At 45.1% G+C, this 144,179-nt stretch overlaps 4 protein-coding genes and 1 long non-coding RNA gene across 5 annotated transcripts in view; 2 read left to right on the forward strand and 3 right to left on the reverse strand.

The window, feature by feature from the left end:
• The window catches only part of LOC119164774 (ras-specific guanine nucleotide-releasing factor 2), a 367,674-nt gene extending 348,945 nt beyond the window's left edge, over positions 1 to 18,729 (forward strand). The window contains exon 31 of the mRNA XM_075894126.1: positions 9,464 to 18,729. The gene's annotated coding sequence lies outside the window, so the exon portion shown is untranslated. The remainder of the gene's footprint in view (positions 1 to 9,463) is intronic.
• A 12,996-nt stretch (positions 18,730 to 31,725) lies between these two features.
• On the reverse strand, positions 31,726 to 34,939 carry LOC119187231 (protein LLP homolog). The gene is made up of 2 exons (XM_037435427.2): positions 34,619 to 34,939; positions 31,726 to 32,005 (listed from the first exon to the last, which is right to left on the reverse strand). Exons 1-2 carry the CDS (start codon positions 34,833 to 34,835, stop codon positions 31,794 to 31,796), a joined length of 429 nt encoding a protein of 142 aa, XP_037291324.1. The 5' UTR covers positions 34,836 to 34,939; the 3' UTR covers positions 31,726 to 31,793.
• Positions 34,940 to 57,523: 22,584 nt separating this feature from the next.
• LOC119164785 (uncharacterized) lies at positions 57,524 to 97,035 on the reverse strand. The gene is made up of 14 exons (XM_075894128.1): positions 96,604 to 97,035; positions 96,417 to 96,523; positions 96,192 to 96,329; positions 95,705 to 95,813; positions 94,137 to 94,268; positions 93,781 to 93,907; positions 86,361 to 86,432; positions 84,738 to 84,876; positions 71,247 to 71,402; positions 69,371 to 69,736; positions 66,336 to 66,531; positions 63,905 to 63,996; positions 58,562 to 58,729; positions 57,524 to 58,404 (listed from the first exon to the last, which is right to left on the reverse strand). The coding sequence occupies exons 1-14, from the start codon at positions 96,839 to 96,841 to the stop codon at positions 58,033 to 58,035; spliced, it is 2,412 nt and encodes an 803-aa protein (XP_075750243.1). The 5' UTR covers positions 96,842 to 97,035; the 3' UTR covers positions 57,524 to 58,032.
• Positions 97,036 to 97,307: 272 nt separating this feature from the next.
• LOC142815281 (uncharacterized) lies at positions 97,308 to 113,630 on the forward strand. Its single transcript, XR_012895106.1, has 3 exons — positions 97,308 to 97,573; positions 101,165 to 105,044; positions 110,169 to 113,630. It is a non-coding gene; the product is annotated as an uncharacterized LOC142815281 (long non-coding RNA).
• A 7,675-nt stretch (positions 113,631 to 121,305) lies between these two features.
• Positions 121,306 to 122,983, reverse strand: LOC119187251 (legumain). The gene has a single exon (XM_037435443.2). The coding sequence runs from the start codon at positions 122,710 to 122,712 to the stop codon at positions 121,372 to 121,374; it is 1,341 nt and encodes a 446-aa protein (XP_037291340.1). The 5' UTR covers positions 122,713 to 122,983; the 3' UTR covers positions 121,306 to 121,371.
• Between the last annotated feature and the right edge of the window lie 21,196 nt (positions 122,984 to 144,179).

Consider the following 144,179-nt stretch of genomic DNA (forward strand, 5'->3'; position numbering starts at 1 on the left):
TAAGCGGCAGACCCCCCCCCCCCTCCCCGCTCACCTGGCTGCGGCGCCCATGGTAGCTTACGCCCCGCCACGGTGGTCTAGTTGCTAAGGTACTCGGCTGCTGACCCGCAGGTCGCGGGATCAAATCCCGGCTCTGGCGGCTGCATTTCCGTTGGAGGCGGAAATGTTGTCGGCCCGTGTGCTCAGATTTGGGTGCACGTTAAAGAACCCCAGGTGGTCAAAATTTCCGGAGCCCTCCACTACAGCGTCTCTCATAATCATATGGTGGCTTTGGGACGTTAAACCCCACAAATTAACAACCATGGTGGCTTACGACCTAACAAAAATCGAGTAACAAAAGTGTCTTTCTCCCACAACAATAATCGTCACCTGGCTTGCTTGCGCTTTCTTTTTTGACAGCTCGGCGCTGGCCACTTTCTTATCAAGAATGATAACATGCGCGCCGTTCGTGACCTGAAAGTGCACGGCGTGTGGCGATAATGCAAGGAAAGGAACGCAAGATAGATTATTACTATTGTGGGACAGAAAGACGCCCTTTTTACTCGGTCTTTTTTGGAGTGTAATGGAACGAAGCACTGTCAACTCTGGCAATAGGCGAGAAAAAGGTTCGCCAGATCCCATGTACATTGGGAATCGATGTTATGTTTTGACAACACCATAAGTTTTGACAACACCATCCCCCATTGCAGTAGTACTAGATGTAGTAAATACTGAAATTCCGGGACCTCGTGGAGGTTATTCGTCGCGTGAAAGCCGCGATTCAAGCGAGAAAAAAAAACTGCGGTCTGTAGGGCACCGAAAATTTCCTTTCGCAAATCATGAATATTTAGTCAAGGGCATTAATCAGAGCATATTGGCATTCAGGTGGAGCTCACCACAGGTAGTGAGAATACCGAGGGCCACATAGCGGTAGCATTCACAACAGGCCACCAGAGACGGTTCGCGGCTGGTCGCCTGTGCGCTGACAGGAGACACTTGCAGGACTGATTCTACACCGACGTGCTTGAAATGAAGCTGTATTTGTGCTGCCAGCAGAAAAACGACACTTCTTAAGCTGTCAGCGAAACAAGCTGGTTTTTATGATAATATGCCGTCCAAAGGCGGGCGCCTTGTATACAGCAGGCGTCACATCCAATTTGACCTATTTAAGTGCGTCCCTTGCTATAAACGCAACAGGACTAATAACGCCAAGCCGTCGTCACCTCTTCGAGACACTCGGCGATGCGAACACTATATAAGAAGTGAACTAGAACGTTACAAAGTGTAGCCACATGCATAAAAGGCGCGGAAATGTGTACTGTACGCCTACATGCTGTACGCGATTATCTTACGCACAGTTCCTTCTTTGAAGGCACACTGGAATTTGCATATATGAACTACATGCGGTAACGCCAGTGCGAATCCCTGCCCACGGCGGGCATTTGCTCTTGCTGCTGTGGTCTCCATTGGTCTCAAATAAATGGTCTCAATTGGCCGCCATAGCGCAATAGCGACATGGCGTCGCGCTACTTAAGGTTAGGCGTTTGATCTGAGCCGCAGCAGCTGCGTTGCGATGAGTGAATGCAAAGCATTAAATCCGGAGTGCCCCATTATGGCACGCCTTTATAACCACTTGTAGTCGTGGAAAGTAAAGCCCCTCCCCCGTACCCAGAATTTCATTACTTTCAATGGCCTCCTACGATGTAAGCTTATGTTAATTATACACGGTACTCAGCTTTCATTTCCATCTTCAGCGCTTAACATAGCTGAACAGCCTTTGAATATCATATGTAGAAACAGGAATTTCTGTTTAGATTTATAAGCGACCATGCAAGAATCTAAGCCGAGGAATTTCATGACGATGTCCAAACATATTAGTCACCGCAGCGCAACTTAAGAGTACACACAATTAAAAATAAATTGAACTTACCAGACAAGGCAACATCAATGGGGCCAAATAAAGGACAGCTGTCATGCGCCACAAGTTCTCACGCCTACTAATAACGAACTGGCGAAACGCACCCTGGATGCCACCGATATCCGCAGATTCGCTTTGCGGCCGCGTGCCACGCGCAATGAAAATTTATGATTAAAATACGTCACAGACACTACTGAGATCGATTTACCGAGCTGCATACAAGTAGCAAGGCCAACCTTGCAAGCAGCGCAGCTAAAAGAGGGACAAGAAGGGAAGACCACGTGGTCAGCACCGCGCGCGTTGCCGGTGGGCGTAGTAGGGCGTGCGTTACAGCGGCATACTCTCTCTGTTGGGAACGTGTGACAGCTCCGTTGGCATTTGACCATGAAATCTGCAATGGTTGTGAATGAAGCTGATTGATTGATTGATTGATTGATTGATTGATTGATTGATTGATTGATTTGTGGGGTTTAACGTCCCAAAACCACCATATGATTATGAGAGACGCCGCAGTGGAGGGCTCCAGAAATTTCGACAACCTGGGGTTCTTTAACGTGCGCCCAAATCTGAGCACACAGGCCTACAACATTTCCGCCTTCATCGGAAATGCAGCCGCTGCAGCCGGGATTTGATCCAGCGACCTGCGGGTCAGCAGCCGAGTACCTTAGCCACTAGACCACCGCGGCGGGGCTGAATGAAGCTGCATAAGTTGAATAAACGAGGGAAAAAAAAGAAATTGCAGCGGGAACAACGTATAAGTGTCGTACTATATATATACATGTCTTCGATGTGAACTAGGACCTTTCTAATATACGTCTTTTTTTTTGGGGGGGGGGGGGTGTTAACGTCTCAAAAAAATCACGATATGATTACCAGAGACGCCCCAGTGGAGGGCTCTGAAAATTTCGACCACCTGGTGTTCTTTAACGTGAATTGAGATCGCACAGAACACACGGGCCTCTGCCATTTCGCCTCCATCAAAATGCCACCGCCACGGTCGGGATCGAACCAGCGACCATCGGGCCGAACATCGGGCCGAACAGCGACCATCGGGCCGAACAGCCGAACATTCTAGCCACTGTTACACCGAGGCGGGCCAGTAGTACGTCTCGCTGCGTTTCGGTCTGCCGCGTCAACTCGAGGTGACGTTCCCTTGTCGTCCCTCTCTGCACCGTGATGACGACGCACTGCTTCAGCAGGGCGCCCTTTTCTAGCCTATTATTTTGCTACTGGCATGCGGCATGCACGCGTCCGATGTGCAGACGTCACCCGCTGTTATACAGGCCGTTGAAACTACATGTGGAAGCTAAGGAAAAAAAAGAACAGTCACCATATCCACGAAGTGAATGATGATGAGTGGGCGAAGCTCCGGAGGTAAACCTGGTAAACCATGAATCATCCGTAAATTTCGCCCACTCGATTTTATTTCAACGCTCCCCCTAGCGTACGTCACCGCACTATATCGAACAATTGCCTTCCCCCGATGACACGCGCCATATGTGACATCATTCCTATTTTGTAACATCTCGCATCTTCCATCATCAACTACAAGTACCGACGTCTAGTTTATAGCATCTTGCATCTTTTCATCATCAGCTACAAGTACCGCCATCTAGTGAACACAGCAAGAACTAAACGAGAGGGGGCTACATACAGGGGACGCACAGCCCACGCCTTAAGGAGCTTCGCCCCTAAAAATGTGGCGGATCCACCTTTCTGGAAATCACTATAACATGAAAGTGAAGCGTGTCTTCACACAGGTAGTTGAGCGTTTATTGTGCATCGTTTCGCCACAAGGACGAAGGAATGAATGCTACAACAAATTACCAAGCCACGCGAAGAACGGCAAACAGTTACAAACTTGCAGCGCACACCTCAAGCAGAAAGCACGCTCGAAATGAGCATGCACAGGACGAGCGCGGACTGGCAACTGTCACAGATACAGCGCTATTCAAACAGGCAAGCGCGAACAACAGTCACAATACCGACTTCATCGTGTGAGCAGCGTGCTCCTTTCGTAAACGCGGCCGCGGCCGCGAGAGAAATTGCCGCACGGTGTCGCGCTACGGCCGCATGATCGCGTCTCTTGCCGGCCCAGGAAGACACCCGCAAAACTGTCGCTCCCCCTCTCGCCTCGCAAGGTGCACAACCGTTCCCTGGCTGACCCGTATACGTAGGCACTGAATCGCGCGTTCGGAATTCAGTTGGCTTTCGCTTGACGTTGAAGGCAACGCTTCTCGTTCGTTTAATAAATAAGAATAATAAAGACGAAATGACTAATAAGCATTCCCAAACTATACCCCCATCACTCTCTAGTTCCCTCGTGCGAAAATGCGGGTGGCATTTCTTTATTTTTCTTTATATATATATATATATATATATATATATATATATATATATATATATGTGTGTGTGTGTGTGTGTGTGTGTGTGTGTGTGTGTGTGTGTGTGTGTGTGTGTGTGTGTGTGTGTGTGTGTGTGTGTGTGTGTGTGTGTGTGTGTGACGTATGAAAGCATGGTAGAAGCCGATGAAGAAGAAGTGCTTGAGAATAAACATGGCGTATGATCCAGGCCACGTCTCCCAGTCATCATAGCGTCACACGAGTCGGCAGGATGAAGACCTGGCGGCCACTTCATCAACCAGCCACCGTCTTCGAACGTCTCAGCAGGACGCAGTGACCGAACGTGGACCACAAAAGTACATCCCAACTCTACACCAAGACCAGCATCATGACAGCACCATCAGACGACCTTGACATTCCCAAGTACACCGGATCAGCGGACGACGGACCCGTACAGGACTGGTTCAACCTTTTCGAGCTCCACGCCACTGCTGCATCCTGGTCGGAACGGGAGATGATCATAAACTTTGCTGACTACATCTCAGGTGAGGCATTTAAATTTTACCTCACCCACATCTTCGAGGACGATGAGTCTTGAAAAAAGATCAAAGAAGAAATGATCAGTCGTTTCAAGGAATACGATGAAGACCTGTCCATACTTCATCAGCGGAAAGCTTTTCAACTCGCCCATCAGAGTTACGCGAAGTCTTCCCGCAGTAAGCCTATTTTCCAAACGAGACCTCAGAGAAAATATACCACCATTGTACCATCATATGACTCTCCCGAAAAAACGTCACGCATTCGAACACCGACTGGTAACTTGCACGTCGCAACAGACAAGGTAAAGCCTCCGCATAACGAAAGGAATTTAGACCATTTCGGCAAAAGACTAAACCTAAAGCCGGCTTTCCCAAAAACAATGAAATCGGCATTTTCAACGTGTTCACTGCACCACAACACTTCACATTTTACTGAACCACCCGAATCCCTTGATGCTTCGTGTCACACACAAGGCCCAGACGGTTTCGAGCGTGCGACGGAATTTACGCGTGACGAGCTAGTGAATCCTCACAATACCAGCCCCTACCCTGACGTTCCGGACCAGGGTCGTTCGACAGACATTGTCAGCCTAACTACGCTGCAAAAAGAAAAACATACGCCATCAGAACCACCTGAAGCCATGTCTGTTGTGCTCTTATCGTCAGGTGATAACACACATGTGAGTCAAAGCACTGCAGGAATTTCGAATCCATCAACGCCGGCGCATTATCAACTGACAGAAGCATTTACAATCAAGGATGACTCACAACCATCTCGGGAGCTTTCTCATCAGTTTGTCACGCTGCTTTCATCGCAAGACAAGCCCAGCAGTACAGTATCGACTACCGACTATCTACTGATCACATCACCATGCAAAGAAAAGCAGACTCATGTTCCTGCAAGATGCCCATATGACCAACTTTTGCAGCAAAACGAGCAATTTCTACAAAGGCAGCTCCATGAACTCCAGGAACTACAACGGCTACTCGAACAAGAACAACAATCAAGTGAAACCTCCTCACGAGTACACTTGTGGCTTAAAGGTCATTAGAGACAACAGCAATTAAAGAAGCAAAGACAAAGTCAATGCCTAAGCCATATTCGCGGAAGGCTACCAAAGAGATATGCAGCTACAACGTGTACAACGAAGGAACACAGGCATCATATCATCAGCTTCGGTTCTCGCACATGCAAGCTGCAAGCACTCGTTCTGTCTCAGCCACGACACAGAAAGCAGCGTCTACGACGGAGAACTCGGTGTCTACGACACCCGACCCTCGAATGCTACTAGGACTTCCACCCTTGTTCATTGCTCACAAGAATTGCTGTGTCATCAGTAATTTCTACCTTCCGACCGTGCTTCTGTTGGCTAGAACGCAACAGTCAACCTCGCCCATCAGAGTTGTTATAGAATTCACGGAACAGATCCCTCGGCCTTGAAGATTTAGTGAGATTGTGGAACTCCTTCTGGACGTGAAACTGAATTTGGCCATTATTTTGTTTATACTCCTCTTGAACTTGTTCTACTTTGTAACCAGTACCATATTTCGGGGAGAGGGGGAATCATGTGACGTATGAAGGCATGGTAGAAGCCGATGAAGAAGAAGTGCTTGAGAATAAACATGGCGTATGAGCCAGGCCACGTCTCCCAGTCATAATAGTGTCACATATATATGTGTGTGTGTGTGTGTGTGTGTGTGTGTGTGTGTGTGTGTGTGTGTGTGTGTGTGTGTGTGTGTGTGTGTGTGTGTGTGTGCGTGCGTGCGTGCGTGCGTGTGTGCGTGTGTGCCCATATGACCAACTTTCGCAGCAAAACGACCAATTTCAACAAAGGCAGCTCCATGAACTCCAGGAACTACAACGGCTACTCGAACAAGAACAACAATCAAGTGAAACCTCCTCACGAGTACACTTGTGGCTTAAAGGTGGCTTACTTGTGGCTTAAAGTGTGTGTGTGTGTGTGTGTGTGTGTGTGTGTGTGTGTGTGTGTGTGTGTGTGTGTGTGTGTGTGTGTGTGTGTGTGTGTGTGTGTGTGTGTGTGTGTGTGTGTGTGTGTGTGTGTGTGTGTGTGTGTGTGTGTGTGTGTGTGTGTGTGTGTGTGTGTGTGTGTGTGTGAGAGAGAGAGAGAGAGAGAGAGAGAGAGAGAGAAGCGATGGTTGGTAGAGGCAGAGAACGAAGAAGTGAGAATAGAATAAACATGCTGTATGAGCCAGGCCACGTCACCCATTCATTATAGCGTCACAACACGAGTCGACATGATGAAGACCTGGTCGCCGCTCATCAGCCACACATCATTCATGAAGCCACCGGCAATATGCCTCAACTGAATATCGACCACAGAAGAGGTGACATCAGGCGCAAGCAGTTACCGGCATCATGGCAGAACCATCGACCGACCTTCCCATCCCCAAGTACACCGGAGCAGCGGACGATGGACCTGTACAGGACTGGTTCGACCTGTTCGAACTCCACGCTACCGCTGCATCATGGTCGAAACAGGAGATGGTCGCCAACTTTACCGACTACGTCTCCGGTGAGGCCTTCAAATTCTACCTTACCCACATATTTCAAAACGACGAGTCATGGGAAAAGATAAAACAAGAGATGATCGTTTGGTTTAAAGAATACAATGACGACTACGACAAAGACTTGCTTGTAACCCACCATCCACAGACAACCGCACTCGGTCGTCACAGTCAAAAGCAGCCTTCACGCATTGACCAACCTCTTGCTTTTCCTTCGCGTGGATCTTTGGTCGCTCACAACGCCCACCTCGCGTCTCACGCGTTCACTATGGTCAGAATAGAGCAGAGAAGCTCCAAGCACACTCAGTCAAGCCCGTTCCCTACCGTTCAGTTTCATGCGCCAGAAGGGCTCGCATCGTTTGTTGCACAGAAGGACAGTCATTCCCAATTAAAATCAGACTAAACCGATCCTTTCGCAGTGTCGCCGTCGAATTCCCAGCCACCTGAGAGCCCAACCCACACAGGAGGCTCGGAAGGATCAACTCTCAAGCAATGCCCTGTGCCAGAAACATTCATCAAGAATGGCGTTGTAAGAGCCTCAGCAGATTTTTCTGCCAATTCTGGCGCACTGTCTTCACTGCCTGACACAAATCGCGACACCCTAACAAGTATCAACTATTTGCTGGTCACGTCAACCTACAAAAAAAAACGGGCTCATGGTTCAAAAGGAAGTCCACCTCGTCAGACAGTGCAACATCATCAATGCCAACAAAAGCAACAAGAGGGACCCCAACAGCTAAAACGCCCACACCAACATCGCAAGGATACTTGTGGCTTAAAGAGTGTCGTGATCAACATACACTAAAGAAAAGACTGATTCCGCATCTGAGCTATCTTCGCAGAAAGAAAAGCCAAGGAACTTTTCCGCACCAGCGTTCAAGATTGCGCCTTCAGCCTGAACATCTGCGTCACCACCATAGTAAACTCCCCAAAAGCAACAAAAACACCCCTTGTACTAGGCAGGAACACAGGCAGCCCCGAATCAACCTCGATCAACGCGCGCGCAAGCTGCCTGTGCGGCCTGCGTATCACCCACGACGAGGAATTCGATTCCTACAACATCGGAACTGTCGATTCTGCAAGATGTTCGAGCCTCGTTCGTTCTTCACAAGAATACCAGCTGTGATTACTCCTATCTCCACACCCAAAGCATTTTCGTGTTATCCAGGACGCAACCACCAGCCCAGCCCACCAGAACTCCTGCGTTAACCGGACTGCTGCACTCTCCCCTGAAGTCTTTGGAAGTTTAAGGAACTCCCCTGGAGCAAAGAACCAATTGTGAATTTTGACATTTGTGACTTTTTAACCTCTCCTTGTATACTTTTTCTTGTTCGTAATCCATGCCGTCTTTCAGGGGGAGGGGAATCCTGTGACGTATGAAGCGATAGTTGGTAGAGGCAGAGAACGAAGAAGTGAGAATGGAATATACATGGTGTATGAGCCAGCCAGCCCATGTCACCCATTTATTATAGCATTATATATATATATATATATATATATATATATATATATATATATATATATATATATATATATATATATATATATATATATACAAAGCGCTCTGTACATGCACTTTTTACCGCAAGTACAGAGCATTCACGTGGTTCAGATATACATATACTACAAGTGGAAGTGTGTAGCCGAAAGCAAAGATACGGGGCCAGTCTAGTGTGTCATAAAAACGTTCATATTTGAATTCTTTCCTGAAGGATGTTTCTGTTGGCCGCAGAGCTTCAGCATTCGTTGTTGTCAGTCTTACTCTCAAGAGACTAAGCAGTTCAATGCGGAATATGAAGTTGGAGGGTAAAAGGTAACGTCCTGTCCTTTGTCACATCAAGAAAATATACCAGACTATAAGTTTCTAAAATGTTCATGTAAGAGTAATGGTTTCCTTCCCTGCAATAAAGAAAAGGAAAGTAGGTGCGCAGTGGCAAAAGTAGTGGAATGTGTCCAGTGTAAAGCCCAGTGGTAGACACCCAGCTTGGGAGTGTGGGGGCCTTGATTCAAGCCCAGCCAGGCCAAGAAGTTTGATTCACTTAATTTTTTCTGGCAGTGATCATCTTACGTGACAGAGGCAGAGACAGCCTTTTCGTTAAGACTGCAGGGAAATGATCATGCATTTAGGAGAACCAGCGACTCTGTGTTTTTCATTTCAGCAGCACAAGTGAGACTACCCACAGGGTCTTGTCAGTGGAGCCCAGCAGACTTTGCGCACCGCCCGAAAGTGCACCAGTCAAGTTCCACGTGCCTCCTTCCAGAAGCAAGCCTGACACTGCCCTATCCCCGGAGAGAGATGCAATCCAAGAGGTTCAGTCACCCACACGAAGCACTGTGACCAGCCTGGACGCGAGGGTCCAGAACGTGTAACTATAATGCACATATCCACAGCACCTTATCCCTCTAACTGGCAACAGCTGTTGCGCAAGAGCCCCATTTGTTGCGCCTCAGTGCACAATGTGACTACGTTCCTCTTGCATGCTGTATTGTACATTGTCAACCAACTCTTCATGCTCCACAGCATGGAACCGATGGAAGTGACCTAGGTCAATAGCAACAAAGACTAGCCGCCTCAAGGCTAAGAGCATGTATTCAAAGCTTGGCTCATATTTACAATGCTGTGCTGGCTCAGCCAAAGTAGCACGCACGATAGGTCCAAAATTCAAACATTAAGTTGCCATCAAAAGGTATTGTTCAATCAAGCTGTTGTCTCTAGCAAGTCTCGAACACTACAGAAATGTTGCTAAGCTCATGTGGCTGTCATTTGATTAGACTTGGGTGCCTCAGTATTTCAAGCGAATGTCAAAAGCCTGCTTTTTATCATTTTTGTGCGAGAGGCCACACATAGAGTGCACCTAGCATTAAGAATCGAAATAAAAACGATTTCTGAAGACGAAATGCTAGGTAACTCAGGATATCCTGACAAAAAAACGAAATTAATGTCTCAGTTTCTGAATTTGTACTGCCAGCCTTGTTCTCTTTAGAATTGTGAGCTTTCACAGCAGTAGTGCCTAGTAATAAATACCACAGCCGGAGGCTGCACCTAAACATGCACATATTCCAACCAGTGGTCAATGATCACTGAAGCCTAGGTGTAATAAACCAAGAACTAACTAGGCAGCATTGTAGGCACTCACCAGAGCACGAAGTGCTGGCTAGAAGTCATTTGCTAAGTACTACTGTTAACTTCTTCCAGCCTCTTTGTTTCTCCTACCACCTGCAGAGTTGAGCAAGCATGTTTAGGACTACTCTAGCGAAATAAAATGTCTCGCAGTGCATCCTAACAACCGAGAAATAGTCTCACCACAACGAAAAGACATCACAGATCATGTGCATACTTAAAAATACAAATTTTCTAAATTTCGGCAATGGTACGACTGAGAAAAAATACTAAATGAGATAAGTATGGCAGATTGCAATGAGGAGTAAACAATGTGTATTAAGACGGAGTTGTGGATTTCAGGTAATGCTTATTGGTTAGCTACCATGCTCCCAAGGTATGTAACGTAAAAAGAGAGAAAGGAACAATGATGAGGTATCATCATCTGAATGACAATGCAACAGTAACATTGTCAATGTATATTATACAACCAGGATGACCCCAGGAACTTTAGCCGTGCCATATGAACTTCGATGTGCCATTGTGCCAAGAGAAAAGTTAGCGGCAGAGCGCCTGGTAAGCTGGGCATCGGCCTGTTATGAAAACGAAGTTCTAGACCAGCGTTTTCAAAATGGCACACTAGAGAACTTTCCGGAATACCAACTTTTATCAAAAAGAAACGATGCATGTTAGACAAGAATAAAACGGTTGCTCATGTATTTCCAAGAGCAATATTCCTAGGTTCATGCGATTTGGTAGCTCCTGGCAGCGCCAAGGTTAAGTGCTTATTTAGGAAGTTGCTTAAAGGAGAGCCAATTTAGAAACTTTTTACACTTGCATAAATTTCACTTACTGATGCAAGGATTCTGCAATCATAATCAGCTTACATGCAAGAATATGAAAGCATTACACCGCATAATAATATCATACGTAAGCTGCGATTCTGGTGTTGAGTTCAAAATGGTATATTTATTCATTTATTTCTTAGTGAATTATAATACTTTCTTTTTACTACAGACACTGAACAAGTTCTGATATAATGATCATAAATTTTTGCTTCAATTTCGTGAAATACAGTGTTCTTCAATCCTACGAAATCTAGATAAGAGGATCATTAACATAAAAAGAAATGATTTCTTAATGTATGGTGCATTTTATGTGAAACAAACCAAACAAAGGTTGGAGGAACCTTAGGAGAGGTCACACATTATAAAAAATTCACATTTGCAAGCATTTTGATGGCAAGCTTGTAATACAGGGGCACAGAGGTTTATTTTATGTGTCTATGACTACTTTCCCTTGGAAATGCACGTCTCCCGAAATCTAGTCGAGTGCACACAAAGAAAAAAAACACACACAAGACAAGAAATAGACAAATTTCTAGCACAGCAAGCCCACAAGTGCACATATAGCAAACTACACATTCTGATTGACTATAAACAGTTCATGCAAAAGGTTCTTGAAGAGAAACCTCAAAGGTTGTGAATATCTTACGTGGAAGATGCAAAAAAAGAGAGAGAGAGAAAGTTTAGGCTTGTTAGATGTTGTGCCTCTTAGAAAAAAAAATCTGGCTGTGCTTGGCCAAAGAGAAACAATATTAGGAATAGAATATTTCAGCATTTGATCAGCTTGCGGATATTATGCACCTTATTGCTTCCAAATACAGTATCTATATCTAATCAAGCAGCAACATAAATAATGTCAATAAAATTGAACATAGGCATAGCCAAAAAGGAGGGGGTGAAGTCAACCTCTGAAAATTTTCATTTGCATGAGTACATATATGCATGCTTGTACAAACACACATACATATATACATAGAAAGGGGTTGGACTAACGTCCTTACCCCAACGTGACATCCTTGCTACGAGTAGGTGAGAAGACTCCAAGCTATGACCGCTTATATTTGTAAGAAAATCAAATATGCTGCTACCTGTCCTCAAATATGGATGATCGTGATGACACAATTAACTTTCTTCCACATTTGAAAGTAGCAGCATCTGCAAGCTTTGGGGCATTTAACACATCATGATTTTTTATGTGCTTTGGAGTCGTACAAATGTGACACCATTCGAGCGGCTCCCTACAGTCGAAAGGATAACAACGCAGCACTATGTTACAAGCTCTCGAACAGGTACTGCCTCTTTGCACACGAAATTCCACAATTGTAGTTAATATAGTCAAATGTCATCCAAACACAAGTGATCAAACACGTCGAAACCTTTTAATGCACTGCACAGGGTGTCAGTATTCAATGGCATGAATTCACAGCATAATCCCGGCACAACTCTGCTGCTTTTAAATCTAGTCCATAGACCAGCCCCTTGAAGATGTTACCAAAAATATTAAGGGCTCCTTTACAATCAAATCAGTCTTTGTGCGGAGAGATGCAGCTACAAGAAGAGACAAAGCCACTGGCCTTTTCAGCCGCTTTCGTCTTGTTGCCCACAATATTCTTAAACATGCAAAAAGCCCCATACTAATATGATCCCGCATGCCCTAGAAACAAAGTCAGCTTTTCAATGATTAGAGCACTTTAATGCCTGCATTTATTGAGGGCCACACAGGCATGAATTACATTCTAGGCAACCTGGATGAAGTATACACACAAATGCATATAACTACATATAAACCTGTTGTTTGTTGACACATCTTGCAAAGTATATGTGCATGTTGGTGTGCTTTAGCGAAGCAGTGAACCCTAGTTTTACCCTTGCTCGACAGCACCACTACTCAAACTAAGCTCGCGATTCCACGGGCAATGGCATAGTTTCCAACAAAGAGAGTTAGCACAATACGTGTGCAGCCATAGGTGTGTTTCCCAGCAGCCTCCTCCAATGACATTAATCTTTCCGTGCACTGCGAGATATATCTAGTGTTGACTGTTAATGATACAAGACTACATTCAGCCGCAACGGGATAACTTTTGGGGCCCCTGCAGCAATGAAGGATCGAGTTTTGCTTTGGCGAGGAAGCCAGGAAAAGGCTAGGGAGGCCATTTGCAGCAAGGTCCACAGTAGAAAAAAAAGGGCTTCGCACTACACTGTGTACTGCATGTGTGGTGCTCTATTTTCTTTTCTTTCTGGGCCGTGGCTCGACCTCTCTCAGCAGCATATAAAAAGAGGAGAAAGAAAAAAAGGCTACCACTAACACAAACACACACACACACACATACTTACACAGCTCCACAACGATAGGGCATAAATCAAAGTGGTGTAGGCGTCCATGCAGAGTTGCTGCAGCGCCGCAAGCTCGCAGCCGAAATGGCTATTGGTGCAACTGAAGGAGCTGCTGAAGCGCTAAAGGCTACGATTTCACCGGGTTACTCCGAGCCCTAGATGCTCGAGCCTTCTACCGCAGAGATAGGAGCGGAAGTTAATTCAAAACTGCGTCCGCATGAAAACGGGATCAGGTACTAAGCTGTATGACCCGGTACGAATGCCACTCGTGACAAGAAAGTTCCATGAAAACTGTTCTCCCTGGTATGGATACTATCATGTTCGGTAACACACTCTGCAAACACATTTCAGAAGGCATCTTGGGGGGCACTGTTGTTTGTCAACAAGGTCTAATCGGGGAAATGTTGAATCTGTTTTCTAAGACTGGGTCATGCCACTTGGCACCCGTGCTGTTTCCGGTCATTCGGATTTTTGTGCGGATGCAACAGCGATGATCTGGTTACTGTTGATGGCAAACTGTTGCCGTGGCGTTAAGGCTCTGCTACATGTACATACTCCACAGTACTGTTATCCCCTGTTACAGTTTTCTCCTTTTCTTTTTTTTTGAAGCTTCTGAACATGATCAGAAGCATGATGCGAGATTCTCTCACCTGCGAGCAGCGACTGTCCAATTTCCCAACATTTGTGGAAATGCAATTTTGTGGTATGAATGTGACATTGCCTGTTGCTGTATATCTGGGGCATCCCTGTACATATAGAAAACTCGCACAACTCACCATCCCCTTTTTTTTTCTTTGGCATTGCTCAACCACGACACGAGAGTTCTCAAAAAACACATCATTGAAACTTGGATTGGGTTCCGCGCCACCACCGTGGAAGATGGTGCCTTCTGAACAGCAATGAGATGTTATGCAGATTACCGAAGTATAGTTCTAGCACACGTTAACTGGGAAAAACATATCGAAACATAGCTCGTTGACGAGGGTAGTTGGGTTCCTCGTATTTGCCATTGCTCATTCGGAATATTTTCTTCATGTTACAAATGTTGCCGCTGGTGACATGCCAGTGTCTGGTTCCATACAATGTACCATTTGCTACGGCTGTCATATCAGCAGAGTGTTAAAGATATATAGTTGTTGAGGTAAAATTACTTGACGTTGTTACCCAGATGTGCAAAGGACGATATAACGATATATAACTCCATGAGGATTGCAACTTCACTGGATCTACAATACACAAGTTGACGCAAGCACATTCAGAAACGACCAGTTGTTTAACTAACACTTCTGCTAACGAAAAAAAAGCAAGTGAGATAGAATATACTTGTTCGTTCTCCACTCACTCTTGGAAAGCCTACTGAAACAGAAACCATAATCGAAGCACTTGCGAGGGGAAAAAAACTAATATCTAATTATTATTCCACCCAATCTAGTTTAAGGCCAGCTACTATCTCCCATTGGATGATGGGTTATAGATATGCAGTCTATTATGCCTTTGAAGCAATGTTAACAAAGCTGAATAGCTTGTATAATTGTCTACCCTTGAACAGCATCAAGCCTCGAACCTGGTATTTAGCATACACAATGTGAAGACTATTTCCCTTAGCATGAAATCAACAGTCAGAGCATCTTTCATTGACATCACTAGGCCACAGAGTGTGGGTGCAAAGAGGCTTACGAAATCGAGCCAAAAGTGTTGCTACAAGATCACATTTTTCAGATGAGCCATAGGCAGTAGCAAGCGCTACCCTACTTCAGATGTCTACGGTAAGAAGCCACCATGGCTCAGAATGTTCTGGGTCAAGCATAATTTCCAGCAAATGGTAATGTCTTTTTCTTTCAGTTTTTAGGATATAAATAACCTTATTTTTTTTGAAGCTTTTTGTGATGTATTCCCTCGTATTTGAAGTGTAATATTTCACACATTCTTTTTAAAATTATATGGCTGAATCTCTTACTACAGTTCACTACCAATTTCAAGTAAAGAATTAAATATGTGCATTTTATAGGTTGTCTCACTTGTTTAAGAGTGACAAAAGTTATAATGTATGAAGCACATTCACATTGTTTTTAAGCATAACTAATTATAGCTTCACTTCCTAAAAGGAATGCAAAAGAAATCATCAGAACATTTAACATTAATACCTGAATCAAGTAGTATTTTCCCGGGGACAAAATCTAGAAAGAGTTTGTATAATAAACTTAGCTGCAAGCAAAGAATTCCTATTCATCAGTAATAACTTGTAACCACCAATAAAAAATATTTTAGGTTCTACTTTGTAGCTTACGCACCCCAAGTAAAAAAATTCAAGATATAAATGTCATGACAACGTATACAGTCTTCGTTGTAAGCTTGCAAACTTTGCACAGACGCGAGTAATCTCACAGCGTTTACCACGTACTTCTGAACAGTCTGATATTTTTTCATTGAGAAACATACTACTAAATACTTTGTTGCAGGGAAGATTAGCTAAGACAGAAAACATAATAGTACCAAGCTACTCAACACTTCTGCACAGCGCAAAATTTTTAAACCAGCAGCATCATCTTTTCATATATTTCTACGATTTGAGTCACTGCTTATGCAGCTTCGAGCAATTGACACTTTCTTGACTGTGGCGACAACTGTGTCTTCAGAAACAAAACACGTATAAATGTGCGTTTCTTTACAAGAGTGCGTGGGACCCCAATTGGCTAAGCTTGATTTCTAGCAGCCCGATTATAAAAAGCTGAAAAGTAGATGAATGCAACTGAAAGGTCTGTAGATATCAGCATATGCTCTAAGCAGAGCTTTTTGGAACACTAAGTTATATTGGTAGTGCTTTCTGCGCGATTCCAAGAAGGCACAATGGGGGCCTCGACTCGCGACTAATCGTGCAAGCTGAATGTGACATCGGCTGCGCGCAACGCGACAAAAACATAAAAGACGCGCATAGTTATTCATGACCCTGCGCTTATTCTTTGCCACATTTCACTGGCAGTCTTTAAAGAACAAAGGAAAGCTGCTCCAGCATAATTAACTTTATGTAGAACATTCTTATTGAACGTTCCAGCCGGACAAATATTCAGCATTAGAAAGATCACCAAGAGCCCATCACTCATTGCTAGCTACCTGTAAGCTCATGCAGTTTTACCCAAAGGTTGGTTGAATAAAACTCAGGCTTTCAACCACCTGAAGGTAAACCACCTACACCATTCCTCACAAGTCAATGCAAATTATAAGCAGCAACCCACTGTATGCCTTTATCATTAAACTCAAGTAGTCACTTATCCACGAAACATACTAATTTGGTTTGTGTACCATTCCATGTTCCTAAGAAGGTATATCAGAAGGAGCGCCACCAGTTGAACCAAGTTTTGATCATTCGCATGCGGTTCATAGGTATTTGCAATAGCCATAAACAAAAATGCATATGCCACGTCAAAACAGAAAAAAAAAAAAATAAAACCAACCATACAGATTACACATACAGCATCCCCCTTTCCCTTTTACACCTGAGCCTAAGAAACTAGTGTAGAAGAGGTAATGCCGAAATGCAGCATTTTAGTTTTTAAAGAAAGAAAACAAAGGACGTCATGGTTTTGTACGTCTGCTTGTGGAACGCCACCTCATTCATCCTCGTGTGACCGCTGCGATACTCATGTAGCTAGGACGCTTCGAAAAAGCTCACAACCTAACAGGTCTGTTGGCCTATAGCTTTAGACGCTTCCTGCAAGCTGATGGTGAGCTTGGGAGAGGGATCTCTTAGCCAACATTTTTCTCCTTCAAGGCTCCAAGAAAGAGGAGAAAAGAAACCCGAGTGAACAGAGAAGGCACCACACGAAAGCACTACATATACGCAGACACGTGTACACAAGCGAGCTGCAGTGTAACATAAAATGTAGACAGACTACAACTAACGAACGCGATCAAGCAGCAGATGCTTTTTTTTTCCTTCTCCTCGCCACACTTTTGATGGTCTCCTCTTCCTCATCAAGGCGTGCCCCTTTTCCAATAACATGTTTCCCGATGAGAAACAAAACACTCTCGCATTTCTTGTCACCCTCTTTTTTGAGTGCATTGTCAGCAACTGTATTCACTGTCAACTGGTGGTTGAAAGCCCCTCTGCATCTCAGAGTGTATATTTATCCATTTTTTATGTTTATCTTTACATTTATCTCGCTCATGAAATGACCTTTCACAACACTTACATTGTCTGTACCTACAGCATTGCCATCCATGACCTCTTCTTTCTTTTGTTCATATTTGATGTCTGGTTCTAGCACAGTTTTTTATACTTACGTGCATTTCCAGGTGATTTTGTGACATCAGCGTGGCCCCGTGTCTTTTTGCCCTGCATTCTGTCTTTCACTTGTAATAATGAAAGAAAAAAATGTTCCCCGTCTCTAAAGTGTGTTGACATTACAGCATGCCCACCTCAGTACAAAACCTACTTACTCTCCCTTCCATCATAATATTGCCTGCACATTTTAAGCTTGTTAACTTTGAGCTAACACCATTTAAAAGAAAAAGTGAACTTGTTACAATGAATACTGATTAGACTAAAAATTGTATATCTAATAAGATAGCAGGTTTCCAATTTTTTTATACAAACATAAAAACAGCAGCAGCAACTTCTATGCTGCTTTATTGCATTTCTCCTAGCAAGAGCCTTGTTTTTTTTTTCACACACATAAAAAGAATCGCTTAATGTTTAATTCTAGTGGCAGTACGCGTATGCCAACAAATTGTTAAACCATTATAGCTATCACGTGCAACAGTGTCTAAATTGAGTTGTAACAAACAATTCATCACACCTCCACTTCAGTATCAGTGCACCTGCTTGAACAAGCTGATATATCATAAACAATCTCCTGTACATTTCATGCAACTTGTCCTTAAAAAAAAAACATTTGCTTGCCCAAGTTTTGTTGTTGTCCCGTGACAATCACACCAGTAATAGTCAAAATACTGTTCCATGTTTTTTTTTTCTCTTGATTGCTTGTCTTTGTGTTTACTAATGGGAGTACATAAGCTTACTCGAGTTCTGAATGGAAAATGCATAACGAAATGCACACTGTCCATTGTATTCTCCTCCTCTTTCCATGACTGTACATTCCGCCGTCAAAACACGCCTTGAAAAGTAAAACTACTTTACTTCAGCTGACACTTGTGCCTCTTTTCTCTGAAAAAGTCCCGCAAGTGGGCACATGGTGCCATCGCTCGCATACGATGTCTACCTGACGATGGCAAGTAAATAGAATGTGAACATTTTTCTGTATTTTAGCAAAAGCATACAATTTCACTATTAGTTGACTACAACCTGAGAAAAAAGCCAGCTTCACCCTCAGCCTTTGCATCCCTCGCATAGAATTTGCATAAAAGCTCTATCAAATAGTGCTTGCTCATTTTCTAGCCATCAAGCACTTTTCAAGTGTTTCACACACTTGACTTTCTCATACGGGCACATCTTTATGTGACTGATTTATGAGTCATAGTGTAGACTCATGTCTCCAGGGATTTCGAAATCATCACTCAGCTAAATGTAATGATTTAAGTAGAATCAATTAACCTTTTACTCTTAATAAGCAACGTCTACATTGGCCGAGAAAAACTATTTACAGTTCGAGCACAAGCCAACTAGCCCGACTGTCTTTCACAGGTGAAGGGCAAGCATGCTGCAGCTCTGCAGGCAGGGCTTCGATTTTTTTATTATGTTGTAACAGCTGTAGGAGTGCATAGGGAGGACACAAAGATGAGACACCAGCCAGCTGTAGGGTTGCTGGTTCTTATGAACTCTTCTGACCTAGCAACCTCCCAGTGCCATTCGTTTCCAATGGCTATATGTACTGACATTCTCACACAAACAGGCCCCATAAAGCTTTGCACCACCAACAAACTCATGCAGACAATTTTTCGCAGTGGCGCATGGGTGAGGCCATGTTTGATCACATGATTGTAACTAACCTTCAGCCAGTGAAGCGGCCATGGCCATGCTACACAAGCTTGTTATAGCGGGGCCAAGTCCCATGATTGTACAGAAATATAGTTCAACACTTAGCCGAAAAGTCCTGAGGTAGAGACATTTGCGTTTTTCTGGCACGTATTACACCACAGCAAAAGTGATATGTTTATTCCACCTTGCATTTATGGCGTATGCCCTTAATTGTTATCAGTAACCGCCAGTATATTAAGTTACAAGCCAACACGGCAGCACTTACCGTAGGTTGGCAAAATCACTCATGAGCTCATGAGTCGACTCACTCAAACTGGCTCAAACTCGGATCGAGCCTTGAGTCTGAGCCCAGGTGAGCCCAGGTGAGCAATATTTTGACTAGTTTGAGTCCGAATGAGTCTGGCTGAGAAAATTTTTGGTGACCTTGAGTATGAGTGAGTCTAGTTGAGGTCAATATTAGTGAATTGAGTCTCGGTCCGGCCTTTCCCAATCACGCCAAGAGGTCAACGATAGATAGTGACAGTAGTCGATCACCTGACACGGTACGCGGAGACTGCTCCTCTACATACAAATTCTGCCTCAGATGTCCCGATTTTTTTCTCAACGCCATAGTGTTACGGCATGGTGCACCCCGTGTCCTGTTGCGTGATCGCAGCAGCACCTTTCTGTCCACAATCATTGAAGAACTCTTGCGGACTTGTGGCACAGCGCACAAAACGTCAGCCTACCACTCTCAAACTAATGGGTTGACAGAACGATTTCATCACACACTGATTGACATGTTATCGATGTATAGCGTACCATACCAAGACAACTTGGACATAATTCTTCCTTTTGTGATGTTTGCACACAACACCGCTGTCTAGCGAATCACTGGTTAGTCTCCTTTCTACCTACAGTATGGCTGTGAACCAACATTTATAAGTGCGAAATGTTTCTTGAGAGAGTTGTGAGCTCCATCTCTTTTTGGCAATGTATGGTTCTACCTACTCATCTTCAGCGTTATACTGGCTTACATTGACACTCAAGTCTATACACATATCACAATGCACTGGCGTCCATGCAGCACATCGATATTTATTAATCAGACGCGTGAGTTGTGGGGAAGGAAGGGAGTTAGCGCCACGACCAACACTGTGGCCATGACCTCCCAGAGCAAACTCTTTCAACGAAAGTTCTCAATAAAAATATCTCATGCCAGATGTGTATTTCATAAAAATGTACTTACTGGATTGAAACCCCAAATATAACACGTATTTGAAGGTACAAGATCAGAAGGCATATCACAGAGCACCGATTATGTGAGATAATGGCATTAAAGACCATTGACACCTTGATCGAAATACAGTCGACTCTCGTTAATTCGAACTCTAAAGAACATTTGAATTTTGTTTGAATTATCAGAAGTTCTCAGATATCTAACGTGGTTGCTTGGGCAAGTTGGTATGACATGATTCACATAAAAAACAGCACCAATAACGAGGGACAAGAAAAGAAGGAAACAGACAGCAGCACTGACTTACAACAAGATTTATTTGCTGGAACCGTGCAATATATACTTGAGCAGTATCTAACAAAAAGAGAAAAGACAAATCAAAGAAAACAGAATTCACCTAACAACGGAGTAATCATCGTGATAACGCGCCATGAACATCACGTGTGTCAACGTTCTGAAGAAAATCTATTTCTTTTTGTGATAGAGCAATCGAAGGCCTGCTGACAAATGCACTGCCCAGCCTTTCTGTTTCTGCAGCCTCATAAATTTTGCGTATCATCTGGTCCCGATGACGCCTAATGACGGTACAATGCTGAAAGTTGGGGACACAACCGCAGTCTTGGCAATGAATGCCGAAGTGGCCCGATACTGTAGAAGAGACGTTGTGAGCAAGCTCTTTCAGCCGCTCATTTAAACACCTGCCTGTTTGGCCAATGTACCACTTGCCGAAGGACAGGGGTAGATATATGACTGTTGGTGAGGTGACACCACACATTATGATTAGGCATTGATTTTATCAGATTTAAGAACTCTTTAGGCGTTTTCAAACCCTAACTGCATGCAATGAACAGAAAGCAGGGATGTAAGGTCCACAAGTTTATTGGCCATTTACTGCTGATCAGACCCTTTAAAGAAATCGTGAATTGCAAACTGCTTCTTTGCTACATGTGCCTTCAGCACAAAGCTCTCTATACCAGTCAAGAAGCATCACGCTTTACCATGCATGTGCTTCGTTTCAAACATTTGTTTACTAGCAAAGCATTTTTCCTTGAAAGCCTAAGGCCCTTATTTTTCACTTTTAGACTGTTAGGATTAGATAAAGATGCAAATTTTAAATAGTAGTGGGAAAGCAGCAGATATATTTTGGTATGGAACCGCAAAAAGTATGAAATAACCAAATGATAGAGTTTGAATTACGGGGACTTTTAAATACACTGATAGAATAGAGGGCAAACCGAAAAATTGAATTTTGTTTGAATTAACTGAAAGTATGAATTATCGGAGTTTGAATTATCATGAGCCTACTGTAGCTAACTTTATGCAAACAGACTCATAAGTAGACTAAATCAGGCTCCCTCAGACTCGAGTGAAGCCGTTAGTCGTAGTGAATCAGGCTGAGTAATGTGCTGATGAGTTCGAAACAGAGAGGGGAAAAAAAGTTTAGAGAGTCTGAGTCCAAGTGAGTACACTTGAAGAAAACTGGTCAATTTGAGTGAGCCCTGAGGGCAAAATATATTTTATCAGTGAGTCTGAATGACCTATTTTATTGCCTACCTATGGCACCGACACAGACGCAACTGTCCTCTTGAATTCACAGTAGTGCTTCATACTCACCCATTGTTCTCACAGCAATAAATAAATGGTGAGATCGCCTACCCATTGTGTCATCTTCCACAGGGGCAAAGCATCAGGTATGTTCTGTACATTACACAGATTGCCTTTTTTTTTTCTTTTGTTTGCCACACCTGCTAAGTAGTGTCTTTGGCGATTTGAGAGTACATCTTGGAAAAACTGCAATTTTCAGACAAGTACATTGCTCTCAGAGCTTCAAGAGACAAATATAAAGCAAATGAAACTGTTGGTATCCAACTTCTGGGCCACACGGCAGAGGTTGTGACAAACTTGAGGAGGAAGGAAATCGCATCTGCAATGTCGTCATGTTAAATTTTTTTATGCTACCATCTGTTTGCTTTTACTCACCCTAACTACATGCAGACACTTTGAAGATGCCGAGTGAATGACAAGGCGCAGATGGAGACATGTGGATCAGTACTGCTAAAGGTAACATTCTCAAAGTGAAAGGCCAGATGCCGGCAGTGCCACCTCATTGAAGTTGCACAGACCAGCTGTAAAAAATCATCTATAAGCCAGTTCGTACGGCTCCCGCACACGGGCAACTAAATCTGTGTTTCTAGAGTTTTTTCATCAAGTGTTCGTCAACTGTTGCTCGCATCTGTTTCGAGAAGTGATCAGGATCCTACCGATACCATATTTGACCACAGTGAGTGATTTTTTGTCAAGTTAGGAACAATTTCTTTTCCTGTGGTGCGGTGCCCTCTTTAACCCTAACGAGTGGCTTGGGAGACCGTGCTTTTAGTAGGCTTATTCCCGCCTGCGGCAGGCCCTTCCGAGGCCCGGTGCACTGAATTATTTACTCACGATGGAGTATGAAGTGCACGGAGAGAATATTTCAGAAGAAGAGTTTACTCAAAATAAAAGTTGGCAGTCCGCTGGGGCCAGAAGAGCTGGAGCCAAAACACGCAGTGCTGACTCTAACGCGCCATCGTCGCAGCCGGGCGCACGTCGCGGCAAATTGAGTGGTGCTGCGCTGAAGTCCAAAGTACTACGGGCGGGAAAGATGTCCTCACTTCGTCAAGATGACATCAAGATTGTGATCCAGTCGAGAGGTGGACTCAATATCTCGAAAATCGGTGCAGCTACAGTGGTAGACGCAATACTAGTTGCCGCTGATATAAGCCAGGAGGATTTGTGCCAGGATACTCTATGCCCGAATCTGCAGCAAAATCTTATGGTTGCCAGTACTCCCAAGCACGAAAATGCAGGCCGATACGTTCAAATGAAACAAATACTCATTTCGGGCAAGGTGCACAAGCTAAGTGCTATGAGACTGCCCCACACTCCACGCGCAAAGGGGTGATTCGCAACGTCCCCCTTTAAGATGGCCCTGATGTCATTGATGCCAAGATTGCCAACACCAATGATCCACTCGTCTTAGCAGCCAAGAGAATAGCCCAAACTGGCACGGTCATCGTCGCTTTCGACGGGTATCGTGTACCGAACTTTATCAGGTATGGACCAATGCTGATGCAGTACTCGCTCTACCGCAAGCAAATCAACATGTGCTATGCATGCGGCCGTCTTGGTCATCGCGCTGACGTGTGCCCCACTCCAGGTGACGCGATTTGCCGAGGCTGTGATGCCACAAGCCCCGACAAGCAACATGTGTGTACTCCCAAGTGCAAACTCTGCGGTAGCCAGCATCTCACGGCTAGCAAAGACTGTGCTCAAAGGTTCACGATCCCGTACATAGTGCATCATCGTCGCAGTAAGCGTGCCAGAATGGCTGGTGCTGCGTCACCGTCCCGGCTGCGTCACCTTTACACTGTGGATGAGTACCAGTCTTTGTCACCCACCGCGGATGCTCAACGCAGAGGACGCCCCCGCTCCAGGGGATGCTCTGGAGGTCGCTCCGGATCTAGGCGCCGCGGTGCCTCCAGGGTTCGGCTCGCGCTCCAGGTCGACAGAACAGGCCCAGGGAAGTTCCACTTCTCAGCCTCGCTCCACCTCAAGGCCGGGGCCTTGTCTCGTCAGGGCCGACCAGGTCCCGCTCCCGCATGCCCACCACCTCTAACAGCAAGAAGCCGACGCTCTCCTGGACCGACAAGGCCCGAGGCGGGCGTGAGCCTCCTAGAGGCGACAAATCGAATCGCAGTTCTCCCTACGCAAGTAAGCTCAATGAGATGCGATGAGCTACCGAGCAGCCGAGGAAAGAAAACGTGCAGCTTAAGCAAGAAATGAACAGGCTAGCTGCGGAGATGGCGGAGATTAGAAAGCTCGCGTCCTCGCCCCCTTCGGCGCAGCCCACCTCAGGCCCGGTCACCATGAATACGTCTGAGGCACTTCACAGGTCTAGCAGAACCAAGCGCCGAATGGTTCAGAACACACAAGTAAAGGCGGTAAACTAAGAGTCGCAACTCAAGGATTCCTTCGTCAACATGCAGGCTATCTTAGCGAAAATTCAAGAAGCCGTGGCGCACCCTAAGATGGGATTAGGAGCACTGAGTGAACGCATAAGCAAGTTAGAAGAGGTCAATGCCAAGAGAGACCCCAGACTGACTTCTTTGCAGGTCCCAGCACAACGCAATGTACTAGCGCCACCGACTGAGGGCGCGATCCTCCGGGCCGCTATAGCTGCTCAATCATCCTCTCAGCCTAAACATGGATAGTGTGGACGAAAACTTCAGAATCTGGCATAGGAACTGTGGCGGGCTTACTCACAAAAAACCCATTCTACAGCAACATTTAAGAACTCTCGATGTTAAGCGCCAAATCATCGCTGTTCAGGAAGTTGCGTCTGGCACCCCCATCAAACTCCAGGGTGACCTAGTAGCGTCATCACATTCAGGAGGTAGGGGAGTTGCCACACTTATCAGCAAAAAGTAAAATTACCTATCGCGTGACCTCGGTGCAGTTGCCGATGGCATTGAGTACATAATTACTGAAATTATAATAAACTCAGCCAAAAAGGGCCTTCGAAGAAACAGCCTTGTCATTCTCAATGTATACTGCAGTCCCAGTTATCGCAGGACTGCAGTATACTGCAGGACTGCAGAAGCAAGCTCTCTCTTCAAAAGGGCTGTGAGCATGGCCAGTGGTTACCCCCTTGTCATCGTCAGGGATTTCAACGCCCCACACAGCGTGTGGGGATACATGTACTATACCTCCAAGGTACGCGAGCTATGGCAGACTGTGACAGAAGCCGACATGACGCTTATCACTTACGAGAATTTCCCCACTAGGAGAGGTAAATCCACATGCCGGGATACCACCCCGGACCTTACTTTTGCGAAGAATATAGGTGGGGTCAAGTGGGTCAACACGGCTCTAGACTTCAGACGTGACCACTACATCATCGAGGTATTCTTCGCCATTGCCCGCTTTAGGACGAGAAAACTTCAGGTGGTCGACTGGGACGTTTTCCGCAAAGTCAAAGCTGAGAGAGCACTGGCGGCCGGGACAGAATTTGAAGGATGGTACAAAGGAATCAAGAGATGACCCCACGGCAGCGACCAAGGAGGTCGTCACTGACCTCGACATTGAAAACATGGACAGCAGGTTGGCCCACCTACTAGAAGCCAAGCAAGCCGTACTCACGAGGTGGAAGGGGCAGAAGCAAAATAGGACGCTCCGCAAGAAGGTTTCTGAAGTTAACAGGGTGATTGAGGAGCACTGCAAAACCCTGTGTAAGCAACAATGGCATGAGCTCTACGAGAGCATCGAGGGTCAGCTCAGATCTGGCAAGAGCTGGGATCTTCTCAAACACCTTCTCGATCAGGGCAGCACCAGGTCCAGCCAGAGGCGATCCCTCCCGCGAGACATAAATCTTGCTACTGACTCTACCCCGGACAAATTGGTTGCCAACAAGCTTATAGACAAGTATCTGCGAGTCGCGAATTGCTCTGCATCCACACAGTTTGCGGACAACGCGGGGTGTGACGTGCAGGAGTTGGATTAGGACATTACTGCGGCCAAGATCCGACAGGCTCTCTTTTCTCTAAGTACCAAATCCGCCCCTGGCCCTGATGGTATAACTAGTAAGACGCTCAAGAACCTTGACGATGGCTCCATCGAATGCCTCACAGAAAAGATTAATGAGGTGTGGTGCCGTGGGGAGGTCTCCACACAGTGGAAGACAGCCTACACGGTACTAATCCCGAAACCCGGTAAAGCACCAGGAATAGATAATCTAAGACCGATTTCTTTAACTTCCTGTGTCGGTAAGGTCGCAGAGCATATCCTTCTGAACCGACTCAAGGTGCACCTCAAGACCAATGACATGTACACACACAATATGTTTGGTTTCAGAGCTGACCTCTCGACACAGGATGCCATGAATCTGATAAAGCATCAGATCATCGACCGGAGCACAGGAGATACCAGAGTCATCCTTGGATTAGACTGGGAGAAGGCTTTCGACAACATTTCTCACGAATTCATTCTCCAGTCTATTGCCAGCTTAGGGCTAGGAAAGAGGGTCTACGACTTCGTGAGATCCTTTCTTTGCCAGAGGACTACCAAGCTCAAGATCGAAGGGTACTTCTCACGAGAGATCAACCTCGGTTCACGCGGCATGCCTCAAGGCTCAGTCATTTCACCAACAATATTTGACATCGTGATGATCGGGCTCTCCAAAGAACTCACGAAGGTTCAAGGAATCAATCATACCATCTACGCAGATGATATAACCATCTGGTGCACCAACGGGAGCGATGGTCAAGTTGAGGAAGCCATGCAGCGCGCATTCGTTGTGACTTAACGTTTCCTCCGTCCCATTGGTCTGAGGTGCTCCCCATCGAAATCTGAACTTCTGCTCTACAAGAAAAGACCCCGAGGCGGCAGCCACCGTGACTGGAAACCTGCGTCTCAAAGTGAAATACGGCTTTTCACTGGTGACGAGACCCCAGTGAAATATGCACCCTGGAATATGCACCCTGCGCACAACGTTGGTCGACGTAGGGCCAGGCGCAGAGCTCTGCTCGAGCGCGTTCGTAGCAACCCCACTGATGCAAGCTTTGTGGATGCTGTGCCATTGAACTACAAGAGGCATTCACTGTTTCCATCGTCGACTCAAATTCCAGGCTCACTTGGTCCGCCACAGTACGCACATCGAAGTCCGTGATAGCCGAACAGGTAGCGATCGCGCTGGCTATGTTAGATAGTCGCAAAGAGTCAATATACAGCGACTCCAAGGCGGCTATCAAAGCCTACAAAACCGGGATGGTAGCCCCTCAAGCCCTCCGCATTCTCCAAAGCGTCAAGAGTATCACGCCCCATCCTCTCACTCGGTTTCCCGCTCACCTGGGGTCGATTGAGGGCTCTACCTCTAACCCTAACAAGGGAGCACACGAGGCCGCACGAGGACTCACTGACCGCACCGCCTCCAGAGTCCCACTGCCTCGCTGGGAACCCTTACTTACGTTCAATGAAATAACAAAGCACTTCTATTTGTCAAGAAGGGTATCCCCCTCCCACACCCTGCCTTGTGCAGGGCGCAGGCAGTTACCCTCAGACTATTGCAAGCCAATGCGTACCTGACCCTGCGGTTCTTCATGCCATGTACCCTAAACGGTATCCAAGTGCATATTGCCCAGCCTGTGGACTGTTAGCAACATTCAACCATGTGTTGTGGGAATGTGAAGCCATCGGCTCCGCTCTCAGTGAGGACAGGTGGGCTGCGCTCTTACGCAGCCCCGAACTTAACGATCAAGCCCTGGCCGTCCAGAGTGCCCATGAACGAGCCGCCAAGCTCGGCTTGACAGTCCCTACGTGAGATTAGCCGGGTGGCGCGGGGTCTCCCATGCGTCTTCTCAGGACCAAAATAAAGTTTTAATCAATCAATCAATCAATCTATAAGCCACTTAAGAAAACATAGTTAGCAGGGGTCTTATTTCAGCCGTAGGCTGCAATTTAGACTCCAGATGGGCCAGGACAGTAAAGAAGGTTACTGAGGAAAAAGGATGGGGTGTTTGAAATAAATATCAGCCTACATTGTTGTTTGAAAGAAAGCTTTTCTCATACTCATATATGGGTCACTACTGAAGGGGATTTGGAGTCAGGTTTCAAGAAGCATATTAACTCTTTCGTTACCATGGGAGAATGGTTGTTTTCTGTATGTCTCGGAAAGATCATTTTTGCAAGTTTGAGAAGTACTCCAGCACGCATCGCAGCATACCGATTTTTGCAAAATGAAATGCTTTTTCCAAAAAAATGTTGGTAGTAAAGCAACAAAAATATTTTAAAATGAATAAAATTGTGAAAAGTGTGAAATTTTTCGTGACCAGCTGGTAAACAGTGGAATAAAAAACACCATATATAAAAAATATTCAAAACAAAGAAAATTCAGAACAAACATTTTGTGATAAATGATCTAAGAACAGTATCAAAATAATTGTGTTCTACAAAATGTTTCTCTTCACATCGACAAAGAAAATCAGAACCGAGGTGCTGCTTCATTGCTCATGTCATGTGGTGAAGCAATGCATAGTTTTTTGAGAGATACTAGTGTACTCGTACACTCTTCTCAGTAAATTTTCGTTGCCTTACGATAAGAGTCTCTAGGTATTCCAATACAGATGGATACCCATGATGTGAATAATCTTTCTATAAATTAGATGTCCAATGAACTTCGCCATTACATCTAGCATAACCTTTTTCTATGAGCCATCTCACTCTGCATAGGTTGGCGTTCCAACATATGCATCGAAGCATATTCCTTTGCATTTTGGGCACATCAAAATAAAAAAAAAGGACAATATCACGCAGTTCTGAAATGTTTCGCCCTGCTCCGTAGTCAAGGCCAAGATGTGCTCCGGGGGCCTCCTTGCCATTAAAAGAAGCTCTGCAGCCAGCGCCACCACACCGCGCCCTAGCGAAGTGTGGACCACGCCAGTAACCTGAGTAACTATAAGATTATGCACAAACGTCAGAAGCTATATGCACTTGTGGCGGAGGAGATCACTTGAAGATGTAAACAAAACAAACCAGTGAAAGGCTACGGATGTCCCAGGCTGACGTAAAACATCGTCGCCATAAAACCTGAAGCTGAGGTGCTGTCATCCACGAAATCTCAGCTCGTTCTCACTGAATTCAGGTGGGCTCGCAAGACAGTTTCAAGCAGCGCATGTGTTTTGCAGCGCTGATGCGCACGTGACGACCGCGTAATAAGGAGCGTCTAGTGACACTAGATGTGAGCCTGTGTCTGATATATCGATACAAGCAAAATCAAAGCAGCTGGAAACTGGCTGTGAGAGCCACCTGCACACTTTGTACATGTGGTGGACCTTGAAAAATATTTTTTTTGCAGAATTAATTTTCCCTGACTTCTAGCAACAGCTCTCTATTGATTATCTGGCATAAATTTTTGACAATTATTACAGCTCAACTCGGTCAAATCGCAAAGCTAAGAAACACATCCATTCGATATTTGGCTTGCAAAGCTTCTTTTCATTACAGAACTTTGATGTTACTGTAGTATAATCACGAGGGGCACATACTTTTGTGAAGTTCGCCAACCTAGTGCATTTTTCCAACTACACACGCACATTGGTTCGTGCAAAAGTCTGCGAAAAAATCACTATGTTGCCCAAGTTGGCAAATTCGAAAAAATTCTGAAAGTTGATTGGCTGAACTAACTACTAGAAAATTCTGGGTGCACGATAAAGAAGTTTAACATGCCAAAATTGGTGACCTAAAAGCGTCGATCACCGGCGATCGATTTGGATAGGCGTAGTAACGAAAAAGTGAATGCTGACCTGCAGAATGACTGAAATGATACAGACGATTCTGAAACAGTATTTTGTTCCACGGTTATGTTTTAACACACCACAAATATGGCAACCGGATAGGGTAACCAGGAAGAAAATTCTTAAGACAAGTCATGTCTGCATAGCTCATGGACTTATTAGGAAAATAAAAACAATATGTTACGAAGAAAGTCATGTGCAGGCCGTAAGCAAACGCCTGTGGGCCACGTGTTTGAGAACCCTGGCCTAGGGAGCCTAGAGAATTTTTGCTTCGTCACTCAAATTATCATACTCATGTGAAATGTAAACAGCATATGCCTCGCTAACTTCGAGCTGTCTGCAGACCACTTACAAATGAACCAACCAGAAGAAGATTGCTACCGAACTCTGCTCTCTGAGGCTGTGGAGCAGAAAATTCCTTCAACAAAGGTAGGGGTCCTAAGTGAAATTCATCCGCGTAACAATGTCACAAGATGCATAGTAGGTGCTGGGTGATTAAGCAGAACACCACTGGATGCCTGGACAGATGGTAATTGACCTAGAACCCACTCTTGATGATGACTGTGAACGAGATTTTCCCCATACCTGACGCACTGTTCAGCACAACATTCCACTGCCAACATTCCAATTAATTTATTGTGTGTGGTTTCATGTCCCAAAACCACAACATGGTTATGAGAGACGCCGTAGTGAAGGGCTGCGGGAACTTCGATCAGCTGGGATTCTTTAACGTGCACCCAAATCTGAGCACACGGGCCTACCCTGCCATCAGTGTGCTCGAGATCAGCACTACATGCAAACTCTAAAATTGCATCACGTGTGCTGAATTTAAGCGTTTCAAATGCAAAGAAAGAGGTGCAGCATTAATGCAAGCGCATTAAAAAGCTCACTTCACCGAAATTCTGGCATTGGCAACGATGGTTGCGAGCCAAAAATCTTTGAGTTAAAATCAAAAAGGATGCAAATAAAATAATAAAAAAATCTCGGTATGAGTGAAAATCAAACTCAGGCCTCAGCGTAACAAGCAGGTGTTTCACTTCAGAGCCACGCCATTGCTTGAAACTGCTTCAGAAAAACAAAATACTAGAAAAAACACTCTTCAGGAAAAAAAAAAGCTCAAACGTCCTCCCAAGTTTTTCAGCATTTAAAACGGGACAAGAGGCCTACATGACAGCTGAAACATTTTTGCACCGTAGGTGAGTGCTGGCTCATATCTACAATACAATGAAATCGAGCATCTCACACAGATCCCACAGCACACACAAGTAGAAACAAAGTGTGCCAGACGGCCTCTGGGCCATTACTTACGCTGTGCACCGTGCATTAGAACTTTTATGCAACAAACACAGATATGGCAACTATTCCACTCTAACAAAACGAATATCAAATCATTATTTCTGCACTGTAACTATTTACCAAGAACAGATGATTCAATAGAATACTGAATCCTAGATAAGAGAATAGTTCTTCGCTTGCTGGTGTACAGTATGTTCTGAGTACAGGTCAGCAGATAATTTAACCTACATTTTCCACGAGGCATTCCACTGCTTTAACTAGTACACAAAATGTCTCAGACATACTTATCCACAATAACCATTACAATATATACGACTTCAGCCTGCATGTCCAAATCTCCAGTTTCACAACAAAATAATATATAACATGGTGTGTGAGGATGGTCAATTTTATTGCCTGAAAAAGTCTATTAACATTATGCTTGACGAACACTTGCAAAACTACCGTGAGGACTTGCGCTTTTTGTTTTTCTTGATACCCTTGTGAGAAGCTAACTTTCGAGACTTGCCGCGTCCTTGCTTAGCTTTCCGCTTCCGGATGGCTCTCTGACTCATCCAGACAGGGTAGGTGCCATGCTCATCTCTCAGCGTCCTTGGGTTGTATTTCCTCACTGGCTTGTCCACATCCATCTCTGCTGTGGCTTGCCCATCAGCTGTGGCAGAAAGAATACAGATTAAGTAAGCAATGAAACACCTGCATAAGCACAAATAGACAAATATTTCTACAGTGCTCAAAGAATGAAATACAACCAAGAAACTTGATGTACAACAATTGATACGTGCAATCACTAAGCAGTACGATATCATACTGCTATGAATCTAGTCATAATAGAAATCCAAACTCTGATTTCACCACCAGCCTTTTAAACGGGAAAGAACGAACATCTCTTTTCTGGGCTGTTGCATGGGAGTACAAAGGCTGACGTCATTGCTTCGGCAGTGCATTTTTGAGGGGTCACTCAAATTTACAACAGCCCGGAGGAATCACCATGACCAGGAAAAATGAATCGAAAGCGTGAATACGAGCTAGTATTATAGCACCAATACAATGAACTGCAGACTGTGTACATAGAAGCAGTTATAGAACCACTGACCCTTCAAGTAGGAATACTTCAAATGAAAGTCATGTTTTAGGTGCATAGTAACAGAGGATCATGAAGAATAAATGTTTCTACTACTACAAAAGCTTGTCCAACTCATTTTACTGCAGCTGTGTGCATGCTGGACATCTTTCAGCACACAAACAATACCAGCCCAAAATATCCACAGGCACCTCATGTACTGTCTTGTATCACTTGTGATTGGAAATACGGCTAATGCACACAAGTGTCCACCTGGGAAGGCACTTAATTTAACAAGCTTATTTAACAGTTATTGCTTACTGCTAGTTTAATCTCACTGAAATTATGTAATATGACTGCACTTACTGGCCTATATGTTTTTTATAAAAGCATTCTTCTAGTTGTATAATATCTCACAGTAATATGGTGCACATAAAGAAGAAAATGAAGTGTTATGTATCAAGTTCAGTCAGAAAAACATTTGTGCTGTTTCCATTACACCACATTACACAAGACTGGCCCCCATGTCACTAATGTTGGTAGTGTTGTTAGCCAAACTACCCGAATTCAAAACCAACCCACTTCAGTGGCTCATTTCAACTATGATAAAATATCCTTACCATGTTCCTTCTCTTTAAACAGACAGAACAATCTCTGTATTGCAGTAATGTTGAGTAACATCAATGCGGTGAAAATCTCAGTGTTCTTTTAAAATTGCTTAAGTTAAAATGCAATTCACATCCCTATGAAATGAGACAAGCATCAGAAATACCAGCATAGGGTCTGAGCCTTACAACAGCCTGGACTTGACACAACTGTTCCTGTGAGAGAAATTTTGATGGCAAGGGTGTCACTGACGACAACAGGTATGTAGGGGGACAAGGGCTTTGATGTCGTAGTTCTCAATAGGTGGATGGCAAAATTGTAGCTCACGCAAAGGATAGTGGCCTACGGCGCTTGTATGCATCGACTTCTGGTTCGAGAAGCCGTGCTGCCGTACGGGCATTCTTGCCAGTGCAGTAACTTTCTGCATGTTCCATTCAGCACTCGCAGTGCCCTTCTTCTCACAAATTACAGCATAATACTTTGGAGAGCTTTGTGTTTAGTTTAATAACAAATGTAGTCACTACGAGATAAATATAATCGTGCGAGCGGTCATTTTTTTCATTCAAGTGGCATGCACCTCTAGACAGATGCTTGCTATTTCAGTGCAAAAGGTGTCATCCTGCCTCTTTTGTCACATACAATGATTTTATGGTCATCGTAGCGTCATGAAATATCCGTCCATTTGTTTTCATGCTGCTTACCCGAAAAATTATTTTCTTTTGTGTAACAAAGACACCATCCCGGGTTCAATATAGTGATTGGCAATAGTAAACTGTTTCTTACTCTGAAAATTAAGTGCACTCATAATTTTCTGGCTCTTTTACGCCTTTCCATCTCGTTCCCTCACGCACTCGAACATTGTGTTTCAACATATGCGAAATTCTCCGCACACAACATACATAACACAACCTATCGGCACTTTACGCTTGCAAGTCTGACACAATAAAAACGCCATACCATGCTACTCGTTGCTTCAAAAGCTGCTTCGATTGTCTTACATCCCACTGTACAAATATAAGAGCAGCCATTTTGTACCGTGGGCCTTTGACGCATTCAGCGGCTTTCATAAATTTCATGGAGTGTGCATACCTCTCGTTTCATAGAACGCATGTTGACATTTGGCAGCATGGGCCCATAATTGTGAGTGATTATTGAAGTGGTCACCATTTGTGCTCGAAAATGCTAAATCAAGGTCGTTCTGGAAAAGAATACTACCGCATGTTTCAAAGCATAATCGCATGCTTTGCGCTGCTGATTCCCCAATGACGAAGGAGATGATTACATTTTATCACTCATACGGTAGATTAGTTCACTAAATGAGTTTCATGTTTTCCCATCGATTGTGTTACGCCCTGTAATCGATCCACATACAAAGTACGTTAACTTTTCTTTGTCTCCTATCATATTAGTTTCCGAATGCGCGACCATGTTTAACTGCGGTCATTTTCAAGTCCTGAAAGAGGGATCTTCGGCAGACTCATGGCAAGGGAGTGTAGTTGGCGCAGGTGAAAACCTCTGCGCACATGCCGCAGGCACTGGCCAGCCTTATTACAGCCATACGCAGAACACTCAAACCAAAACAACAAACTACGGACAAACCTTCAGTGTCCAACGGCTCATTGGACTCGGCGGATTGGTCGGCGACTTGCTTGCCATCAACGACTGTGCACATTTCGGACATGTCAACGTCGCTTTTGGAAGTACTGGCAGCGGCGTCCAGCATCTCCTTCAACTTGGCAAGTTCTTTGACTGAGTACCGCTCCCGCTTCTTAGCACGCATTTTGCGTTTCCACTTGCTCCGCAGACTCTTAGCCATGATAATTTAATCAACTACAGCAATCAATAAGGGAGATGACACCAAGGAGCCTTGATCGCGCGCAGCACCTCGCCGAAATCGTCAACGTGCTCAGCCAGCTGGCTACTGCGGTACGGCTTCGGCTTGCTAAAAAATCAGTTTCGTTTTCTTTTTCTAAACAAAAATTGGTGTCATGTTTATTACACTAGAGATGCCGACCTGTGAACAATGCATATACTCTGATTCCGTGAATTTTTTATTTAAATGTTATGATCACTCGAAATTATTATGATGCGCAGCACCGTAGCTGGTGATACATGTCATCAAGCATAACCAACGCCTCCTCTAGAAGATGCCTGCCGCATTAGAAGAAAAACGGCGGCCACACCCTTTCTCTCCTTTATTTTAGAATGTTCTCGGTCGCTAGCGTCACCTGTGGCGGACGGTGCAACAACGCAACACTTTGCAAAGCCTCCGAAATAGCGGTGTACAGTTGCAGGTCTCTAACAACTCTCAACTGACGCGCCCCTATGGGCCGCAGATGAAAAACGCTTAGCTGGTAGACTGTGGTAGTCTGGTACCGCCCGGTGCCCGCTGCCGTGATAATGGATGGATGGATGGCCAAGGAGGTTATATTAAAACTTCTGGAGTGGCTGAGAGGCTCCGCAGCTGAAGCCAACACCGCCATATTGATCAGGGCAGAAAACGGATGGGCGCATTTTAGCGTGCGTGGCTTTCGTGTTGATTTAGTGCTAGTAATGTTGCGTATCATGCCTCTAATTGAACAAGACGCTTCTGAACACGTCTGTGATCACATTTTGAGACGACGATGTTGGGCTCTTGGGTAGTATTTGGCTGCACGAATCGTGTGAGGTGGACACTGGGCTCAGCTTTCGATGTTTAAGTAGGCATGCTTCGCTCATTCGCTTATTCTCCCATACTTTAGCGACTATGCGACTGCATTCATAAATTTTCTTTTGGCGTCCGGGGGCACAATGACACTAAGAATAATTTTTTGCAGGCTCTATGTTTTTGTAGTAATGTTTGTAGGCTATATATATATATATATATATATATATATATATATAGTGGGAGTAATAACTCAATGGGCCAGTTAGTCTTCGTGAAGGTATGGGATATGGCACAACGGGAGCGTTGTCAACAAAGATAAATATATTTATTTCCCAACAGTTTCGGGAGGGGTCCTCCCTTCATCAGGAGATGAGTTATATATATATATATATATATATATATATATATATATATATATATATATATATATATATATATATATATGATTGAAGAGAAGGACGCACGTACGAAATGTGGATTTATTAACGTTTCGGCTGGTGGACCAGCCTTCGTCAGAATGATTGCAAATGTTACAGGCACTTAATATATAGGTAGGCGGATGTATACACAGGAACAGTGCACCACTGCCAGATGCTAAGCGCAATGAAAGCAAGGTACATGCGCATGGTGGACACAACACCGCACTGTGACTCACAATCACAAAAACAAAGATATCGCGTAAAAAATAATAATAATCGCGTCACTGGCCAGTGAGATACCACGAGCACAGAACATATAAGAAATATAGGCAATGCGCCGAGCGTACATAGCACAAGATTGACTCTACAAAATAATAATAATAACGATACATAATGCACTTTTACGAAGGATTAAACATCCATTCACACACACACGAACGAGATAAGTTTGTCGCCGCATGAGGCCGAGCACGTACTGTATTCTACGCAATTATGCTAGCCAGTTTGCCCGCGTTTTCGTTTAAACCCCTAGAAGCCGTTCCGAACTTATGAATTAGAAATGATTCGCGTATCTCACGCTTATAATGCGACGTGAATCCCGCCTCCAATACAGTTGCCCTAAATGATTCAAAACTATGTCCGGTAGTGGCGACGTGCCTTGAAATCGGCAGATGAGGCATGGAGTGCACATGGGCCTTGTGATTGTTGAAACGGTAGCGAAATGAATTTTCAGTATGACCGATATACTGCAAGTGACAAAAGGAGCACTCAAGCAGGTAAACCGCATTATCTGTGTCACAGGTGAAATCGCCACGAATTTTTAAAGTGAAATTGTTTGCGGAGCTTTTAGCCACAGCGGTGGTTGTCATCTGTTTGCATAACTTGCATCGAGGTTTGCGGCATGGATGGCAACCAACGTGTGAAATGTAATTGTTAGTCCGTACTTTGGAGGACGTGAGGATGTCCTGCAAGTTCCTACAGCGACGAAACACGGCGCGGGGTGGCTCTGAAAAAACTTCTTTTAGGTGATCGCTTTGCGTCAATATGTTGTGATGTTTCCTAAGAATGGCTGCTACATTGGGTGCGGAAGCGCTATGCGTGAGTACTAGGTTAGCATTATTGAGGCTATGGGAATGTTTCTCTGCATTGATCAGTGTTTTTCGGTCAAGCATATCAGCACGTGCCACTGCGTCATCAATCATCGGTGCCGGGTATTTCTGCTTTAGAAGAGAAGCACGCAGTTTATCACAACTAGCGATGAAGTCTGCTTGCTCGGAGCAAAGGCGTTTAAAACGAACAGCTTGGCTATATGGTATGCTGGATTTACAATGTTTGGCGTGACTGCTGTTGAAATGTAGGTATTGTTGTCGGTCAGTAGGCTTTTGATAAAGCTTGGTGATTAGGTTGCCGTTTATTAGGCTAATAGATACGTCTAAGAAGTTTATGGTTTCAGTCGAGTAGACGTGCGTAAAAGAGATGGATGGGTGAACGTTATTGAAATCTGATATGAATGAGAGAAGGTGCGATTCACCATGAGGTCAAATAAAGAAAATATCGTCAATGAATCTTTTATAGCATAGCGGTTTTAATAGGCGACTGCGTAAAAACTCCTCTTCAAGCTTCCCCATAAAAATGTTGGCATAATTTGGCCCAATCTTAGTCCCCATCGAAGTGCCGCTGACCTGTACATAATGGACTTCATTGAATATAAAATTGTTCATGTGGAGAATCATTTCAAGTAGCACCGCAATGGTAGTGCTGTTTACTGGCTTATCATCGGAACATTTCTCATACGCTTCTACAACCGCGAAGATGCCATCCGAGTGAGGGATGTTTGTGTAGAGTGACGATACGTCCAGCGTTACCAGAAAGGAACCATTAGGCACGGTAATGTCGTTAACTACCGACAAAAAGTGGTTCGTGTCCCTCAAGAAAGACTGATACGTGGCGGGAAGGTGACGAATCAACGAGTCTACATAACAAGACAAGTCTTCTGTCACCGTTCCGTTTGCAGAGACTATGGGGCGGCCTGGGTTGTTCGGCTTATGAATTTTTGGCAGCATGTAAAATCGGCCAGCAGACGGACTTAGCGGGACTAGTGTTGTGGCTGCCTTATCACATATTTTTTTATCTCGCCAGAGTGCATATATCTTTTGTTTTAGAGTTTCTTTGAAGTCCATTGTGGGGTCCGCATCAAGTCGTTTGTAAAATGAAGTGTCATTGAGCTGCCGAAGAGCCTCCTTAATGTAGTCTGCTGTGTTCATAACCACGATGGCACCACCCTTGTCGGCTGGCTTAATAGTGATGTCGTTGCGCTTCCTTAATAATTCGATCGCTTTCAGTTCTCCGTCGCGCAGATTTCGACGGAACGAAGTTTTCTGCCTATATGCTTGAATTACATCGCGCTGAACAGCATCAATATATAGATCAAGGTATTTATCGCGTTGTAATGGTGGTGTCCAACGTTTAGCTGACGGCAGCACCCCGGAAGCATGGCTACTGTTATTTCTACCGTGAAAGAACTCCCTCAATCTCAGGTTGCGTGCGAAATTATCTAAGTCACTGAGTAGCTGGAATTCATCGCAATGACCCGTTGCGGGGCAAAACTTCAAACCACGCGATAATACAGACATTTCATCTTTGGACAGACTACAGTTCGATATGTTGACTACGTTTGAAACATCATCCGATGATGTTTTCGGATGATGTTTCAAACGTAGTCAACATATCGAACTGTAGTCTGTCCAAAGATGAAATGTCTGTATTATCGCGTGGTTTGAAGTTTTGCCCCGCAACGGGTCATTGCGATGAATTCCAGCTACTCAGTGACTTAGATAATTTCGCACGCAACCTGAGATTGAGGGAGTTCTTTCACGGTAGAAATAACAGTAGCCATGCTTCCGGGGTGCTGCCGTCAGCTAAACGTTGGACACCACCATTACAACGCGATAAATACCTTGATCTATATATTGATGCTGTTCAGCGCGATGTAATTCAAGCATATAGGCAGAAAACTTCGTTCCGTCGAAATCTGCGCGACGGAGAACTGAAAGCGATCGAATTATTAAGGAAGCGCAACGACATCACTATTAAGCCAGCCGACAAGGGTGGTGCCATCGTGGTTATGAACACAGCAGACTACATTAAGGAGGCTCTTCGGCAGCTCAATGACACTTCATTTTACAAACGACTTGATGCGGACCCCACAATGGACTTCAAAGAAACTCTAAAACAAAAGATATATGCACTCTGGCGAGATAAAAAAATATGTGATAAGGCAGCCACAACACTAGTCCCGCTAAGTCCGTCTGCTGGCCGATTTTACATGCTGCCAAAAATTCATAAGCCGAACAACCCAGGCCGCCCCATAGTCTCTGCAAACGGAACGGTGACAGAAGACTTGTCTTGTTATGTAGACTCGTTGATTCGTCACCTTCCCGCCACGTATCAGTCTTTCTTGAGGGACACGAACCACTTTTTGTCGGTAGTTAACGACATTACCGTGCCTAATGGTTCCTTTCTGGTAACGCTGGACGTATCGTCACTCTACACAAACATCCCTCACTCGGATGGCATCTTCGCGGTTGTAGAAGCGTATGAGAAATGTTCCGATGATAAGCCAGTAAACAGCACTACCATTGCGGTGCTACTTGAAATGATTCTCCACATGAACAATTTTATATTCAATGAAGTCCATTATGTACAGGTCAGCGGCACTTCGATGGGGACTAAGATTGGGCCAAATTATGCCAACATTTTTATGGGGAAGCTTGAAGAGGAGTTTTTACGCAGTCGCCTATTAAAACCGCTATGCTATAAAAGATTCATTGACGATATTTTCTTTATTTGGCCTCATGGTGAATCGCACCTTCTCTCATTCATATCAGATTTCAATAACGTTCACCCATCCATCTCTTTTACGCACGTCTACTCGACTGAAACCATAAACTTCTTAGACGTATCTATTAGCCTAATAAACGGCAACCTAATCACCAAGCTTTATCAAAAGCCTACTGACCGACAACAATACCTACATTTCAACAGCAGTCACGCCAAACATTGTAAATCCAGCATACCATATAGCCAAGCTGTTCGTTTTAAACGCCTTTGCTCCGAGCAAGCAGACTTCATCGCTAGTTGTGATAAACTGCGTGCTTCTCTTCTAAAGCAGAAATACCCGGCACCGATGATTGATGACGCAGTGGCACGTGCTGATATGCTTGACCGAAAAACACTGATCAATGCAGAGAAACATTCCCATAGCCTCAATAATGCTAACCTAGTACTCACGCATAGCGCTTCCGCACCCAATGTAGCAGCCATTCTTAGGAAACATCACAACATATTGACGCAAAGCGATCACCTAAAAGAAGTTTTTTCAGAGCCACCCCGCGCCGTGTTTCGTCGCTGTAGGAACTTGCAGGACATCCTCACGTCCTCCAAAGTACGGACTAACAATTACATTTCACACGTTGGTTGCCATCCATGCCGCAAACCTCGATGCAAGTTATGCAAACAGATGACAACCACCGCTGTGGCTAAAAGCTCCGCAAACAATTTCACTTTAAAAATTCGTGGCGATTTCACCTGTGACACAGATAATGCGGTTTACCTGCTTGAGTGCTCCTTTTGTCACTTGCAGTATATCGGTCATACTGAAAATTCATTTCGCTACCGTTTCAACAATCACAAGGCCCATGTGCACTCCATGCCTCATCTGCCGATTTCAAGGCACGTCGCCACTACCGGACATAGTTTTGAATCATTTAGGGCAACTGTATTGGAGGCGGGATTCACGTCGCATTATAAGCGTGAGATACGCGAATCATTTCTAATTCATAAGTTCGGAACGGCTTCTAGGGGTTTAAACGAAAACGCGGGCAAACTGGCTAGCATAATTGCGTAGAATACAGTACGTGCTCGGCCTCATGCGGCGACAAACTTATCTCGTTCGTGTGTGTGTGAATGGATGTTTAATCCTTCGTAAAAGTGCATTATGTATCGTTATTATTATTATTTTGTAGAGTCAATCTTGTGCTATGTACGCTCGGCGCATTGCCTATATTTCTTATATGTTCTGTGCTCGTGGTATCTCACTGGCCAGTGACGCGATTATTATTATTTTTTACGCGATATCTTTGTTTTTGTGATTGTGAGTCACAGTGCGGTGTTGTGTCCACCATGCGCATGTACCTTGCTTTCATTGCGCTTAGCATCTGGCAGTGGTGCACTGTTCCTGTGTATACATCCGCCTACCTATATATTAAGTGCCTGTAACATTTGCAATCATTCTGACGAAGGCTGGTCCACCAGCCGAAACGTTAATAAATCCACATTTCGTACGTGCGTCCTTCTCTTCAATCATCTATTACACCGGACCATCGATCCTCATTCCTAAAATATATATATATATATATATATATATATATATATATATATATATATATATATATATATATATATATATATATATATATATATATATATATATATATATATATATATATATATATATGTATGTGTGTGTGTGTGTGTGTGTGTGTGTGTGTGTGTGTGTGTGTGTGATATCCCTGAGTACGTTTTTTTTTCTTTTTACAGTGAAAGGTGTTACGAGATCAGAACACGGGTCATGCGTAGAGCCGTGTCCGCCGCCGCCGCCACTCGTAATTAGTATCCAACAAAAAAAAAAACTCGGTAAGTTAAGAATATCAATGACACAATGAGAGTCCAATCCGGGTCCGCTGCGTGCCAACCCAGCATTCTACCACTGAGCCGCGCCAGCGCTGGAAATTGTTTCTAAACTGGTTTTAGGCAGGCTTGATGTCTGGAAACGAGTCGCATTAATATGAGTAATAAAGCGTTTTAGACCATCAAGGAACAGCGAGGCGTCACACAATGCGAATTTCGTGACGACTTGGTCGTCCAACGCTCCCATCCATTAAAAAACTTGTTCTTGATCACCTATTAACTGTGGTGCATAACCACTTCACGCATATTTCTTCATCGTCATCAGCCACTGCATAAAAAGATGCACTAAACTTCAAACAAGTGTGTAGCGAATACCGCGTACGATTCTCCAATGAATGACGAAGGATAGCATAGTGAATGCTGGCCTACTACAGAAAATTTATGATTATTTATGGTACTGTGGGTACCCAGCAGTGCTCTTGTAGCATCCCAAAGAGTTTTTAGAGAAGGCTTTGAAAGACCACTTTCCCAGCTTTCGCTGTGACTGTTCTGCGCGTTTCTTGCAGGTCTGGCGTGTTCTTTTTTTTTTACACGCTTGAAACGCCAAATGTCCAAGAAAAATTAAAGCAGATGTGCATTAAAGTCCTTTCCACATTCGTTCGCCTATTAAAAATATTAAACAGGTGCTTTTGTAGCAATAACGAAACGCACGGCAAGCATCACGGCGCTTCAAAACAGGCGCCGCCTCCTTCTGCCCTGAGCAATATGGCTGCTGTGGCTTCACTTCGAGACTTGGGCGGGTATGCGGGACCACCACTCCAGAAGATTTAGTATAACCTCCTTGGTTATGGCTGTACCCTTTAGATTGGGCGGTGGCTAGCGCCACCAAGCCATAATACTTAACAAATCAAAAACTATATTTTTTTTTCTTTAAAAAGTGAGTTTGAGGATTCGTACTTTGCAGTGAACGGTTTCATTTTCACTCGTGCCTTGACTTTAGCTACCAATCAGATAACCTCCTTCTAGTTAAGTCTACCCAAGTCTATTTTGCCCTCCCGGTCCCTAAACCCCAGTGCTTTGAAAAACTCTGCGCCATCATCCTGAACTATAGGGTGAAGGAAGCTCTTTACAGAACATTATGAAGTGTTCGGCAGTTGCTTCTTCCTCTCCACACGCACTGCTTACTGTGTCTACCCCTTCGTATTTGGCCCGATATGTCTTGGTTCGCAATACTCCCGTCCTGGCCTCAAACAGTGGAGAACTACCCCGAGTATTATCATAGATCCTTTCCTTGGCAATTTCCTGCTTAAAAGTTCGATAGATCTCTAGTGCGGACTTCTTAATCATGCCCATTCTCCACATGTCAGTCTCCGTTGCCTTCACCTTCTCCTTAACCAATAGTTCTTTTTGGTTTGGCCACCTGCTGTTTTCTAAGTATTTACCAGTCAATTTCCTGGTTCGCTTCCTCCATTTTGTATCGACATTCTTCATGTACAAGTAGCTGAAAACCTTCCTAGCCCAACGCTCCTCCCCCATTTCTCTCAATCGCTTCTCAAATTTTATCTTGCTACTAGCTTCCCTGCCTCAAATGATGTCCATCCGATATCACCTTGTACTCCCTGATTTGGTGTATTCCCGTGAGCTCCTAAAGCAAGCCTACCTATTCCACGTTGCTTAATTTCTAATCTTGCTTGAACTTCTGATCTCATATGCACAAGACCGCATTGCCGATCGTCAGACCAGGAACCATGACCCCTTTCCATATTCCTCTCACAACATCATACCTATTGTAATTCCACAGTGCCCTATTTTTCATCACTGCTGCATTCCTGTTACCTTTGGTCGTCACGTATAGTTCGTGTTCCCTCAGGTACTCGGTCCCATTGCTTATCCATACGCCCAGATATTTGTATTTATCTGTTATCTCTAGCGTGACCTCTTGTATTCTAAGCTCACTACCTTCGCCATGATTGAAAATCATGACTGCTGGTTTTTTCTTACTGAATTTACAATCTAACCTATCTCCCTCATTACCGCAGATGTCCATCAATCTCTGCAAATCTTCCTTGTTGTTGGCCATTAGCACTATATCATCTGCGTACATTAATGCTGGTAGTGCCTGATGAATAAGTTTTCCTTGTTTGACTAAAGAGAGGTTGAAGCCCAGCCCACTTCCCTCTAATTTTGCCTCTAATCCTTGTAGGTACATCATGAATAATAAGGGTGACAGGGGGCACCCCTTCCTAAGCCCCCGTTTCACCTCTGCATGCTTGGATACCTGTTTTTCCCACTTTATAACTACCTTGTTACCTTTATAGATACCCTTTAAAAGATTAGTGACTACATGTTCCACGCCTAGTGTGTCCAGTATTCCCCACAATTCCTCTTGAACCACGCTATCGTACGCTCCTTTGATATCCAAAAATGCTAGCCACAGGGGCCTGTGTTCCTTTTCTGCTATTTTGATGCACTGCGTCAGTGAGAACAGATTGTCTTCCAACCTCTTGTGTTTCCGAAACCCATTCTGCAGTTCGCCCAGCACCCCCTCATCCTCTATCCACGCCTGCAGTCTTTCCTTTATAATCTGCATCGCCAGCCTGTAGACCACTGATGTCACTGTTATAGGACGATAGTTGTTTATGTCAGCTTTGTCCCCCTTTCCTTTATAAATCATGCTCATCCTGCTAAGTTTCCATCCATCGGGAACTTCACCATCGATTATTATTGTGCTCACTGCCTCTCTCAAAGCCTGCTTAGACTTCGGACCTAATGTCTTTATCAGCCTAATTGGAATGCCATCTGGGCCTGTTGATGTACTACTAGGAACCCTTTTCTCAGCCCTTTCCCACTCTTGTTGTGAAAATGGAGCCATTGCACCACTTGATTCGTCCTTGTCTATTGTGGTGCATAAAGTACTTCTTTGCTGAAATTTTACTGTCACCCTTGTTCTTATATATTCAATAGCTTCGTCACCTTCTAGCTTAGCACCTTGGGCTGTAGTTATAAAACTCTGCTCTAGGCTCGTCTCATTTCTTAGAGAGTTTAGATGGTTCCAAAATTTCGCAGCTGCCTTTCTATCTTTTTTATGTACTTCTGCCAGCCACTGAGCTCCCTTCCTTCTAATCTTTTCATTGATCAGAAGGGATGCATCCCTTCTACAGCTTAGAAAGGTTGCCCATTTTCTTTCAACATCATCTGTCGATTCACCCTGCTGCTTAGCATGTCTGTGTTCCCTAGAGGCTTCCTGACGTTTTGCTATGTCTCTCTTAACTTCCTCACCCACCAACTTTTGGGTTTGTGTCTTCTTTTCCGGGGTGACTTGTCACGCGTCTTAGCAAGCTCTAGCTCAAAGAGTCTAATTAGATTCGTGTATGTCCACACTGTCTTATTATCCTCCGTGATTACTTTCTCAATTTGTTTAGTGGCTATTTCTATTTGCCTTTCTGGATAAAAATTTTTCTGTAGTTGCTCATCTTGTCTCCTTCCCACTTTCACTGCTCTTCCAAAACTTAGCTTGATACGTTTGTGATCGCTACCCAGACTTCTGGAGCCACCTTCATCTATGTGCATTTCCCTGAGCTTATCATACATCCTATGTGACATCAGTGCATAATCTATCGTCGACTGAAGCCTTCCTACCTCCCATGTTATTTGCCCTTCACACTTCTCGGTACTGTTGCAAATGATCAAATCAAGCCTTTCACACATATCCATGATTATTTTGCCTGTCGGGTCGGTATACCCATCTATATCTTCTATGTGCGCATTCATGTCTCCTAGTATAATTATCTCGCACTCTCTTCCTAACTCCTGAATGTCCTTTGATATACACTCTACCATTGCCTGGTTTTCCTCTCTGGCCTTTGCTCCCGTCCACAAGTACACGAAACCAAGGAGTGTCATTTGACCTGCCACTTTCCCTTTTAGCCATAAATGTTCCTTGCACTCCTGCTTGACCCTTTGCCAGTCTGTACTTTTATGAATGAATGCCCCAATACCACCCCCATTTCTGCTGCCTTCTGTTCTATTACAATATTCCCACGCGTAGTCCGGATTGTTCGGAGGTTGTTCCATGTCCCTGAGATGTGTTTCTACAAAACCTTATACCATCGGCCTCTCTTCCCTTAGCTGTTCTTCTATCTCTTCCCACTTCAGCCTGTTCCTACCACCCTGCATGTTAATATACCCTATGTCTGAATTGGCTCGGCGCTCGTGGCTACGTCTATTTATGCCCCGGACTCTAGCTACCTTAGATATTGGTGCCACTTTGGAATCGTATCTGTCCATACCACCTGTCGAAGAGTCTCCCTGGTTGTTTTCCTCGTTACTAGCTATCCTGCACCCCGAAGGGCTCGCTTGCCCCTCAAAAAACTACTGCCTACTACTAAAAAAGCTACTACTAAAGCTAATAGTCTCGGTCGCGAGCGCCATCGCGCGGCGCTTGCTCAAAACTGAAGGCAGGCCAACTCCGCTGGGAGCGCGAGCCATTCCCCAGGCATTGTTTAGAGGAAGCATTGGCATAACTCATGAAAGCCCAAGGTACAGTGCACTAGAGGGCTTTTGGGTAGTGTGCTCAGGAAAGGTTGTCGGCTGACGCGTTAAGCGTCGACGCAGCGAGGCGGCGCTACGGCTGCATCGGCTGTACGCGTTGGCGGCGGCCAACCTCGGGCGGCTATGCGAACCGCGGCAAGTTTGCGCAGCAATTACTATTCAACTGATTTTCGTTAAGAATGGCTCTTCTCGGTTGGGGAAAAAAAACTCCGACCAGCTACCGCTAAGCAATTAACTATTAAACCCCGCAAACAAAAGTTAGCTGTTGGGGCGACTACAAGCTGAGATGGCGCAAAAAAAAAAAGCAAGGTGCTCGTAACCAATGCGAACTTTTTATTTCACAGGTAAAGCAATACACTCATGAGCAACGACTGATCTTCCCGTGCAGTTTCTCCTTCCTGCGATCTGCTCGTGACTGATTCAGTCCTCTCACATAAAAATGAAGTCTTGTCAGAACATAAAACTTGATCAGTTCAGTTGTGAGGTCATCTTCATGCTGCGAGCAGCCGATACTATCTCCAAACTGCGACTTCACTAGTGACATCACATCAAGAATGCTATCACTGCACAGCTTCTCTTGACTGAAATGCACAGTGAAGATATCTTCTAACTGCTTCACTGCCTGTGAGGGGTACACCAATCCTCCCTTGTCACACATTACCGTAAACTGACATGCTTCGTCTTTGTTGTTGACAGAGCTGTCCAAAAGACTACCTCTGCACTCCTCGCCATTTCTACGGTAAAGGAACATGCGAGCGACATACCCTGCCATATAATGTACGAGTCGGCTGTCCCTCCTTTGATCAATGCACGCTTTGTGATCAACAGGAACCCGGCCTGTGGAGTAGGCGGTCAGCTGAAGCCAAGTCTCCTGACTCAATCAACTTATCAAGCGTGCTAACGCTTGATAAGTTGCCTCCTTTATTTTCTGTGCCTGCGCTTTGCCGCCGGGATCAAAGGGAGCCGACCGTCAGGCTGAGTTCCCGAAATCACCACCAGGTGGCGCTGCCTTCCCAGAACCGGCAGCGAGATCGGGTTGCCTTAGAACGCGTAGTTATAAAGCAAGATTCAGTAAAGAAGAACAATGCACATGCTGTGGGAAAGATAAGGAAACGGCGGAGCATGTTCTGATTGAATGTGGAGATATCCACCCAGGTGTACGTTTGGGCACGAGCCTACAGGAAGCCTTGGGTTTTAGGGACAACAATGGAAAGCTGAACACACCCGCGATTGAAATAAGTAAGAGACGGTTAGAGTATTGGTGGCAGAAAATTAGAGAGAAAGGACAAAAATAAATATTGGAAAAATAAAATATGGACAGTGTTCCGTAAATGGCAGAGAACTTAAGCTGAAAATTTACCTTTTTTTCCATTAAGATAGAATTTATCGAAGTAGAGGCATTAGGCCAACATAAAAAAAAGAAAAAAGGTTTTTTTTTTGTCGAGCCTGGTGGCATACTTGTCACCACCCCGTTATAAAGGGGACACTCATAGCATCCATCCATCCATCCTTCCGGCAGAGCCTGTTCACTGACTCCGGTGCTACCGCCGGCACTGACGGGTGGGTCCTTCGTTGCGCGTTTGTAAGCGCGGCAAGCTTAAAAAACAAAAGTGTGATACCACTCTCGTGTGCCACTTAAATATTTAGGAGAGAACATATGCAAGAGAGAAAGAATAAGTACGCAAGATAGCACATTGAACAGAACACCATACCTTTAAGGAAACGGTAGAGAAACTTGTTTATTGCGTAATAATTCATTCGCAACCTGCGGAAACGAACAAGAGGGCGTCGATCGAAACGTTCCTCACACGCACACAGTCTGACGAGCTTTAGTACCCTCGTTGACACTGTTCACAAGCAGCAATCACAATTTTAGCAATCACAATTTTTTTTTCTGATCGCCACGTCACTTCTCGGGGCTTTTGTCGAAGGCTGCAAGTAGCGCGGATATTCTTCGAATACGCTAGGCACCACACCTTTCATAAGCCTTTGTGTTTTACATCCTTGCTTAAAATCAGAAGCAGCGAAATGACGACTGCACACGGTTGAGTAGCAGGAAGTGGTGTTCGGCGTCCAATTGTCTCGTGAAATGACTTTTATCCACTTTTGCCGCAACTCCTCGTCGCTTGGAATTTCGTGGAATGAAATTCCTACTTCCTTCTTTTTGCTTGAAAACTTGCAACCGGGCACGCAACAGTACGCCATCGCACCTGACGCGGGTCATCACAGCCGAATGAACCACGGAGACTTGTGTGCGTAGGCCGCTGCACGAGACAGAAACGAGAGAAACCGTAAACTAACATTCCTGATTACTTAGCGAAATTCGCTGATAGGTGCGCGGAAAAGCCTCACGAGAAAGAAGCGCGAAAAATGATAGCAAAGCATGAAACCAGCCCTGCAAACACGAGGTGCAAACGACGTTGTTTGTTTACACGCACTCACTTATTGCCGCGTGTCATCTGTTCACGCAACACAATGAAGCAACAGTTAAATATCATACTTGCTGAAAGTACTACGCTGCGATGATAGGTGCGCGGAAAAGTATTGCCAGAAAGAAGCGCGAAAAATGATAGCCGCGCTTGACAACGGCCGTGCAAATGCGGGGTACAAACGACGTTGTTTGTTTATACGCACTCAGTTAATGCCGCACGTCATCTGCTCACGCAACACAATGAAGCAACAGTTACAATTATACTTGCTGAATGTACTACGTACCGTTTTGGTCGTAAATAATTGGTGTTGCAAACGTATGCGACACGAACAAAGGTTTCCTGGAGATGCGTCGCCGCGGCTGAATGCGCCGACTCGATTCTGGGATGCGAGCGCCCCTGGCGGACAGCAGACGCAAAAAGAGAGGAGGATGCGGGAGGCGGCCGAACGGGCCCGGCGGACTGACTGCGCGGGCACAGAAAATAAAGGAGGCTATGGTGCTAACGCTAGTCTCGAACACCAACATCACGTGTGCTCAGAAGAGAACTTAAATCCTCACTACCTTGCACTTGCTCGGCATTACCTGCACCATGACCGGCTTTATAAATAGCGACCTGCGCACGCGCCCTTCTCCTACGGGGCTACGCGGTCCAAGAAAAGCCGCGATGTTGACGGCACGTCTCACCAGGGGGCACTGGGTTTAATCCTCAACTTCGTGTCGGCTGCTACAGCTACTACGACAGCGGAACGCGCGAGATCGTGTAAACCCCGTGCCTTTGCAAACATCAGCTGTTTTGTTTTTTGTTCTGCCTACCATGACGTGAAACAAGGCAGTATATACCAACTTCCAACCAACCAACTTCGAGGAAACGTAGAAACGTCAGCACTCGTAACGGTGGCTTGTTGCACGGGCCCGCAACCTGGGCTAGCTTTTCCTGGCAGCCTAGACAACATTGTCAAAGAATGTTATGCAGTGCCATGCTGGTTCTGTCTAATGAGGTATATTTAGCAGGTCCGCGAGGTGCACTCCGAAGTGCAGGAAAACAAGTAGGCTAGGTCGGCTGTTACATTTTGTGCGCGTACGTACTTGTCACTTTATCCTTTCGAGAGTTCTTGCGCAACTTCACCTTCAATTGTGGCTTGTTTGATACGCAAGTCACACAGATTGGTGCAATGAGCTCGCTAACTTTTAAACTGTATTACGGTAGTTGTACCTGCATTGGCCGTCTCGTCAGATTTATCGCGTTTTATGCAGGTGACGGGAGCGCCAACAAATATTACACGCTTTTTTTTTTCTTCTGGGTTTTACGCGCTGTGCTTGCATTTGGGCTTCGAGGCGCACCGTAAGGACTACGGAATTAGTTCAAGGAAACTTGAACGTGTGACGAAATGAGGACACACCCAACTCATCTAATCCATGCATTCAAGCTTAGAGCAACAATAGATCACAACTTGCCAAATGTTTTATTCGTTAAATGACACACTGAATCACGAGCACATTTAGAGACAGTCTGGCCTTCAGAATTAGACCTTCAGCACCTTTCGCGAGGTGGGTTTCGTTTTACGGTTTCGTAAACTGCTGTCCTCCCTCCAGCACAGCAGTTTAGAAAACAATTATATCACGGTGTCGCTTTGTTTTCTTGTGTTGTCTTTTTTCTATCTGTAACTGTTCACTTAATCTTATGTTTCAGTTCAAGCTGCGTAATGATTGTGCACATACATGGGTAGCGTTCCAGTGTAGCTAGGTGAGGCAGCAGGAGCTTCCGGATGTCCGTGCCAGTAGCAGCTTGCTTGACAGGCTCGACAGGCAAGGCTGGCACTTCTCCCAATCAGATGTGACTTCATAAGATCCCTGCACTTACTCTACAACAGGCTGTATCTGCCCCCCTGACAAGCTTGAAAAAAACTTCGTGTTCGACTTGTGATTGTCTCCAACAAGACGAACCACTCGAAAGCCAGCATCTTCAACAGACTGCATCACATTAAGAGCAAGATGAATGTTCTTCAGCCACAGGTTCCGCACATCCGTGATCGGGAACTCGTGGAACGATATTCCTCGTGATGCGGCCGTGCGCCCGCTTGATTTGCAGAGCGGTACGCAGCAATAAACCATTGCGCAAGTTGCACCGTGTAACTACTTCGCCCAACTTCTTTCAACCATAGCTAATAGTTGAGGTAATACCAAGAGACGTGCATGCAAATGCACAAGCAAACGCGCCGATCACCCTCGCCCGGCAGCATACGCAGTCGCGAGGATGGGAGACGTGAGGATTAAAAGCAGCGCCACGGCTTGCAGCGGCGCTCGCGGAAACTATAAATAACACACAAAGCAAAAAAAAAAATCACGGACACGGCGCTAATGGCGGATGCGCAGGTCGCTATTTATAAAGCCGGTCGTGAGCACCACGAACGAAGGAAAACTCTTTCTTTCCTCCATGACACGCGCCGACGCAGGCCTTGGTTCGACGAGCCCAGGCAGCAGCTGACGCCAATGGGGTCCCATCATGGGCGTATCAGCCGGGGGGGTGGGGGTGGGGGGGCGAGCTTTCCCACTGAGAAAAGTTGAAAAAGCTGAGCCCCCCTCCTCATTTTTGACAGTGGTCACTGTCGGCTGCACGCCGGGAAAACCAACAAATAAGGCGAATTTTTCCTTCATAACAGTAATCACTCAATTATATTGCTACAAGGAAATGAAAATGTTACCAGTGAATGTTTTATACAGTAAAAGTTTCCCGAAATTTCTGTTGGGACGATTGTCCTTGAAGGATATCCTTGAGGTGCGATACTGCAGCTACAACTGATGTTAACCGGACATGACGCGCATCTGTATAGTAGGAGTACATATGTTTATCCCCTTGTTATAAACTTAGATAGCTAGCATAGTAACCGTAATCACTTTGCGCCGACTTGATGTCTTCATAGTACCTTTGCCAAAGCAGATTCAATAACTTGCGTGGTTCTGTGGTAGAAAACATGCCTTCCACACGAAATGCTGGATTTCGATTCCTTCTGGGACTCTTATTTTTATTCTCTGCACTCATTGTATGAACGTTGCTAGTGCCAGATTTTTTAAAGGTTCTCGCGTTTAAATTACCGACATCTGTTGTCGCTGCTCAGGTAGATACAAACATTAAGGCGCATATCAGCATACCGCAGGGACACATGACTGAAAGAAAGAATTTCATGACATACACATGACACATGATTTTCACGTTATGTTGGCATCATACACATGTTCTCATACCTCCCCCCCCCCCCCCCCCCCGCAATGCCAATTTCGGTCTGTACTAAGGATGAGGCAAATACGAGAGTACCAAGATATGTAGATAAGAAGATAAAAACGCCCAAAACACATTTGCTTCTCTAGGGATTGCCCTGCATTTAACATTTCATTTCTTTGTTAAGCTGCTTTTTAGACATTAAAATTCATTCATTGATGCAAATGAATATATACTGTTGGGAAGCTAGGCCGCCATCAACATAGTTGTATTCATGCGTAAAGTTGTGAGGCATTGCATAAAAAGTGTTTCATGTTAATACTCTTATGTGCATTACACGAGACTCGCATATATACATCTGCTGTGTGTTGTGTCAGTGCATGCTGCTTAAAACCGATTACATGTCCTTTTTTACACTATTGAACAAGCGCTCGGTGTATGAAAAATCACAACTAAGTTCAATTGCATTGATGAAGTTCTCTCTCTCTCTCTCTTTCTATGTATGCTTTTGAGTTTCCCCGACGCGGTGCCAGCTGTGGCGTCTCCCCCTCGCGCGAAAGGATAAATTAGCTTTATGAGCGATGGAATGCGGATGCCGTCTGCGCGAGAATACAAACGCATGCGAAATGGAGGCATGTTAATGAGTCTCCCTCTTTCTTCGTCTCTGACGTCTCCCCTCAAAACTGGCGAGGACTCGCTAGCTAGATTCCGTGCTGAATGGTTGTGCCATCAGCGATTTACGATACCAGCGAAGCTCTCGTTGATCGGCCCACCATCCGCGATCTCATGGTGCCTCGCTGATTGGTGTCCCTTCCTCGACTCCTTCTACCCTGTCCCCCATCTTTCCTATCTGTTCTCTACTCTTTACAATCGTATGCGGCGAGTGCTTCATTTTCTTTATCTAGCTTTCTACTATTCTTTTTATCCCCTTCTCTCTCTCCCCAACAAAGGGCTTTGCCGTGTCGCCATAATCGCAGACAGAAATTAGCTCCTTTTCCCTTTCTTTCAAACAGGCGAACGCCCATTCCCGCCCCCCAGCAATACGTACCCAGCACCGCAGACGCTCTCACACGTGCGGCAAAGAGAAAGATAGATAAACGTAAAAAGGTTTTGGTCCATCTCACTAGCATGACGTCGCACCGAAGGCTTTCATATATTTCTAGGTGGCTTCGGCTAAACGCAAACGAGTGTCCAAGAGCGGTGCTCTAAAGGAAGAGCACTAACAGACGGAGACAAATTTATAAGACGGTCATCTTAAGTCAGTATGTTAGTGCGCCCCCTTTTCACCATCAGGATCACACGTGGGGGACGTCCGACTCTCCAGTACTACCTCCTAACATCGCAACAGCTGTCCGCCGTAATGGCAATTTATTTAACCCCCACTCCCCCGCAAATCCCTAGCACAATTCCTTGCGCCTCCCCCTATCTCCCCTTTATGTTCTTGTGCTCTCCCTACGGGGTAAGCTGTTAAATGGAACACACAGAACACCAATACTTTGCCAGCCTGATGTTTTATTGAGCGCACATTGTATATAGCACTCCAAATGTTCGCTCAGCCTAATTTGATCAATTACCTACCCGTCCTACTGTACTGTAGCGAAAGAAAAAATATCGCATTGTTTCAACAAATCAGAAATTGACGCAATCGAGTACCACTCGCGTGGCGTGTAAAGCTTATCCATAGTGGGCAGCGCACAAAAGGAAACACACAAGAGAAGGAATCAGGACAAGCGCTGGACCACACAAGAGAAGGAATCAGGACATCCAGCGCTTGTCCTGATTCCTTCTCTTGTGTGTTTCCTTTTGTGCGCTGCCCACTATGGATAAGTTCCAACTCGCCCGCCTTTCGGTGCTACAACAGTGTAAAGCTTGCATGGCGTTGCGCCGGTGGTAGGTAAATTGCATGAACCAACCCCGTCTACAAGCACAAAGACGAAATTTAGTTTTCACCAGCTCAGGGAGTTGAAGAAACCACCTCTTCAATGTCATCGTCAAGAGGAGACGACATGTCAAGAGGAGAATACTTGAAACTTCTTACGAAACAAATAAGACGGTTCAAGTCAAAGTAGAGCACCGCCAAAACTGCCGACACCGAAAACACAGCCGCGGCTGCAAGAACGGCAGTCAACGCAATCGCCCTAAAGCGGTACTGCTCGTACTTGGACACAACAGGGTCTGACTCTTGAACATATGAAACGCGGGTGACCGCTTGCTCAAGCATGTCCATCGATGGCTCATTACTCTGGGAGCTATTAACAACGTTTACCACGTCATCACCTTGTTCCGTAGGCGCAGTGGTCTCGTTGACGTGACGCTTCACCATTCCCTTCAATGGTATTTCCCTAGACAAAGGGTCGAGGATGCGTATGTTGCGGCGTAGCTTCGCGCCGCCATAGTTTGCTTCCGCAACAATCGGTGCGGGTTTGGCAATAACTGATTCCTGCATGCCTTTCTCATTGTCCGCACGCCTGTTAAATATAATCCTGATGTTGCCACTGCTAGCGCCGATGACATGAGAATTTTGGTTCCCTGCTTTGCGAGAAGGCGTGGCAGCCCGCTTAGGAGAAGGCGCGAGGCGGAGCGACCTCATAGAGCGGACGTTCTCGCGTCTGTTTCTTATCTTTGCTTTCTGTGGCTGGCGGTAATTGCGAATACGCTGTAAACTTTCGTTTACCCGCCTCACTCGCTTCTCAAATTCTTCCACATAGTCCTGTTCCTTGAGGTACGGCTGCTGTTCTTCGCTCTTAAGCATCGCGGCATTGCTGAATGACACACCTGCAGGAAATAGATGGCGATCCGCCTCCCGAACTTTGAACACTTTGGAGCCGTTTGTGGCAAAGAAATGGTCATCGGTTTTCACCATCAGCACATCGTGGCCCGTTTTGTTGACGAAGCTATGGTTAGCGAAGAACGTCTCGTTGACGTCTGTCAGTGGGTTGGACGGCTTGTGCACTATATGAATACGCAAATGATCTCCGCGTGAGTGCAGCATGTAAGGTTTTGCTTTGGTCTGTGTCTCTGTGGCAGTCATCGTCGACGTTTCACTTTCCGCGTACTCGGCCCCGAACGACCCGTTGTCTTCGACGTTCGTTATGCCTTCACCGTCAGCATGAGACTCGTGAACGTCTCTCGTCAGCTGCGCATAATCGGTGTGGGACTCGTCATTTCCGGACGCGACTTGCTCATCTTGATCGTGCCCATGCGGTTCCTCATCACGGTGCGCACCTCCGTCATCTTTGCGATCCTCCGGGTTTTGCGGAACTTCTCTCGCGGCACCATCTTGCGCACAATATGCGGCTAATGTACTTGTAGAAGTCAAGGCAGAAGACTTCTTGTTGATCATTGCCGCCTTGGCCGTGCGAGTGGTCATAGTGGTGGCGCGATGCCGCGACGCAGTGACCCAATGTGAGACCTGATATGGCGTCGTTTTCGGTGGCAACCTCCGAGCGACGCCTGAGTGGTAGTCTTCCTCTCTGTCGTGTCCATGGTGCAGAATCTTGATGCGGATCACCCGAACGGACTCGTCGTCTCTTTTCTGAACCAGGTTCTCGGCGCTGTGCGTCGCATATCCGTTAGGTTTGAAGGGTCCACCGCCTTCAGCGTCGTAAGACCCAACGTCGCCGATACCACGACCACGATGTCTGCGGCTTCGGGGGCGTCCGTTATCTTCCGACACCACATGCCTCCCATCTTCGGCAGCCTGCGGAAACACGCCACCACCTTCCTCCTCTGCCACTGCAGCGTTCAACACTTGCTGGCTCTTCCTCTCAAAGTTTCGGAGCGACGACGCGAATTTTGCGAGCGAATCGTGTAAGTCGATCATGGCGTTCCGTTTTTTGGTGTGGGAGCCACGGCCGCTATCGTCGCTGACGCCGCCGCCGGCAGCAAATGACCAGCAGAGTACCAGGACCGCGACGATGGCCAAGCGGACCGTCATGCTGGCCAAAGCGCACAGGCTGACGCGACAGCAGCCGAGTTGTTTCTTTCAGTCCATGGAGAGGCGACGTTTCTCCGGCCGCAACAACGGTCGTGATGATGATGTTCCTTCACTAGATGGTGCTTACCCACAACGGGGGATATATATGCAAACATTGGAGCTGCTGACGTTTTGTTCAAGCCTTAAATTTAAGGCTTTCACCTTCCCTTGTGCTTGGTGAAAGAGATAAAGTTTATTTACCCCTGCCGGAATCAAGAAAGGCAGGGGCTGGAAGACTGGCCCCCTCCATAACCCTCTTCCCTAGGTGGTGGCCAGGCCTTCAATCCTGGACACGTGCTCGATCAGCAGGGCTGCCCAGACCTAGTCCGCCAAGCACGTGCCTCCCACTGCTCAGCCATGGTGATTGTAAATATATAGTTTGTGCTGTATAGCTGCAGGACAGGCTTATATGATAAGGCCGAGCTCTCCGTGAGGCACACCACACGCTTTGCATTGTGTTGTGTGTGGCAGGGTAAATTTGGTTGCACAGACGTGAACTGGGAAAATTATCCATAGCAGAAAGCAGTTGCTGCTTTGAACAGGTCAGCCAAATCTGTTCGTAAATGGGGAGGAGAGTTTACGAGACGAGCGCGAATTGGTCACTTTCTCAAGTGCCCTTCTTCCCATTCCCCCAGGGTAGTGTAGCAAACCGGGCATGTGCCTGGTTAACCTCCCTTCCTTCCCTCTTGTTGTTCTTGTCCTCCCCTCCTCCTCTCTTCACACAGAGGCCCGTACTTACGCTCCTCAGAGGTTGGGTGTGGCTTCATTGCATCATAGAAGCAGATTGCTGGCAGTGGCCAAGAGATTGCAGAAACCAAACGTGGGGTCTGGATCAGATGTGCTTCTTGCAATGGGGCACTGCACGTGCCAGCATCACGCTTTATTGTGTGCTAAATTAGCCTATGCCTTCCTTGGCTCCTTTGCCAGTTGGTTTCATCAGGCTGCGTCCAACAAATAAAGATGACCTTGATCCATTCCTCCTTTTTTCATTCAATATTACATAGTGGCAGCAGTAGCGTGCAGTGGAATCACAGTTGGAGCCACACACTGATGTAGCTTCTTGTTCTTTTGTCTGGCATATTGCGCAACATCAGGAACATAAGAAGAAATTTGTTTCGGGCACAAAAGACAGGTGGCTTTTTGGGCTAGTTATGGTATTAAGGCCGGTAATCTCTGTCAGCTGCCCCTCCGTGTTGCCATCTGTAAATAAACTGATTTTTCTGGATGCGGCAGGTATTCATGTGCGTAGATTGGACCTTCTGTGTATGGTTCTCTTTACACTGTTGCTTCGTAAAAATAAACATCTAGTTGAAAGCTAGCTCTTGTACTGTTGTCTCTTCCTTGTCTCCATATGTTAGGGTTATGCCACATTTGGAACTTCAAAGTATGCTCAAGCGTATGTTCGTATGAGCACACATACAGACTAAATTTAATCATTTATAACTGCACATTCACCTCGTCTTTGCGGTGTTAAATTTCCCGTGAACACACAAGAAAATAGAAACATTATGGCAGTAGCGACAGATTCTAACTCGCATTTGTAACAATAAAGACAACACACGGATGCGAGCCGGGAAAGATATAAGAAAAGGTTTAATGAAGCAGTAAGAAAAATGAAAAGGTTGTTGCCTTGAAGTTGCTACGAAAGTACCTGAGGGTGCTAGAAATTTTCAACATCTTACAACAGGCAATTGCCACTACTAATGGCTGAAAATGCTGAAGAAAAACCAGATGAGAATGACTTTGCTTAGTTGTGACAGTGTTTATTGACAGTGAATGATGATGTGTAATGAATGAACAAACAATGAGGAATGGTGAATTCTTAAGCTTCCTGCAAGATTTGTGAAAGGGTAAAAGAAAGCCAGACATTGTGCCAAACACTGACAACAGTAACCTTCATTAAGTCCGTTTGTCACTATGATGTAGATGAGATTTTAACTTAGTGTTGTTGAAACATGTCAAGACAATTATTTGAACAGATGCAACATAGCAGGAATGGAGTGGCACTTGCTTAGCCTGCTACCTAGCTGGTGGCTTTCGAGGCCTGCACGCTGAAGGCATCAACATTTGGCCTTTTGGCTTCCTCAAAAACCATCCATGACGACTTTTTTTTTCTTTAACGACAAACTCGGCTGTCGGGACTTGCGTAGTTCCGGTGTCACAGACACCTGCGTCAAGCCCGTGAGATCATTTTCGTCAAACAAAGGCTGGCTTGGGTCGTAGTATTCAGGCTCAGTATTTTGTAAGAGCATATCTGTTGAAGGATTGGCGGCTCTGGATGTCAGGGTCATAACCGGGCCCTCGCCATGAAGCACGCCCTGCCAGGTCTTCCCCTGAATTTCTAGATGCTGTTCCTCTTCCTGCTGCTTCTGTTCACCTGTGCAGTCCTGTGAAAACTCCATTATGGAAGCATGCGCATCTTCATTCTTTTCACTGGTGCTTAGTGGACATCCAGTCTGTAATAAGCAAGAAGTATACACTTGCCACTGACATATGGTGATCCCACCGCATGAGCTTGCCAAACAGTGAGGAACACAAAAGCAGAGAGGCCAATAAATTAGGAGCGTAATGAACTACTATTACATTCCAAAGTAGAGAAAAGCAATACTCAACTGTTTCTGTCCAAAGTTCAAGATAGCGTCTCGCAGTTCGATCCCAAGTACCAAGGTGGATGGCTTCCAACGAGCTTCTAGCTTCATCCACACCACTCTCATCTTGCGAGATATCTGCGCTGTTTGCTGTTACGGCTTGTTTCCACTCTTCTGAGGACAGTGTTTTGTTCTGTAATACATATTATATTAATATTTAAAAAATTATTACAAGACTAATACTTTAGGGAACCAGTGAACCATTGAAGCAGTGAAGCGAATTCTATAGCAAATAAATCTAATACTAAAATTGTATTTTTCAGCCCTAAAACATCTTTTTGGCCACAAGTGATGGCAGTGTGAACACTACTCACAGCTAGAAGTGTGGGAATATTCGGACTTCCAAATATTTTCCATACAGTGTTAGCTATTTGATTCACACCGGAATTTTACAATTCGAAGTATTCGAACTTCTAGAAAATATATGTCACTTCTTACTTTTCCGAGCATAATTAGAGGAAGGAAAAGTACTGTTTTAAGCAGCCAAAAGTGTTTTCGGAGTGAGAAAAATGTTAGTTGGGAGCAGCTGTTGGCGTTTGGGAGCAGATACCAAATTCGCCATCTTGTAAATAGTATTTTTATTATAAGATATACTTCACAGACAATAGTCAATGTAAATTTCAAGAAGCTATAAAGTAAAAAGATGACTGGTTGTCGAAAATATACTGTGAAATAAGCTACATATATAATTAAAATACTAGTATTTATAACAAAAATCAAATCAAACCAATAAAGCCGAGCACCACATTTTAGAAGTTAGAAGTAACCACAGTCCCACATGACTGTTGCCAAATAAGCAGTAGATAGTCAGTTCGAGATTAAATCAATCCTGCTCATTTTTATATTTCTCTACACTAGCTTGCAAGTCAAGTTGAAAAAAAAAAAAAACTGCCAAAATGAGCTACATCCTTAATATGCCAGTGCATTTTGCACAAATGAGATCAGAGCCGATAATGCTGCACATTAGTAGCATACTGGGATGATAGTATAGTAGAGTCTCGATGATACGAACTTGAAGGGAGCATGCAAAATATTCGTACTATCCCGAATTCGTATGAACCAAAAACAAGCTAAAGCTGATCGCGAAGATGAACAAAAACTTTATTGGGGTCAACTACTTTTTGCTGAAAGAAGTCCATGAGGTTCTTTTGAGCTTTACTGCTTCCACCACCTCTCAATAAAGTGCCACGGTTTCCTCACTCATGCTGCTGGCGTTATAAGGTGTGTTCCCACTTGGCATCAAAGGGAACGAAAGCGGCAAAACTTATTGAAAATTCACTCGCTTCGCCGCTTAAGCCACCAGAAAAATGCACCGCGAAGTCGATATGAAAAAAATCAGTTCAAGAGAATTCACTTGCGAGAATTCAAGCGAAAACGCCAGAGTGGCCGCAAAACCATGTACGTGCCCATCGGAAATGTTCACATTCGTTCTGCCCCTCATATACATGCCACCGCTGTCGTCTTTGCCACTTGAAAATTTATTCCTGAGCATCAAAATCCCTAGAGTTCTAGTTAGGCACAAAGCACTGGGAAAAAAAAAAAAACAGTTTATGCATTTACAAATTTTGTTTCGGGAGATACGTCAAAAGAAATGACACAAGCAGACACAGCTGCAGTGATGGATTAATCCAGCAGTGCAAAAGAGAGACACGTTTAGGGCATGCCGACTCCCTGCTGCTGCACCTTCTTCTCCTTCCTGTGTTCACAGCGATCGTAATTCAAACCAGGCTCTTGATGAACATGTTTCTTTCATGGCCGTGATCTTCGTTGTGCTGCGCCGGTACTAGTTCGCCTTTGCGCCGATGCACCCATCGAGGCATTGGCTGCCATCTTGAATATACAGCAGGTTGCATGGTTGTTTACATCACAAGTTTGAGAGCCAGCCCAGCCGGTGTAGCCAAAGCCATAAAGGGGATCTGCTATCGCGTGGCTGAAATATTGGTCTCAGGCCAATTTTTTTGTGTCCGCCTCGTGACACGGTTTGGCCACTTCTCCTGCGGTGAAGAGAAAAAAATTCCGGTGAGTTTGGCCGCATTCAGTCCCTTTGAGGCCAAGTGTGATGGGGCCTTCCTCCCACAGACAAGCCGCATTGCGTCGCTTGCGTGCAGCACTCAATCGTGCGTGTCATCTCCAGTAGCTGGGAAAACCATTCGTATAACACAGAATCACGGTGTATCTTATATAATGTAGCCCAACCGAAGCAACCTTAAAATTTGTATCATGAAATTTGCATCCACCGTAACCGTATCGTCGAGACTTTACTGTACTCAGGTTCTTTTCAGTGTCTATATGACTTATGACATGGTTAAACAGCAAAAGTTAATTATTCTCATTTTTTCAGTGCTGTTTTGGAGCAGGTTTGGGGCAGTTACTGACAAAAATCACAGTTTGAAGCAATTGGAGCAGCACTTCCACACTGAAAATATATATAACAGTGTATAATAACAAAAAGAAAGTCGCAGTGTCACTGCAAGGATGAAGCAATAAATGTGATAGCAACAAATCGTAATCTCATACGAAGTGCGGCTGGCAGCCCTCTTTTTTGGATCCGATTTCACGCGACTCTACAAAACTCTGGTGTAAGAGAATACAGCCATTCCACGGACACTTTTCACAGAGTTTTTGCGTGGTGAGAACGCAGCATTTAGAAGGGTACACGACCTGCCCGCCGATGGCTGCTGAGGTAGCGAGATAGTGCGCGCCCGTAAAATTAAAGCTTACAGTTGCTTCTCAAGCAACCCCCCCCCCCCTCCCCTTTGTGTCTTTTCATGCTTATCAAAGACAGGAGGGGCGTTTCCTCTTTGCTTGAGCATTTGAGGGCCGGTCTTGCGGTGCCCTACGAGTGATAGAGATGGGCCGATTGGCTTGATCTCTGTTCCAGCTGCGTTATTCGCACCCGCTCGCCCGCTATTACCAGTGGGTAGAACTTACGATGGGCTGGGGGATCTTCCCGATTGAGACATTACAGCGACGGCAAAAACCCATTGAGACTGTCAATTTTGCTATGGCATTAAAGATATTTCAAAAATACCGTATTTACTCTATTCTATGCACCCCACTTTTTTCATGATATTAAAAGTTATGGGAGGTGCTTAGATTCAAAAAATCGAAAGATGACCGCACAGCTCAGGCCCCCTTTGCAACAAAATATGAATAAAGTTAACATGAGAAACCGCATTTTATTCGAAAACGATAAAAAGGAAAAAATAGGTGCACACAGCAAACCCATCACTGGTGGAGCAGGTTAGTCACTATCGCTGCCGCTCGAGTCCGTCGCATCGCTCGAGTCCGTTGCACTGCTGCAGTCTGTCGCACAGCTCTAGTCCGTCACACAGCTCGAGCCTATCGCACCGCTCGAGTCCATTGCACCATTCGAATCGTTACTCTCGATGTCTTGCAGCAGATCCTCTTCGGTGCCATCCATGCCGTTCGTGACGCAACACTTCTTGAACGACTTCGCGACAACGTCGAATTTGATACGTTTACACGCATCTAATATCCATGTTGCCACGATGGACGGGGGGTACACTGTTTGCAACTCTTCCGTCGGCTTTTTTTTTTTTTTGTCGTAGTTCCGGGCCCACTCTTCATACTTAAGGTGGGCCTTGAATGCCTTGTTCACTAAGACATGCAGCGGTTGCAGCACTAGTGTCATGCCTCCTGGAATTATGACCAAGTTACAGTTGCTCTTGAGCAGCTTGGTTTTCACATCAGGGGCTCCACCCAGCCACGGCTAGCGCAGAACACCACGCGAGGAATCTCCATCACCTTTGTCTGGGTGGCATTGTCAGTGACAGCAATACCCCTGTTTCCTTCGCTGTGAAAAAACTCGCAGACTTCCTCTTAGGGTTGTCGGCCCTTGCGCGGTCCCATGAATTTCTTGTGAGCCATGATGCCCGTGAGCACCTGGTCCCGCCGTTTCCTCCACCTGACGATGCAGGCTTGGTCCACGCTGAATTCTGCAGCAGCACTGTGATTGCAATTGTCTGCGACAATTTCAGGTTGTAAAAAGCCTTCTTTGCACTGATTCTGACCGATGACAGGGCTATCAAACAATTGACAGAGAAACGTACAAACACCACCTGCCACCGCGAACCTATGGCTAAGCCAATGCTAGGGTGGCTAGAATGGGGAGGCGTGAAAAACAAATCGTGTTTCCCTTGCCCAGAGGCGCCGTCTTGCGTGATCTCTCTGCTAGGCCAAACATGGTGCGACAGTCGAAGGTGTTGCCAGGTGACATCCGGGAGACGGTAGTGTAGGCCATTGCAACGAGAGCTTGACAGCATCGTTGGCGTTACACATGGTTTTACGAGTACTTTGTGCTAGTGTGCACTGAGAGGAATGGCGTCTATGAAATTAAGAAAACTCAGAGAGCGTGTTTTGTGTCAGGCACTGCGATTTGGGGTGCGGCAGTTACGGAAACCTGTAGTTTCGTTTTCAATCCACGTGTGCTGGCTGCGCAAATACCTTCAAAACCGCGTCATTTTTTGCTTCCTATAATCACATCTGCCACGATTTTGTCCGCAGCGTTTGTGGAGCGCATTGTCACTTTAACTGGTCGAGCGTTGACGGCATTGCACTTTCAGAGTTCTGTAATCACCACACAAGATCAATTCAAGAGAGACCACGGTTTCGTACACAGCGGTTGTGGGAAAAGATAATCGCAATTCTGACAGTGCGTGCGCTGATTGCGCATGTCCTTCCGAAGCTTCGAGCACACTGCTCTTGGCCTTCGTTCCACAGTTTCGACACTGAAGTTCATACAACCCGCCGCGATTAGAGAAAGAGCTCAGAACATCCCAATTTTGGCCCAATAGACATAGCGGAACTTGGCTGGGGAATTTCACGAATTCGTGTATCTGCCGGTCTTGCATCATTGAGACTCTACTGTACGTTTAGATTAATGCCTCCTAAATTCGTTCACAATGAAATACGATGGGTTCGCAAAATGCCTGGATTGGATTGGGCTGCATTTTTGTCAATGTGGCCAGATCACGCACAAAAATTTCGATTTTCGAGAGATTTTCCCGACAGCCGTACAAACATAAAAACTGGTCGAAATCCAGGAGACTTGGCAGGTATACCGATCTCCCACATAAAGGAGGCCACAATGTCGGTTGGGAGTGCTCAGAAAATTCAAGGATATTCAAGGATGGGGCAAAAATTCCAAGATTTTCAAGGGCCTTGAAAATACATTTTTCAAATTTAAAGGTTTTCAAGGACCTGAATGCACCCTGATACTTTTCCATTATGCAAACATGGTTATGAAATAAATATATGCACTAAAAGGTTGAAATAAATCTCTTACCTCATTCATGGCTTGAATGATCATGTTTTGCAGGTTGGAAAGCTTTGCCCTGTTGCGTTGTGTCAGAGGATCGTTATCATCCGAAGCGACTCCTTGATAAATCCACAGAACAAACCGATGACATAGCCATGAAAGCAAACAAACAGCTCTTCATTAAAAAGACAATGACAATATTTTAGAGGAGTGTTATAAATACTTCAGCGCACTGGGAACATAATTTTTTTAGACAGCAAGCACGGCTCAATTAACCCAAACCTTAGCTAGCTTGGTACTTATTTCAGTTCTATAGTTTCTCCTCCTGCAAGGTATTGGATAGAATGAATAAGACCTTATACATAGTGCCTTGCATTGTCTTAATCGTAAGTTAGGTTCAACATGCATGCATGCATGCGTATTTTCAGTGCTTTGCCTATGCTTTCTATGGACAATGAAAAACTAGAATCCCATGTGTACAAAGACCTGCAAATGCAGTTTTTGTTGGGAAAAAATCAATGCCACATAAAAAACACTGCCTTAAATGCCAAATGAAAAACATTGCAAAAAATAAAAAAAATCTATACTATATTGTGAACTCTCCAAAAGGCACACTAAAAGTTTACCTTTGACATGTTATCTCAATTTAAAGGGACAAGCACGGTTTAATGGGCAAACAAACTACAGAATTACCATTAAAAAAAGAAAATATATAAAGAATGCGGGCAAGATTTGAAGGTTGGGCCAGTATGAAACACATGCAGGTGGTACGAAAGGCTGTCAGGTATATTTTAGTATATTCACACGCAGACATTTGACATTTAGGGCACCTGGCAGCTAGTTCACATGCAGCAAGATCTCCCTTCCCTATGCTGATTGGTTCTTCACTTATATGAGGCACCACTGTTCATGGAGCCCTTTGCCACTGCCGACCAGAGCAAGATGATTGATTGATATGTGAGGTCTAATGTCCCAAAACCACCATATGATTCTGCGAGACGCCGTAGTGGAGGGCTCCGGAGATTTGGACCACCTGGGGTTCTTTAACGTGCGCCCAAATCTGAGCACATAAGCCTACAACATTTCCGCCACCATCAGAAATGCAGCCGCCGCAGCCGGGATTCGATCCCGCGACCTGCGAGTCAGCAGCTGAGTACCTTAGCCACTACACCACCGCGGCAAGGCGACCAGAACAAGATGCTGTGTTCATGTTATTCAACACGTTTTGCAAATGATGTCTTCTGTTTGTGATGCAAAAGCAAATGTCAATTCCAGAAGGCCTAGAAGCATCGTTTCCTCTTTCTCAGTGCCTCTAGATGGCTATAGCAGAGTGACAAACATATACGAAAACACTCAGTGGACACCAGCGAATGGAACATTGCTGTACGTTCAGCCAGTGGACTAGCAGCAACAATACAGCATGGTGGCCACATTGTGCTGGGCACCCCTAGAACTTGGCAGCAAGATAAAGGCCTCCCGAGTCACTATGGTAGGTTTCCATTTTTTCAGTGAATTTTTCTGGAGTTCAAACATGTTCATGTTTCTTGGTAGCAAAAATACCAATTCATGTGATGCGTGATTCTGCTTTCACAGGAATGCTAGCCCCTATAAAAAACCCACTTATTCATAAATTACCACCACTACAGCTTAGTGCAAGCTGGCTGTGGTATCAATGGCAGTCGGGCGCGTAGCCAGAAAACTTTTTCTGGGAAGGGAGGAGGGGGGGGGGGAGGGCTCCTTGATTTAGGGAGGTGCACTCCCTTGAAATGGGCATTTTTTGCTATCTATTCCATGGCGAAAAAACATTTCAGGGGGGTGGGGGCGGGGGTCACAGGCCCAGTGTGCCACCTCCTGGCTATGCCTCTGATGGCAGTGATTAGTTTCCAACTATTTTTCAACATAAGTAAAATATAATGTTCATTCATGATAACTACATTCACAAAAATAACAACTAAATTACATTAATGGCTAGCATACAGCAGCGGTCACAATGACTGTGCCCCTTATTTGAGCCTACCTACAGCTTAATCACTACAGCCTTTCAAAAAATGAACAATTCTCTGTTGTCCGCAACCAGGCACTTTATTAATAATTGGAGACTCCTTCTTGATAAGCATAGCCGACAGAGCCTATCTCAATGCCATTGGTTGAAAGGAAACCATGGAATGCCTCATATGTATACTAGCAATGCCTGTCTTTTTCAGTGAACAAGTTCTTGGAGCTATGTTTTCATTACGTCAACAACTGAATATTATCTTTTTTTTCCCTTCTACCTGATATCAAGGCAGCCAGTTGAGTTTAGTACAAGCTCCACTACAGCGTCACTACTGCATATTTTTTTCCCTCTCTCTTGACAAGGAGCAGAGAAAAAACATTGCAAACGATCAAATCAGAAGGACAAGATTGAGAAAAATGCTTTGGAGATACATTTGCCAACACGGGGATGTCTATGTTTTACCTCGATACTGAATGAAATGATTAACAAGCAGTGGATGCTTCTCTGGTCCATCCTTGTTGACAGTGTCTGTAGCAATGACAAGGTCAGTCCACCACTTTACTCTCTGCTCTATTTCTGGAACTGGCAGCAGCTTGCAGCCAGCACTGAAGTTCCAGTCACTCCTGCACAAGGGCTTATCGCCGTCCCGCACAAAGTCCTGCAAAAATAAAAAAAAAAAAATGGCGATTGTAAGAAGTTTTAAGAAAATAACAACACACTTGGTCCTTTCTTTATAGCTTTTTTGAGCCTGCCGAGGTTTTTTTTTTTTTTTACTACAAGCGCGCCACTGTGCTTTTGCTTTCATGGAGCCAGGGTCATGCAGGCTGCTGAAGCAGTAATGGCTGGTTATGTGAAGCTGTGTGCGTGTTTGAAGATGATTATCTGACAGCTCCTGCAAGCCTCGATGAGTCTGTGCTGTAGATGCATATGGAACACAAGGAGCCTGTGTCATGCCTTTTTTAGCCCTTATCTGTCTTTTTAGCACTGTTTTTCCACTAGAAGTAAAAAACCACTATTAGCCCAAATATCTCTTCTAAAACTGAAGGAAGTTCCACGATGTTGGCTGTTAGTACCTTTTCTGCAGATGCATAATTAGTTACAAATTCCCGTTAGAACAATAATAAGTGGGATGTTATAAACAAAAAGATATCTCTACAAGACAACGTGCTACTTCTTAGGAGCTGTAGAGAAAATCTCTGCAGGATGCATTGAACGCTTTAACAGCATCTGTCTTTGCTACACTTCCTTAACTATTAGCATACATGCATTTATTCTAGTTCTGGGGGTGTTTACGAGTGCCACATCTGGCAATCGGAGTGAACATAGAATATACTTTAAACCGCAGACTCTGCATAGCATGACAGGCTAGATGCAAGCAATTGGTCAATAAACCAACATATTATATCAAGTAATGATGGCCAGCAGGGTCAGGAGGGTCATTAAAAGGACACTAAAGTGTAATAACGATTTATGTCAGACTGAAAGCTCAATGAATGACGTCTAAAACAACATTATTAACAGCAGTGCCCTACTTGCGGAGAAATTAAGGTAATGCACGAGAACACATGTGCCACGATTAGGACATTCGCAAAATGATCCCGATGATGTCAGACTTACCGCCTACTAGTAATCGAACTAGCTGCACTAAGCTAAGAGCCTTCTGTGCATCAAGAGATGAAATAAAATGCTGCTTGTTCGTTTCTGTTTCATTCATGGAAAAAAGAGCCGCCGGATGTTACTACGCCGAATGGCACGAGTTGTACAAAATTTCAATTTTTGCCTGGCTAAACTGGACAGGTCGTGTCACCTAGTGGGCTCCAGTTTAACCAAGCACGCCTGCCATCTTGGAGAACATGGCTGAAAACTGTTCAATGGCCATTGTTGCTGCTATGGCTGCTGCTCATTTTGCTCTCCTGCAACTAGTGTTGGCGGCCGCACATAAAGCAGGGCAACGTTGTGCAAAACAACAGTGACGTGAGACGGTCACTTTCAAGTGGGGAATTTTGAAATGTGTTAACAAAATGCGGACCACTAAAACATAACTTTATTTGAAAATAAGCACTTCCTTGGCCCAAAAGTAGCACTACCAGGTTTCTGGACCGCTATTTCAGCAATCAACATTGACTTGATAATTGCCTTTATTGTCCCTTTAAGTACAGAATGAGAATAAAATGAGCGGCTTAATTATCAGTACCTGACAATTATCAACAAGGTGGTATTTAAAGACTTTAATTATACCCACGACATAAATAAGCACAATAGTCACTTCCAGTGGTCAATACTATTTTTTCTCCATGTAGTTTCCTTGCACAGTCACACGTTTCTGCCAGCATTTTTTTACCTGTTGCGAGCCTTCTTCGTAGAAGTCATCTGCTTTTTTCTAATGCCATTGTTCTACCGCAAAAATAACATCTTCTCCGTTGTCAAATCGCCAACCACGCAGCGGTTTATTCATCTCAGGATAGAGGAAGACGTCGATGCGTGCAAGATTAGGTGAACAAGGTGAACACTGCAAAAGTTCATAGCCTGACCAGTGGGCGGCGACAATGGATGCCTCGCACCATCTGTGTCAAATTCTTCAAAAAGTCATAGCGAGCTCACTTTTGAAGAGGTGACATCAAGCAATGTACTCAGTGTGCAGGTGCCTTATTCAAATCAGTTCCTCATGAATAATTTTCCACGCAGTTCCATGCAGTCTGCACCATCCACTTTCAATGATCAATCTTCTGTCATAGAAGATCACGACCTGCATTTTCTTCAACATGACCGGATAATCCTCGATTGAGGGACTACCCACTCGCGGCTAGTCTGTCTGGGACACGTGGCCCATTTGAAAAGTCCTCTTTCACCGCATAATCGTGTCAATGATGGGCTTCCATCCTCACAGGCAGTGTTCATTTCATCGTAGAATTATTGTGCAATGTTGCATTTCAAATTGAGGAGCTTTGTGACACCTTGGGCGTTAGTTTGTTCATGTTACAAAGTTCATATTTTCTACAGCCGCCGAAAGAAAAATACTTCGAACAAAGACAAGAATGCATGACAATGACTCTGATTTTGCACAAAAACTTTTATGTGAACATCTCTATAACTTCTTTATATAACTAAAGCTTTTGGATACCATCTTTCATGTGAGGCCAACAGACAGTGATATCTAACAGGAAAGTAAAACCAATTGAATAATTCAGAACTGCTGGGACAGACTCTGTTGTAATAATACAATAAAAGCTTTTTTATTCGACCCTTATTAATAGAAAAAATGTGATAATTCGGACAAGTTCTCCAGTCCTGGTCAGCATATACACCGGTAAACAAAATGAAAGTCTGGTTAATTTGGTTGTAACTTGCCTTGTCATAACTAGATTAATTCAGATGATCCTTTATGCCCACCAAGCGGCGCAAATATGGGTGCGAATAGGTCCCGTGACATCTGAATGAACAAGCTTTTACTGTATATGCTTTGAAAAGTATATAAGGCAACTGTCAAGCTCACTTGCCTGATGGAATATATCTCCGTATGACGTCAGCTGCAGTGCTGAGAAAGCCCCGCTCCCACAGTCGACCATGCAGCCTCCTATGAGTGGGGCCTTGACTCGCCTAAGCACATGTTCATCTATGGTACACCCTTGATGTTCAAGGTGCTTTGCGAAATCGCTTGGCCGGGACAAGTGCCATGGGGGCACTAGGGAAATCGGCTGAACGGACAGAGAGTCCTGACGAACATGAAAGATGGCAACCTGCCGTGACCTCTGTGAGCCCAACGTGACGTAGAGATCACGATGGCTTCGATCGTCAAAGTCTTGGAAAGGAGTGAATTCTAAAAATGTTGGCGAATGTTGTAAGCAGTGGTTCCAAGTCAGAACCTGGAAGAAAACAATAGTGTACAATGAAAGTACCTATGATTGACCACCAAACAAAGAAGAAACGTATGAGGGACTTGTTTCTTTGTTAAATACAACATAATGAATCAAGCAAACAATGAAGCCAAGGAAGGAAAGGATAGACATTATTTGTCGTTTTTACCTCAAGTGAAATAATTATGACATGCATTGAATTGAATCAAAATGAACGCAAAAACACCTTTGTCGTCGGCTACCAAACAGTTGATCAGCTGCCACCTCATGTGAGGATAACGTGTTACACCGCGCCCTCTGGCAAAAACAGTGTTTCGCACTCACTGCCTTGGCTACAAGTGGCGTTGGTTAATACCCCATTGGATTAAGTGCACATAAATGCCCTACAAAGTGTATGGCGGAACACCTGTCACCTGTCACTGAGATGATTGAACATCAAATGTGTAATTCAAAGGTCATGGGTATGGGCCCCACCAATGACAAAGGTATGCTTTTTCCACTTTAATTCACCTTAATGTGTGTCATAATTATTACAATATAATTAATAACAGCTAATAATGTCCCATAAGCTCTCTGTAGCTTAACACTCTGTTATATTTATTAGAATACCACCAACAAAGCAATTCAGGAGCATACTTTCAGGCTATTAAACAGGCTCTGCACTGACCCTTTGACTTGATCAGATAACACGTTATGGTGGATAAGAGACTGAGTCCCAAACGCAACAACCCAACTCTGTAGGTGTGCGTGGCATGCGAATCTCTCTAGAAAAATGTGTGAAACAGACCTCTTTTCCATTATTCGAGGGCCAGTGGTTATTACTTGATGTCAGTGACCAGACTTTCAAGGTGTTGCCAGTGGCCGACAGTGGATATAAAACGAGCAGGATCCTCCAGACAGTGTAGTTATTTCTACTGCTATCATGCATGAAAGTATAGTCTAGTAACACTTCAAAAAGCTGTGGCATTTCTACTTGGGAGGTGGAGACACAAAAGCCTGCACCTCCGGCCAGTGATCCTGCTTATGGCAAGCATGGCTGTAAACATAAGGCTGATTATTTCTTTAATTATGGAGCCAATCCAACCACCTAACATTAGCAAACTGTGGAGTGGCTCCAGCACTTGGCAGCACCTCATGACAAGATGCGCATCTGATCCACATGCTGCTCTTGATTTATATTGGCTCTTAGCCATAACATGCTATCCGTTGTTTAGCCTCAAACAGCAGGCGCCGGCTGCGCTGAAGAGAGAAACCAGTATTAAAAGAGGGCACCTGAGAAAATGGCAACATTTTGTTACACTTGTAAACTGTCCTTGCCATGCACGACAGCATGACTTGGCTGAGCTGTTCGTAGCAGTGTCTGCTTTCCACAAGATGTGCTTTTCACACATAGGGTGGTTCGCGACCCCTTTAGGGGCCCTATCAGGCAGGACCACAACACTTAACATAAAACGAAATAAGCGTCATTGATAGCCCCTATTTACCAACAGATTGGAAAAAAAAAAACAACTAAACTTACTGGCTGTCTAGTGTGTCGCTCATCCCATACCGACAACATCTTTGAGCTCGCCAAGTATAACTGATGACAGTTAAGAGGGTTTGGTTCGAACAACATGAATTCGTCTTTCAGAAATGCTTCATGTTGTATAGTGCAAAATGTGTGCTTGCGAGAACCCTGAAAAAAAAAAAAAAAAAAAAAAAGAGAAGGCAGACATTAGAGGCATGAAACAAAGATTATTGGGGAATTCAGTAAGTGTTCCCTTAAATATTTTCCCCACCAGAATGTATCTTGCTGAACCACATGTCCGGGACTCCCATATGTTTCAATATTGTGAGGATTTTCAATGTTGATAGGTAAACACCTGTACCACAAAAAGCAAAAAAAAAAAAAAACCTTTCATCAAAGTACTATACAAAAAATGTTTTTAAAATAACAAACGTAAAGATCTTAAGTTCTAAACAGGAAAGCAAGCGGAGAGGGGTAGAAAAGAGGCAACAATAACGACAATTTCGGGTAATATTACAATATATCTTTGTTTTTAAATGACTAATAGAAGAAAAAAAGGAACCCGACCAAAAAATTCATGCCTTGAATGTCTAACGAGCATGACATTGCATTCCTAGCTTTGCAGGAAATATCACTAATACTACAGCAAAATAAGTATACACAGTGCCCCCTAGGTTAGCTGGGTGACTGTCATTAATACAGAAATATCAGCACGAAAAACAATGCAAACAATTAGAGATAGTCACTATCAACAAAGACTGCACCACTGTCACAGAGTCTGACAGAAATAAGCTGGTAATTAAACTAATTTACGGGATCCTTCAACAAAAAAGCAATAGGAATGACTGTTCCAATTTCACGAAAGGAAGAAAAAAAAAAACGAAATACCATCTATTTTCACTATAAAATACACACTTTGCACAGCGAATTGCTGCCCAACAGCTCTTGTGATCAGCAGGCATGAGCACAGTTTACAATTAAAAGATGGCAAAAGTAGACAAAAAGCATGTTATCGAGCCACGTGAAAAAGGAAAGCCACAATACAGTATACAACCAACAACTTCCATGAACCACGACTAATGCTGCCTTTAGTTAGGGGGGGGGGAGGTAAAAAAGAAAAACGTTCTCCCGGGTGTTAGAAAAAAATGCTTTGCGTTTAAACAAAAAAGTTTTGTGACTGTCAATAATGATTTTTTCTTTGAATGCGAGAATTCGAGCGTAAAGTAGTTTGAAAAAACATAGGACTTTTTGTGTAGTCACCTGCGCCCCTCTTAAGGGGAGATGTTACTCGAAAAAAACGTTTCTTAAATCCGTAGCACAGGGCAATGAGATTTCTGCTACATACATTGGTTTTTATGCCGATTTCAGATATATAGTATAATCAGTTTTGTAGCAAGTCGCATAGCTTTTGTTTTGTACCATAGCAATGTGTATAATATCACTCTTTTTGGGCACAGTTTTTATGTCACTAAACCTATATCATTATGAGGCATTATTCACTCATACTGCTCTACCTTTAACAGTAGAATGCTAAATAAATAACAAAAAAAGTATTTATAAGACATTTTAATGAATAAAAAAAAATTGTAATGTGAGAATGCTTAAAGTGCACAGCCCATACTACTTGCTTACTTTAAGTTCATAGTAAATATATAAGTGTTATGAGGTTATTAAACAAAATAATTTCACTCCGCACATGTTAAAAAGTTTGTCCCAATCTGGCAATCAGAAGTACAAAAACATGATGTCCGAACTCAAGAAGTTGCCAAAAATTGCATATCATGAAAAACACCTTAAACGTAGAAATGAAAGCTCAAAAGTTCATCAACGTGGCAAACATATGCTTTGTGAAATGATTTCTTCCATCAGGACAGCTTGGAAATCGTAGCTATTTTTAGCATGTGGCTTTTGTGAACTTCTTATACAAAATACTATGACAAGTAGCCAATACTATGGCAAGTAGACTATGGCAAGTAGACAATTTCGAGATGACCTTAGAAAATAAGCTTTTTTTAATTTTATTAGCCATCTTTTGCTCTTTATACGGTTTTAACCTACTTCGAGTTTAATTACAGACTTGATATTTTTTGTCTAGAAAGTAGAGTAACTAAACTAGTGAAAGCAAGTAACAACAAAAAGATATGTAATATTGAGAAAATTTGCATTTTTCAAATGGCATTTCCTCTTTGAGGGCCCTCACCAGGTGACACAGTCAATTTTATTTAGACACTGGCAGTTGTTGCGCTGAATAAAGAGCACTGTGACACAATAATTTTTCTGATCAGTTCATTAAAAGCTGAGGAAAACAAATGTTTTCAAGCAGCACAAAATCATGATGCGAGAAGACGAGCTTTAAAACCTTGCCACTTTCCCCGCGTAGCCTTGGCAAGCCAAATCCTTTCCCTGACCTCATCAGTGCACGAATGTAAGGATCACACGACAATTACCGTAATTACTCGAATCTAACGCGCACCTTTTTTCCGTTTAATCGAGTTCATAAATCGCATGCGCGTTAGAATCGAGTACGAACAAAAAAATTACGGTCAATCTATTGCCATCGGCAAATCCAAAATGGCCGCCCCCTACGTGCGTCGGCATGGCGTGTCGGCCATTTCTGCCTATGTGTGTCTCATGTGCGGCACTTCGTACGTGTGCTGAGGAGTTCGTCATCTAGTAGTGCATTAGCATCGACGGCGTGGAAGGGCCGACTCCAAAAAACTCGAGTGCACCACGATGCCGCTCTTAAAAGAAAAGTCATCGCGTGTGCAGAAACGGACGGAAATCGGGCCGCATCGCGGTCGTTCGGAGTTCCCGAAACGTGCGTGCGGGACCGGCGGAAACAAAAGCAGAAGATTGTCGACAGTAAAGCTTCACGCAAAGGCTTCAGTGGACCACAGCAGGGTCGGTTTCCGCAAATTAAAGAGCTGCTCGGCGAGTATGTGCTTGAGCAGCGAGTGGCACAGCGGCCCATGACCACAGAACTGCTCCAAGTGCGGGCTATGTAATTAGTCTTAGAAAAAGGTCTTATGCGGAGCCAGTTTAAAGCGAGCAGGTGCTGGCTAACTAACTTTATGAAGAGGAAAGGCTTTTTCCTCCGAAGGGGAACATGCATATGCGAAAAAATTTGCGGAGGAGTACGATGAAAAGCTTCACAGTTTTCAGAGGTTCGTCCTAAACTTGCGGCGCAACAACGGCTACCTGCTTGGGCAAATCGGGAATGCTGATCAGACGCCTCTTGACTTCGACATGCCTGGCACCACAACCGTCGGGAAGAAGGGGACGAGGCAAGTTCGTGTGCTGACATCGGTCCACGGTAAAACTACAGTGACGGCAATGCTCTGTTACACGTCAGATGGGCACAAGCTTCGCCTGTACCTCATATTTAAATGGAAGACCCTCCCGAAAGGAGTCGTTTTTTCAAGTGGTGTGATCGTGCGGGCTAGCAAGAAAAAATGGGTGCGCGTTTCAGTCGATGTCTTACGTTTTTTTTTTTTTTTTTCACGGTGGAAATCGGGTGCGCATTACAATCGAGGGCGCGGTAGAATCGAGTAAATACGGTACGCATGAACATGTCATATGAATACGAGGTCATAAGCAAATGACTTGCCTGAACTAACCCGAGCCCCCGAGACGAGAGCGTTGTTGTAGAGGCGTTCCCTGCACTTCATCTCTGCAAGCTATGCAGAATGCACCCTCGCCGAACAATTAACTTTCAAATTAGGCAACTTGTCACCAAAGCTGCGTAATTTGTACAGACACGAGACTACCAGTATCATCAGCCCGTGCCGTACGAACATTTAGTTAGACGGCGCCGGATAAATGAGCCTAACCAGCGCCAGAACACACAAAGTCGCCCCGCCGTGGTGGTCTGGTGGCTAAGGTACTCGGCTGCTGACCCGCAGGTCGCAGGATCGAAACCCTGCAGTGGCGGCTGCATTTCCGATGGAGGCGGAAATGCTGTAGGCCCGTGTGCTCAGATTTGGGGGCACGTTAAAGAGCTCCAAGTAGTCGAAATTTTCCGAGCCCTCCACTACGGCGTCTCTCATAATCATATGGTGGTTTTGGGATGCTAAACTTCATATATCAATCAACACACGAAGCCATGTCTTCCACAAAAATAACTTCGTTATGTCTGAAATTTCGTTATAAACATAGGTTTGTAACACCGTATTTATGGCAAGACTATTCTTTCTTTGCTTCGTTATAACCGATAATTCATTATATCCAGGTTCGTTATATCAGAATTTGAGCATAGTTCTGTTGTAAGGGGTGATGTCTGCACAATGCGTAAAGCGCGAGCATATGAACGCACGCAAAACGGAGGCATATGAGTCTCGCATCTCGCTGCTATTCGCAGTACACATTAAAAAAAGGAAACAAACACAATCCATTTGGGTGTTCTATATATACTCTCAAGTTTTATTCATCTATGCAAGCCAAAAATTATGCAATCTTCACATGTGTCAAATAATTATCACAGTATCACTTGCTACAGTGGGCTATGTCGGAGCGCAGGTAGGTAGAGAGGACGTCAAGGCGCTACCAACTACATAGGGCCATTTTTCCTCATACGACATCCACTCATTCTCTGGGCACGCACCCGCGAGAGTAAGGACAAGTGTTCAGTTTGCAGGCAAGAAGGGCAGCGTTCAGCTTGAAATTTGATCTATTTCCACGACGCATAGCGGTGTAAATTTTGGCAGACGTGACAGTGAATGCCCGGCGTATGCATTGTGCTCGCCAGCTCAAAGTGGTCGCACCTGGTGAGAGGCCCTTTAAAAATATGAGATAGGGGTAAAACACATTTTTTACACCTATCATTAGTAACGCAAGCAAATTTACTACAAATTCCAACCAACTAGCATAAATTTTCCAAGTAGTAATATTGTCACTATGCAGAAAGAGCAGCAGTCGAATACAGGAAACTCACTTTAATTATACCAGAACACTGGCAAACTGATCGGAAGAGAACCTCGTCTTCTTCTCTCGCTGCTTCGTTGTTATCTTGGTGCTGCATATTCAATGTGGCATTTGCCCCCCTCCAGAGAGCAGCGTCCCTATGCTCTTCTACAAAAGACGGTGTAGTAGATGTATGGTGTAAATCAGTCCAAAAAGTAGGGCTTCATTCGGACAACGTGCACGATTTCTGGTTTTGGCAGGCGAGTTGTCGAGGGGCTGTCAGGAACGACCACGTAATTAACGTCGCTCAGGCGTTGTAAACCTGTGTAAGGGCCAAAATACTTCTTCATCAATTTTTCAGACAGTCCCCGGCAGCGGATAGGACTCCATACCCAGACTTTGTCGCCGGCCCGATAGACGACATGTCGGTGACGCAGATTATAACGTTGGGCGTCGTAATTTTGCTGCTGGGTGATTCGGACGCGTGCAAGCTGCCTCGCTTCTTCTGCTCGTTGGGTAAAAGATACAGCGTCCAAATCGATGTCATTGCAGTCGTGCAGTAACATGGCGTCAAGCATCGTCGTCACTTCACGGCCACGAAGGAGACTGAACGGCATTCTTCGTGTAGTTTCTTGCTGTGCTGTATTATAGGCGAACGTGATGTACAGCAGGATGTCGTCCCAGTTCTTGTGATCCATGTCAACGTACATACTCAACATGTCGGAAATAGTCTTGTTGAGGCGTTCTGTCAAGCCGTTGGTTTGTGGATGATAGAAAGTCGTTTTCCGATGGGCTGTTCCACTGAGCTCAAGCACTGTCTTTAGGAGCGCGGCCGTGAAAGCGGCACCTCGATCCGTTATTATGATTGTTGGAGCACAGTGCCTCAGGACGATATTTTTTACGAAGAATCGTGCGGTTTCAACGGCGGTGCCACTTGACAAAGGCTTTGTTTCCGCGTAGCGCGTAAGATAATCAGTGGCGACTATTACCCACTTGTTGCCAGCATGGGATGTCGGATATGGTCCAAGGAGATCCATTCCAATTTGGGCAAAAGGTACCGTGGGCACTTGAATTGGTTGTAATAGTCCAGCTGGTTTTAACGGTGGCGATTTGCTTCGTTGGCAATCGAGGAACATGCGCACGTAATGCTTCACAATAGCTGGAAGTCTTGGCCAGTAGTATTTCTGTTGGATTCTGGCCAATGTGCGTGTGTATCCGAGATGACCAGGTGTTGGCTCATCGTGGCAAGCACAAAGTATCTCCTCACGGAGTGACGTCGGAACGACAAGTAGGTGGGTGCTTCCTCTGGGAGAAAAGTTCTTCTTATAGAGAACCCCACTACGTAAGCAGAATGACGGCAGACTCCTTGCAAATCTTCTAGGGACGGTTGTTGTCCGGCCATTCAAAAATTCAATAAGGGGAAGCAACTCACTGTCTTCTTTCTGCTAGCACGAAATCGTAGTGGTGTCAACGACTCCTACAAACGCCATGCTGTCATCTTCTGTGTCATCATCACGCTTTATCGGTGACCTTGATAAGCAATCGGCGTCGGCGTGCTGCCGTCCGGACTTATACACGATCGTCATATCAAACTCTTGAAGGCGTAAGCCCCACCGTGCGAGCCGACCAGACGGGTCTTTCAAGTTGGTCAGCCAGCAGAGGGAATGATGGTCGCTGACTACGTAGAAGAAACGATCATAGAGGTACGGACGAAACTTCATAACCGTCCATACGACAGCAAGACACTCTTTTTCCGTTGTGGAGTAGTTGGACTCGGCGCGGGAAAGCGTCCTACTAGCATATGCGATCACACGCTCGGCTGAGTCTTGCCACTGGACGAGTACAGCGCCTAAACCCACGTTGCTGGCATCTGTGTGGACCATGGTAGAAGCATCCTCATCAAAGTGAGCAAGCACAGGCGGAGTCTGCAGGCGTTGTCGGAGATCGTCAAATGCCACCTGTTGATCGTCGCCCCATGTGAAAGAAACGTCTTCTCTTGTGAGTCGTGTTAACGGCGAGGCTATGTGGGAGAAATTGGCAATAAACCTTGGGTAGTATGCGCGTAGGCCAAGGAAATGCCTGACTGCTTTCTTGTCTTTTGGTACCGGAAATTTTCTGACGGCCGCAATCTTATCGGGATCAGGTCGAACACCTTCATGGCTCACCACATGGCCTAAAAATTGGAGCTCCTTGAAACCGAAATGACACTTCTCGGGTTTCAGTGTCAGGCCGGCAGACCTTATTGCCCTGAATACCGATAGCAGCCTGCTCAGGTGTTCCTCAAATATTTTTGAAAAAACAATGACGTCGTCCAGATAGACCAGACATGTCTGCCACTTAAGGGGGGGCGCGGCAAGTAAAGTGCCGATTTTGGTCAAAATATGCGATTTTCTGATTTATTTTTTTTCGTAATCTTCAGACCTTCAACTTCCTTGTTCTAAAATATTACAGCGAAACGTGCGCTACAAATCCCGCAAATAGTGTTTTTGCCGAGGCTAGTCGCCAAAAAGTGCGAAAAAAAAGCCCCTGAAACGGTGTTGTTCACGCCGCACAAACGCGCCAAGTTGTTGACAGTGGGCCGCCATTTTGGTAGCTTTGGAAAGAGGAGAAAGCCGGCTTCCCGATGGTCGCAGTCTCGTATTTCGCCGAGTGAAAATAAAAGCGCGAGGAGCAAGTAAAAAAACGAAAACGAAGAACGGCAATTGGCTGCGCGGGTCACGTGGTAGCAGGCGCGACCTCTTACTGGTCAAAGCTGCGCCGCGCACCTTGGCAACCTTGGAAGCGCGAGCGCATCTGCGGCCGCCGTGTCGAGAATCATCCGGCGTGCGCTTCGTTTTTTGCCAGTTTGCTGTTTTTGTGATAGTTCGCGTGCTTTTTTTACCAAGCTTTGTTACATCGGTGGTCTCTTCTGAGTGCTTGCTCATACTGCGGTGCTATGTTGCCGCAAAAAAAGTTCCGGAGCGTCCACAAGTACGGCAAGCGTCGGAAAGCTTGGAACAAAGGGCAGACGACTGCGGCTGCCGTCCCAGTCGCAGTTCCGGACGGAGCATGCTCTTCGAGCGTCACGGAGCCTCTACTCAGACCCTTCGCTGATTGTTGTGAGGCCGAGAGTGTGGAAGGTGCCACATCGTCGTATGTCAGACCGCCGGATGCCGTCGACCGTGATGGACGCTCTCGCGAACCCGATTGCGGTGGCACCGCGTCGGCAGCCGTTGCAACTCCGGGCGTGCGCGCGTCGAACATTCTATCGCGAGTTTCGGCCCAGATTCCGAGCAGTGAAGAAATCGCGCAGCGGGCGCAGACAAGGCGGGATGTTTTGGATGCCGTAGCATCGAAGTCCGCTTCAAAGCGGAAGCTCGAGCTTCTGAACGAAGGCTGCGACGAAAATGACGGCGGTAAGGACTCCACATGCTTCATTGTAAATAAGAAGATGCTGAACGGTCTGCTTTCGTCAGTAAAGTGCAACAAGTGCGACGAAGGGTCGATACGCCTCGAGACTACGCACTGCCTTGGACTCGCGGCGAGGATGGAACTTTTTTGTGACAATTGTGGCAGAGTGAACAGTGCGTGGTCGTCCCCGAGGTGCTCCGGGCAACAAAAAACGAACCCCTTTGAGGTAAACGTGCGTGCTTTGAGGGCTGTGCAGTCAGTTGGCAGGAAACAATCTGCCATAAATGACATTTTTTCTGCGATGGACATTTCGCATCGAGCACTGCACCACAAGTCCTACCAGAGACTGCAAAGGAAGTACAGCCACCCTGCCACCACATCAGCTGCCACCCGCATTGAAGCAGAAAGTGCACAGAAGGTGCATGACATTTACAAGGACCTAGGAGGAGTGCCAGGCAACATTGACGTCATTTACGACGGCACGTGGATGACGAGGGGGCACAGAAGTCATATTGGCGTGGGCTGTGTAATCGAGCTGTACACAGGCTTGGTTTGGACCACTGTGTCCTGTCCAACTACTGCCAAGGCTGTGCTGTTGGCCCCAAGCCTGGTGACGACAACTATGAGGAGTGGCTTGAGAAACACAAGCCACAGTGCCAAAAGAACACCGATGCTAATGCAGGCCAAATGGAAGTAGAAGCAGCTAGGATCATGTTTGAAAGATCGTTTACCAAGTACAAGCTTCGATACATCAATGTGCTCTGCGACGGTGACAGCCGTACGTACCTTGCCCTCACGCAAGACAAGGTGTATGGCTACATGGTGATTAAGAAACAGGAGTGTGTGAACCATGTGAAAAAAAGAATGGGCACTTCCTTGCGCAACCTTCTTGATGAGCACAAATCCAAAGGCCGAGGACTGAGCATGGGTGGCAAAGGCCGGCTGACGCAGGGCCTGATAAAGAAGTTGACGAATTATTATGGCTGGGCGATTAAGAGCCACCCCAACGATGTTCCTGGCATGGAGAGGGCCATCATGGCCACTTATTACCATGTAACATCCACAGACCAGGATCCACACCACAACCTGTGCCCAAGTGGGACTGACTCCTGGTGCCCGCACAATCAGGCATTGGCCAAGGGAGAGCCGCTGCCGCCTCACAAACATAAACTGCCCCCTCACGTGCGAGTGGCACTGCTGCCAATCTACAAGCGCCTCTCGAACAAAGAGCTCCTTGAAAGGTGTGCGCAGGGAAAAACCCACAACGCTGTGGAGAGTATGAACAGCCTCATTTGGTCACTCCAGTCCAAGAGCCAGTTCGCCTCCCTTCGAAGTGTGGAAAGTGCAGTTGCAGATGCAGTCTGCCGTTTCAATGGTGGCTGCAAGAGTGCGCTGCAAGAGATCACTGCTCAACTGGGCTTCAATCCAGGAGACTGCTCTTTGCGGCGAGCAGCCGAAAAGGATGCCAAAAGGGTAAAGAGGGCTCAAAAAGCGCATTGTTCCACGACAAAGAAGCGCAAAACTGGGTTGCGCTCTACAGAGGCCAAGGCCACAGCATCTCAGGATTACTGCCCAGGAGGATTCTGAGTGTTTTAGCCATGTTGTGAACTTCCAAACAAGAGTGAACTTTCAAAGTCAGTTTTCTCAACTCTTGATTTTCGCCTATGTGCCTTCGCTAGAACATCTGTCATTTTCTAACAAAGACTGATAGAGTCGTTCCGTTTTTTGCACTAGGCTCAGGAGGCCTTTAGCAGTGCAATAAAGCTTTATCTCTCTTCTTACTCATCATTTAAAATTTTTAGAACACATTTTATAATTACTGCGATGTGTGCGCAAAACAACATCCATGTTTTGGAAATTTTATTTATGGTTACAAGAACTAGAAAAATCAACTAATAGCTTCTTTGCACAAGTTGATGCTTTGGGAACATAATAATATGAAAAAATAATTTCATTTAGCAATAATTATCTCTTTAAGTGTGAAGAGCATTAATTAGTATAATTATGCTTGTAACTCAAAAAGTACAAGAGGTATTTGAAAACGGTTTTCATATTTGGAATCCTCACAATCATCCACATACACACACCAAATTTCATCACAAACAGTACATTAATAAAAAAATTAGTTTTACTTGCCACGTCCCCCCTTAAGGCCTGACAGAACGGTATCCGTCAGTCTCTGAAATGTTGCAGGGGCTGAGCACAATCCAAATGGCAAGACTTTAAATTCATAAAGCCCGTCAGACGCTACAAAAGCCGTTTTTTCTCTATCTCGCTCGTCGACCTTAATTTGCCAATACCCACTTTTGAGGTCCATTGACGAAAAGTAGCGTGCATACCTCAACCTGTCGAGTGAATCATCGATGCGCGGTAATGGGTATACGTCTTTCTTTGTCACACGGTTCAGCTTACGGTAGTCGACACGAAATCGCAAGCTTCCGTCTTTCTTTTTAACCAGCACTACCGGCGATGCCCAAGGACTTCTCGACGGCTGGATGACGTCATCATCGAGCATTTTCTTCACTTGTTCCTGGATTGCTCCACGCTCTTTCAGTGCTACGCGGTATGGGTTCTGCCGTATTGGCCTTGCCGTCTCCTCCGTTATTATTCGATGCTTCGTCAGTGGCATTTGACTGACCCTCGAGGTCAATGAAAAACAGTCTTTGAACTGGTGAAGAAGGTCTACTAGACGCTGTCTCTGTGCTGGTGACAAATCCGTGCTTACGTCAATAGGTGGTGGGGCTGATATGGCTTGCGGCTCGTCCTGTTGTACTACACAGCACTCGCGGATTTGGGTGATCTCGTCGAAGTAGGCAGCTGTAGTGCCTTGTGTAATGTGTCGTCGTTCGTTGGTAAAACTCGTCAACAGAACCTCTGCTTCACCGCACACAACATTGACGATACTTCTGGCAATCGCAACACCGCGAGAAAGTAGGAGCGTCAATACTTGTTCAGCGATTCCTTCTCCAGTATTCTGCTCGCTGCACGTGACTAAAACAAGGCGCCACGATAACGGAGGTACGGTCACATCGTCAATGACTCGTAGTGATTTTCGGTGTAGCGCTGCGCTTTGATCCGCTGAAAAGGTCAGTACACCGTCCGGAATATTAATGATGGCACCATATTCACACAAGAAATTCATCCCCAAGATTGCCTGTTTGCAACACTCCGAAAGGATAACAAAAGTTGCGACGAAAGATGCATCCCCTATCTTCATTCTTGCGGTGCACTTTCCGGTAGGTGTGAGTAGCTGCCCTCCAGCTCCTCTAATCTGTGGTCCTGTCCATTCCATTCTAACCTTCATGAGCATGTCTGCCAGACTCTCACTCATTATTGAGAAGTCCGCGCCAGTGTCGACCAATGCCATGACGTCATGTCCGTCAATCGTAATTGCAACTTCGGCTGTAACAACCCCATCTTTCGTCGGTTCATTGAAAATGTGTCTCTCTTCGCTCGGCAGTATTGGGGTATTTTCAGCACTTCGACGATTCGCAACCTTACCCCCTGAGGTCGCTGCTTTTAGTTTCCCCGGCGTGGACTAGGAGATCTCCCTCTTGGCATGTCAGTGGTGCTTCGTCTAGAGGATGGAGAATAACGCCCAGGAGAGGGTGAGCGTGACCGAACCCAGGAGGAACATCCCGCGGGGTCATGACACTCGTGTCGACGTCAGGTGCTCCATTGAAATGGCGCCGAGGAACCGTAGAAGGAAACCCTTGGTACCCTGCGGCGCGATACGGGCAATAACGAACGATGTGGCCTGCTTCCCCACAGTGAAACCACAGGGGCCTATGATCAGGGGTACGCCAGATGTCAGTTTTGCGAAGTGGTGGCCGCCTCGGCGTCGAAGTTTCTCTGTAGTACCAAGGCGCTGTCCGCGGATGTTGCTGGTGGTACTGATGTGGTGTCTGCACGTTCGATGGCTGTCGGCGGACTACGTCTGCATAGCTTGCCCTGGGAGTGCTCGTGTTCGGCTCAGGAAGCGAGAGCGCTTGCCTGATCTCCTGGCGTACAACTTCCGTTACCGAGGTGATCGCGCAGTCATTCGGTTTGGCGATGAGCTTCTTGACCTCTTCTTGTACGATTTCTCGTATTAGTTGGCGCAAAGAACCTTCGTCGGGTGTTGTTGCTGTGGTAGTGGCTGCCACGCTGATCGGTGCACTGTGGGTTGGGCGGTCATACTGGCGATAACGTAGATGCAGTGCGCGTTCGATAGATGTCGCCTCCTTGGAGAATTCATCCACACTTGTAGGTGGGTTTCGTACTAGACCAGCGAACAGCTGCTCCTTAACGCTCCGCATGAGGTGGCTAACCTTTTTGGCTTCGGGCATATTAGGATCTGCTCGACGAAATAGCCGCGCCATGTCCTCAACAAACATCGTAACGGATTCATTTGGTTTCTGAATCCGTGACTCGAAGAGACGCTGTGCGATTTCTCGTCTTTCAGTGCTCGCGAACGTGTCAAGGAACTTCTGCCGGAACTCGTCCCAAGACGACCACATGCGATTCGTGAACCATGTTCGGGCTCCGTTTTGAAGCGGAAAATAAACGTAGCCCAATTTCTGTGTGGTGTTCCAATCGTTAACATTCGCTGTGTGCTCGAATTCCTCGAGCCAGTCATGTGCATCCTCATATCCGTTTCCATGGAAGTCAACCGGAAGTCGAGGGTTCAAAACAGTCACCTGTGTCGTGCTTGGGCTGGACATTTTGGGGCCAGTGCTTCCAGGCGCCGTAATGCTTTCTTGCACAGTCACGCTTTCCGGCAATGGACCAAACTCCGGGCTGAGGCCTAACAGGCGCCGGATGCTGCGGTGAGTTCCAAATCGCGAAGTTTGCCCATGAACCAAAAACGATAGAAAACACTTCCGTTTCACTTCAGAACAAAACATAGATAGCTTACAAACAGAGTTCTCGTTCCAGTCAAAAATAAAATTTTTCGTTTTCGCTTCATTCTGATACACTGGCATCCTTAAATTAGAAAAAGGTAGAATTTTTTTATTTACAGAGAGCAAATTTCTTGAATAGAATTTATGACAGGTCTCTTGGGGCACAATTTCAAGAAAAGCTGTGACAATAGCCGATAGGAGAGTTACGATACCACAAAAGCTACTCAAGCAGTGAAATAACTCAAATTCACTGCCAATGAAAGGCAGCGCAAAAATTATATGGAACATATGCACAGATTTTCTTCGCACAGTAGCAAATCAAAAGCCATACCGGTCGTCTCGCATCGAGGCTGTACAATCCAGAGCGGTCCATGTAGCAGATGTGTCTAGGATGGCTTCCAAAACTAGTGCACCACCACTGATTGCTGGATGGACGTTCGTGAGACACGGAAGCTCTCCACGAAGGTTCACTGCAAAGTATAATTTATTCACTTCTCCCTTGCCATTGAACTTGTAATGCTGATGTTTGTTAGCGAACAAAGTCGTGTCTAACATAAGAGCACATGCATAATGGAGTATAGTGCATGCTTATTTAAGAGTATACTGACAAACCTCAATATAACAAAGTCGGTAATGTTTACAATTTGCTTTGTTTTATAAAAAAGGTTGTTAAATCTAGCTTGCTAACAGAACTGTAGTCACCAAAAGCTTCATGTTTGCATGGTAAGTGCCGGAAGAATGTTCTAATAATACAGCAGTGCTACAATAAATCAACTTCAATAAAATTGAGAAAGAGAAGAAAAATATATTTTCCTAAACCGACCATGACTAGATGCTGCGCCGCCTGTATATGACCCATGACGAAAAAAGCAATGATGATTGCCAGAATGTGATGTAAGCTTTTGAATTTTTGATACAATATACTACAGTTGATCCCAGATGTATCCAACTCAGATATATCGGATTATTAACTATATCGAACAGGCAAGCAATCCCCTTAAATTTTACATGTAAACGTATGGGACCGGTGCACCCATATATCGAACTCACGCACTGCAGGACATTCACTACATATATCGAATGCGGCACCGCGCCGAAGCACTTTTCCTAACAAATATTGATCAATTTATGACCGCACTCTAATAAGTTCCGATCCCCCTTTATGTGCAAAGCCACGAGTGACTCCAAAGCCACAAGTGACATCGATATTGCTAGCATGTCGACGGCAGGAACTCGACGTTGTTTTTTGCGTATTTTGCGACTGGTAGACTTGTGCTCTTCTCAGCTCGTTTCTGACAAATCCTCATTCTGAAATTGAACTGAACATTGACCCGCACATAGAGATAAAAATTATCACTGGCACTTGCAGCGATGTCAAGTAAAGCATCGTTGTAAACTCTCCTTGCGAGCCAGGAGACAACTTTAGGTGCGTCGTGCGTGATTTCATCGGTGCAAATGACAATGTAGCTGTTTCTAACTGCATCGATGCTTAGATCATGGCTGCCGTTGCCGCGGTAGTGTACCAATGTGGTTATTAATATGGAAACGCTTTCTGTGCCGCCGCTGACCAACTTTTTGCCACGCTACAAAGCTTGCATTAGCATTCTGCATCAGCCAACGCTGTTCTGGCTGAAGGAGCTCAATTCGCTTATTTGAAAAACTTCAACAATATTAAGGATGACTGGAACTTGATGGCGTGCAAGAAGCAAAACAAATCTGCACACTATTTTCATGCGAAATAAAGTGTGATAAATTGCTGTTTGCACTTTGTCCTTTATTATACTACGAGCGAATCATTCTGTTAGTGCCTGTAATGGTTTCTGAAGCCTGAAATGCTTTAATTTAACCCTTGAATACACACGTTTTTTATTTCGAATTATCGATATATAGAACTATTTCGCTATCCCTTTCCAGTTCAATATATCCGGGATCGACTGTATAAGCATTAACTTACGTTCGATCACACTGCTGCAGAAGCACGTTTCCATCCTCTGTAATGGCAACAAGTTCTCCAAAGATATGCTTGCTGCAGCGAGAGGGGGAAAAATGAAAAAATCAGACATATGGGCATGTTCATACAACAACAACATTTTTCATCATATCATTACGATAACAACACCATCCCCAATACTTTCCTTGGCATCGTTGTCTGCTGGTTCTCATCAATATTTTGTGTAACCACACACACACACAAAAAAGCTAGCCTTTAAATTTACACTTCTTTCTCTCCTTCATAGTGAGGGTCTCATCCCGAAAGAATAGATGCCTTTAGGTAGTATGCGACAAATCACTGGTCAGCTGCCAGCTCGTAACACGATCATGTGCTACATGATGCCAACAGGCAAAAAAAAAAAAAAAAAAAACAGTGTTCCACACTCACGTTAACAGCAACAGGTGGCTGCCTGACTGACGCTCTTAAGTTTAAATGCATATAATATTTGCTATAAAGTTGTTCAGTCGTGGAGCATTGCACACGTTATTCGAAGGTCGCAGGTTCGGTCCCTGCTGGCGGAAAGTTATTTTTTCGTCCCCTTTTCTTTGTTCCCATTTATGTTACGACTACTTTTAAAAGCACCCCATATATTTTCCTTGGCAGTGTCGCCTGTTAGTTCTCATTAATATTGTATGAAACAAAGAAAACGAGCCCTTAACCTTACACTTCTTTACTCCATTACCTATTGTATAGAGGCATTGTGCGTTGGTTGATACAGGTATGTGCAATTACCTAGAACCTACTATAAATATTTACTTAAAATTTATGAAAAATTGCACATGGAAACATCAATTGATGTAGATGCTTACTGCTTGCTCTAAATGAGCACAGTTAAGCTAACCTAGCCTAAATGCACTGTACAAAGTCAATGTCGGTTCTGGATGATAGATTAATATACTTGGTAACCTTCACAAAATGTGAAAATGAAGCGCTTGTACAAGGGAGCGGGCACCTCCTTCACTAGTCAACCCAGCCATACGTTCTGCATGTGCAGATGTTATTAGTCCGCATGTAATCAATCCCCTGTAAAGGTGGTGTCACTATGATAAATGGGTGCTAAACTCTAAAAACACTTATCCAGAAAAAAAATCTGCGCTGTCTTAAAGCCCCACTTCAAGGTTAAATGAACACTTTTACCCTCACACCGATGCATCACTTTTGAAGTTTTCTAAGTGAGATAAACTTTAAAATGCAACACTGTTTACAGGTTATCTTCAGTATTAAAATAAAAATAAAATCCTGCTACTTTTCAAAGTTGTTTTAACGTTCTTTAAACAAAAAGAATAGCTTTTGCACAACCCTTGTTTCAATTAATAATAAAAAGAAAACATTGTGCAGGTTTGTTGGGTCATGACAAATACGATAATTTTTTCTTTACAATATATGATAGATGCCATTTAAGTTGATTCAAAATTATTTGAACAAAATCACTATTCACACAAGCCTAATATTGCCACGTTTGTTTCTTCAAGATTTGTTATCACCCCGTTACACTGCATTCAGGGCAAACCGCACCTAGATGTTCGCAAAGCTTCAAGGCTTTAGTAGATCGTTCTGTTAAGATTATGCCCACTTCAGGAATGTCACAGATTATTCAGGAACCTACATCGCAACTAGCGATAGTACTAGAGTATTCGATGACAAGGGCATAAATGCCGACACGCTTCGCCGCTTGTCAGTTGATCAACGACCAACGCTCTGCTCGCCGCTATCAGTACAAGCGTCTTGCTGTAATCTGATTTGCCTTTTACGTGGCCACAAGTTCAGCTCAAATAAACAGTTTATCATTCGACCTGCAACTGCCTCCTTCTTCCACGTCGCGACCACATGACATCTGGTGGAGGTGCTGCTTCTTCCATGTACCGGACGCCCCTGTCAAGCCGTGAACCCAGCCCACGATGTAAAGAAGACACCGACGCCAGCCACGAACACCAAACAAGCCGCGGACAGCAGGGTTTACCTCCGGAGTACGGGCTTCTACAAGACAAGGCTCGGAAGACCAAGGCCGTGACCTCGATCGCGGCAACGACGACGACTGCTGCGCCCGTGATTGTGATGCAGCAGCCAAGAGAACCACCGATTTTCCACGGGTCATCGTTTGAAGTACTGGAGGCCTGGCTAAAGACCTACGACCGAGTGGCCGCCCTAAACCACTGGGACGCGGTAGAGAAGCTACGCCGCGTTGATTTTTATCTGCAAGATGCAGCAAGGACGTGGTTCGAGAATTGGCCCTTCAAACATGTGATCTTTTCTGCGGCGTATTCGTGCAAACGTTCACGCTCGCAAAGAGAAGGCCGCTGCGTTGCTGGAGACCCGGGTGCAGCTGCCCAATGAAAATGTCACCATTTTCACGGAAGAAATGAACCGCTTCTTCCACCACGCTGACCCCGACATGTCTGAGGAGAAGAAGGTTCACCTGTTCATGCAAGGAGTCAAGCAAGACACCCCAAAGACGGTCTCCGAATTCGTTTCGGAAGCATCTACGATAGAGGAGACGCTCGAGATGCAGATATGGCAATACAACCGTAGCTTCTCGTCTGCAAGCTACGCCGACATGCAAGCGCTAGGAACCCCCGACTTGTGTGAGACGATCCGAGCGATCGTGCAAGAAGAGCTGCGAAAATTGCTTCCTTCAGTGCAGCCGCACGTGGACTCCATCGCGGACGTCATACACCAGGAGATCCAGCCATCGCTGGGCGTTCCTTAGTCTCCAGAGCCACAGCTGCAAGTCATGAGCTATGCTGCTACAGCCCGCCATCATGCCCCTTCTCCACGGCCATGCCGAAACGCCGCCCCGTCGCACTTGTGTCACCAGACGCCACCACCACCTTTGACGTCTTATTGTTCACCAGCGGGCCAGCGCAGCGTGACGAGAAGAACAGACGTTTCGCATGCACCTGACAACCGCCCGCTCTGCTACCACTGTGGCGAGGCTGCGCACACCTACCGCCGATGCCAATACCGACAGATGGGTCTAAGGGGCTTCGACATCAACGCGCCGCGCCTACAACAGGGTGAACGACCGCATGACATCGTCGACTACCTCGCGAGAGCACAATCGACACGCCGATGACCGTATCGTTTACCGCCACCAGGTCGCTACGCTTTACCGCACCGCAAGCAGTACACCGGCCCTGTTCAAGGTCGATCTCTGAGCACTTACTCTGAAAACTAAGCGCAGCAACCGATAGAGGTGCGGCTGCTGTACGACAAACTACCGAAGATCCTCTGCCACCGCCACGAAATCGAAAGCACCCGCTGCAAGGCAAAAAGGGTTTCAACGTCGAACCTTCGCAGCCTGCAAAAGACGCCATGACACGACGTGGAAGTAGCGGAGCAAATAGACATAGCCGTGACCCGACGCCACGACCTAACCGCAATGCATGCCGACAAACCAGTGACCTCAACATAATATTCGATGGCCATCTCTTCACTGCTCTCGTCGATACTGGAGCCGACTATTCCGTCGTCGGTGGGTCAATCGCGACCAAGTTAAAAAAAAGTGAGGACTGCATGGCCAGGCCCTGAAATAAAGCCGACTGGAGTCTGCACAGCAAGAATCACCATCAGTAACCAGACTTATCCTGCGAACCTTGTATTCTTACAAAATTGCTCTAGGGATAAGATACTCGGACTTTCTAAGTCAACACGGCGCTTTCATTGACCTGAGGTCTACAACAATCACACTAACCTCAGAATACACCCTGCCGAGCCCTACAACGCCAAGTAATCATGCATAGCATGAGCTAGAAGAGCAGGTCACCATGCCACCTTTCTCCAGCAACGTCGTTTCCATTGTCACCGAAAAAGCCGGAGACATTGAAGGCATCGTCGGGGGCGATCAGCACCTTCTTCTGAACCGTCAGATTAGCGTCGGAAGAGGCATAGCTGAGTTGTGTAACGGCAATGCAAAGGTGGTGCTGATAAACTTCAGTCACGAATATAGGCACCTTAACCGTGGTACGGCAGTAACGCATATCGACAAATTCATGGAGGCCAGCAATTTATTCGCATCCTTCGATGCTGCTTCAATGAATCGAGGTGCCGAACCAGATTTCGATGTCAACCCGAGCTTTTCAAAGTGCAAGACCGCCTCAAGTCCCTGCTTTTGCAATTAAAGAACTGCTTCTAGTCATCATCGCGAATTCCACAAACCCCAGTCACGAAAACATCGCATCATAACAGAAGAAAGTGCCCGACCAGTTCGAAAAAGCCTGTACCGAGTCTCGATGCGCGAGCGCAACGCCGTGAAGAACCAAGTCGACGAAATGCTACGTGATATCATTCAGCCATCCAAAAGTCCGTGGGCTGACGTCACCCGCGGTATTAGTGAAGAAGAAAGACAGGACCCTACGTTCTTGCGTTGATTACCGCCGCCTGAACAAAATCATAAAGAAGAACGTGTACCCTCTCCCACGTATAGACGACACACTGGACCGTCCCCACAATGCAAAGTACTTTTCTTCAATGGACCTCAAATCAGGCTATTGGCGAATGCAGGTTGACGAGAGAGATCGAGAGACGACGGCCTTTATCACACCAGACAGCCTCTTCGAGTTAAAGATCATGCCATTTGGTCTTTACTCGGCGCCTGCGGACACCATGCTGGCTGGATTGAAATAGCAGACTTGCCTCATGTACTTGGATGACGTCATCTTGTTTTCCTCCAGCTTCGACAAGCATCTCCGGTGGCTTGAAGCGGTACTTCAAGCTATCAACACTTCTGGACTAACCCCGAAGCCAAAAAAGTGCCGCTTTGCGTACAAGGAGCTGTTTTTCCTGGGACACGTGATAAGCAAGTCTGGAGTCCGTCCCTACCCGTGGAAAACATCCGCCATCGCCGATTTCCCACAGCCCACCGACAAGAAGGCTGTACGCCAATCCCTCGGATTGTGCGCCTATTACAGGCGCTTCGTCAAACGTTTTTCACAGATCGCCAAGCCGCTAACTCACCCCACAAAAAGCAACGTCGAATTCAGGTGGGAAACGGCACACGAGGAAGCATTTCAGACACTTGAACGATGCCTCCAAACCCACCGATACTTGCCCATTTCGACGAATATGCCGAAACAGTACACACTGACACAGCAGCGTAGGACTCGGCGCTGTCCTTGTGCAAAGGACTGGCGGCGTGTAAAAGGTAATCAGTTATGCTAGCCGGCCACTATCCAAGGCCGAGGCCAACTATACCACAACAGAAAAGGAGTGCCTTGCCATCATCTGGGCAGCATCAAAGTTTCGCCTTTACCTCTACGGCAGGCCTTTCAAAGCTGTGAGCGACCACTACGCCTTGTGTTGGCTAGCTAAGTAGAAAGACCCTTCAACTTGCCTCGCACGATGGAGCCTCAGACTTCCAAGAATTCGACGTGACCATCGTTTACAAGTCTGGAAAAACACACTCCGCATCGACTACTTTTCTCGTGCTCCCGTCGAACCACCACGGCCCTATGGCTAGGATGAGGACAGCTTCTTAGGAACAAAAACTGCTGACGACTTCGCCAAGCAACAGCGAGCTGACCTGGAACTCGGAAGCCTTGTGGAATACCTCAAGGGTAGCAGCACGACTGTTCCGAATATTTTCAAGAGAGGACTGAAGTTGTTCTTCTAGAAAAACGGAGTTCTCTTAAAGAAGAACTTCTGGCCCTTTCCAGCCGACCACCTTCTCGTGGTTCCTTCAGCAGTGAGACCAGAAATACTCGAGGCCCTATACAACAACCCAATGGCTAGACGCCTCGATGTTTCCCGTACCCTCGCAAGAATACAAGAAAACCACTACTGGCCACGACCTTCCGCCAATGTCACTCGCTGTGTCAGGACCTGCCGCGACTGTCAGCGACGAAAGACACCACCAACTAGGCCAGCCGGACATCTCTAGCCCATCGAGCCACCTCGCCGATCGTCCCAGCGAAATCGGCATGGACTTGCTGGGGCCAATCCCGACGTCCAATTCTGGAAACAAATGGATCGTCGTAGCTACTGACTACTTCACACGCTACGGCGAAACAAAGGCTATCACAAAAGGCAGTGCCTTCGAGATAGCAAGGTTCTTCGTCGAGAACATTGTTCTGTGTCACGGAGTTCTACAGGTCCTCATTACTAATAGAGGTACGGCCTTTACTGCTGATTTGACTCAAGCAATTTTGAGACATAGCCAGACAAGCCACTGCCCCACCACCGCCTACCAAGCATAGACAAATGGTCTCACCGAGTGGCTAAACAAGACAATCACCGACATGCTGGCCATGTACGTCGATGTCGAACACAAGACGTGGGATAAAATCCTTCCGCAGGTGACCTTCACGTTCAATACCGCCGTCCAAGAAACGTTGCAGATGACGCAGTACAAGTTGGTCTATGGAAGGAGCCCGGCAACGACGCTCAACGGTATGCTTGAAAACGTCGCTGTCGAAGAGAACCTCGACGTCACTGCCTACCTTCAGCGCGCGAAAGAAGCTCATCAACTCGCCCGTCTGTGCATCAAGAACCAGCAGGCGACTGACAGCCGCCATTACAATCTTCGACGAAGCTTTGTTGAGTACCAGCTCGGGGACTGTGTCTGGGTATGGACGCCGATATGTCAACGTGGGCTCAGCGAAAAACTTCTGCGACGATACTTCGGACCGTACAGAGCGGTTTTCGTGGCCCACTCGACTGCTTGGTTGTTCCTGACGGCATTACGAATTCTCAACGGCGCCGTGCTCAACCTGAAGTCCTCCATGTCCTGCGCCTCAAACCATTCCATGCGCGAACCTGAGGACTGTATTTTGTTGTTGTTGCTGTACTTAATGTTATCTTTATTATTGTACCTTCGTCTTTTGTTAAAGCATCGGGACGATGCCTTTTTCAGAGGAAGGCAATGCTACGTTCTTTTCTTCAAGTTTTCTTATCACACTATTACACTACGTTCAGGGCAAACCGCGCCAACGATGTTCGAGAAGCTTCGAGGCTTTAGTAGATCGATTTGTTAACATTACGCCCACTTTGGGAACGTCACATATTATTCGAGAACCCAACGTCGCCGCTAGCGATAACGCTAGAATATTCGATGGCAAGGGTATAAATGCCGACACGCTTCGTCGCTTGTCAGTTGATCAACGGCCGACACTCTGCTCGCAACTATCAGTGCCAGTGTCTTGCTGTTCTCTGATTTTTCTTTTGCGTCGCCACAAATTCGACTCAAATAAACAGTTTATCATTCGACCTGCAACTGCTCCCTTCTCCCACGTCGCGACCCCGTGACAATATAAAATATAGTATATGAAAGCCATGATGCTCGGTGAATTGGTATCAGGAACCAAACATGCAAGACGGCCAATAGACAGAGTGGGCATAAAGAAAGGTCTCTGTGGTCACTGAGCAGCCTTACAAGCTATGGACTCACCTTGGTGTAGTACAACAAACGCCGCTATCATACGAAAATTCCGAGAGCATCGCTGGTTCCTTCTTCAGTGTGTCAAACAAACGAATATACTGACAACTGTTTCTTAATCGAACACAGCATGTCGTCTCTGTAAAAAAGGAACAAGAGTGAGAAACTTAAAAAAACGTGGATGGTCCCTCTTCTTTAGGAATCGGTATAACAAGAAAGCGAGACGTGTCCTCGCAGAGGTAGTTATATGAAATAGACAGTTATAATAAAATATAGGTAGTTATACAAAATCTGCAAAACTTTAATGTGTGCCACGTCTAGGCATCTGTAAAAAAGGTAGTGCAACAGTGTTGCTCAGATACACTTACCTTTTTGAACGTGCTGTAAGCTCACTTGAAAAATTGTGCCGTTAGTTCCAGCTGATTCCAGAACCAGACTTGATTGCTTCTCCAGGAATGCTTCTTTTGAGTGAAAAGGAGCCGGCTGATATTCAGATATGGCTGAAAAAGAAGCATTCAAGAAATCAGAACCAAATAATGCCCAAGATGGCAGCACTTTCTTACTTACTAAACATTTAAATCATCAAAATTTGCTCTCTCTCTCACACACAAAGTTGTTAAAGAAAGAATGCTTCATAACACTGACAGTGAATTATCTAGAATTTGTATGTGGGAACATAATTAAATGAGGCACTCGAAACTTGCATTAAATTAAGCCTCAACCTAGCACCAACACCTTGCATTGCAACTTTTACTGATGCTTGCAAATGGTTGCTGAACAAGAGACCTTGCACAACTGATATCCACAGAAAATATTGTGGTTAGCAATGTCTGCGAGGGTAAGAAAATGAAATGTTAGCCAAGACGACGTCATGACCAGGACATTTACAAGAGGCTTGCAAGCTTCGACATTAATGAATGCTGCTTTTTGAAAACATTTCTTAGAAGCTACACAACTTTAATAAAGAGACGGCCTAAAGAGATACTGAATGAAAATTGGAAAAACTGATAAGAACATCGAAATCCCTCTCAGAAGGTTCTACTATTCTGACGAACAAAGTTTATTTTTCATATTTATTTAACAGCTGTCTGTATTTTTGGTGGATTGTCAGCGTGCAGCGGCTACGTGCGAGCCATGACGCCACACTCTCCCAGGAGCAATCAGGGTACATGTGTTCCTGTCCTGTTCCTTTTTCTCCACCTCTCCTAAAGTATCATTCCCCTCCCCCTTTCGCAAAAAGCCTGAAGCTTGGCCCAAGCTAGAAGCATTGTTCACTGCCATAGTTGTTCTGGGAACCATAGTGGTAGCTGAGCAGCTTGAGAGATGCGAGCGATGGCCTGCATTATTGGGATGCCTGTTTCCAGCGAGTGTAACATCGTCTCCTCTATCTAGTTCACAGTGCAGCCACAAGACGGTCTGTGAAAAAATCATTAAATTCATTACTCTCCTATAGCTTCTGCCTGAAATGACGGTGGTGTCTATCGATTTCAACACTCAATTTTTCAATTAGGCTGAAAAGCTTATGGCAAAAATTTTGTTCATAACCACTTTAACTGGCCTTGTCGCACCGAGGCTGTAACTAAAATGAGGGACTACACATTCTGAGCTGTTAAAACATTTGTCTTGGGCTGTTAACATTTGTGTTTCGTATCCTTAACAACTAAACAAACAGTATTACGGTAGCGAAAACGGTTGGGTTGGTGCATACAATATTTTATGGCTTTAGTAATCCACGCCATTGTATGAAAAAAATAAGAAGTAGAAAACATTGGCAGAACAGCCCATGATGGTGGTGCCTAGATGCCTGACATGTAATGACACTGTAATGCTTTTGATGGGACCAATAGTGGTACCATTTAATTATATTTGCTAAGTTTTTTATGCAAATGAAGAATAAGCATAAATGCGCCTGGAATGCAGCTATAACAAACCGTACCTAGCTTGTCTAGCTCGTCCCCAGATGGGTGGGCCAGCAGGATGGATCCATTTGATAAAGGATGAGGAATTGTGGCAAGGCATCCTCCAGTGAAATCCCAATTACAGTCCTTCGTGAAAGAAGTCATATGTGTATGCTTGCATGATATTTTAAAAGCATTCTTATATAGACAGTGACTTCAAAAGCAATGTGTGGGACTAGGCTATTTGGTATTCCATGAAAAAATACACCACGCAAAATCAAATAAAGGGCAGAAAGGATCAAAGGAGCCAAACACTTTTGTTTGTTATTCATTTCCATCGTTCTCTCACTTTTGTATTGAGCACTTTGTCGTCGTGAATCCAAAGCTTACAAGACTTAAACTCACCCGTAATAGAAAATTACAAAAAAGTGGGGTGGGGGGTGAGGGGGTTATGATGAACTGTTCAACTGAAAATCCCATGCACGCTTAAAAAATTGTTGAGCAGGCTTCCCTTGTAAAACTTACCCGGTAGCAGAACGATTCAGGTTGTATTTGTATTAACTCTAGTAGGCTCCGATGAATGTTCATGTTTCTAAGTTCTGTGCGAGGCTTTTTTGACATCAGGGCTTCTTCGATTTCTTGAACAGCGCTTGCGAAGGGGCCCTAAAGAGAAATACGGGAGATAACAAGGGTGAAGGAGCCGTTCATTGTTACTTTAATGCGTAGGCGAAATGTTAATGAGAACCTTACTTTGCGTTTGATATAACCGCGGTAAACGCCAATCGTTGACTCGAAGGCGCGTATTCGTCTATTTAGGTCAAGCTGATATTGTAAGCACGGTTCCACTGCACTTGCAACTGCAAGAAAAAGAGAGAGCACACGCGATTATACGCCTTATTATGACTGCAAAAACAGTGACGCAAGAGAACACACACACCCCTGTTCGGAACCGACAGAGGCAGCGTCAAATACTGCGCGGACAGCTTGTTCCGTCGAGAATCGTGACACTTTAAGGTCGAGAAATGCGGAAGTCCGTCATCATTCGTTTGGACATCCACACCAGCACCTCCAAAGTCTGGTTGATATTTCGCGTCGACGCTGAAATCAACCAGTTCGGCTAATGCGTGTTCAGCAGCGTTGGGCCACACAGGCAGCAGCTTCGGCAGCGAATCCATCGTCACCTGGGCAGGATTATAACAACCATTCCTTGGTTTTTCAGTCCGCTAATAAACTTCTACGAAGCGAGTAAATAATCAAACTGCTCGCTGGTCATTTCTCGTTCATCAGCGTAACTTCGAAAAGCATGATTAATACACAGCAGCATGGTTACAGTGCACTGTAGCATGGTACGCGGCGCACCGAATTGGTGTCATTGTCGATGCAGCAACTGAATAAATATGATGATGGCAAACTTTATGCCAATTTTATGTGTTAAAGTAATCTCAATTAATTTGTGTGTTATGTAATGCTATAAACGCAAATAATAGTTTTTTTTTGCACAGAGAGTACGTTTGAGTGGCAGATGTTTTTGTAGTTCAGCCAGTTCAGTGTTTCTCTAGTTACGGAAGTCCCAACGCAACACCTGGCAACTTGGAGGCGCTATTGTCAACCAATCAAAACTTGCCGTTTTTCAGCGTTTGTGTACATGGAGTTTCGTGTAAAATAATGAAACCATGGTTTTTTAAAATGGCGCCGTGGCGCTGTTCGGCGGTATTGATGGTGGTGTTTCATGGTTGTTTCGACACTTTCGTTAGCACTACCTGAAGAAAAGTGTTTAGTTTCTACGTGATAATAAGCCTCATCGCGTCACCTCTTCTGTGCTTTGCCAACGATACTGTCATCGTGCCGGCATCGACTGGCAAGTGAATCCAGCCTTTGCCCGAGCAAATACCGCGGCTTCCGAATAAGTTAGTCTCTTTACATTTTTAATTGAAATAAGAACGATGCTGTTTTTCTGAGCGGTAACAAAAACGTTGTAATTCTCATCCGGTTGCTGTTTTAAGTTTATTGAGTATCGATTTCCTGACGGATGATAGCGTTGGCTGGGTTGTGTTTGGCAGTCGAATGGTATGATCGCTTATTCATTTATCTGTTTTGCTCTAACAAGCTGTGCGCTATGGCGAACCGCTATAACACGCTTGTGTTATAGCGGTTCGTGAAACACTTGTGTGAGTGTGAAACACTTGAAAAAGTGGGAAGTAGCAAATAACTTGTTTCTTTGTTCGAGCTGAAAGCATGACCTACTGCTCCAAATAACTTCCTCAGTTGATTATTATTATGATGATTAGTAGCAGCCAGTCACACGGTCTTTTTTGATCGCGATCGGGCTGACTTGGTTGAACTTAATTGACTACTTCATGCTGTAAATTTTATCCCGATCAGGCTTAAGACAGCAGATGCGCAAATCTCGTTATCAAAACGGCAAACAGGGCGAGTCAGCAATTCACAAATTATAGACCTCACTTAGCTGTGCGGTTTGGAGCGTTAGGTAATGCGTGTGCTTGCACCTAGCTGGCAGAACAAGGTTGAGTTATCGAAAAGTGCACCAAATCTGTGACCTGCGTTCACGGCATTTTTAAGATAAGTGCCTAAACTGCTATTTGAGCTCAAACAGCATTCAGCTGCATGGAGCTTTGAAAATGATGCTAGTTTTCCCTCCGTCATTCTTACATTGCTTCATGATTTGTCGCCCCTAATAATAAAATATGCCGTGGCATATTTTATTATTAAAAAAAAAGCCGCGGCATAATAAAATTATGCCGTGGCTTTTCACGGTAAAATTATCACGACATAAAATTATACTCGTGATCAGAATCATAACTTGATTGTTTTAGGGTTTCACATTCTGCAAGTTTGGTGTAATCAAATGTGGCCCACACGTATTTGTATATGCAGATGCAATGCATTGTGCGTTTTAAAGTCGATAGTTGCAGTCGGCCTTCATCAGGATAAGTGCAAACATTCGTTGTCATTGAACACGTGATCTTGTGATGCTGGGGGCTTAACATTAGCAAGAATTTGCCCAGATACCCTTGTGATTCAAGTCTTTGCCCTGTTTCATGACGTGTTGCACTGTCCTGGTGGCCTTGTTGCAAAACATAGTAGGATGGCGATGGCTACTGCAATCAACTACCGCAGGAAACGATAGTACTGCTGCGTGTAAAGTGCCGCACAGGTGGAGGGTACCACCCAAACATCACCTTTTACTCATTCACGTCAAGGCCATATGAAAAAGAGCGGCAGCAACGCTTGGTCTGTAAAACACAACGAAATGTTTACTTAGCAAGTACATTACGGCTTAGGTATGTAAAATCATGCTCAGATTTGTGCATTTAACTTCTACATATTGCCACGTACAGCGGTGAGCACAGTTAGGAGAACACACAAGCACGTGCCCAACCACTATCAGCACCGCGCAACACTCACCGTGGAAACATGTGCTCTGCGACACTCTTTTCACCGCGTGCACAACGTCATGGATGCAATCGTTCGCCGTCTGCTAGCAGCATTTTTGTCAGCTAAGCTGGCGTGTCTTGCATTTCAAGGTGCATCTCAATGAAAATTGGTGTGTTAATATAAAAATTAGTGTAAATGTTTACGTTTGAACTGCAAACAAAGGAAATACCTTAAGATGCATGACATGCCAGCTTAGATGACAAAAATGCTGCTAGCAGATGAACAAATGCGTCCATGACGTGGTGTATGTGGTGAAAAAAGTGTCGCAGAGCACATACTGCGCATTTGCTCTGTGACAATCTTGAACTGGCTACATTATAACAAAATGTAATAAGCAGCACATAAATGATATCACAAAACTTTGTTAGTGACAAAACTAACTTTATCAATGTGCTTCTGCTGTTACTGGCCTCTGTTGCACACGGGTAGTGACACAAATTTTGTTGAACAGGTAGTTCTTTCTGAGAACAGGTGCACTCCTTTCGGCAGGCAGCAACGTTTTCTCGTTCTATGAATATATTAAGAGCCCTGAAAAATGCTTCAGCTAATCTTTTTTATTTCATGCTCATTGCAAGCTGATTTTATGCAGTGTCATTTGGGACTTCTTTTTTTTTATACAGATTGGTCTCCGATATGTTCATTTTCATCATCCTTTATTGCGAATGTACTGTCTCAGAACAAAAGAATATGATATGATATTGTAGTGCAAAACTCGAAAAGAAGACTAAAAGGCTGACAGAAATACGAAAGCTTGTCTTCTAGTTTTTTTTCTTCGTGATTCTCTCTACAATACGTAATAACTAACTAAAGATAAAAGTTCTCAAGCGAAAGCATGACAGCAAAGCAGCTAGGTCTCATGTTGGTTGTTATGGCCACAAGATACTGATTCAGATCTAGTTTAATAGATGTAGCTCAAACAAGTGCAGCATGTGGCTCGTTTCTGATTAGAAGCTAGTTTTTTTTTGTTTTATGTCGCAATAAAAAGTTGACCCACTTTGATTACAAGTGTTTTTAAAATGAGAGGAACTTGAAGGGCTTTTGGTGGAACGCTTTTCCAAGTAGCCATAGAATAGATTTACCAAAGAAGCTTATTGTCTCACGAATTCACCTCCTCAAAAGTTTTTTAGAATCCACCCAGCACGAGCGCAGTTGCAAAGGTTTGTCGCATGCTACAATTGCTCATTCTCTTCTCTCATTGCAACCAAAGCGCTCGAAGCTAAGCAGGGAGGGATGGCACGGGGGAATCAGGTATATGATGTGGGCCTTGTGCCCTTGAGCATTTTTTCTCGTTTTTTTTTGAACGTGCAGTCTTTCAGTGCGATCGTGCTGACACATTGCGGCCTCTTTCGGCAGCCCTCGTAACTCCCGAGCGAGCCATGCTCAGATCAACCAATAGCGTGACACTTGGGCCTATAATGCGATCATTTTTTAGTATATAGCATCACTTGATGAGAGAATAAAACGCGATTTTTAACTGACTTCGAGAATATATTGCAAATTCAGGCAACGGTGCTGTGCCATTTTATTTGGCTCGCTTATTCTCGGTAGCCTCTACTACCGATGGGCAGCAATTTCTGACTATGCTCGAAAAGTGTTGCAGGGCCCCTTTAAGTGTTTTTGTGCTCCACTGAGATTAAGCCAAGTTTTCATACATGTATTTCGCTGTTTTAGGAAAAAAATAAAGCTTGAAGCTCCACATATATAATTATTTTTCTATGTCTCAAAAAGATATCATGCCTCTTAACAACAAATGCCTTTTGCAGCTGCAACAATAACTTCAAGCAAATAATGCCAGTAACTAGGTTGTTGCACTGTTGAGTGTGATTATTTTGGTCTAGATTTTTGTCATGATTATGTTCCACCCACTGTGAGAAGTGCTAGAATTTGTGGGTGCATTCTAAATTAGCTGTATGAATATGGACAAATTAGAAGTCTTTTGGAAACATGCTGTTGTGTAGCACAATGTACAATGTTTCATTACATTCAAGATGCGTTAACTTTCATGCCACGAAATTAAGGTTATACTTTCTTTATTCTTGCAGTGCCACTTGGAACATGGAAGCAGCTGAAGCAGTGAACGTAAACTTGAAAAAAGAATTCAGTGTTGCATCCGAGTTTGAGGGTCCTTCTTGTAGTGAAGCTACCAAGGAGTCTGAAGACAACAAGCAGAATGAGAATGCAAGCTTGAACTGCGAAGGCAAGGTTTTTCCAGAAACAGAAGGTGATGCGAACCTTGTACCAAGATTACCTGACAGTAATGTTGTCAGTTCATCACGTTCAGAGGCATGCTCTGGTGGTACTGCCAAAGACAGCTGTGAAACTTTAGAAAGGTCTGGGGACCCTTCTAATGTGCAAGCTAGGAATGAAATAGGAACACAGTTGAAGGAAGAAGTAAAAGCTGAAGATGCAGACATGGAAGCAGCTGAAGCAGTGAGTTTAGACTTGAAAAAAGAATTCAGTGTGGCATCTGAGTTGGATAGTCCTTCTTGTAGTGAAGCTACCAAGAAGACTCAAGAGGAGAAGCAGATTGAAAATGCAAACTTGAACTGTGAAGGCAAGGTTTTTCCAGAAACAGAAGGTGATGCGAACCTTGTACCAAGATTACCTGACAGTAATGTTGTCAGTTCATCACGTTCAGAGGCATGCTCTGGTGGTACTGCCAAAGACAGCTGTGAAACTTTAGAAAGGTCTGGGGACCCTTCTAATGTGCAAGCTAGGAATGAAATAGGAACACAGTTGAAGGAAGAAGTAAAAGCTGAAGATGCAGACATGGAAGCAGCTGAAGCAGTGAGTTTAGACTTGAAAAAAGAATTCAGTGTGGCATCTGAGTTGGATAGTCCTTCTTGTAGTGAAGCTACCAAGAAGACTCAAGAGGAGAAGCAGATTGAAAATGCAAACTTGAACTGTGAAGGCAAGGTTTTTCCAGAAACAGAAGGTGATGCGAACCTTGTACCAAGATTACCTGACAGTAATGTTGTCTGTTCATCACGTTCAGAGGCATGCTCTGTTGGTACTGCCAAAGACAGCTGTGGGACTTTGGTGGAAAGGTCTGGGGACCCTTCTAGTGTGCAAGCTAGAAGTGAAATAGCAAAACAGTTAAAGGAAGAAGTAAAAACTGAAGATGCAGACATGGAAGCAGCTGAAGCAGTGAGTTTAGACTTGAAAAAAGAATTCAGTGTGGCATTCGAGTTGGAGAATCCTTGTAGTGAAGCTACCAAGGAGACCGAAGAGGAGAAGCAGAATCAAAACGCAAACTTGAACTGCGAAGACAAGGTTTTTCCAGAAACAGAATGTGATGTGGACCTTGTACCAAGATTACCTGACAGTAATGTTTTTAGTTCATCACGTTCAGAGGCATGCTCTAGTGGTACTGCCAAAGACAGCTGTGGGACTTTGGAAAGGTCTGGGGACCCTTCTAGTGTGCAAGCTAGAAGTGAAATAGCAAAACAGTTAAAGGAAGAAGTAAAAACTGAAGATGCAGACCTGAAGCTTGCAGTTCATTCAGGGCGGAAAAGAGATAACTCTGCCTCCACACTGTGCGACAGTGATGTTCTAAATTCAGTTATCTCTGAGCCAACTAAAGGCAGGTTAGTGACCTGGGAACAGAGAAAGAACTCTTCTGAAAGTAAAACGAAAGAAATGGCGAAGCAGTCAGCAGGAGAGAAGTGTGAAAGTGAAGATGAGTGTTCCCAAGGCAAAGTTCTCTCGAAGCTGGATAAAGACGATATCCTAGAGGCCAAACCATGTGGTGCCAATCTCAGTGAATCATCTTGTTTTGAGAAAAACTGTAGCAGTGCCTTTAGTGAGAGCAGCATGCACTCAGACAGTCCACATGGCTCTTTTTCCACGGATGTTGGAAAACACGCTGCAGAAAAAGGAGAGGAAATTGATAGGGAGGGACACATCTCCTTTTCTTTTGTACCAAAGAGAGAGGCAGTGAAAGAAGTGGAGAGTGAAAAAGAAGAGCACTCTTCCTCCTGTGAATGGGGAAAGCAGGAATCCAAAAAAGAGGAGACTCATAATGAGGGACATGGCTCTTCCACAATATATCCCATAATAGATGCCATAGGAAAAAAAGAGGAAAATGATTGTGAAGTTCAAGAGTCTTCCTCAGTTGAACCTTTGAAGAAGAAAGCAGGAGAAGAGGAAATTCAGCCTGGAAGTAAGCATGACAATCACATGCCCAGTCTTCAATCGTCAGTGGAGAAACCTGACACCAGTTCATCTGAGTCACATGATAGTCAGACAGACGTACAACCATCAATTAGTTGTGAACCATGTAGTCAAGCTGCTGATGACCTTTTGTCTTCAAAAGATGGCGAAAACACTTCATTCACTGAGACAAGTAAAGAAGAAACTGAAGAAGAGAGTGAAGATGAAGATGAGCAGGAAGAGACATGTCATCCTTATGTCTCACAGTTTCTTCATCATTACATAAAGGTTGGGAAGTATGTGCCAACATCTGTGTCGAAGGCCAGAGATTTTCGTATGAGAAGGGCAGATGCCGTAGTTGAAGCTCCTTCGTTGGTTACTCCCTTACTTATAAAAAGACCAGACTACCTTTTGACAGAGGACGAAAATTGTGAGGGAAGTAAGAAACAGAAAAAAGTGCTGCCTTTGAGGCAAAATGTGAGCTCTGCTGATGAGTTTTTTGAAAGTGAAATTGGAAAGTTCTTCATCGGTCTCGGTTTGAGCAGAGCACGTGAGGTGTGCAACCAAGAGGTGCTAAAGCTCAAGAGGCGCGAGATAAAGAAAGCTCGTGGTCGTAATCAAGAGATGATCGATGAGTATAAAGGGCTAATAGAAGAACATCGAAAAACTTTAATAGCAAACTCTGCCTTTAAATTCAAGTCCAAGTCATGCAAGTTATGTGATTTTAAAACTGAATCAAGCCTTGTTCTGGAAGGACACCTACTGACACCACATTTGACAACACGGCGGGAGCTTCAGTGCGGTTTTTGTGACTACGCGACTCGCGATAGCAAAGTGTTTGCATTCCATGTGGAGGCTATGCACAACAGACAGGCAATCCTAGAGCCTCCACAGCTGCATCATCAGTGCCCTTTTTGTCCTTTTGAGACCAACCTGAAAATTAAGGCCACTTCCCATGTTAACCGTTGTGAAAAGGTTTTTAGCTCAAGTCAGAATCAGAGGCCCACTTATGACTTTCAGCCTCCGGGAGTCACAGCTAAACCTCTTAATTTTAATAATATCATGAACTACGAGGAAACATTGTTTTCATTAGGCCGCATTGCTAAAGATCCACGAAAAGGCTCTGGCGCGACACGTCAGAACGGAGCCTCTGCATTGGTAGCGCCTCAAGGAAAACTGCCACTGCTATCCAAGAAACGAAAATCTGCTCACTTGCAAAATCAAAGTCAGGAACAGAGCAAGTCTAGGTTGACATTGATCCAGCCAGATATTTCATCAAACCAAACATTCCAGGTTGTTGGCAATGGTGCGGAGCTTATCCCATTGTACAATGAAAGCATCAGGCAGATCATAGCTGTTGCTCAATCACCTTCCAACTTGGCTAGTTTGCGTACTGGTGCAGAGGAAGCCCAGCAAGGCACACAACCACAAACATGTGAAAGCCCCAAGGGAACCAGCTCAACTGCACCCGTTATAGCTTGTGAGATCTGTGATGGCTTTGTCAAAGACTTGGCGCAGTTGCGCTTGCACATGCATCGAACACACAGTGTGAAAATCCATCGGGCTACACTGTCCCAGCGCCCACCACTCAGCTGCCAAAAGTGTGACAGGCGTTGTTTCAGTGACCAGGGACTGGAACGGCATTTGCTGGGGGCTCATGGCATGGTTACACCCAACATGCAGTACATGGCCAAAAGGGGCAGGGATGCTGGCCGTTGTCCACGATGTGGTCGCATTTATGCTGCCAAGCTGGTTTCCCACATGAAAGAGGTGAGCAGTATGTCATTATCCATCTTTGTGAGGAAACTTTGCCTCAAGGTGATCACACTGCTAAGTTTGAAAATGCGGGTTTGATTGCTGGCCATGGTGGCCGTATCTAAGGGAGGGAAACGTAAGAACACCCTTGAACTTAAATGTGGGTACTCTATAATTAAACCTAGTTATAGTCAAAATAACCCCAATACTACCTTCCCCTTTTTGCATTGTGCCTCTTAATCACATCGTCATTATTGTGTGTAATACTCGAGAATGGATTATTGTGAAGTGTTACGGTGAGATGCCTTTATCCAACCTCGTTCTTCTCTTCTTCCATGCGTCCCCTCAGTATCGTAGCAATACCCCCTTCACAGACGATGCCCACCACTGGGCGAGTCTGTCTTCGTTGCAATGATGAGAGCATCTTATACGGGCAGCATGGACGACGTTGGTCTTGCTTGAGCGATGGTCAGTTGACTACAGCCGAGATATAGCATACGTGACATCACTGAGACGTTCCAGGACAATAAACTGATCAGTGTAGTTGGCCAGAAACTTTTGGCAGAGGCCGCGCTTGAGAAGGCGTGTTCAAAGCCCTGCCAAATCCATTTTGTTCAAACAATTCCTGGAGGTGACTTCTGTGGTATCGGTTCTTAGAGCATTTCTTGGAAACGAAAGTTCAAAGACAGGCGATGAGCTGGGCCTCTTCTGCACGGCAAATGGTTTCAGCGAGAGTAGGTTGGCCGGTTGCAGAAAACGAAAGAGTAGTGTCAAGAGCTGTGCGTGGCTGGCGTTTGTAGAGCAGATAAAATGGACTGTATCTGGTTGTTTCGTGCCGTGGAGTGTTGTAGGCAATAGTTATAAATAGCGAGATTGACAACACAAAATGGTGAACCCCGGTGTGCTATGGGGTGAAGTAGCCCGGTTGGCGGGGTTGTCGTACGCTTGTAGCGTTGATATTGCTCACAGTTCGCAAGGTATGCAGTCACACTTTTACACATTTTTGGCGAGAAGAAGCGTTCTTGTGTGTGATTAAATCTCCTAGAAAAACCTATATGGCCAGATGTTGCGTCATTGTGCATTGCTCGGAAGTATGTGTTGTCTCAAACTCGTGAGCACCACTAGAAGTAGACGAGGGCTTTTGCTTGAATAATTCTTACGATGAAACGGCCTTGACCGTTCTTTCCAAAGATGAAGAAAGAAGCAGCCTTATACATCATATCAATAAAAAAAAAAAAGAAAGAAGCAAGACTGTTGTCATCACTACATTACTTTGCTGGAAAAGTTGCTTGGCCAGGAATTGGAGCATTGATTACTGCCAAATATTCATCAGAGTTGTGTGCGTTACACTCGGTTGTCGGAAGCAGGATGTTGCGTCATTGTGCATTGCTCGGAAGTATGTGTTGTCTCAAACTCGTGAGCACCACTAGAAGTAGACGAGGGCTTTTGCTTGAATAATTCTTACGATGAAACGGCCTTGACCGTTCTTTCCAAAGATGAAGAAAGAAGCAAGACTGTTGTCACTACATTACTTTGCTGGAAAAGTTGCTTGGCCAGGAATTGGAGCATTGATTACTGCCAAATATTCATCAGAGTTGTGTGCGTTACACTCGGTTGTCGGAAGGGGAAGCCGTAAAAGGCAATCAGCGTCAGCACGTCAATGACCACTCTTGTAACTGACTGCAAAGTTGTGTTCTTGCAATGATTACGTCCAACGAGCAAGACGACCGGATGGGTCCCAAAGTTCAGTGAGCCAACATGAAGAACGGTGGTTCGTGATTGTCTAAAATCAGCATTTGTAGATACAAGGGCGAAACTTGTGCATCGTGAATGTGACCATGAGACATTCTTGCTCTGCAAGAGCGTAGTTTCGCTCCGGTTTACTTAAACAGCAACTGGCATAGGCAAAGACGGGGTCAGCAGTTCCATGGCGTTGGACCAAGACAGCGCCAATAGCTACACCACTGGCGTAGGTATGAGCTTCTGTGGCAGCAGATGGGTCATAGTGGAGAAGCAAGGGCCCTGACATAAAAAGGAACTTGAGTTGTGAAAAAGGTCACTCGCAATCTTCTGACCACTGAAAAGGCGAATTCATGTTGAGTAGGGACGTCAAAGGGTAAACGAGGTTGGCGAGCTTAGGCACAAAGCGACGGAAGTGCGATCATAAGCTCGAAAAGCTTCGCAACTCTTGTGCAGACTGAGGTTGTTGGAAGCTGCTGACTGCAGCCACCTTTTGAGAATCTGGTCAAACGCCATGCTAGTCAACCAGGTGATCCCCAGAACCAGAGTCTCACAGTTGCTGTTATGACACTTCTGAGAATTCAGTGTGAGCTTAGCTCTCTCAAGGCAGGTGAGAACAATGACCAGACATTGGTTTTGCTCATCGAATGTACTACCAAAATTTATGTCATCCAGTCAGCAAAGACAAACTTTGCAGTCCACATAATGTAGTCTCCATGAAGCACTCAAACGTGGCTGGAGCGAGACGAAGGCTGCATGTTGTCGCCGTCATCAATCAGATCCATAGAGAGTGGTGGTAGACTGGCCAGTCGGCGGCTTCGATGTAGCTCTGGAAGCAGCGCTTCCCTGATCGTTCGCCCGGGATGACTGTTCCGGAGCCCGCACCTCCACCAATATTGTTACGGTGAGATGCCTTTATTTACAGGAGATGATGAATGTGAGAGTCCAGGGATTGGGAAGATCACCGCTCGTGCCAACACCCATTCTTCTCTTTTTTCACGTGCCTCGTCAGTATCGTAGCATGAAGCTTTACCTTGTAACTTCATTTTAGTTAAACAGAAAAACTTTTGTTTAGAATTGCTGACTTCATTTTAATCATACCTGATGTAATTAATAGGGGTTAAAGTTTACCAAGTCGGCTTCCCTGTGGGCTCTTTTGCAGTCTTTGATTTTTTTCATATGTTGCCAAAAAGTTGGATTGAAGAAATTATAGGTAGTGGTTGGGGAGTATCGGGCATTGTTATTAGAGTACCGTAGTTCAAATCCATTCTTCAGAATACACTTTACTTAGAAAGGCCATTTTTGCTGCCATAGTTCTCCTTGTTCACTGCTTTTTCAGTCCAGCTCGCAGCACACACATGCTGCTGGCTTCAGATCGACTCTACTCACGCAATATAAAGAGGCTATGTCATCACGTGAAGATGTATGAGCTGTGGTGCATGGGAGTATGCAGGGGATGTTGGAAAAAGTTTGCTGAAGAACACGATGAACTGTTGTGTTTTGGATTCATGCGCTACAACAGCAGCCAACTGAACCAGGCTGCGGTTTATTGTAAATAAAACCCTTTTCCTAGGCATCGAGAGGCTCGATTTCCTACAGGGGAAGAACTTTGCTCGCGTATTCTAGCAAAAGCAAAAGTAACAGCGGATGCTTGCCTTCTAGGGGCTTGGTAACATACTGCAAAATGCCTAAGTACTGACCGATTTGGGTAGTTTTCAAATGATCCCAGAACAGTGCCTAACAACTGTTACTCTAGTACAGTCGAAACATGTAATGATGAAATCCTAAGGGAATGAAATTCTCACCGCAACGATATATAGCCCTGGCGAATGCCCACGGAAGTCATTGTATTTCATAACCAGCGACTGTGAAACATACTTCAATCACTGTCCTTCATTAACAAAATTTTTTAAACTAGAGTGCACAAATAATTCACTCTTGTAACATTAACTACATTCAAAAGCTACTCAAATGCATTCGTGATACACATAAATTGCAGAAAACAATTGCCACAAAGCAACTGTCACTGTTTACAAAAAAGAAAAGCCGGCGATTACAATGATGATAATCATTTGCCCATTAGTATGGGTAACTGCACAATGTTCCAATCATAAATGCATTCAACTAGCAGCTACAACTACATCTTTGAAAACAAACCTCGACAAATATCTGAGGTGACTTTGCAGTAGGCATGTAATAGTATTTCAATGGGCTGGCGCGGAAACGCCAGCTTATGCTGACTCGTAATCGTGGACTACATAGCCAAATCCACATTCACATGGAGTTTCATTCGCGGTGGTTCCCTGAATTTGTAGGCTTTGTGTACCCATTGCTGCCGCACATGGTCACGTGTGTGGAGCGATAGCAGTCTCCGTGTGTGCTTGGTTCGATGTGAACTGCATGAAGTGATCGTACGGTCTGATTTGTCTGCCTGCAAAGATTCCACCGCCAATGAAAACATGAAACATGTATATACTGACATTAGATTAGTAAGGTGTGCGTGTAAGTAGTTTATGACTGTGTGAACTGTGCGAAGAAAACTGTGTATTGGCATGATGTATGAACTGGTTTCAGTGTGCTATTATGTTTTTTTCTTTTCCGTATTGTTAATTTTTGGGTACCGTTCTGTATTAATATTTTATTTTTCGCTGCGGAACTTTGTGATATGGAGTAGCCGAGGCAATAGGCACCTCAACCTCTTCACAGCAAAACAGTTAAAACAGAACAGAGCCCCGCCGCGGTGGTCTAGTGGCTAAGGTACTCGGCTGCTGACCCGCAGGTCGCGGGTTCAAATCCCGGCTGCGGCGGCTGCATTTCCGATGGAGGCGGAAATGTCGTAGGCCCGTGTGCTCAGATTTGGGTGCACGTTAAAGAACCCCAGGTGGTCAAAATTTCCGGAGTCCTCCACTATGGCGTCTCTCATAATCATATGGTGGTTTTGGGACGTTAAACCCCACAAATCAATCAATCAATCAATCAATCAATCAATCAAAACAGAACAGAAATTCCCGCAAGAGCGAATTTTTTTGCTTTGCCCGTTGATTTCGTCATTGTGGGTTTCAACTCTACCGAAGTTTGAAATGTTTTTTGGTGAAGAACTTTTAAAAAGGCCTTTTAGCATTAAAAAAAAAAAAACTATGGGAAGGGGAAGACGAAAGCTTGTAATGAAAGAATCTGTAAACAGGGGTTGCGTGCTCGAGCCAACGTTTTGGCTAGTGGACTTGTGTTCTCCTAATTTTAGCCTTGAAGAAGAGAAGTCCATTTGTTGAAATGTCGCCTTGAGCACACAACCCCTGTCTAGGGTTTTGAGTTGTTGTATTCTGTCTTCACCATTAACAAGTCCTTGCAATGACTGTTATTAGCCTATACTAAATTTATTGCCATTGTTTTTCTGTGCAGGTGCATCGAATGACAGTAAGGATGGCCACCCTATCATACAAGTGCCCTATATGCGAAGCTGTATTTGCCATGTATGGGCATTTTGAAAGACATGTACGTAAAGTACACACTAATAACAGGAACAAATCATCTGCTACAGTTAATAATGGCCAAACCTCCAAGAGGCCATTATCAGCCGAAGCTTCTACTCCCACAATTGTTAAGTATAATTCCTCAAAGCGACCATGCCTGCCTACATCCTCTCCTTCCACAAGCTACCAGGCCAACTCTGTGAAGCGACCATTTTCAGCTCCAAGTTCTAGTTCTGCAACTTCAAACCCCAGTGCCGCAAAGCGGCCATTGTTGTCTCCAACCACTGGTCATTTCAGTTCTGCAATGTGTCCGTCTTCGGCTGGAGCACCTACTTCTGCTCTTACGAATCCCAGTTACTCAGTGCGACCATCCGTGGCTGCATCCTATTCTTCCTCAACTTCCCAGCTGGACACTGTGAAAAGGCCATTCTGTGCTACAGACTCAACAGCTACAAACTCCTCTTCTAGTTTTACAAGACTGCCAATCGTGGTTCAGACCTCCGATAATTCAAGTGCTAGTTCCAGTGCTGCAAAGTGGCCGCCTTCGGCTTCAACCTCTAGTCCTGGAAGTGCGGGTTCCAATTTTGCCGCAAGACCGTTATTGCCTGCAAGCACTACAACTGCAGTTACCGGCTCCAGCTCTTCAAAGGAGTCAACGTCAGGTGTAGCCTTCATTCCTGCAACTGCACACACCAAGTCGCCAATGTCGCCTTTCATGGCTCAGTCTAGTCCTGTAAGTATCCATCCTGCTACCACATCAAGACCATTCCTGGCTGCAACACCTTCCGTGACAGCTGCTGGTTCCAGTTCAGCAAAGCAACAGTTGTTGATGTGCCCTACTTCTGTGGTGAATAACGCTGTAGCAATTTCTTCAACTGGTAAGTTTAGTACCAGTGGGAATGAAGTTACCTGCTTGCCGATAGACCAACCTACAAAGCAGCCAATTTCGGCTGTGTCAACTGGTGAGCTTAAATCCAGTGGGAACCAAGTTATCTGCTTGCCGATAGGCCAACCTACAAAGCAGCCAATTTCGACTGCGTCAACTGGTGAGCTAAAATCCAGTGGGGATGAAGTTATCTTCTTGCCGATAGGCCAACCTACAAAGCAACTAATTTCGTCTGTGTCAACTGGTGAGCTTAAGTCTAGTGCGAACGAAGTTACCTGCTTGCCGATAGGCCAACCGACAAAGCACGGAATTTCGACTGCGTCAACTGGTGAGCTTAAATCCAGTGGGAATGACGTTACCTGCTTGCCGATAGACCAACCTACAAAGCAGCCAATTTTGGCTGCGTCAACTGGTGAGCTTGAACCCAGTGGAAAGGAAGTTACCTGCTTGCCGATAGGCCAACCTACAAAGCAGCCTAGTTTGACTGTGTCAACTGGTGAGTTTATATCCAGTGGAAAGGAAATTACTTGCTTGCCGATAGGCCAGCCTACAGAGCAGCCATTTTTGGCTATGTCAACTGATAAGCCTAAACCTAGTGTGAAAGAAGTGACCTGCCTTCCAGTAGGGCCACCTACAAAGCCACCCTTTCTGGCTATGTCACCTTCTGAGCTCAACACCAATGTGAGGGAAGTGACCTGTTTGCCAGTAGTTCAGCCTACAAAGCAGCCATTTTTGGCTAAGGCCTCTGCGCTTACAGTAAAAGCTAAGACAACAGATATTTCACCTGTTGAATCCAATTCCAAATCAAAAGAAATCTCAGGTGCATGGGCAGAGCCCACCTTTCAGTCGGTGCTGTCCAAAATAAAAGTGGAATGGGCAGATCCCATGGAAGTGGCCCCCTCTGCCTCGTCACAGCTAAATTTTTTACAAGAACTTGTTTGGTGCGTGGCTTGTAAGAAAAGTGTGGAGGACTTCACAGAACATTTGAAATACAAACACATACGACAGTGTCGTGTTCGTGTATGCCACATTGAGACGTGCGACTCGTGTCTGTCATCATTTTCTGGTCTGAAAGTGGCAATCACATCAGATGTTGAGGATGAAGATAGTTCAGAGGATGAGGAGGAGGAGGAAGAGGAGAATGACAGTGGGAAAAATGAAGCTGCTAGGCCAGAAACAATGGTCCTTGATCGGCCATGCAAAAGTGAGCCGGTGGATGTGTAAGAGGCTTGTTGCCTAAACAGCTGCTTGAGAGCACCATGTGTCAGTGAAATAGCATGTCCAATGTATAGGAGTGCATTTTTCAGGTTTTTCATAGTTATTCGAACTCTGGCAGTTGAAACAGAGGTTCTCAGACTTTTGGCTTGTCTGCATTTATAGTGCTTCCATGAAGTTCCGAGGCAAGCGCATAGGTTTTCATAGAAGCTGTGCGCATGCCCATCAGGACTAATTTAAACCTGGAAAAAACTATCCCCTTGGTAGACATGCTCATCCAGTCATTCTTGCATAGATGTTTGCTACTGCACACTTATGTGCTGGTTCCGAGGCTATTATGTCAAGATGCAGTGTTGCTTATTCATGGAAGCAGTAGCTAAATAGTTGAATTTAAATGGACTGTATTAATCCAATGACTCTGTATAGACATTGCTGCACTGGTAAAAGGGGGCAGATATGCACACATTCATTTAGTTCCTTGGGCTGTGAAAATCAATTCACAGTGTTTTCATAGTAAGGAATGGAAACCTCTGGCTTGAGAGCATTCAAAGAACTGTTGGTCTCTGCGCTTCGCAAGGGAATGGAGGATACCTTCATTGAATTTTTATGTTGCAGATATTGCCTTGAACCAATACTACGACTTTGTTTAAAATTGTGATCGATGTCGTGCACTTATTATCTGTTGAACAGTCTATTTACAGTGACAGACAGAAAATGAATTGTGAGCAACGAAAATATTGTTCACCTTGCTCACTTTTCTTGAGGATGTCCATATTGTTGAATTTCAGTGTGATGTGCTCTAATTAATAAAGCAAAACTAGCAGTTATGTGTTGGCATACTGCTTATTCTATAATTTATAAAACTCGCTTTTGTAGCATTTTGCACTCATCATTGACACAGCAAAGTGAAATAGACATCTAATTCTATCTTTGTAAATATTTCATTTTTTTTATTTTTGTATGAATTATCAGTTGTTAGTTCTACTGTATGTCCATCAATGTGCAGTAAATGGCAGCTGTATTGTTTACTTCCTTCAATTTGCTTGCGACGTCTGTATGTGCTTTTGTTAATAGTATGCAACCTGCAATTCTGTGTTTTCATAGTTTTTGTGCGATACACAAATTTCCCCGTTGGAACATTTCATATTCATCATTTATATAACAAGGGAGACTTCTTACTCCGCCTTCATAGTTGTTCTTTTTCCATTGTCATGTAAAGGTATAGTTGAGAGCTATGCTACCTATCATGCTCTCACTTTGTCTAATAAAGTAGCACACACTGCCTGAAAATGTTGAATTTTTTACCCCTGGTTACAGGGAAATCAAAGCTCATACGGTTTCCTACAGAGTAGCTGTTGCATCTTGTACATTATTTATTTATTTATTTATTTATAGATACTGCTGTCTCGATACACGAGACATAGCAGGAGTGGGTGCATTAGGAAAAGGAACGAACATACATTAAGCAATACCAAAGAAACATACAAAGCATTTAAAACATACTACAAAACATGGTTAGGCAGTTCTTTCAAAAACAGTTCAATTGGTTTTTCGTGTAGGGAACCATCTAGGTTGTTCCAAATCTCAACAATGGCTGGAAAAAAGGAATTTACAAATGGCTGGAAGGGAACAATGTTGAGTGGGTGAGATCGGCGCGTGGTTCGTCGTGCTGAATCACAAAAAGTAATCGGTGCTTCAATGCAACTGCGGCTGTGTACAATCTTATGTAGCAGAGTGATACGGTCAAGTGTGCGTCGGAAAGCAAGGGATTCTAACGACAATGAGCATGCGTGAGATGAGGGAGAAAAATTGCGGTCATACCGGCCAAATATAAATCGTATTGCTTTTTTCTGTATGCCCTCGAGCATATTTATGTCAAGTGCAGTATAGGGTGACCATACCGCTGAGGTGTACTCTAGCAATGGTCGGACGAGCGATTTATACGCCGTTAATTTGCAGTCCTTGGTAGAGTGCTTGAGTGTTCGTTTTATGTATCCCAGTTTTGGAAGTGCTCTAGCGCAAATTGTTTCAATGTGATGGTGCCACTTTAGGTTTTGAGTGTAGGTAACACCAAGATATTTGAATGTATTAACAGAGTTTAGGTAGTGCCCATTGTAACTATAACTAAACCTTAGCGGCTGTTTTTTATTAGTACATGTCATTTGAACAGTTTTTTGGTAATTAATGTTCGTTTGCCACGTGGCACTCCAACCACAAAAGGACGAAAATACTTTGTTCAGAACATCATGGTCATGAGCATTATTTACGCTAGTATATAAAACGCAGTCGTCAGTGTACAATCGCAGCTTCACTGGTGTGTCCTTAATGACCTGTGTGACATCATTAATATAAATAATGAACGATAGGGGCCCAAGAACCGAGCCCTGTGGAACCTTGGAAGTGACTGCACACGACGATGACTGCGCATGCTTAAACGTAACAAATTGTGACCTCAAACGTATTAGCCCCGCTGCAGTGGTGTAGCGGCTAAGGTATTCGGCTGCTGACCTACAGGTAGTGGGATCGAAGCCTGACGGCGGCTTCATTTTCAATGGACGCGAAAACGCTGTAGGCCCAGGTGCTCAGATTTTGGTGCACGTTGGAGAAGCCTAGGTGGTTAAAATTCTCCATTACTGCACTTCTCATAAGGTAGTTTTGAGACATTAAACCCCACATATCAATCAATCACCATCTTGTACATGTTTTTGCAGGTTACACTCCACATATGTGTCATGAGAATCTGTATGTTCTTAGTGCTTTGTTATAAAGGTGGCGCACAGAAAAATGCTGACGTATGCTGTGACCATCCGCTACTTTCTGCTTTGTCTGCTCCACACCAATACTGACACTGATATGAGGGAACGTCCAATGCAACATTATCGGGCGGAATCGTAATGGTTGTGAAAGTGTGTGAGGCATTTATGCAAGCAGTCAAGCTGCTTTTCACTCTTTTGCATAGGGCTGATAGCGTGGAGGTTGCTTTGAAAGAGATGCAGCATAGCGGCACCTGTAGTAGGTCTAGCTTGCTCGCCTTCGGGATCGCATTAGTGTTTGAGATAGCAGTGGCACCTAAACACACAATTGATAGGTGAGGTCTTCTACATATCTGCCTCATTTAATCACAGCTGCTACTTTGAAGCCTAAAGTCAGACTCTGATATAAGTTTCGCAGCTCAAAAAATGCAATGTGTGGACTTCACCTTGTACTTTTGTAAGGGTGTGTAAATATTTGAAATTTTCTAAACAAATCTATAGAGTATATGTCTTGCACGAACCACATTCCACTCACAACAATGCATGTACGAATTTTAGGAGCTTGGTCCATTGCTCACACCTTGTCCAGCTGCGGCAGCCGGCGTGTACACCAGTGTTGCCAAGTGTACTCTTCTACGGTCGCCTCTCTCGTGAGTCCAACAATGCTCACTAAATAGCGTGCCGCCACCCAAGACATTAAGGTCCCTAGATGAAACAAGTTTTATCTAGGGACCTTGCAATACATTGGCACACCGACGGGGAAGGTTAAGGGGTTGTTCAACCCCCCACCTCGCAAATATCTTCTGGCTACATCCCTGCCAGTAAGGCAAGAACAGCAAAGACAGTGACATTGTCAAGAAAAATATGAATCGTGCATTGAAGGGGCGCTATATACACTCGCTTTTCGTCACCCGCTTTTCGTCTGAAACTACCATTTCTCTGCAGCAGCGTACAAAACTGGGCGAGGTGGTTTCGCTTCATAATGAAAAATGCAGCGCATAAAGACGACACACAAAAGAAGAATGCTGATTGCATCTCGGCCACATCCATCTTTCTACATCATTGTGAAATCATTTAACTTGAATAGGCGTTGCAAATACGTGCAGTTTGGAGGATGCGCACGCAGCGATACCCATTGTATTCGTTGTCCTCTTTTGTAATAAAGATGTCAGTTGCTAGTTCAGCGCTTGGCCTGTGTCCTCCTCCTTTTGTGTGGCGTCTTTTATGGGCTGCATTTTACCTCGTGATTCTATTTCTCTATGCGAATATCACCACACTTGCACACAAAAAGACGCACAAGAAATGTGGGTGGCATTTATTTAGTTTTGACAGTGTCTAGCAGGTACTGAGTAGTCTCTAATCGCTGAACATTAGGTTCATTGACCTCCGGAAGGGCCAGAGACATAACACGCAAAGTTTCAATGAATTTCGTTGACGCCAAAATACAAAAAATTGGCTTCGAAAGCCGTGACGTCAGGCGCAAAGATTTCAGCGCGAAAATTAGGGACGCAAGTTTGACCTTAATGTGCTCATGTTTTAAAATGCCTTTGTGATGAAATCACGGACATCAGCGTTCTCAGATTACAATTTATCAATATAAACGTATTGGCTGTTTCAATTTCGTGTCCCTTTAAAGGAGCACTGCAAAGCAGCATTGAAGTCGGCTGATACTTGCTTTCATTCATTTGCAAAGTGAAATGTCCTTACCTGAATTTTGTACTTCTGTCTGTGTGCCAGTAAATCACAATGATTTCATTGATATCGCTTCAATGTTGTTGATCTTAAGGGGGGAGGGATAACAAAGATGTGTAGATCAACTACTGCCCATCGCTCTTTTATTAAATGCGAAGCATTTCTTAGCAAACTTCGGTCACTTTGAGCGTGTCTATCTATCTGTCCGTCCGTCCGTCCGTTTGTCCGTCCGTCCGTCTGTCTGTCTGTCTGTCTGTCTGTCTGTCTACGACATTTAGCTCTCGTGGCCGTTTCGATAATGGTATCCACACCAAACTTGGTATGACATAACATGACTGTACGAAGAACGTATCTGACTAGTCATAGCTTGAAAATCATGACAAGGATGTTATGAATGTCATGATTTACATTTCATGGTCTTGCAGCTCTTGTGGTGGTTTCGTTCTCATGGCATGTTGCAAAACTTGTATGGTATGACATGCTTGCATGGCGAACACAAGCGACTGACCCTAACATGAAAATCATGACATGCGTGTCATGTAACAACATGACTACATGCCAAGCTCATGATGCGCTCGCGGCCGTTTCGCTAGTGTAACATATACCAATATTACGGTGCGTGAATGGATGACGAAGGTATGTGACTGATGCAAACATAATAATCATGAGATGCGTGGCATGTACATGACTACATGCTACGCTCCTGATGCGCTCGCGGTCGTTTCGCTAGCTTCACATGTACCAAACTCGATATTACGCGATGCGAACGGACGACATAGGTAAGTGACTCATCCAAACATGATAATCACGACGTGCGTGTCATGTAACAACACGACTACATGCCACACTTATGATGCGCTCGCGTCCGTTTCACTAGCTTCACATATTCCAAATTTGGTATTACATGACGCCAATGAATGATGAAGGTATGTGACTGGTGCAAACGTGATAATTATGAGTGGCGTATCATGTGAGGACATGACAACATGCCACAGTTAAGGCGCCAATACATTTCGGCGCGACGCGGTGCGCGTGCGCGCCGGCGTTGCCGCGCCAGGTGCCGGTCCTGCTATATAGTACTCGCAGACACGCACCGGGCTGCGTTGCTTTGACGCATGCGCGTTTCGGCGCGTCCGGTGTCTCCCCGTCACGAAAAGAGGGAGACGCAGTGTTGTCTGGGTAACGCATCTGCTCGAAATGCAGCATGTCGCATTTCGCGCTGGTTATGCGTTTCGCGCCAGCAGCCGTCGGGCCGCGCCGACGGACGCTGGTCGCGCCTGGTGGCGTTTTGCTAACGTAGCGTCGCTGTGCCCAGCGTGCGCGCGCGTCAACGCTACATTGGAGTGTACTGGGCCCTTCATGATGTGCTCGCGGCCGTTTTGCTGGATCCAGATGTACCAAAGTTGGTGTTACGTGACGTCAATGGATGACGAAATACGGGACTGGTGCAAACATGATAATCCTGACACGCTTGTTATGTAAGAACATGACAACATACGACGCTCATGGCGTGCTTGCGTCCGTTTCGCTTCCTCCACATATACTAAATTTTGGTATCACGTGACGTGAATAGATGACGAAGGTAAACGACGCATCGAAGGTAAACGACGCATCCAAATATGATAATCATGACACGGAAGTCATGTACGGCATCATTTACCTCCACCTGGCAACGATGCACTAATTTTAAAGTGACATATCAACCTTTCTCATTCGTACTTCGCAAATCATCGATTACCACTGTACGTGGGATCTGCCATTTTTTCTAAAGCAAGTTCAACCAAAACTTGCAAGCTACTTGAGTAGAGATGTTGCTAAATGTTTTATAAATTTGAATGATAAACGTAGAATCATTTTGAAAATATCAAATATAAAAAATATTTCGTATGTTTATTTTTGTGAGAATTTTGGCGCCTAGGAAGATGAAAACTTTTGTGATTGTTAAATGTGCCAAGGGCGCCCTTCTGAGCAAAAATAATAATTTTAGGCGTGATAATTTATCAGTGAAAAACTTGCATCTCTGATTACTGCTATTCAAGATTTTTGTTTTTCTTTGAAGAAATCTTTTGTAAAAAATAAAATTTGGTGGCAACGACACTCTTTTACTTCAGAAAGGGTTCATGTTATTAAGAAACGAGTCACAAGTTTTTGCTCTTGATAGCTGCAGCAATTACAAAAGAAATGTCCCTTTTCTGACAAAAAGCAGTGCTTTGGAGAAAACACTATTTACAGACCCCTGACACCAAATTTGGAAACCCGAGATGCTTGTGTTGTTTAATAGTCGCATGCGCGGCCACCTCTGACCGGTTATTAGTGGCGAGCGTAGCCTAGAAGGTCATTTATTTTGGTTTAAAGTGAGGGTGCGTGCTCTTCCGAGCATTCAGGCGCAGTCAGCATTGTCTGTGGTTTGACGTAGACCGGGACTCCCCTTGTGACGCTGCAGGGTCAACATTTGCGGGGCGCGCACAATACCCCAACAGGAACCTGGCGAAGACTATTGTTCGTCATCCCTCTCGCTCTGTTGTCTGGCTGCTCTCAAGGTGGTTTTGGCTACTTACGCCAGGAATGCTTTGCTTTTAAAGACGAAGGTCTTTCTTGGTGACCTTCAATGCAAAAATTTTGGTCTGTTTTGTCTGTATTTTTGTATGTTTGTCCGCCCTTAACGGAACCTTAAACGGCACCAGACGATACCCCAAACGGCCGACCCCATCCGCAGATTCAGCGTTCATACTTGTGCGATTTTCAATTAAAAAGCAATTATTGCGCATATCTGAGGCACCATAACAACGCGTCAATATTCTGTATGTTTGTCTTTTACTAGAAAAGGCATACATAAGTAATTATAAGGACCGTAGCGTTTATCACGCTGCGCTGACCATGCAATGCTAGCACGAAAACGAAAGTGTTTCTAACGCTTTGCTAAGACGACACGGTGGTGGTGCACCTACCCGCCGCCTTGCGTTCTACACCTTGTCACCTCCGAGACGGGCGCGCACGACGTGCGCTTCGTTTTCCAAGATAACTGCCAGATAGCGCTCATGTCTCACGTGTGACATGACTTGATGCGCTCGTTCGCCTCCGCTGCACGCTCGAGGCACTCTAACGCAGCGCCTCCAGAATACCATTCACCGATTTTCTAGCGCAGAACATCAAGTAAACGTTTTGTTCACTCTCTCTAGACGCAAGACTTTAGTCTTTCGACGACATTTGTTGTGTAACATGCAGATACGGGGCTAATTTTTTTTCTGAGGGGGATACGCTAAAAGCACCCACATCGTCTCATTCTTCACCGCACGCGGGTTCCCCCGTGGCCTCCACGATCGGCTGCCGGCGGCCGCCGGCAGCCGATCGCGGAGGCCACGGTTCCCCCATTGAAAGCAGTCTAAGGCGCTGCTCCACTCTGGGGCGATTGTTTCTAACGGTATTTAGGCGGGCGTTTCAAACTGACGCAAAGTCGTTCCTAATTAACGTCGCTAACATTGACTATACGATGCGTTGTGATATAATACCGGTATTACCAGACAAAAAGATAAATATTACTGAAAAAAAAAAACTCGCAAACAAAACTTTAGCTGTCAGGGGTCCTTTAACGCTAAGTGGCCGTCAAGTCAGCATAAAGAGCTTCAATGGCATATTATTCCCCATTCATTATGTTCACCGAGGAACGTCTATTGTACAATATTCAGGTGACTTTGCACCCGCATAATCAAAAAAGAAATCTCACGGAGCACTTCCAAACCAGCCGCCTTTGCATGGTACTTCTTTCCAAGAATTGTCGCTTGCACGGATTTGCTGAAAACTGAGGCACTCTTTCTCAGTGCGCTTGTAAGGCAGATCAAAGTTGTTGATCTGATATGTGGGGTGTAACGTCCCAAAACCACCATCTGATTGTGAGAGACGCCGTAGTGGAGGGCTCCGAAATTTTGGCCACTTGGGGTTCTTTAACGTGCACCCAAATCTGGCACACGGGCCTACAACATTTCCGCAGATCACAGCTGTGGGCCTCCCGAAATGGCACGAACACAACTTCGGTATGGTAACTGCGAGAACGCGAATCTAAAGAAAATTTCGCGCCTAAACATCAGCAACTACTGAAGTATTGAAGTTATTGATTTCAACACCCTCCACCCCCCGTTAAAAAGAGTGTCTCTGCAACGCACGAGGCCATGCACATTATAAACTTAGGGCGAGCACCACAGGTTAATTTGGAATGTATGAAGCGTGTAAAAGCCGTAGCATGTCAGCTTAGATTCATAATTTCGACTACCATATGCTTGCTGTTCTCACCGCACTTAGATTGTTGTTTGGCTCGGCACGAATCCGTTCACTAAAAAAGCTTAACCTCGACTTGTTTGACTGCCGCGCTCTATGTTACAACCACATAGCAGCATATGTTCAGTAATGCCAAGCATACAAATCGTTCAGCCACTTGATGTTCGCTTCAACACACACTTTCGCTGTATGTTTCACAAGGACAAATGTGCCTTTGCTTATACTAAGAAGTGACGAATATGCACATCTGCTGGAACTAGAGTTTCATTTATTGCTGCTGCATTTTTAAATATTAAAGGGAGCGAACTTAGCAATTAGACAATACCTCTTACTGAAGGTGACGTGCACATAGCACTGATAGCTGCCTTAATCTCACTGGCTTGGAATGTGTCGCATGCAGTGGCAAAAACATGGAGTTGGCTCAATGCGTATGGACTGGCTGCAAGCGCGAAACACTTCCTGCTGAAGCTGTCGATCACTTTCTCGTAGCAGTCGAAGTCTGATATGCGTTTCTTTGCAGTTAACAACATCTCTGCTTGTTCTGCATTTCCGTAGGTAAGCAGCTGGACTATTTCACTGACCTTCTGTACAACGAGGGACCGCTTAGCCAAAATATTTTCCAACTTCCTCTCAAGGGCGTTCTTTAAATTGGGATCAGTAGCTGCTTTGATCTTCTTTTGAAGAACAGCTACTGGTACGTCGCGACTGTCGACTTCGTCCAAGGGCACCGTTGGGTGGATGACAGGCTCTGTCACGTTGCTTCCTTGAAACTGACTCACTGTCATGGCGCCAACGTTGAGATCTCCGTACTCCTGCACATGGCTCGTGTTCGTCTCCCATTTGACAATATTGAACTGATCTATTAGAGTCTCCTTCCTCAAGTTTTCTATGTCAGAGTCCTCCATCCATTTCACGCTGTAGACATCGCCCAAGTAAGTTTCACGAATGGGGTCATAATAGCAGGCGTAGGAAGGCTCGTCGGGATTGGCCGCTGTCGTGGCATACACGCTAACGTTGTTCAGCAGCAAACCGTCGGCAAACATGGAACCCGATTCGCAGGCTTCGACGTATATCACCATCTTGCCAAACTGGCCCCTGCTGTGCATTTTCCTGATGACGTCACTCAAGTTCCTGGCGTGCAGCACGCTGTTTGGGAATGCGATCAAGCCCGGAGCGCCGTGATCGGCAAAGTACACAAACACGTGGTCTCGCGGTCCGCTGGCGATCACCTTTCCCGTGCCTCCGTCGCGCGGTCTCCGACCCTGTAGAACGTCTAGAAAGTTTTCCGGGGTGACCAGATTACCCGTGTAGTCCTTCACCATTCCCGGATAGAGGTTGGAGCCGTTGATGTGGTTCACGACGACACCAGGCGTCGGGTTTTCCTCGGCGTACGCGATGTCGTCGTACATCATGACCACGATGCGATTATCCGGGATGCCGTGGCGTCGCAGCAGGTGGTAAGCGTGGCACACGTCAGCCTGGTGCCTGTAGTTGGAGTAGCCGTTCGAACCGGCCACTAGAAGTGCCCAGAGCTTGACGCCTTGCTCGTCGTAGTCGTTTTCGCTCGGCGCTTCACGTTGATACGCCAGATCCACGCACCACAACGCGCAGATGTAGACGATGCGGTAAAGAAAGACGTTCAGTGACTTCGCCATGATCCGCCTTAGCTGCGCAAGGCTCGCACGGAGTTTCGTGGCTTTTTTAAGCGTTCAGAGTAGGAGAAAAGCGTCGTTCCACTGGCTTCAGTTGCACCCTTCTTGCTGTCTGCAATCTCGGGTATGCCCCGGCCGAGCGTCAAGTGTCAGTGTTGACAGAGCTGGTTGGTGAGATAGTGGCTTTCGGGCGGAAACTGACGCTCTAGGGATAGTGCCATAAAAGAAAGACGCGCGATTTGATATAGACCCATACGTTCATCTCAAGTTCCTCATTTGCAATGAATCACCGAGGCGCGTGAAAACGCCCCTTGTCTCGATTTCCCAGCTTCGCACAATTTACTCCCACGCACCTGCTGAATACGCGCAAGCGTCAGCGAACGCATGGCACTTGCACTTATTTTTGGCCGCGTTGGTAATCCGCCAAAAACTTCCAGCGCAGCAGAGCGCACATCAGGTAGAAGGATAGCGCTTTGTTGTATATTTCATTCATTTTTTTTTCCTTTTATGCGCAAAAAAGTCAACTCCCAATGTTAGCGTTTCCCGGACGTGAAGCCACAAACGCTGCATGTTTTGACCCCCGTCGTTTGAGAGGTTTTTTTTTTGCATTATTTCGTTGCCTGTAAGATGAGGAATACGAGTTTCGACGGAGCCGCTAAAAAAAAAAAAGCAAGGAAGAAAAACGCGAACGCTTTCTGAATACCGCAATCGTATCTCGCTGAGCGCTTGGGTGCCATAAACGTGTAGCGGCACATTTCCGACCAAATAGAGTTCGTTATTGAAGCGGGCTTAGACGCTTTACTAACGAATACGCTAAGCTAGAGGTGCTCGTGATTAACCACGAAAACAATTTTATTAATAAATGCGGATGTTTTATAAGAATGCTCTGTCTGGCTCCTGTCGTCTTTGCGCATAAGTGCTACTGCGAGGCGAAAATACCTTGCCACAACTAAATTTACATATTTGACTAAAGAACTTCGCTGTTTAAACCAGCGCCTCCACAAGTTGTGAAGAACCGCTTTATTCAGGTGAACTCGAACGCTCACGCACTAATGATGAAATACCGGCTGTTTGAAAACGTGTCCAAAAATCCTTAAAAAAGAAAAAAAAGAGGGAATGCGATATTTTGTCGCTGCATCGCTAGTTTTTTTGTTCTTTTTTTTGCTGTAGCTGCGAACATTTTATGACGACTGAGGCCCACTATTCCAGCAATAATTGTAGAAATTAAGATTGTTAACTTTTTAACCAGTGGTAATGCGAGGCAGGGTAATAGGAGGTATTCACTGAGCTCATATACATCCCGCAAAGAAACGACAGCGAGTGCATCACTTGGCGTCACCATAGCCCCGGTGCGTCGGTGGTCCGGCATATGACAGCGTAAGATTTGACGGCGCTGCACACTACTAACCCGTTTCCTTAGAACACAATGAACATAACTCGCCCTGCTGAGAACATTGGTTGTTGTGTACGTTGATTTTCGCCCGTGAGACTGCAAGTGTGGCGGCTGCAAAGACAGCGCCCTTTGCGGATGACATGACACATTCCTGAAGATTTCTGTGGTAATCAATAAGTATGGCCGAAGCCGTAGATGTCCCATCAAACGCGGAAAGTGACCGCCGGCATCGGTGGCGTCAACGCGAGTGATGCAAAAGATCAGCATCATGCTATGGCGTCATCTGGTGACATCTACAAGATGTCACAGGCTGCGAACATTTTTTTACGTGACGTCACATGATGACGTATTCACAAAACATCTTCACTTGATCTAAGGCGAACCAATAACAAATGCTCTGTTAGATCACTTGAGTTGCAGAATGTTTCAAATTGCTTCTGCAGGCAGTGCTAAAAGCAGGCTGAAATCACGCGGGTTGCGTAAAGATTTCAGGAGGAATCACTGAAATTACTTTGTTTAGTCATTGATCAGCTCTTTTTCAAAACCAAGCTTAAATCTAGCATTTCATCATTACACAGTAATAATTTAAGCTACTAAAGGATCATGTAAATGGAATAATTCCAGGTCATTCAAAAATTATATTACTTCATTTCTTTTTTTTCCTCCTTGTGAAAAATTACCATATCCTGTTAAAAGAAGTAAGCATTTTTTCTTTTACCCAGCATTAATTTTTCACTTAGATTAACTGCCGGCGTCTTGGCCTCCTTCTTATTGGATGAGGGCCAGAACAGAGGTACAAGAAAGCAAGCAAGCAAGGCAATAGCGCATAAAGGCAAATCCACGGTACGACCACCCGTCTGCGCCCCACTTGGTTGTAAGTGATTCTTAAAAGAGAGAAAAGAAGATAAAAGTGAGTCCCGTAACTGTCTGCATCATAGTGCGACACCTCAAGAGTAGCTCACGAGGGTAGGGGTAAGGAGGCATTAAAATGGATAGGGAGAATTAAAGGGATAGGGATAGAGATGAGGACACCCACATACAGAAGTAAAAAGAAGATACAGAAAGGTGGACATGGTCGCAGTAGTCCGAGGACGTGGCACCACTTAGCGAGAGCTTCACGGCGTTAGGAGAAGGTGGAGGGCGAGCCGGTCGGCCAGAGCTGCGCTGTCGTCGGAGATCGCGGGTGCACAACAGGTTGGCACGGAATCGAGCGAGCGAGTTGGTTTTTAAAGACGATAGTCTTTCTTTGAGACCTTTGACGCCAAAATCTTGGTCTGTTTTTCTGTCTGTCTGCACATTTGTTTGTTTGTCCCCGGTAACAATCTTTTTAATGGCACCAAACGACACCTCAAACGGCCAACCCCATCCGCAGCGCCCACCAATATTGCTCAAGTTTCAGCGTTCATACTTGTGCGATTGTCAATTAAAAAGCAATTATTGCGCATATCTAAGGCACCATAACAACGCGTCGGTGTTTTGTATGTGTGCCTTGAGAAGACACACACAAGTAATTCTAAGCACTGTAGCGTTTGTCACGCTGCGCTAACAGTGCTACGCGATGCTCAAAAAGGCAAGTGTTTCAAACGCTTTCCTAGTGAGTGAGAATTTATTAGAAGACAAAGAGGTCGGCCTGAGCTAGTTCGCTCTAACCTGCTACTCTACACAGGGGATAAGGGAAAGGGGAAGGAAAGAGGGATGAAGGGTGATGATGGGGACAAGAAGATGTGGTGCGTATGTACAGTAGCCACTTAGCATAGTACCCTACAGTCTAGTATTTAGTCCAGCGCTTTTTATAAAGTCTAGAACAGCCTTTGTAGCAGTTTTTGACACTGTTTGGTCGTTCATTGCTGAAAATATGTGGCTTTCACTTAATGGCGTTCGTCCGATGCTTGCCAACGTTGCAGTTAGCATTTTTCTTTGCGCCACGTATTACGCACAGTCACAAAATATGTGAGCTATCGTTTCGTCCACTTGGCAGCGTTCACAATTCAGGCTGTCCGCACGGCCGATTAGGTGGGTGTAGTGGCGAGTGAAGGCGACGCCCAGGCGAATTCGGTGCAGTATATTAGCATGTCTTCGGCTGATTTTATCTGAAAGACGAAAAGTCATACCGGGGTCTGTTTGCCGCAGACGCTTGTTCCGGTGATCTGGTAGCGACCAATAAATGGCAGCGCATACGTGCATGAGCGATCTCAACAATGTGCTGACGTCACTTCACGAATACGGTGCTTTTACGTACATAGGAGCGTTGTATACTGCCGCTCTTGCTCGGCTGTTTCGTTGCCAACCAGGCCGCAGTGTCCAGGAATCCATCGGAGTGTAATCAAGTGACCGCTCCTGTGTGTTAGGTCAAATGCTTGGACGATTGCTAACGCTAACTCGTAAAATTGGCCGCTTCTTGAGCTAGAATGAATAGCTTGAAGCGCTGATTTTGCACCAGAGAGAATTGTCCGTTTACGCGGTGCTTGGTCGTTCACAAATTTTATGGCTTCTTGTATAGCAACTAGTTCTGCAGCTGTCGAAGATGACATGTGATCTAATTTGTACTGTTGGGAAATACCAAGTTGAGGGATCACGAAGGCTGCAGCTGAGGCGGATGAAGTTACGGATCCATCGATGTAAATTTGCACAGAGTCGCTGTATCGGCCATCCAAATGTGCCAAGGTGAGTTGCTTGAGGGCAATATAAGAACCACGCGACTAATACGAAATTCCACGTATGTGAAGGCACACCAGCGGTTTAGTCAATGTCCATCGAGGCACTGCAGGGATTACGGCAGGTGCAAAGCCTGAAGGGATCATGTGCCTATGCGTATCGAGGCATCGCGAATAGGTACAGCCTGGTCGGTCCACTTGTAGCGAAGACAACGGGTACTGTGCATGTCGGGTTAGCAGACGAAGGTGCACTCGAAGAGGCTCACAGGACTTGTAAATCTGTATAGGGTAGGTGTGGGACTCCTCTATAGTGCCAGAGGTTGACGTGCACCGTGGCAGGCCAAGACATATTCTCAGTGCTCGTGCCTGAAGGCTCTCTAAAGTACAAAGGCACGTTGCCCACATGCTGGAAAGTACAGGTGAGATGTACCATATATATCCCACAAACAATGCCTTGTATAAATGCAGAAGACTTTTCTCTGAAGGGCCCCATCTCAGTCCTGCTATAACACGAAGAACATACACAAAACTGATTAGTTTGTTTCGCACAGTCACATGCTTTGACCAGGGCAGGTTGCGATCAATGACGACCCCTAAATAGCGGTGTTGCTTGACCGCGAAAATCACTGCTCCGTGAGCGAAGATTGGGTACCGCGACATTGATTTCTTCATAAATGCCAATGCAGCACATTTTGCTATTGAAAGTTCCAGGCCCTGACGACGTAAGTACTTAGATGTGCCTTGTTGTAGCCTTGCTCGCAGTTGTAGTCGCGTTGCTCCAGATGCCCATATGCATATGTCGTCCGCATACGCACTGATTCTGACAACGTCGGGAAGCTCCGCTTCAAGGCCAATGGGTGCTATGTTAAAAGCATGGGGCTCAGTACGGCGCCTTGCGGAACTCCACGGCTTACCAGGTGCCTGGCCGTGTCACCGTCAGATGTCGACATAAAAATGGTACACCCTCTGAGATAGCTCACTATCCATGCGTGTAGTCGGCCACCTACGCCGATGTCTTCAAGTGCGTCAAGAATGGCCTCATGATAGACGCTATCGTACGCGCCCTTTATATCTAAGAAAATGGCCCCTACCAATATCCGACGCTGTCTTTCTTTTTCAAATGAAGAAACTAGATCTACAACACCGTCTATAGATGATCGATCTCTACGGAAGCCATTCACAAAATCTGGTAAGCCGACATTATTCTCCAGCAGCCATTCCAATCTTGCCAGCACCATGCATTCCATCACCTTACCGATGCAACTGGCTAGGGCAATGGGTCTATAAGAAGACAACTCGTGTGAACACTTGCCTGGTTTCAGTGAGGCCACTTTGCGGCTGCACTTCCAACTCTCTGGGACTGTCGCTGTTTCCCACGTAGAGTTGTAGAACGACAAGAGAGCCTGCCTTGCTTCCTGGATGAGGTGACATAGAGCCGAATAAGTAATTCTGTCAGGCCCTGGTGCGGACGACCGTCGGGACGCAGAAATCGCAGCGTCGAGTTTGTGCATTGTGAATGGTAAGTCGAGGCGATCGTCGCTGGATGGCGGTGAGGCCAAACACGAAGGTGATATCGGTGAGGAGGACATACCTACGAGTAAGTGGGAGTAATCTTCTGCAACCTATACTTCAGGTTGACCTTGCTTTAGAGCCAAAGCTCGAAAAGGGAACAACTGTTGAGTGGGCGTCTGAAGGCTTCGTACAGTTCGTCATATTCGAGACAGGGGTTTTCTGGGATCAAGAGAGCCACAAAATACCCTCCACCGTTGCCTATCGAGCTTATCGAGGTGTCGCAATACATGTCGTTGTGCTTGGCGTGCTGTAGATAGGTCAGATGGTGATTTCGTCCTTCTGTATTTCCTCTCTGCCCGGCGACGGATTGCACGAAGGTATTCATATTGTGCGTCAAGTTGTGATCTTGGTAGCGACACATTCACAAGTTTCGTATGCGTTGTTAAGGCTGATGCAATGAGGCTTTCTATTTCAGATATAGATTGAATGTTCCCGCACTGAGCATTTACAGAAGCTTGGAATCCTGGCCAGTCTACGCTTTTCACAGGCAGGGGAGTCGAACGACGGAATCCTTTTGGCTGTATATATGTAGGGAGATGGTCACTTCTATGTGTTTCTAAGTCTACGAACCAACAGGTGGTAGGCAAGAGACTTCTGCTCACAAAACATACGTCTAGACAGCCGCTGTACGATGCGCCACGGAGGTAAGTAGGTGAGCCATAGTTAAAGGACATCAGGCCCTGATTGAGCACAAAATAGGCAATGTTCCTACCGCGGGTGTTCATTGAGGCAGAACCCCTCATGGGATAATGTGCGTTAAAATCTCCAACTAATACATGTGGTCCAGGGCAAGCTTGGAGCACAGACAAGAGATGGGAACAGTCCACGTGGCTTCTAGGAGGAATGTATCCACCAATTATCGAAGCACGTCGCTTGTGCTTTATGGATAGGCAAATATAGTCGTTAGAAGCACGAGGAGCCACGGCATGTCTCACGTACGTTGAACCTCGACGTACGCATATAATTACTTTGCTCGCATTTCGATCATCGCGTGACCACAAAGTGACGTATTCGGAAATCCGAAACGACGACATCATATTCGGCTCACATATTACAACCAACGGAAATTTGTATTTAAAACTCCGTTGCCGAAAGTCAGACAATCGGCTTCGCAAACCTCGTGCGTTCCACTGCATTATAGGAGAGGTGCGCACACGTTCATCGAAGAGAGAGAGAGAGAGAGATAAAGATGTAAGGAAAGGCAGGGAGGTTAACCAGACGCACATCCGGTTTGCTACCCTGCACTGGGGAAGGGATAAAGGGGAGAAAAGAGGTTGCAGAAAGATGAGAAGGTACACACAATCACGAGCACACTCGGGGAGCACACAGTCTACAGGCGGTCGCTCAGATTTGTTGACTTGAGGTAAAGTAGCAGTGCTTTTGTTGCTTTCTGCGCAACTGAGGCAGATGCCCAAGGTCCTAGTATCTTCTGCACACAAAATGGTCCGGGGTCAAGTCGATTCAAAACCATCCGGAGCTGGCATCGCCGTGTGTCGTAGCAAGCGCAGCTGCACAGGACGTGTTCGATGGTCTCTTCAGCTCCGCAGTAGTCGCATGTAGGAGTGTCGGCCATACCAATGCGAAAGGAGTACACCTTTGTAAATGCAACACCCAACCAAAGGCGGCATAACAGTGTCGCATCGGAGCGGGAAAGTTGTGATGGTAGCTTTAGCTTGAGCGAAGGATCCAGTTCATAAAATTGACACCTTTGGAAGCTGGTAGACGACCAGAACGTGCGTGTGAGATCTCGAGCCAGCAGGTAAAGTTGTCTTGCTGCAGCATTCTTTGATAGAGGAATCGGGACTACACGGGTTTCTTCATGGGCTGAGCGGGCTGCATCATCGGCTAATTGATTTCCGGTAATACCGATATGTCCAGGCAGCCATTGATATATAATATCATGCCCTCGTGCTAGAGCTTCATGATGGCAATGTCTTATTTCTTGTACCAGTTGGTCATGACTCCTCCTACGCATGGCAGACTGCAAACTCTGAAGCGCTGCCTTTGAACCGCAGAATATGACCCAGTTCATCGAAGAAATTCGCCATATTGTTTATGGAAGGGCCAGCAGTAGCGGTTCCAGCACGTTGAGGATTTACACTGCTGTTTTTGCACCTGGCGTGTGTAGCTCGTTGAGAATGGCACGAATAGATTTTAGTAGATGCTCCAGCATAGTTTGGTTCTTCTCAGTGTCTTGCTTATCATTTTCCGCCCTTTTTGAAGTTGCAGCCCATGATGTGGTCTTTTTTATTGCTCCGGTCGGTAGCGAAGGCCACTCAGTATCTGAAGCATCGGCATGCAACGTGGGCGTTGGTTCACTTTCTGCATCCCTGGGACGTGGTGCGTACAACATGGGTGTAGCGGCCTGATAATGCGATCGCGTATGTTCATCTGTTGCTGATGGTGATGCACCATTCCTATGTCCACTATGCTTTCGCTGGTACCTACGTTTTGGACGACGTCTGCGTCGGCGGATGGACGTGACAGCCACTCTGTGTGTCGAGTTGTCTCTGACCATCTTCTGCAGGACACGAATTTCTTCTTTGATCTTCGGGCACTTATTCGACCTTGTTTCATGTGCACCTGAGCAGTTTGGGCATTTTAATGGAACAGCAGTATCGCAGTTTTCCACCTTATGAGACCCGCCGCACCGCTGGCAAGTTGTCTCACTTTCGCACACTGCGCTGACGTGTCCCAACTTGCAGCACTTGTGACACTGCAAAGGCCGTGGCACGTAAGGGCGCACGGGATGTCTCACGTATCCAACCTTCACGCTAGGGGGCAGAGTCTCAGAATCAAATACTAGTTTGATGCAGCGAGACTGCCCGAAGCGGCGTATGGTCACGATTCTGACTGTCGACGTCACAAGATTCTGGAGGTCAGCGTCTGTGATATCAGCGTCGACGTCATTTATCACGCCAGTCGTTGTTTCTTTCCCATGAGTGAGAAACGCACGAACTGAAATACTTCCGAGCTGCGTGACGGCCTTCAGTCTGTCAAGAATGGTTTTGTTGGTCACATCAAATTACAATATGTTTTTCCTGCTATTTATGCGAATTTCATTGACTTGAGCAGGTGCAACTCGCTCGAAATAATTAGTCAATGACTGCCTGTTTAGTGAGTTCAGGTTGTCTGATGTAGAAATGGGTACAAACATCGCTTGCCTTTGTCTAGCGCCGGTTGTGGCTCCGCCGTTGATGACGTCCTGCGAAGCTTCCTTTTCAACCGGCGGGTATAGAATATCCTGAAGTCGGCTTCCGATTCCATCCCTCCCACTGATGAGCTCTCGGTAGAATCATCACAAGGAGCAGATGCTCCAACGCGGTCACCCACGTTCGGTCCATCCTTATGCAAACGGCTAGGGCCCGTGGTCTCGTTGCATAATGGTGCCCCATCCCGGGGGTGACGTCCCCCGTTCCGCTTGTTCAGAGAAAGTCAGGAATTTTGAGAGTTTAAGAAAAAACGAAAGCTATTCAAGGCAGAATTATGCCCGAACGCACTTCTTCCAAACGCTTTCCTAAGATGGCACGGTGGTGGCACCTGCCCGTCGCTTTGCGTTATACTCCTTATCGCTTCCGACTATCCGCCGGTCGTGATTATGGATGGGGTGGGTATTTTTAGGCAGAATACTCCCATTGTCGTGCCTTTGCGGTGGCAGTAGTAGACAACGCCCAGAAATTACATTGTAGCGCCACCTTCAACCGAGTGGCTCAACCAATCGAGGGAGAAGAAGCAGCGATTGCGTTAGCAATTGCCCACACCTAGGCGGAGTATATCTTCTCAGACTCAAAAACGGCCATTCGTAATTTTGCTATGCGTCGAATTAATGCACCTGCACACCGTATCCTACGATTCCTCCCTCCCCTCAGTGAATAATCACCGTTTTTTGGGTTCCCGTGCATTGTGTGGCCATCCCGTGAATACAGCCGTCCATGAACAAGCCCGAGCACCTGTCAACCAGGCAGTGGACGGTCTGCCTTCCTTTCGCAGTGCTCCAAAGCGCCTCTTCACCTACCATGAGATTACTTTACATTACCGCCATTCCCGCATGATCTACCCGCCAGCTCATGAATCACTGTCCCAGACTGGGCAAATCTTTTGGCGCCGACTCCGAACGGGCACCTTGATTTCCTCCTTCATACATTCTAAAATTCGCCCGCATGACACCTTACCTCATTGTCGCCTCTGCTCGAGGAGTCCCCGAGCCGACTTTCATCATATATATATATATATATATATATATATATATATATATATATATATATATATATATATATATATATATATATATATATATATATATATATATATATATATATATATATATATATATATATATATATATGTCCAAACAAGCCGAATCCCCCCTTTGCGGGGGCTGAGCGACAGGAGCGATGGAAGGCTGCTCTACGCAGCTCACGACCGGGACGACCAACTCCCGATCGTACGCTCGGCCATAGGGGTCGCCGAAGCGCACGGACTTTCGGCCACCCAAAGCGGCCTGAGGGCGCATAGTCTTCTTTTTCCTTGACCCCCTCCCTCACCTGTGCACGGTGGGGCCGCACGAGGGGAATGCATCCGAACGCAGATTGGCCCGACGCGATGTTCGCGAAGCGCTGGCAACCACTTGGTTTAGCAGAGGTGTTCGTTGTCGCCGATTATCGCCAGCACACCGACAAAAACGTATATTTTAGCACATGCGGGCTCGCTTACCCGTAATGGGGCGTAAACGAAGCATTAGCACCGTTACGTTCTGTTCGGCAGGGGCAGGAGTTGCATGGTGGAGGTCAGGGACGTCGGAAACGCTGCGGATGAGTTTCAACCTGCGCGATCGTTAATATTCAGTTATGCTGCCGCATCCAGTGGCATGAAATCGGCCCATCTGCGGTAGGTTGCGTCCGGCGTGACATCGCAATGCCTGAAGGTGCGTGAGCTTCAACTTACTAGAGGGTGGCGCTTCGCACGCGTCTTGAACTCGAAGATTCACGTAGAGAACCTGTCGCGCTATTTACGTCACGCAGCAGCGCGACACGCTATCGACGATCGGGGCATGAATCGTGAGGTACAGACGTGTACGTCGAGACAGACACGGAAATTCATTTGGTCCGTGGGAAACTCCACTCCTAGGAAGCCTACATAACAATGTTTTATTGACATGCTAAAATGATCATATGATGCTAAAAGTTATTACGTAGTTTTGCGAAACAGTGATGGCAGAAAGCTGTTCCTGCATACTATGATGAGGTTCGAGATTTGACATTCCACGCAAAACATTACGCTAAAAATGAACACTAAAAAATATACACGTGATTGCGTATATTGTTTACCGAAGCAATCTTTAAAATGGGTCTCGAGATTACCTTTTCGACAGCATGCGAACCTCACACTGAAACCGGCAATAAAAGCAAGGAAGGATACTTTTTTTTTGCCCAATTAAGCGATAGGTTAAAGCAGAACCCGAAAGAGTTCTGGAAGTATGTGAAACAAACTAGAAAAGACGATATGAGTATTCCTGCTCTGACCGTGGAGAGTGATACTTTGTGCACCGATGAAGAAAAAGCTGAAGCTTTCAACAACTATTTCCAATCAGGTTTTACACAAAGCACACCTGGTGATGCGGGGGCGCTTCCAGTCACGTGGCCTTCCATGAAAGACGTGGAGGTTGACATTACTGGTGTTGATTGCTTCTACGGCAGATAGATACAACTAAAGCAGTTGGACCAGATGGTCTATCACCATTTGTTCTTAAAAAACTGTCACATCGTCATTGCAAAATACTTATGCGTTATATATGAAATTACACTAAATACTGGAGTTGTCCCACATGACTGGAAAGTTGCAAACGTTATCCCGGTTCATAAATCAGGTGATAAAAAGCTTGTCTAAAATTACAGGCCCATCTCGCTAACAGCAATTTGCTGTACGTTATTTGAGCACATCATATACAGTGAAACAGTTAAGTATCTAGAGTCAATCAACTTCCTCACTCTATCTCAGCATGGTTTCAGAAATAGACGCTCATGCGTAACTCAACTAGTCGAATTTCAGCATTACATCGCACAATCTATAGACAGTGGCGCTCAAGTAGATGCAGTGTTCTTCGACTTCCGAAAAGCTTTCGGTACCGTCCCATACAATCTGTTACAATTAGCAATGCTCTCTGCAAACATAAAACTTAAAATTATCAATTGGGTAAAGAACTATCTAAACGATCGACAGCAGAACGTAGTGCTTAACAGCTCAAAATCAACTGCGGTAACCGTTACGTCCGGTGTACCACAGGAGAGCGTATTAGGTTCTTTGCTTTTCCTGATTTATATTAATAGCATAGTTGATGGTATTACCTCTCCCATTAATTTATTCGCAGATGATTGTGTAGTGTTTAGAGTGATTAAATCGCACAAGGATGCTGAACTTTTGCAGCATGATCTGTACCGAATATCATCGTGGTGCCAAAAATGGAGTCTAAACGTCCGTAAATGTTGCTGTGTATCATTCACCAATCGAATTAATAAACTAGACACAACAAACGAAATAAATAATTCAATAATTATCAATGAATCCTATTATAAGTATCTGGGCGTCTATTTTTCCGACAATTGGAAAATTGTCGGAAAAAATTGTCGGAAAAAATTGTCGGAAATTTTTCCGACAAGTGGAATAAACACATTGATATAACTGTGACCAAAGCAGGCTGGATGCTACACTTCATACGCAGAAATTTTAGGCAAGCTTCACAGACCGTGAAACAAACCCTTTATCTCATGTATGTAAGACCTATTCTAGATTATGCTTGCGTAATCTGGGATCCCCATCAGCAATACTTGATTGACGCACTAGAAAAAGTTCAAAACCCAGCAGTCAGATTTGTTAGCAACAACTATAATTCCTTTGCAAGCATCACAGAAATGAAACGAGCATTGAATTGGGAGACACTGATGGTAAGGAGGCAGAAACTGAAGCTTAAATTTCTTCATTGTATATATTATAATAGAAATGCTATTAACCCACTAGATTATCTGTTCACACCAACGTACGTCTCTAATCGTCAAGACCATTCACGAAAAATATTAGAATACCACTAGAAAACCCACTTTTTCGGTAGTTCTTTTTTCGTAAAAACAATACAGGAATGGAACCATCTACCGGATGATTCCGTCAATGAAACGAATAATGAATCCTTTTTTTCTTCCTTGTAACAATGCCTACATTATCACTGCCACTAAGAATGGTTTGTTGTCTCGAAGCGTGTGCGTGTTTACAAATGCATGACTGTGACGTTGATTTCGCTCACCAATATTCGAGTGTGTTTTTTCTTCTCCTAAAATATCTTGAGTGCTGTTGTATTATTTGTATCTATTGTTTTGATTGAAACTATGTAGTCAAATTATGTGTACTTCCCCTACGTAATGCCTTACGGCGATGTAGGTGAAATGTAAATGTCAATAAATAAAATCACACAGAAGGCTACTTTGGAGAAGCTACAAAAGCTAAGCATACCTACATGTATGTAATAACACACGTGTATCACATAATGCCAATCATAAGTGAAATCAGATAAGATGTCGTAGAACTCCAAAGCTGGTAAACACCTTGGGGATTGATCCCATCTCCACTTGTGCTTATTGTAGCTATGTTACGTCTATTAGCAGAACTGAATAACATCAAAGCGTGACAGCACGGCCAGCAAGTTGACGTCATGCTGTGGGTAATAGGTGAGAGCACTGGTCAGATGGAAGGTACTGCAATACACCACACATAAGACTGAACCGTATGCCGGAGAAATGATGAGGCTGTATTATCTAAAGGCTAATTATCTAAAGAATAATTAATCTGGCTGCCACGAAAGCAGCCAGATTAATTGGCATTCCTAGCGCACACCTTCATTGTCACGTGCTGAATGCAAAAACCTACCAAAATTTCAATGTCACGGAAATCACTACCGGAAGTTCAATATTTCTACTCACGCAGAGACCCATGGGCAGATACATAGTTACTAAACTTGACATAACAAACAACATGTTCATTTAGTGTAAGGGAACATCTTTAGGTAATGCTTTAACCTAGACAGATTTACCCCAAATTACACAAGCAAAGGTAGCAATGGTATCATAGTGGGTTTGTGAAGAAACGTGAGCAGTGTGGCATCTTCATTCTCTGCTGTTTCGCATTTCCTTTCAAGTGATTGTTGCCTGAATTGTAATGAAAAGCACCTAGAGTCATCTATGATACAATCAAGAGTTTTCGTAGCATCATTTCTTTCTTATTTTTTGACACCAAGGTCAGGGCGTGATGAAAACAGTGCACTGCGCTCTTCACGTTTCTTTCTACCCCTTGTACATAACTCTTTGCAATGTGCCCAATTTAACACATGTTGATCTCAAAGTGGGACGGTAAATGTGAGCTTGAAATGCCTGATGAGATGACAAATTGCCTATTCCATTGGTTTCCACAAGAGCCGAATATGTGATCAATGAAAGACTGACACTTTGAGGGCTTGTTTTCTTTTTGTTTTTGTTTCACAGACCCTTAATTAAAACTTTCAGATTATGAAGCCAACGAAGGTATGGGGGAAAGTAAATGTACTGTTTTAAGAGTATCGTAGTATTGGTTATATATATGTGTGAAGAAAGTAAAGTGAACGAAAATACCTTTTCCAATGACAGGCACCAAACCTGGAACCTTCAAATAATGTGCCCGATGCTCCACCGTAGCTCTATTGGTAGAGCATCGGACACATTATTCAAATTGGGTCCTGGCCGAAGGGCAAGTTTTCTTTTCATCCACTTGACTTTATTCGCATCTATCTCACAATTACACATTTGAAACGGTACAATTTAAGTATCATCTACCTTTCATGAGTTGATTATACCTACTGGTTCTCATTATCCTACTTCTGTGAAAATGAAAATTTTAAAACAAGAATCTAGCAGCACCAGAATGATGTCAGGAAAAACAATGCAAGCTTGAACGCCTTGGCAGACCATCACTTGAACGCTAACCACATCATCAGGCGTGAATTGGCGGAATTGAAAAGAAAGTCGACATTTTTTTTTGTACGACCTCTCAAAACTGCAGCCAAACAATACATTGTTTGATTTACGAAATGAAGAAACATGGAAAATGAAAACTTGGAGAACAAACTACTCCACAGATAAGTTATCCTACATAGTTACTACGTTACTTAGTAAATACGTGAAAGCTGGCATATATTTCTTACACTGTACACAGACTCAATCGCGCGATATACGCATGTTATTTTTTAAGATTTATTTGCAGTTGCTGTATTATCATGGTTGCTATTTTTAGTTTTCGAACTTGGACTTGATTTTTTATAATTTTCATTTATTTTTATTTATTCATTTATTTCTTTTTTGTTGTTGTTGAGTTCACATTGCTGACTGTTTGCCACTGCTGTCGTGCTAAATGGTGGCTGTGGGCCTTTATCAAGCTGCTTCTTTCGGAGAGGAGCTTTTACCTGCAGCTGTCCTTTATCAAACTATTGAAGAAAAACAAAGCATTATTATTATTATTATTATTATTATTATTATTATTATTATTATTAATAAATGGGAAGCTACTGGAGGTTTAATCGAGACAGAAAAGCGCCTATTGACACGGCCACTTTTAGAATCTGCACACACTCAAGCGACTAAAAACGCGATTAACTGGACGCGGGGTCATCTCCTCAAGTGTACAATATGTGCCGTCTGCACAACCCAACACATAAATTGTGCACCCGTTTCCCTGTAACTGTAGCGGCCCTGAAATGTTTCTGTGATTATTTTTCTTCGAACAAAGAGAGTGCCTGTTTTGTTTCTTGAATGGTTTTCATGGAGGTTGTGTCAAATACGTAATCAATGACTTCCTACCCTCACTGTCCAACTTTACCGGAGGTGCATATCACTGAAAAAAAATCTTATAATTCTGTCTTAATAATAGCGCACCCTACAAGAAACGGGGTGGCTCACGCTATGGCTTCCGCAATATTACATAGCGAGGGACTAAAATGCTCATCTGGGTCAAAGGGGAACTGCACAGTTAGGTACAGGTTGATACAAAATTATAAGATACTGGGAAGAGCCTAGTACATACCGCTACGTACCGGACAATTACAATGCAGGATGTGGTGAAATATATAGTTTAAGCGCCCCCCCCCCCCCTCCCGAACAAAATTCCTGGCTGCGGGCTTGAGGAACATGTGCACTTGACGATATGTAGACACGAAGAAAATGAGTCATTCATCTGTTGGGCTCGCACTCTTTATTTATATGGCTTGATGGCAGTTGCTTACATGATAAAGTTGTACGATATCGCAATTTATGGTACACCCATTTTTTTAGGAATTCGCATTTGAGGTATTCGTAATAAATATTTTAGTGTGATATCAAAAGGAACCGCGTCCGTGCAGAACGAAAAAAAAACAAAACAAACTTGACAGCCATGTTCGTTATGCCAGACATCAACTTACCGTGAAGTGACTAAGACTCGAATGGAGTCACGCAGTGGCAGTATTTCGTGGAAAGCGATGATCTCGTGTACTCCAGAGGATCGCGTTACGCTTGCGTGTGATGTTTGCCACTTATATATATATATATATCACTCGCGTTGCGCTTGCGAAAGCCTAAATGATTAGCCATCGTTTTGTCCCTCTGGCACCGCACGTAAATCGTAAGTTATCCGCCCTTTGCATTTCTGTCGACTTGCCAATCTCTCCAGTAAGCTTATTCTGCTTTGACGCATATAGATTCAAATTTCATCACTTCCCCGCGGCAGGTGACGTTATTCTTGTTGTCTCTCAGTTGCGCTCGTCGGGGTGATTCAGTGGTGGTTTCACTGGGGAACTTAATACAATTTACAACAACAACAACAACAACAACAACAACAACAACAACAACAACAACAACAACAACAACAACAACAACAACAACAACAACAACAACAACAACAACAACAACAACAACAACAACAACAACAACAACAACAACAACAACAACAACAACAACAACAACAACAACAACATTAATAATAATAATAATAATAATAATAATAATAATAATAATAATAATAATAATAATAATAATAATAATAACCCAGCAGCTCCACCACTTGCGAGGAACCGGTTTATTCAGCAAAGCTTGAGCTAAATCACATTGGGGATGATATGTACAGATGACGAAGATGTACATGTGATGATGATATGAAAAAAGAATGGAGAGTCATTCGCTTGTCACGCTCATAATATCTAGGGTTTGACGTCACAAAACCCCCATTTGATTATGAGAGACGCCGTAGTAAAGGACTTCGGAAATTTCGACCACCTGGGGCTCTTTAACGTGCACCCAAATCTAATTGATTTGATTGATATGTAGGGTTTAACGTCCCAAAACCACTATATGATTATGAGAGACGCCGTAGTGGAGGGCTCCGGAAATTTAGACCACCTGGGGTTCTTTAACCACCCAAATCTAAGAATATGGGCTTCAGTTTAGCAGTTGACCGCCTTAACCACTATACACCACCGTGGCGGGGCAGCGTAATTGAATTCTGCTAAACCGCACCGTAGCTATGAAATGCAACGAAAAATATACTAGACATCTCTTTTTCTTAGATCAATCTCAAAGCAGCAACGGGTTTTTCGCAGGCAGCGCTAAGATTCTCCCATTCAATGTCAACTAGTCAAAAAGTTAACAATTTACGAGTTTAATTTATGCCGCATTTGATGCCTTTAGTCATCTTAAGATGCCAGCCGCTACAGAAAAGTAATTATTATGACAACGAGCAATTATTCCATTCCCTCATAACAGCGGACGTTATCCGTACGCTGCGTGTAACGCACATCTCTTAACGGTAAGTACCACAAAAATTGGGCAAGCTCCAATATATATTCTCACCTTCAGTTGACTAAACGTTATGAATTTGAAATTTCAAGCAGCTTCACCGACATAACATTGCGAAGGCTGGATAAACAGCGAAAGTGCATGGTGTCAAAACTTAAAGAGCAAAGTCATGTGCTCATTTAAATAGCAGTATGATGCCACGAGCTCCGCTGTTGCAGCTCCACATTCTTTATAGCCAAAGCTGTTATGAGATCACAACTCGGGTCACGCACAGTTGACCGCCGCCGCCACCGGTGTCCGTAACCTCCTCGCGCGAAATTAAAAATGAATAAAATAAAATCTAGCACTAAATCGAAAACAGGGGGCTCGAAAACAGGGTCTGCTGGGTGCCAGCCCAGTATTTTACCACTGAGCTACGATGTTGATGATACTAGGCCGCCTGGAGTGGTATCTTGAATACTACAAGATTTATCCGAATTCTATGGCTCGTTTCCGACGCGACCACTCTTCCATTGACGATGTCGTTGATCTAGTTTCGTACGCTCAGCACAAAAAATCCCGTAAGCGACTATCTTTAGCTTTGTTTCTAGATGTGAAAGGCGCGAATGATAATGTACTACATGAAGCCATTCTGTATGCTCTTGCGGTGGTTGGCCTTGGTGGTCGAGTATTTCAGTGGATTTTGAGTTGCCTGGCTGCAAGATCATTCTTTGTGTTAACAGAAGATGGCCCAACTACGCGACGCTATACTTCCAGGGGTGTTCCTCAAAGCGGAGTTCTTAGCCCGACGCTATTCAATCTTGCAATAATTGGCTTTGTTGAATACTTGCAGAGTACAATTAAAATCTCAAATATACGCAGACGACATCTGTGTCTGGACTTCGGCAGTCACACGTCCTCAGATACGTTCCCGGCTTCAAAGAGCAGCAACTATGATTGCCAACTACTTGTTAAAACAAGGTCTCAGCATATCACCAGAAAAATGCGCACTGGTGGCCTTCACTCGCAAAGCAATGACCCCTTAGGTCATCTCAATCTGCAACAGACCCCTTTCTTACGCACGAATTCACCGGTTTCTGGGCATCATTATTGATAGGGACGTCTGTTAGAGTCCACATGTGGCCTATATGAAGAAGCGCCTGACCGCTATTTCCCAATTGTTCAAGTTCCTGGCAGGAAAGACGTGGGAGATGTCAGTAGACGCAATGACGAAACTCTACAGAGTCCTGTATCCCGGTTTCCTGAGATAATGCTTGCCCGTGCTTAGAAATACCTGCAAGACCAATGTACGTGTTCTACAGGCAGTACAAGCCCAAGTACTGAGAGTGTGCCTTGGTCTACAGATGTACGTCGAAAGAGGCAACAATTGCAATTGCTGGTGACTATCCGATACAAACTCACATTGCTGTAGAAGTCCTGAGAACGCACATCAGACACTTCGCACGTGCTCCCTGTCATCACCTTGCACTGTTGCTTTCAGAGAGGCGCCAAGCATCGTTCGCTAAAATGATTGTGAAGTACAACGAGAAAATTCCCTCGGGCTTCACTCCTGCATTCAAACCATCGATACTACCTTGGTGTCTTATTCGACCCACAGCGCATCTTAGTTCCCCGCTGCGATGGTCTAGTGGCTAAGGTACTCGGCTGCTGACCCGTAGGTTGCGGGATCGAATCCCGGCTGCGGCGGATGCATTTTCCGATGGAGGCGGAAATGGTGTAGGCTCGTGTGCTCAGATTTGGGTGCTCGTTAATGAACTTTAGGTGGTCGAAATTTCCGGAGCCCTCCACTACGGCGTCTCTCATGATCATATGATGGTTTTGGGACGTTGAACCCCACTTATCAATCAGTGCATCTTAGTGTACCAGGGATCCGGAGGAAATCTGAACTTTCATCGCCCGTGCTGAAACAACTGTCTCTTCTTCTTTTGCACGAGAAATATTCAGACAGTGTACATATATATACCGATGGCTCCACGAACCGCCACTGTTCGACAGGTGCAGTAGTTGTCCCAGCAAGAGGTGTTACCATCAGCTTTAGGACTGACCACTCCATGGCATCTACAGCAGTGGGACTAGCTGCTTTGGTTGCTGCACTTTGTGTGGTCAATCGGGAACCACCGCAACAATGGTCGATTTTCTGCGACCCAAGGGTTGCCCTACAATCTGTGCTCTCAGCACTGCGCCGCGGGCCGTACGAACAGCTTGTTTTCGAAATTCGATGTCTTTTCCACACTTAACACGAGAAAGGGCCTCATGTGACGTTTCAGTGGCTGCCAAGTCACTGCAGTGCCATAGTGAACGAACATGCTGATACTTCCGCGCGGGCAGCTCTTGAAGGAACACGAGAAGAAGCCATACCACTTTCGCGGACCGATGCAGCCAGTAATCTTCGACGACTTGCGCGTGAAATCACGTTTTCTTTATGATGCTCACCAAGCAACGCGATGAATCGTCAACACCACCTGTCCTCTTTGATGGCTCTCCACATGCCCACTGGGCTCGACCGAAGAGAAGCCACTCTTCTTCATCGCTTATAGCTAAGAGTGGTATTTACAAAAACTTATTCCTTTGTCATAGTAATGGCCAACAACGCTCTCTGCGATGCCTGTCGTTGCGAAGAGACGCTACACCACATCCTGTGTGACTGTCCCTTGTATGACATCCAGGGACAGTCACTGGCGTCCGTTCTTGCGCGTATTGACTACAGCCAAATGCCTGTGGACACTATTCTGTCAAGTGCCCGAGAGAAGACATTGCAACATAATGTGAAAAAAAACTCTGTTGAAATTCCTACGCGACACGGACTTGAACAAGCGGCTGTAACAGCAATGTCACACCCCACGAAGGACAAGACTAGACTATAACTGAGTGTGCGCGCGTGTGCTGCCGAATGTGCTGTGTTTATCTCTCTTCACTCTCTGCTCTCTATCTTTCATCTCCCCCATCCCCCTCCTATACGCAGGGTAGCAAACCGGCTGCCTATAGGCTAGTTAACCTCACTGCCGTTCTTTTCCTCTTATTTTTCTTCCGTCCTACGCGGTTTTTTTTTCATTTGCGGTTAAACTTCACACACGCGGTGCTGATACAAAGATATTACAACTGCAAAGGGTATGAGGTCGATGGCAGGAACGGAGGTCTTTTTTAAGGTAGCTGGCTTCCCACCGTCGTCCGCATAGCTGATCTTCGCCAGTGAGGGGACGCGTTAAGAGAGGTAGAACGAAGATTTGTTTACATGATAGATGAAAGATAGGAACTGTACAGGGATCCAGAAGATCCCGTATTATGTACAAAAGACAACAGAGAATAATTTCATGATACAGCACATGATTCCGCTCATAAATCCACACATGATTCAGCTCTGTCTTGTGTTTTTATAGCCCGCCATCTACTTACATGGAGGTCCGAAGAAGGCGGTGAGCACTCTCGCCACAAAACAGTTGACGAAGTCTCAGTGGTCCATTCACCAGAAAGGGTGCAGATATTGCACCACTCGGCTGGGCGAAAAGGCCCAATGGTAGCACGGGGACACCACACAATGACGCATTCGGCCAACGCCTTGAAGGCACCGCAAGGCGAGGAGGTATAGTCTGGAGAGGGAAAGTTGTGCTCCTCCGGGGAAATGGCCGCGGATCCGAATGTCAGCAGTGGTCCATGGCTGCTTTCAGCTACCGGCTTCCAGAACCCTCTCGAACATGTCAGCCCAAACGCTCGATCCTGGGGACGGCTTATTCGACGTCTTCCCACGCTTCAGGACTGACGGTGCTTTTGTGACGATTTCGCGTCGGCGACGACGATAGCCGAGTCAAGAGGTCGTCTTAATGAGACCAGCCACAGTGGCGCAATCCCACCGCTGTTCGAGCCCGTTCAACAAAAGGCTTATCTCGCGAAGCTTTCGTTGAGACGCGACTGCTTCCTGGAACATCTACAGGACAGCGTCTTGCAGACTGGGTGCCGATGGGGTTGAAAGCCTCCGTAGCAGACTCGCTTACGCACAATGGCGTCTGACCAGAC

This window comes from Rhipicephalus microplus, chromosome 1 (assembly GCF_043290135.1).
Source record: "Rhipicephalus microplus isolate Deutch F79 chromosome 1, USDA_Rmic, whole genome shotgun sequence".
NCBI classification, from domain to species: domain Eukaryota; kingdom Metazoa; phylum Arthropoda; class Arachnida; order Ixodida; family Ixodidae; genus Rhipicephalus; species Rhipicephalus microplus.

What these genes read in the sequence shown, in the direction of transcription:
- LOC119164785 (XM_075894128.1), bottom strand. Translation starts at nt 96,841, where the DNA reads ATGGATTCGCTGCCGAAGCTGCTGCCTGTGTGGCCCAACGCTGCTGAA. An exon ending in AGCGACACACTAGACAGCCA is followed by an intron (nt 69,737 to 71,246) that starts GTAAGTTTAGTT and finishes GTTTTCTTCCAG; the next exon opens with GTTCTGACTTGGAACCACTG. An exon ending in ACGGAGATATATTCCATCAG is followed by an intron (nt 66,532 to 69,370) that starts GCAAGTGAGCTT and finishes TTATTTTTGCAG; the next exon opens with GACTTTGTGCGGGACGGCGA.
- LOC119187231 (XM_037435427.2), bottom strand. Translation starts at nt 34,835, where the DNA reads ATGGCTAAGAGTCTGCGGAGCAAGTGGAAACGCAAAATGCGTGCTAAG. An exon ending in TGAGCCGTTGGACACTGAAG is followed by an intron (nt 32,006 to 34,618) that starts GTTTGTCCGTAG and finishes TTTCTGCCACAG; the next exon opens with CTGATGGGCAAGCCACAGCA.
- LOC119187251 (XM_037435443.2), bottom strand. Translation starts at nt 122,712, where the DNA reads ATGGCGAAGTCACTGAACGTCTTTCTTTACCGCATCGTCTACATCTGC.